Source organism: Anastrepha ludens, chromosome 5 (genome assembly GCF_028408465.1).
Source record: "Anastrepha ludens isolate Willacy chromosome 5, idAnaLude1.1, whole genome shotgun sequence".
Lineage (NCBI taxonomy): Eukaryota > Metazoa > Arthropoda > Insecta > Diptera > Tephritidae > Anastrepha > Anastrepha ludens.
This window is the reverse complement of record NC_071501.1, coordinates 5,706,655-5,807,964: the sequence shown is the minus strand read 5'-3', so window position 1 is coordinate 5,807,964 and position 101,310 is coordinate 5,706,655. Positions and strand designations below refer to the sequence as shown.

General features: G+C 37.4%; 5 protein-coding genes across 8 annotated transcripts; 2 read left to right on the top strand and 3 right to left on the bottom strand.

Annotated features, from left to right (window-relative positions):
• Nucleotides 1-10,051: 10,051 nt before the first annotated feature.
• On the top strand, nucleotides 10,052-28,504 carry LOC128864166 (peroxisomal acyl-coenzyme A oxidase 3). Of its 4 annotated transcripts, none has more exons than XM_054103690.1 (8): nucleotides 10,052-10,164; nucleotides 18,510-18,672; nucleotides 25,853-25,990; nucleotides 26,062-26,552; nucleotides 26,613-27,361; nucleotides 27,436-27,590; nucleotides 27,655-27,942; nucleotides 28,016-28,504. In XM_054103690.1, exons 1-8 carry the CDS (start codon nucleotides 10,133-10,135, stop codon nucleotides 28,124-28,126), a joined length of 2,127 nt encoding a protein of 708 aa, XP_053959665.1. In that variant the 5' UTR covers nucleotides 10,052-10,132; the 3' UTR covers nucleotides 28,127-28,504. The 4 variants fall into 4 exon arrangements, with proteins under 4 accessions (XP_053959665.1, XP_053959667.1, XP_053959666.1 ...); XM_054103691.1 differs by lacking the exon at nucleotides 10,052-10,164 and adding an exon at nucleotides 15,322-15,514; XM_054103692.1 differs by lacking the exon at nucleotides 18,510-18,672 and having other exon boundaries at nucleotides 10,067-10,164.
• A 258-nt stretch (nucleotides 28,505-28,762) lies between these two features.
• Nucleotides 28,763-32,180, bottom strand: LOC128864167 (protein adenylyltransferase Fic). Its single transcript, XM_054103693.1, has 7 exons — nucleotides 32,095-32,180; nucleotides 31,226-32,022; nucleotides 30,814-31,160; nucleotides 30,536-30,739; nucleotides 30,227-30,364; nucleotides 28,935-29,335; nucleotides 28,763-28,849 (listed from the first exon to the last, which is right to left on the bottom strand). The coding sequence occupies exons 2-6, from the start codon at nucleotides 31,889-31,891 to the stop codon at nucleotides 29,047-29,049; spliced, it is 1,644 nt and encodes a 547-aa protein (XP_053959668.1). The 5' UTR covers nucleotides 31,892-32,022; nucleotides 32,095-32,180; the 3' UTR covers nucleotides 28,763-28,849; nucleotides 28,935-29,046.
• A 571-nt stretch (nucleotides 32,181-32,751) lies between these two features.
• LOC128863907 (uncharacterized) lies at nucleotides 32,752-34,430 on the bottom strand. Its single transcript, XM_054103321.1, has 6 exons — nucleotides 34,282-34,430; nucleotides 34,005-34,212; nucleotides 33,756-33,944; nucleotides 33,474-33,698; nucleotides 33,342-33,404; nucleotides 32,752-33,279 (listed from the first exon to the last, which is right to left on the bottom strand). Exons 2-6 carry the CDS (start codon nucleotides 34,209-34,211, stop codon nucleotides 33,121-33,123), a joined length of 843 nt encoding a protein of 280 aa, XP_053959296.1. The 5' UTR covers nucleotide 34,212; nucleotides 34,282-34,430; the 3' UTR covers nucleotides 32,752-33,120.
• Nucleotides 34,431-54,194: 19,764 nt separating this feature from the next.
• On the top strand, nucleotides 54,195-73,339 carry LOC128865180 (tiggrin). Its single transcript, XM_054105269.1, has 4 exons — nucleotides 54,195-54,524; nucleotides 65,807-66,133; nucleotides 66,201-72,880; nucleotides 72,964-73,339. The coding sequence occupies exons 2-4, from the start codon at nucleotides 65,851-65,853 to the stop codon at nucleotides 73,042-73,044; spliced, it is 7,044 nt and encodes a 2,347-aa protein (XP_053961244.1). The 5' UTR covers nucleotides 54,195-54,524; nucleotides 65,807-65,850; the 3' UTR covers nucleotides 73,045-73,339.
• Nucleotides 73,340-80,518: 7,179 nt separating this feature from the next.
• Nucleotides 80,519-89,989, bottom strand: LOC128863416 (uncharacterized). Its single transcript, XM_054102550.1, has 4 exons — nucleotides 89,331-89,989; nucleotides 83,762-83,870; nucleotides 83,510-83,595; nucleotides 80,519-81,812 (listed from the first exon to the last, which is right to left on the bottom strand). Exons 1-4 carry the CDS (start codon nucleotides 89,987-89,989, stop codon nucleotides 80,924-80,926), a joined length of 1,743 nt encoding a protein of 580 aa, XP_053958525.1. The 3' UTR covers nucleotides 80,519-80,923.
• Between the last annotated feature and the right edge of the window lie 11,321 nt (nucleotides 89,990-101,310).

Sequence of the window (101,310 nt, the reverse complement as noted above, 5' to 3'; positions counted from 1 at the left end):
TAGATTTTGCAGGTAAACTAAACAAAAAAAGAAAACTATATTTTCCCTTGTACTATAATTCCGTATTAAGGCAGGCCAACAACTAAATATTAATTGAAATATAGAAGCTGAGAAAACTTGTTGTTTCAAGTAAAGTCAGTGCGATGCCACTATCAACGCACTCTGTTGCCTTTTTATTTCAATAAATTTCGGGATGTGGGCTCGTAAACAGTCTTAATAATAAATTGTGAGTAAAATTAGTATATTATATTATTATTTAATACAATATAATTTTTTTTTTTTATTTTATTTTTTTTTTTTTTTTTTTTTTTTTGAGTTTTAATAATGAAAGTTGTAATATGCATAATAAACGCCCTTCGTTCGTTAGTTGGTTAAAGTGGTGATTAATCCAGAATCCAATTAGCATTTTGTTGCCACATCCTCGCTACAAACTTGCTCAAAAGTTATTTACAGTATGCCTATATCCAGTTCGTGTAGTTTAAGAACCTTATTAGGTTGTTGACGTCTAAGCCAGACAGTTATTCGACACTCTCGAACAGTGGTTTGCCAAAGGTTGACACTCTCTTCATCCATAAGGCAGGGCATTCACAGGGGAAATGGAATACGTTTCCTTTTTCTCTGCTTGTTTACAACGTAAACGTCCTTAGATTTCAAAAATTTGTTTACAACTCAAACTCTCTCGCTTGTCGTATTCGATTCAAATGTAACTGAGTTAAGGAGGGAGCCTGCTTTAGAGGCTTCAAAAAATTGATTTTTTGTGGATTTTTTTGGGAAGGAAAGAAATATTCGATTGAAACGAAACTTTCAGGTTTTATTGTATATATATTTCAACAGTCTTCTCAAAATTTTTTTATTAAAATATGTGTCATATTATGCCTGGTACAAGCATTTTGCCGAGGTTTTCCAGTCCATTCACTTGAAGATTTGTTCCCTTTTGGATAGCTCTGCATGATTTCAAGATGTGCACGTGTCGAAAAACAAATTAAAACTGAACTTAAATGCTAAATATGGCTTTGCTCAAGCCGACGCAGCTAGGTAATAATATATACGCTCGTATACACCTGCTTGTCGCTTGCTCACAATTCCTTCTGTAACTCCGAAAATATTTTGAATTTGCTTCTGAAATTTTGAGGACACATTCTTGGATAGTTTGGGAAGACATTTATGCAAAAAAAAATCGATTTTTGAAGCCTCTAAAGCGGGGGAGACTGCTTAAGTAATTCGAGGTGATGCCAAAACCTGCTGACATTTTTTCACTGAAATCTGCTAATTTTCGAAATTCAATCTACCTTTAAGTCATTCGATTAGGATGTAGAAAATATAATTGGGAAAAACTGTTATCATTCTCAAAGCCATTTATGTGCAATTAGTTTTTAGAATACTGTAGTTTTCGAAAGTAATCATCGCACATCAACTCAGCGCTCATAATCAGTTTACGTCTTACGAACTTCACAAAAAATGGTTGTTATAAAAAAGAAAAATATTTCTTGACGAATATACAATACACACGCAATTACTCGAGCATGTGTAAGGGTTCACTTTTAATTTGTGTCAATTAACACAAACGGCTGAATAAAAACAAAAAATAGTAGAAATATTTCAAACAAAAATGTGCATACCCGCTGTATGTACAAATGTATGTATGTCAAACGCAAACCGCCTATGTGCTAAGCAAATAAATAAATGAATAAATATATAAAAATTTAGCAAACTTACTTTTAAGTAGACACTCATGTGTGTATATAAATGTAGTTTATTAGAAATTTTTGCATACATATACACGTACATATGCAATTGTGTGTTATGTGCATAAAAATGCATACATACGAACATACAAAGAAATAATGCAAATTTTTTTAGCTTTTTATACACACAAGAAAATATGTGTTTGGAAAGTGAAAAGCGACGTGTGTTTATAGTTGTAGCTTGCAAACATTTGCGTTAACTAAAACGAAAAGGAAAGTATTATGGCGTAGTATTTTAATCGTAGTGGATAAAAGTTCGCCTCTGATTTGCTAAATGAAATTCTAATTCTGTAACTAGAAAAAGTAATTAACTACCCTTGATATGATATACTACTTGTTACCTCTCATTTAGAAATTTTGGATAAAGAAGTCGAGAAATTAAAAATTATATAAATGCATATTTACTAGAGGTCATTTAAATGCCGCAAAAAATTCAAAAACGCTTTGCATTAGAAGTACTCAGAGTACCCGTATGCTAATTTGCAATACTTTGCGGTGGAAATCCATTTCGTTAGCACAAATACATTTGAGATAACTTGTAAAATAAAGCAAAAGAGTTTAAATGCAAACTCTTTGTTATAATCAGTTATATATGAATACACACAGTTTACACACATACATACATACATATATACACAAATACCAGTTATTTTGGCGCTAAAGCTAACCACTTTGCAACTTCAAACACTTTAACATTAGCATTAACTAAAGACATACACCTGTGCGCAGAATAATAGCAGCGCGACGTGTTGCAGTGGCTTGACTGTTCATTTATTTTTAAATCTTTTTTCTTAATTTTTGTATTTAATTTTTTTTTAATTTTTCTTTTATACTTTTTTTTAATTTTTTTTTTAAATTTTTGTTTTTCTTAATATCGTTCATACTACCACAAAAAGCAAATAGATAAAGGGTGTTTTTTTAGCTGCATGCGAACTACCGATAACTATGGTTTGACAGCTGAGAATGGCAAATTGTGTGACATTTCTGTTCAGTAAGGTTTGGATTCATCCTTTCAAACTGGCGGATACTTTCAGATTTGCCAAAGAATCTGGGAAATTTTCACAAGACTAGCTATCACTGTCTCTGTCTCTATTCTATCCTATCTCTTTCTCTCTATCCTATTTCTTTCTCTCTGTCCTATCTCTTTCTCTCTGCACTGCTCTCCGTTCCTCCTTGGCTATTATCAACTCTTTTACTTTTCAGAGCTTCGAATCCAATGGGCTTTTTAGCTTGATTTTTTTCGGAGCTCTCTCGGTGCTTCTTGGCTCGCCTTTTTCAAATTTCATTTTCAAAATTTGGTAAGTCATCTTGATCTGTTTAACGCCGAACAACGCTTCCAAATTGTAGAAATTGACTAAAAAAAAATAAATATGTTCCCCAAATTTATGAAGCACTGGCGGCATCATCAGCCCTTATTTCTTTGCTTTAAAATGAAGAAGACTGACGTTATGGCGCTGAGCAATCGATTTATCGCAATATTCAAGTCAGACTTATTGAAAGAAAGAAAAAGTAGCCAAAAAATGGATTAATTGAATGGACCTTGTTGGACCTCGAAGCCGCGGCGGACATACAGGGTTTGATTGAAAAGTAATGAGCCTTATTTTTTTAAGCAGTTTTATTAAACCTTTTGGCTTATACAACTAATATTCTTCAAAATAGGACCCTTGAGCGTCAATACACCGCTGGTAGCGGTCCTTCCACTGCAGCAAACATTTTTTAAACTCATCCGCCGGAATCGCGTTCAATTCGGCTGTCACAGTTTTTGGATCGCCTCGATGGAGTCGAAACGCCTCCCCTTCAGCTTTCTTTTCAGGCGCGGGAACAAGAAGAAGTCCGGAGGGGACAGGTCTGGGCTGTAGGGAGGGTGGGGAAGCACCGGAACCCCCATCTTGGCCAATGCAGAGGTGCAGAGGAAGGCGGTGTGCGCCGGCGTATTGTCGTGATGAAGAGTCCAATTGTTGACGAGGTCGAGCCGAACCTGGACGACGCGGTTTTTCAGACGAAGGAGCACTTCTTTGTAAAATGCCACGTTTACAGTGCTTCCTGGAGGTACAAACTCCTTGTGGACGATGCCTCGAGAGTCGATCACTGTTCGTCAACGACGTCCCCCCGGCCTTCCTTGAACGACTTGTGCCACCGTTTTACCTGGGCACTGGACAGAGATTGGTCCCCGTAAGCCTCCTTGAGTAGCCCAATGGTTTCGGTACTCGTTTTGTTTAGCTTTACGCAAAATTTGATCGAGTAACGTTGCTCCAACGACCGCTGCATTTTCGGCTCTGCAAAATCCTAACACACTTTTAAAACAGCTTTCACGCGCGGAGCGATGTTGACTGCCTCGCTGTTGCCAGCGAACTAGGACGGGTTTCTAGTGGAAGGGAATGGTCCAACGATCATTTTCCCCCACCAGCCGATTCGGTTGATCACTTGGCAGACGCTCCGCGCGGGAAGGCTCATTACTTTTCAATCAAACCCTGTACGCCGGATATCATAAAATCAAAAAATAAATGCCATGAAATTATCAGATTTCAATAAAAAAGACTCATTTTAACAATATTTCTGTTTTGCATTAAAATTTTAAGTTCTTAAGGGGGGAAGTCCATGAAGAAGCCTCAAAATCGGTCATTTTTTTAAACATATTTTTAAAGGTGATAAAATAATTATTTTATTTTGAAGCTTTAACACAACTTTATTTAACCTTTCGAGAATATAAAAAACATTTTTTTTTTAATTTTTTCCCCAAATTGCGGCTCAAGATCATTTCTTGTCGGCTGCCTACGGCGCGAGGTCCCAAACTGCTCTATTTATTACTCTAAATCTTTCGATCTGAAACAAAAAAAAAATAAATTGTTTTTTTTTATATCATATAATATTAACGGAAAGGATGAACCTATAAAATTAAAAAAGAAGTATAAAATTAATTATAAAATAAGCCTTTGAAAAAAAGTCAGAATTTAGGGTTATTTTATTGACATTTTCAACCCTAAAACGTAATTTACCAACGCGAAATATCTGAAATTTTAGGTTTATCCTTCCGATCGTAATGTACAGAAAGGCCTCAGCAAACTTCAAACAAATCGGTCGATAACTTTTTGAGATACAGAACAAGCAGTTTTTAAAATTTTACAGTATATTCTTAAGATACTATACTTTCGAAATATCGAAAAAAAAAATCGATTTTCGAAAATTTTACATGGACTTCCCCCTTAAGCTCTTAAAAACCTTCCGATATAACTCAAAGTTTTTTAGAAAAATATATAATATTAATAGCCGAATGGGTTGGTGCGTGATTACCATTCGGAATTCACAGAGAGATCGTTGGTTCGAATCTCGGTGAAAGCAAAATTAATAAAAACATTTTTCTAATAGCGGTCGCCCCTCGGCAGGCAATGGCAAACCTCCGAGTGTATTTCTGCCATGAAAAAGTTCCTCATAAAAATATCTGCCGTTCGGAGTCGGCTTGAAACTGTAGGTCCCTCCATTTGTGGAACAACATCAAGACGCACACCACAAATAGGAGGAGGAGCTCGGCCAAGCACCTAACAGAAGGGTACGCGCCAATTATTTATTTATTTTAATATGATAATAAAAACAATATTGTACAAATTCAAAGTAGCTTAAATTCACGTAACGGTGTTACGCATTTTCTTCGATACAAGCAGTGCTTAAAATTTTTTTTATACGGGGAAAATGCAAAAAACAAAAATGTTCAAAAATTCAAGCGATTTTTGATCCACTTCGAACTTGCACTTTATTAGGTCAAAATTCAATGGACTATAAAGCTGCATACTCTTATATTGCGAAATTTTTTGATTTATTTTTTAATTTTCTAAAATGTTTGAGACCTTAAGTAGTATGACTTTTGTTGTAGTAAAAACTGTATTTAAGAAAGAAAAAATAATAATTAAAAAGTAAACAAAAATAAATAAACCATTGCAATAAGTCACACTGCTATTATTATGAACGCAAGTGTACATACACACATATATATAGATATATCAGAAAGTATTGAAGAACCAGAATACTGTACTAATCTAAGAAAATGTTTCATGTTATTTAAATGTATAAGCATAAATAAATACTATTTACTGAGAAAAACCCAAAACTTATTTTCTTCATTTTCTGTCGGAAAAGCCTTTATAATTCTTCCTCTTCTTCTTGAATGGTGCGATAGCCGGTTAACCGGATAAGCGGTCGTGGCGGAGTTTAACAGAGTGTGCCAGTCACCCAGGGCACACAAAGTGACGCCAAGTCATTCTCCACCTGATATTTCCAACGCAGAAGAGGCCTTCCTCTTTCTCTGTTACCGCTTCGAATACTTTTAGAGCCGTAAATGGTGCGGCCGCCGTGGCCGAATGGGTTGGTGCGTGACTACCATTCGGAATTCAGAGACAGAACGTCGGTTCGAATCTCGGTGAAAGATCAAAAATTAAGAAAAAGTTGTTTCTAATAGCGGTCGCCCCTCGGCAGGCAATGGCAAACCTCCGAGTGTATTTCTGCCATGGAAAAGCTCCTCATAAAAAATATCTGCGGTCGGCTTGAAACTGTAGGTCCCTCCATTTGTGGAACAACATCAACACGCACGCCACAAATAGGAGGAGGAACTCGGCCAAACACCCAAAAAGGGTGTACGCGGTTGTATCCATTCGGATGACATAACCCAGCCAACGAAATCGGTAGATCTTTATTCGCTGCACTATGTCTCTGTCGTCGTAAAGCTCATACAGCTCATCGTTCCATCGTCTACGATGCTCACCGTCACCAACGTCCAAAGGTCCAAAAATCTTCCTCAGGATCTTTCTCTGAAACACTCCAAGTGACGCCTCATCGGATGCCCACGCTTCTGCCCCATATGTCAGGACGGGGATGATGGTAGTCTTGTAGAGTGTTAGTCTTGTTCGTCGAGAGAGGACTTTACTACTCAGTGGCCTACTTAGTCCAAAATAGCACTTGTCGGCAAGAGCCACAATCATTTACCAACACTTTTAAATTTATACATAAATTTTCTTTAAAATTATCACCTTTTTCAATGACACGCAATTAAAAAAAAATGAACCATAGAATAAATTATTGTCTATCAGTTTAATCTTCAATACTTTTTCATTGCACTTCATTTAATGAAGCTTCAACAGTTGACCCTTACACCCAAATGCACTTTGCGTATTTGATATTCCTTCCTAATGCAATAAAGGTTACACACTTTCTTATCTAGAAAAAGTGCATATTTAAAAATTAAATAAATTCGCGATGCACCATAGCCATGTACAAGGTCCTTCAAATTCGAGATTTTCCTTTAAATTCAAGTTAACCCAGGTACTTAAGAATTCGAGGCAAAGATCACGTTAAATATTGACACACAGATGGGGCCACATACATATAAGTCGCGTGCGAAGGGTCTAGAAACCAATAGCATTAGTTTACAGGTGGTTGTGTGAGCGGGACCACGAAGAAGGAAGGGTCGGTAAACGAGAAATATGGACACTCCGATGGACTTCAAATGCGCCCAACTAGTACTAGTATATTTTTAAATTTCTTTTTTAAGCATATCTGGGTTAAACTCATTTTTTAATGGGAGTTAAACTGCACATGAACGTACAATCGACCTTATCGAGAATTCCATATGAATAAAGTGAAAAAATTTTGTTGTTCTGTATTGTACTGTAATTTATAAAAATATTTGCTCAGATAGAATTCTCGTTAAGGCCGGATATGTAGCAGAGGATCAGCAATTTATGAACGATAAATTATATTTTCCTAGTGCCCCTGCATGAATACTTACAGATGTCGATTCTTTGAGTGAAATTTTCGTCGACATTTAGATAAATTGGGATTCTACCTTTGCAATTTTACGACGTATTTCGTCTTTCAAGGCTTCAGTTGTTCCTGATTTATTCATATAACCTCGATCTGATAGATTGTGTCACAGCAAGTGGGCTAAATACACTAAATTGGCCAATCTTGGCGGCCAAATTGTTGCATATTAAAGCGAAGTTATGCTTACAATAAATGCTTATCCCAAGAAAAATGGGTTAATGTCACCAATGAGGGTAAATGGCTAGGGCTCACTGTCCGCTGGCATTCTTATGGTGTGTACCGAGCAGGTCGACTCAAATTATTCAATTAACTTACATATATATCCGGGCCAAAGAATACTTGGAGAAGGTTGATGTTGTGCAAGCTAGCAGATGCCGATATCACATGGGACGGCTCAAAAACAAAAGCCCAGAACCATGTACGATGGAAGAATCTTGTCGCGGCGCTATGCTCTCGAGCGGAGTGAACAAGGGAGAAAATATATATCCAGGCTTTATTAGATGCCATTAACGTCCCAAAAAATGCCCACATTCTGAAATAGCGCATCCTCGGAATTCTCATAGCTCCACCATTTTCGTATTAGATTAAATTTTGTATGCCAATTGTAACTTGTTTTAGTAAATTGTAAATTTTCTATTGCCAATAAACAACCAACCAACATCTGTCAATTGTAAAATGTAAACTGTAAAAACCATAAATACTGTTAAAGAAGGAACTTGATCTTGAAATACCCTATAATTTGATGAGCAACTGATATGATTAGAAAATTAAATTAAAAAATAAAAACACGTTTCCGTTTGATTTTAATAAACAACAGAAGTAATGAAGGCACTTTAATGAGTATAAAAAAGCTATAAGTCCGAATGAAGATAATACATTTTTTTTCTTTATTTATATTGCGGATATAATTAAATTAAAAGTTCGTAAAGAGGGACGTGTTCATATTCAATGCGATGCATTAGTTCAATAGTTCTCTTCACATAATAACACTGTACGACAAAATCAACCATGGCTTCGGCAATGAATTCTGGTAGAGCAGTGTTTAAATGAATGAATTGAACTTCGAGTTGCTCCCATATCCACGTATTCGCCAGTTTTGGCTGCCAGCGACTACTGGCTGTTCGCAGAATTAAAAAAAATATGCTCGCCGGTAAAAAATTTCGCTAGAATGAAGAGGTTATCGCTGAAACTGAGGCCTACTTTGAGGCAAAAGATAAATCGTTCAACAAAAGTGGTATTGAAATGTTAGAGCGGCGCTGGAATGATTGCGTTGTTTTTGATGGAAATTACGTTGACGAATAAAGCTAATTTTGAACAAAAAAAAACTTTTTTTTTGTTAGGCCCGGGACTTTTCAGTCATTGTGCTATGTCGATTATATAAAAAAAAATATTAGACGAAAAGTTTCAAATCGCTTAGATTATTTGGACACTTTGCTTTCGTGCCTCTACCTGCATCTATTATCAGAAGTTTGTTATTTCTTTGTGTGCTGCACAGTGTAATTATTAAAAACTTTTTATTACATTTTGGGGATTTCTTTTGAAGAAGAAGCTGCAAGTTTTTACTATTTAGATACATTTGTTCTACCAACAATTTTCCAGTAAGAAACAGAACAGTTTACAAGCATGTGGCCTTACAATACACAAATAAAATGCAGAATTTTGAAATAAATGTAGTTAAAAATAAATAAATAAAAACAGACTAACATATAGAATGTGCAGAAGGAGAATTCCACAATTTTTCTTTTAAATTATTTAAATAGCGCGCCTTGAAAACTTGCAAATTCTCCTAGACTTAGTTACGACACAGATCGTTGTAGTAGAACAAAAATAATAAGAGCAATGTATTTTCTTTTTGCGTTTGATCCCTAGAATTTACAAATTTTTGAAGAAAGATTGCTAGTTTAGAGTAATTCAAACAAAGTTTCGCAATTTAGGGTTCAAATAAATAGAAGAAAAGCTGCTCTGTTACTACCACCTACTCTAGGTGCTTTGGTTGCTGGCTAATTTGTACTGGAAAACGCAGTCAAAATGTATTTAGTAAAGTGTGATTGAGTTTGACAGTGCTCTCTGTAGAAATATTTGTATTATAATGCCAAATTGAAAAAAAAAAATTGTAAAATCTTTTAAATTCGTTAGTTTGTTCGGTTGTTATTTGTTGTTGTCAGTAACAACTTATTTAATATATTTTTGGAACTTACACATTCGTCTTTTCGTGAACACACCCAACAGCTGTCAATGACATTTCCTGTAACAGCTGTTTGGTGTTTGTATAACAAAACAAGTCTGCCAAACCTTCAAACAAAATACGGAGAACGTTAACAAAATGTAGCGAAATACATAGTAAAATAATGAGAAAACGAATTTAGTGAGCCAAAAATAAAAAAATAGCGCAATTAATTAATCAGTAAACTACATAAATAAAAGTGAAGTGAAAATGTTAAGCATTTACTACGAGTAATAAACAGAGACAAAGTAAATAATATAATGAGAAACGAGAAATACATATCCGCGTTGGTGCGCAAAACAGTGCCCTAGTAAATTACATACATATATTTCGCGTACATTTGGATTTTTGAATGGTTAATCAAAAATGTTCGTTAATTCTCAGGTAATTATATAGATTATGGGTCGGGTGCAAAAACTGGTCAAAAATAGTCGATAGGTAGGAATCGGCATGTGTTGGTGCCAGTACTAATAAACCAAAAACGGTGCGCAATTCTATTAAACCGCTCAAAAGTTTCTAACAAAAAAAAAATCGTAAAAGTGGTATTTTGTTTCGTTGATTACTCATTCAGTAACGCGCCAAATTACCGTATCATTCAACTGGGAAACTAACTAAACTGTATTCTTGATATTTTCAATAAGACATTTTGCTAAACATTGTTAATGAACAAAACAAAACTAATAGAAAAGTAAACACAAAACGCGCGTTGAAAACAAACTTTGGAAAACTTTGGTCTGGCATTGCCACTTACCACACTTTTCTTTTGGATATTTATAACGTTTCTAGATCATTTTTAAGCTCATGTAATTTAAGACAATTCGAATATATATCAAAATATTGTTTTATTAATAGGACTATGAATAAGTTCGTGCGGTTTTACAACAGATGGCGTAACTTGATTATTATTCCATCGATCCACATTTCCAAACATTCATTGGAGAGCAACTGTCGTAAGGCACAAACGTCAGTATAAGTTTTTTATTTGAAGCGTAAACAACAATATTTTTACCACACTTGAAAATGTCGAATTTCGTGCCAAATAATGTGTTTTTGCGGGGAATTCTTCTTCATTATTTTAATATGAAGAAAAAAGCAGCCGAAAGTCATCGTATCTTGGTGGAAGTTTATGGTGAGCATGCTCTATCTGAGCGAACGTGCCAGAAGTGGTTTGCACGCTTTAAAAGTGGTGATTTTGGCTTGGAAGACGAAGAACGCGAGGGTGCGCCGCCAAAGTTCATGGATACCGAATTGGAGGAATTGCTCGATCAAGATCCGGCTCAAACGCAAGAAGAGGTTGCAAAAACTTTGGGAGTTGATCAATCAACCATTTCCAAACGTTTAAAAGCCATGGGAATGATCCGAAAGGTAGGCCATTGGGTGCCGTATGAATTGAAGCCAAGAGACGTTGAACGCCGTTTTATGGCATGCGAACAACTGCTTCAACGGCACAAAAGAAAGGGTTTTTTGCATCGAATTGTGACTGGCGATGAAAAGTGGGTCCATTACGACAATCCAAAACGTCGGGCAACGTATGGATACCCTGGCCATGCTTCAACATCGACGTCGGCGCAGAATATTCATGGCCTGAAGGTTATGCTGTGTATCTGGTGGGACCAGCTGGGTGTTGTGTATTATGAGCTACTGAAACCGAATGAAACGATTACGGGGGATGTCTACCGACGACAATTGATGCGTTTGAGCCGAGCACTGCGAGAAAAACGGCCGCAATACGCCGATAGACACGACAAAGTTATTTTGCAACATGACAATGCTCGGCCACATGTTGCACAAGTGGTCAAAACATACTTAGAAACGCTCAAATGGGATGTCCTACCCCACCCGCCGTATAGTCCAGACCTTGCGCCATCCGATTACTATCTCTTCCGATCGATGCAACATGGCCTGGCTGACCAGCACTTCCGTAATTACGATGAAGTCAAAAAATGGATCGATTCGTGGATTGCGGCAAAACCGACCGAATTTTTCACAAAGGGAATCCGTGAATTGCCAGAAAGATGGGAAAAAGTAGTAGTAAGCGATGGACAATATTTTGAATATTAAATTTGTAACCATTTTACGTCAATAAAGTTTAAAATTTCGAAAAAACCGCACGAACTTATTCATAGTCCTATTAAAAAAAAAAGCCGCGAAAATTTGGAATAAAAAAGATGCGCCAATATAAGAAAAGTTTCAAAATCAAAAGAAATTTCATTTAATGCGGTGGAAATCCTGGCGGTTTGTAGACGTTCATCCTGCCATTTGAATAAATGTAAAAAAGGAGGTGCGCTCCGATATTGGAATATTAGAATTGGTACCAAAACCGGTTGATTCGTACCCAAATCAACTATATTTAACTAATTTCGACACCCGCACCGCAAACTACATAATAACAAATCCCATTGCCGTTGGTGCAGAAAAAATCAACTAGAGAGATTAAATTTAACTATGTGGGTTTCGGTGCAAGCACTCCTATTTGTAGTACAATATATTCATGTGTCACCTGCTGAACTTACATTAAATCGTTAATGGGTATGATCGAGGAATTGATAAGTGAGGCAACTATTATCGGTTGAATAGATAAGCGAAAATAACATAAGTTTTCAAACAAAATAACTCGTACAGGCGCTAAGAGTTGGCATGTATGTATATAGGGGGTTTCACTAAGAGCGCTTGAATTATGCAATGACATGAAGTAAATGTAGTACTGGCTCAATTCTTTTTGTTCTTTTTGTTTTTTGTTGCATGTGCATTCGATGGCATTGACTACATTTCTTTATGCATTCCATATGAGAACGAGAATAAAGGGAATAGCTTTCAGTTTATCCGGGATAGGATGATTAAAGGAACAAATTTACGTATATAGCAAATTTATAAGAAAAACAAAAACGTAGCCAGTGCAAGAAATCGTCATATGGGTTGGGTCTCGTTTCCACGATAATCGGTTCTACGTTACCTAAACGACCTCGGCTATAATTTCTTTAAAGCCCCGGGATATTTGAAAAATGTCTCACTGGAGGGACTAGTTACCTTCCTAAAAAGATTCAAGTGAGTTGAGCAACTTAGTTAGGGGATGAAAATCAAAGACAATTATCACAATGAGCCTTAGAGCCACCGAGTGTCTTGCCTTAGGCAAGCAACCTGGCTAACCTAACATAACCTACCGGAACGACCCGGACTTATACCCGTCCAGGGACTGTCACTCAAGCAGCAATCCCCGTACGTGTATGATGATTGCTTGTGATACAACAACAACAACAACAACAACATGGGTTGAGTTTAATGTAATTCATAAGCAATTTTAGGCAAAGTATAATAATTTATTTATTGCAACTTGGTAGATATGTTGGTGAGTATTTTCTGAACAACCTTTATGGCTCCCAACATTCCGGAAATAAAAGTTTTGCAATTATTTCTCTTCAAAGTGAAGTGCTTTTACTTGTTTTAATACTTGCGTTCAAAATATTTCAATGAAAATTAAATGCGAATGAATGTATAAGTAATATCACGTTCAAATTTTAAACCAGAATAGCCATTCATTGGAATTGACAATAATATTGTGTTGGCAGATGCTTGCAAATGAAAATAAAAATACCAACAGAAATGAAGTATTTCTATTCAGTATTGATGATGAGGATGGGAATTATCATGCCTTCATTCTACACGCATACATTTGACGTTTTAATTTATGAGGGTTATTTTTTGGAAGCGCAGCTGAAGGCCGCTTAAGCTGAAATAAATTCCAATCAACAATACTGTGGATAGTGTAACCGAAGTTGGACTGATGGGGCTATTTGTTTTTTTTTGGAAGCGCAGCCGAAAGTGGGGCGCAAAAATTCTACAAATCCGAAAGTCTGAAAAATCCTACCTGTATACGAACTTCGTTCTGTTTTGAGGTGTCTGGCAACACTGACCTTTCGCTAAAGTACACAATTTTAACAATAAATTACTAAAAAACTATAAGCCTCCGGAGTGGTTCCAGTTTTAGAATGGGGATACACCCCTCTATCCCCCCTTTAATCCCTTTGTGTGGCATTATACTAAATATTCTCCAATTTACGAACACCCTGCTAGTCAACGTCTCTGTGAAATTCAACCTGCATACGAATTTCCTTTTTTTTTGAGATGTCTGGCAGCACTACTTTTTCGCTAAATTACACACCGTTAACAACAAACTTCAAGGATAATAGATTTACCAGGTTTGCTCTTTAACTATGGCTAAACAGAAAGTTGTGAGAGGACATTTTGGCTACCACGTCACTTGGGGACTCGGCAGCCGAGTTCTGCACACTCATTTCACATGTATTCACACACTCGTCCAATCAATCGTTGTTTAAATGGCAACGAAGTATCAGTGATTGATTTTTTTCATATATCACCAACACAATCTCAGTTTTTTCGTAAACACAACCCCAAGCGATGTCAGCCCATCATCTGATTCTGTCAAATTCGCTGAGAGCCGAATAACGGTCTGCTAAATAGCACACCTCTAAAAATTGTTTCACCATTAACAAACTTCTTATGAACTATAAACCTCCAGTGGGTGCGGTTTCAAAAAAATAATCGTCATCAGAATAGCTCCTCCTTCGTATTCCATAGTATTTTTGCTCAGAAGTCCTTTCCGTGTAGGCGGAAATCAATGTTAGAATGCTGAAAGAAAAACTAGCCAAATGATGCCTGGTATTGTTACTCTTCTGTGCTGTTTTCTAACACATTTATAACGCGCTCAGATTACTGATAATTTTTTCCCCACGGATCAAGCCAGCAGCTCTTTTTCTTTTATAAAACAATATTTCATATTTCATATCAATATTGGACAATTTTCGCGATTCTGTGTCTGCCGTTTTATCTGTCTGTATTTTAATTTGCCTATATCTGTATATAAATATTTCAGTAAACATGTAAATCTTAAGTAAAGTAATGGGCCCTAAACAGTAATTGACCCTAAAACACATAGGAAATCCAATATTCTCTGCATTTCAATAATTGTTTTTGTTAATAACTTTTTAACGGCAATAATTTTAGTATCTTATTTTAATAATAATAAATTGTTAACAACTTTTGATTGGTGAAAAAAAATTCTTTCCTCTATATTATTAATACTAGAGCCAATACCAAAAGCCATAACTTCAGGGAAAATGCCATGCCACTAGTTAATTCAGGTGGATCACTTTAGGATGAAATTCTGCATAAACGGCACTCAATTTATGAAGAACGCCGGATAGGCTGACCTTCAGGGTGGCAATCGTTTGTGATTTTTCTGCATTGACTAGCGATTTCACTTAGCCCAACGCAAAATAATCGAGTCGCATTAAGTTGCATGATCTCGGTGGCCAGATAACATCACCGCCACAGAAGATGATGAGGCCCTCGAGCCTCTAATTCAATAAATTCAAGAATAAAAAATAAATAAAAAAATTAAAAATGAAATAAAAAGTTTCAAATTTCGAGCGCTCCTATTGAGACATCCTTTGCATGTATGTATATGTGTTTTATAAGTTAACTACTATTTGACTCGCGTTCGGTGCTGGACAATAGTTGGTGTTCGAGGCTCGTGTTGTGCGGTTGCAAAAACTTTGGCGGTGAAATTGGCGGTGAATTCGAAAAAGGCCGGCAATTCTTTACATTAAAAAAATTTCTTAAAAAATAGAAAAAATATATTTAAACGACGTTGACATTTAAGGTCTTAGGTGTTGTGGCATCACTGAACTTTCAACATGGTGGTAATTACTAACAAGTAAGTGAATAGTTTTTGAAAATGTACTTTGCACATAAAGACAGAGGTAATTAGGAGATTTTAATAGGCAGTGGACTTAAAGTGCTTTTTAATGGAGCATTAAGAAATTAAATGGAAAATTAAGATAAAATAAAAGAAATAAAATAAAATAAACTAAATAAAGTGAATTTAAATAAATTTAAACGGAATTAAATACAAAATTTTAATTATTATAACTTAAGGTAAAGTCAGATAAAAAATAAAACAAATTGAAATTTAAAAAAAGTGTAGGCTTGTATATTACTTATATTTATGAACGGTGGAAGCTTATTAAAAAATTAAGATAAAATAAAATAAATTAAATTAAATAAATAAAAGAGTTGAATTATTATAAATTAAGTGGAAACTTAATATATTAATAAATAAAATGAAATAAATTAAATCAAATTAATGAAGTAGCTAAATTATTTAAATGAATCTAAAATTAAATAAAAATAATATAAAAAAATTAAATTTAATTTAAATAACTGAAGGTAAAATCAAATAAAAATAAAATTGAATTTAAAAACTGTTTTCTTAATTTAAATGTAGACCGGCCTTAATATAATATATTGCACAATGGGGGACCCTAATTGGGGGACATCAGAATTCGTTTTAGAGGTATGGTTCCTTCGGCAAAGTTTCTTATTTTGATCCCTAGAATATGATTTTCACAGAGCAATGGGCGATTTTTTTCCCTCCCCACAAATGGACCCGGCCTATTGTACATTCATATTCACACTTTCGAAAAAAATGTTATTTTTTGATTTTGGTATGAAGTGAAAATTATGAGCAAGTCCAATAACTCGAACATGGCCGTTTCTTTAAACTTCTGCAAAATAGTGTGACCAATAAAAAGTTTATAGTTCTGAAAAATATAAATCAAAATTCAAATGCGTACATGTAAATATGTATGTATGTAACACTTTAAATTGTAATAGACTGACGCATATAGCCTTGAAAGGTATTTAGATCTTAGGTTCTGGAAAAGAAATCTGAACAAATAATGATCCAGAGGAAAAAAATAGTTTTGAAGACGGTGGCAATTAAAGATATCTTAATGTCCTTCTACATTTCAATGAAATTTACATGTCGGAAAAGGGGTTTCCAATAAGGGCGAGTCGATGTTTTAATTAATATAAAAAATAAAAATCATGCTTTTTTTTAAAAAAAAAATAAAAGTCTTACATTTTTTTTAATAAAAAATAGAACTCATCACTTTATAAACAAACATCATAATTTTTTTAAAAGGCTTTTTTTAGTTGGTTAAGAACTATCGACATCGATAACTATAGTTTGGCAGCTGAGAATGGCAGACTGTGCTGACATTTCTGTTCAGTAAGAACAACGGTTCCACTTTGTGGAAATCTTTAAAAAATAAATCTGTTCGCGAAGTTTATATAGCCCTTCGTCCATTTTACGTTGGGCTTGTACGCTGGTGGCAACATCGGTCCTTATTTCTTTTGAAATGAGATACGGTGAATGGCGAACGCTATCGAGCCATGCTGGCTGAATTCTTGTTTTCAAAAATTAATTAGCCAAAAAGACGGCACAATTTGCCTTACCGCGCGCTTAAAAATGGATTTATTCAACTGTTCAAATGTAACTCGATGAAAATTATCTACCAGATTAAAATAAAAAAAAGTCATTTTAATTTCTCAAGTCCTTAAAAAAGACCCGATATGTGGAATATGACTTTCTTTATACGTATATCCGACGCGGCGTCGCATGGCCCCAAGGATCCAAAAGGTCAAATCTTCAATGATTCTGCTGCTAAATATGAGTAATGGAGTAGGTTATGTTGCCTTCGGGGACATCGATTTTCTGTGACTTATTGTCATAGGTCTGGGTCGTGAAAAAACCCCTACAACAAAGTATCTAGGGTCAAGTCGCGCGATTTAACTGGCAAATTCACATTACTGCCGCGAGGTATAACGACATTCGCAAACAACTTGTGTAGAATGTTCATGTCGTTGTTGTTGTTGTAGCAGCATAAGCATTCTCCACAAATATCTCGGAAATGCTGCGGGAGTGACAGTTCTTCGCCGGATATATAGCAAATCCAGGTTCTTCCGGTACGTATCGCCATACTGCCGGAGTCACTTGTTGCCCAGATTAAATTTTGCCCAAAAGTAATTGCTTGCAATCGGTCTGTAATGCTCGCTGTTGACTTTGATAGTCGCTTTAGAAGAAGCAGGTATACTGCTTGTCCCAAATCGACAACAAGCAATCAACTTTTGCAGGTACTACCTATTTACCTGAGCCGAAGTCGTTCCTCATATGACAATTTTGCTTGACAATAAAGTTTTTGCGCTTTCAACTCAATCTAGTGCAACTGGTCACTTTAGCATCAGTAACTAAATAATGCACAACCTATTTAACAGGCGCCCCCGAAGCAATATTTTCACCACAGTCTGTCCCTAACGAAAACCCCTTTCATTTATTTATTTTTTATCTATGCACAAAAAGAGCAAGAAAGCACAATTTGTCTACAAAATGTGTCAAAATAGTAAACAATTCTCAATAAGTGAAATGGTAAAAAAGTCAATAAAATAAAATTACTATGGTAACCATTTATTTATAATCGTCTTTTATTGTTTTTGTACTACTTTACCGGGTCGCATATTTCAACTCTCCATCAATACTTCCACACGACAGTGCATTTGTGTGTTTTGTTTTTATCGCTCATTTCTTATAAAAGTTTCATTGACGAATTCGCACTGCGAGCTCACTGTGTCTCAACAAATTGAGTGTTTCAACAAAATCAGAGAAAACCAGCTTGTAAATAAATATTAGCGGTTTGCTTTCACAACACAAAGTGACCACAAAAGTAGTCTTTAGTCAAGCTTTCTGCTGCGCGCATATTCACTTTAGATTGATTGATTACAATACTAAAAAATATCAAACTGTATTATACGTAATAAAAATAAAAAATGGCTGCATTCATGAAATTCTTATCACTTTTACAAAATCCCAGCGAAACTGAGCAAGAGGGAGAGCCACCAAAGAATATACTCGAAGACAAAACCATCTTCCCGGACTTCAAAACTGGACCATTGAATAAATATCGTCAACTGTCAACTTTTTGCTACAAGCGCATGAGTATCCTGTTGGAGGGAGAGGAGCATATACGACTGAAGGTGAGCAAGCAACTAAACTATTTAAAATTATGTGCCACCTGGTCATGCAGCACCTGTGAGAATAGTGATTATGTGAAAAAAATGACATTATACGCACTGCTTTAATAATATATGTAAATGCGGAAAATATGCTCATCGTTTGTGAATGAAGCATATTTAGCTTAGTTACGGTACAAAGGTCAAAGCGCTGATGGTACAAAGTGTAAAACAAAGATGTGCAGAAATGAAACAAAAGAGTTTGCAAACGGGTATATGTATGTATGTATGTGGATAGTTGAAGAGAGAGGGAATACAAATCGAGTTTTAATTATTTTGCATTTATTTACTTTTTAAATTATCCAATAAAAATTTCCTATATCTACATATTTACAGTACCTATTTGCACTCATAAATAACTGACTAAGTTCAATGCCTTCCTCGTACCTAAGTTTTAGTTAATCAGTTCGGTTAATTCACAGCAGTGCTAGGCACACTCATACTATGCCACTTGCCGTGTAGAGAGACGAATGTGCGATGTAACTTTTTAGATTTTACATTTGATTGCCATATGAAAAAAAAAATCTTTTTCCCTGATTGTGAGTAAGTAAAATGCATGATGCAAAGAATAATGAGATGGCGCCCATCGTGGTCCCGTTACTTTGCGCTCAGCGAATTTGACAACTAGTTACGTGATTTTAGCTCCAGTATGGCCAGATTACCATTTTCGTAACTTGATTTATCATATTTTTTTTGTTATTTTTATTATTTTGTGTCTCGGAGTTTTAGTTCTTTCTTCATGACATTTTTCTAGTTGTTCTAATTAAAATGTCATGTTTATAATTTTGTAAAATATACATTTTTTAATAATTATTTAAATAATTCACTCAGTTTTATTTAGCTTTACTTTTTTTAACATCTGGTGGCATTGCCCGCGAGTGCAGGTGTTGTTGGTGTTCTTCTGCTTTCGACAGTCAAATCTCTCTCTCGCTACTGCAGTGTTGCCTAGCTTTGGATATAAGAACGCATTAAAATGCCCATTCAAAGAAAATAACCCAACAAATTTTTATTGAATCACTTAAAGAACTTTGTATGCGTGACAAATTGTCTTTAAAATGTGCGTTTTTTTAAATAAATGTGTCATGCTTATGTACAATTTAATTTATGAGGTTTTTTTTAAGCGAGACTCTTTTGTTAAGGGAACGGCTTTTTTGCTATATTTGAAGTTATGTAACTAGATAAGGTACTCTTTTTGTAAAAATGTCAGTATGGTTTCTTTAGTATTTTCTGGTATTTTGTTGCTTATTTTTACAATGAATACAACTCTTAATGTCCTATGTCTCACTAACGATTTATGACCGGAAGAAACAATTACACCTCTATGGTTTTAATTCGCATTCAATAAATTCAAAGGCTTTTTAAAATGTGTAAAAAGGTTTTCAATCTTAAGAAGAGTTGAGAAAGGGGCATTTAATATTTTTGCATAACCTTAAATGGAGCCAAAAATTAAATTTGCACTTTCAAATTATCAAATTTTATAAGAATCAACAAATTTTCATTAGCACTAAAATCTTCTCATCTTCTCAGAGTGACCTTTTTAGCCTTTTTTTGTTTAATAATATAGTTTTTTTGTAACTTAAAGTTTCGGTAGCTTTAAATTAAACGCAAAAAGAAACAAACACGAAACTTCAAAATTTTCGCATTTTCGGTATAAAAAAGCACTAAATTTATTGCGAAGAGCAAATGGCTGGCAATACTGTACAACTCAGCAAACGTGACGACACGTACGCTCTGATGGGCGCAATCTTGTTTCTATCATTCTTGAGTAAAATGTATGTAAGTAGGTAAATGAGAGATGTTACACGGTTGAAAAAATACAGAAAGTTGCGCATATCGCGGTTTCGCTACTTGGTTCTTAGTGGATTTGACTGAATCAGCTGTTGAGCTGACGTAGTTTTAGAGTTTTTTTTGCTTTTTTTTTGTTTTTATTTACAAACAACTTTTTTCATTTCTGTTCTCTTTTCCATCATATTGCTTGTTTGTATTAACCCATTGGTGACCGCGAATGAAATTTCTCGTTTTAGCAATAAGCGTGATTCAATAAAATAAACAATTTATTGACTGTTTTTATCATAACGTTATTTCGTACTGCTATTGAATGGTATCCATTGTATTTATAAGTTGGGTTAGGTTAGGGTTTTGTGGCAGTCGGCTAGAATAGTGTAACTCGGGAAGCTTACTGCTTGTTTATCATGGAACCATTTAGTCTCTCTTGTGGAGCGTAGATAGGTTTTATCCCAGGATAATGTCGCTATGGACCAAACGGGTGCGTGACTGCAAGTCAACCAGTTTAACTTAAACTAACCTCTCGTGTAAAATTGTACATCTACTTACTTGACAAATGTCAAAGATGACATAAATCACTTTTGAAAGACCTTTTATAATGTAATTGAAAGGATCAACCCAATTCCGCCAATGACAAATTCGATTTCACCTTTCAATTATTGAAACGTCTTTGAATCACTAGCGTAATATTTATTATTCACGGCATCCCACAAAGAGTAGTCTAATGGTATCAAATAGCTACTTCTAGCAGACCAATTAATATCATCGTTTCGCTTGATTATTCAATTTTTGCTTTGTGACATTCGACTTTCACCCTTAACGGCCGAGAGCTTTTTTTCGCTCACCCATAAGACGAGATGAAAATCTAAAACGTTTAAAAGGATGAAAACTTAAACTAAACATTTTAAATGTTTTATTTAGATAAGAAATCAATATATTTACTTGATTTATAATTTTATATGATCAACAAACCAGGGATGTACAAAGTTGCAATATTTGTTAAAGAAAACTACAGCGATGATAAATAAATTAAATGAAAAGTGAATTTTTTTCATGTCACCGTAGTTTGACCTTTCGATTTCTATCGCATAAGTACTATTTTCTTTTTCCAAGCGAAAGCGATCCAACTTTTCTGACATGCCGCATATATTAATATTATTTTAGCAGTTAAACTAAAAAAAATCGGTAGTTCAATTTCAAACGCTAGAGGTCCCACGCTGCACTAACCATTCATTGTCATTAGCAATAACCGCTTAAATCGAAAATCATGAGTCCAAGAAAATCATTTTTTATGTCTGCCTATATTATACAAAAAGCACTTTGTTCTTTATGAATAACTTTTCTGGGAAGTTAAAAAGGATTTATGGGTAGGAATACAGGCAGTTTTTGGTAGAATACGGTGGGAAATGCTACTAATTTCTTTCTTAAATCGGCTTAAATATGTAGGTGGCTAATGTTTGTGGCCACAGCTATATTTCTACCCACCTACATAGCACACACACACACACACACATACGTGCCATCTATACTAATATTATAAAGAGGAAAACTTTGTTTGTTTGTTTGGTTGTAATGAATAGGCTCAAAAACTACTGGACCGATTTTAAAAATTCTTTCACCATTCGAAAGCTACATCATCCACGAGTAACATGGATTATATTTTATTTTGGAAATAGGGCTCGAGGTATAGGTCAAAACGTGGACCCGGGTAACCTTCGGATGTGTATGTACAATATGGGTATCAAATGGAAGCTGTTGGTGAATGCTTTAGTTCAGAGTATTTTTCATGCCGCTCCGTGACTAGGGTCTCGAGATAGAGACCAAAACGTGGACCCTAGAATGTGTTTGTACAATATGGATATCAAATTGAAGCTGTTGGTGAATGCTTTAGTACAGAGTATTTTTCATGCCGCTCCGTGACTGGGGTCTCGAGATATAGGTCAAAACGTAGACCCGGGAAACCTTTGGTTGTGTATGTACAATATGGGTATCAAATGAAAGCTGTTGATAAGTGCTTTAATACGGGGTAATTTTCATACCTATTGATGACTAGGGTCTGGAAATATATGCCAAAACGTGGACCCGCCGTGTCTTTGCACCGAATTAAACCAAACTTACACACATTGTTAAGGAGGTATTGAAGATGGTGTCCGTATAGTTTGGATACCTATTGGTAGATAGGGTCTCGAGATATAGGTCAAAACGTGGACCCGGGTAACCTTCGGATGTGTATGTACAATATGGGTATCAAATGAAAGCTGTTGGTGAATGCTTAAGTTCACAGTATTTCCATCCGCTCCGTGACTAGGATCTCGAGATAGAGACCAAAACGTGGACCCTAGAATGTGTTTGTACAATATGGGTATCAAATGAAAGCTGTTGATAAGTGCTTTAATACGGGGTAATTTGCATACCTATTGATGACTAGGGTCTCTAAATATATGCGAAAACGTGGACCCGCCGTGTCTTTGCACCGAATTAAACCAAACTTACGCACATTGTTAAGTAAGTATTGAAAATGGGTTTCGTAAAGTTTGGTTGTAATTCGGAACACTGGCAACGCGTACAGCGTTCTTTTGAATCAGCCATAATGTCGCTTACTTTTTTAACGCTTGGGACGGAACTGAACTGTCAAATTGACAGTGTGAGTTACAATGTGTCAATATTTCTTTCTGATTTGGATGCCATAAGGAAAAAACGTAAGTGCAACATGTAAAAATTGTTTGTGAATTTTTTTGGAGTGGATTTTGGAACAGTGAATAATTTCTTACGAAATTTGAGAATTTAATGTGAAATCCGAATGTTCAAATGAAATTATGTGTTTTTTTTTGAAAAATATAAATGGATAATGGTTATAAAAGCTCCAATGCTTAATAAAACATATAAATTGAAACGAAAAATTCATATGTGTTGATTTGAAATTTAAAAACAATCTTCTTTTTTCCTGATTTTCAATTTATATTTTATATTTACTCAAAAACAAAGCGCTTGAATAAAGAATAAAGAAATAAATAATATGAAAATCATATATTTTCTGTTCCAAACCATATCTATTCTATTTTAGTGTGCCCAGCGAAGGGGGCCGGGTTTGCTAGTATGTGATAAATGTATAAATATTTATGATTAGCTCATAAAACATTTGTAATGGGATTGTTATCAGTTAACTGAAATATCTGTTCAATATTGCTTTCATTGTAGCGTTTCAAGGCATTGAGTTATTTTTGCATTGTTGTAATAAAGGCTAAAAGAATATAGGGGGAAAATAACGACGCAGGTTGTAAATTTATTTATTATTATTTATGGAGACCTATTAGCTCGTCCTTGGCAGTAAGTGATCACTATGTTGGTGTTATTGAGGAGTCAAAACACAATTCTAATTGCTGCCAATAATAAAAGCAGGCCTACGCCCTCCAGTAGCCTTAAATTAAAAAAAAACAATCAGAATAATTACAACTTTTCAAAACTCTTTACTTCGGAAGAGTATGGGGGAAGCCCCGTCAACTCCGGTCGTGCTGCTGTATGTAGCTCCCTACAGCTGAGAGAGGAATATGGCTCACTGCCAAAGAAGTTGAAATAAAGCTAAAACAATTCAATGTTAAAATGTATGACACAATTTTCAATAATACTGGTTACACCTGTATATTTAAAAAAACATTTCAGTCGTCTTTAGCAACACTAAGATTGGCGATCCTTTTCGAGGTAATAGAAAACTTATACATGGGCACGCAAAGCCTCCCGGGCGTTAAGAGAAAGGTGACCGCGGCAGAAATTAAAGCTACCTTTGCACAAAAATTAAATGAATATTTAGCTGATGTTTTTGATGTTTTTGCTGCTGAGGTTTCGGTCGCAATTTAGGATCAGAACAAAAAAGGAAGTTTTGCTTTTAAAAGAGAATGTCGCACATCATCCATCTTTGGAGAGTTATGGGTATTGTGAAAGACATTAGATGTTGCTCATCAGGCAGGCGCGGACAAAGTTGTTACCTTTTCACACAGCCAAACAGCTTACAAGCTCTTAAGGGGTTACATGCGTTTCGTTGGTTCAAAAAATCGATTTTTTTTTTTTTTTTTTGCTTATTAATTTCTACAACATCTCAGGAATATTAAATTTTCAAGTAGATCCGAATAATAAATTCGGAGATGCAGCCTTTGGAAGGTGTGCACTCCAAGCCACTTTTATTGTTACTCAAAACTTTAAACGCGTTTTTCTCGGAACCGTGTTTTCAAAGTCGGCTGTCAAATGTTCTAGAAAACTACTCAACTGATCTTGATGAAATTTTACACAGGTGTTCGAAATACAATTTACTCGTGCTTGAACGAAGGATTTTGTTGTTTTTCAATTACAACTGTTTAAAAAAAAACAAAATGTCAAGCAAATTTGACAGAAATTTTAATTTTTTTGGAAAAATGTCTGCCAAAATTCCAATTTTTACTTTTTTTTCTTTCCTTCGTTCAAGCATGAGTTTATGGTCTTAACTCAAAAACTTATTTTTGTTTTTTCATTTTTGATGAGCCTGTCAGGAGTTATGCTGACAACGCGGACGCACCTTTTTTTCGAGGGCTCACCGGAAATGACATCACAATGGAGGAGTTTTAATTTTTTATTTTTTTTTATTTCAGAAAATATTCTTTAAATATGTATTGTATCTATAAGACAGAAAAAAGTTTGAAGTAAATAAATAATTTTTTACATAGAAAAAAAAAGATATTGAAAATAGGCCTTTTTTTACCCGACGAAACCCATGTAACCCCTTAAAAAGGTAATTGTTCCAGCAATCGCTGTATCGTTTCACGTGAAGCTCGCGTGCTTCGAATTGTCAAATGTTCAAGTGGTGTGATCTCCAAGCCATTCTGGTACACTAATTTATGAAAAGGCAGATCAAATTACAAAAGAAGCAGCAGATAATGGCATTGCCATCGAAATTGAATGTTCTGTAGCAGAAGCTTCTATAATATTCGCAGTAGCATTTTCTCTGAACTGTACGATGGATTTCTGTCATACGCAAGTACGAACCTAGCCTTTTTGCACAAACTTTTACAAAGTTGCCAGCAAAGACCTGGTTCAAAAATTTAAAGTTCGATGTTAAAGATATAAAACTTATTATACATACGCGTGCCATGACTCGGAGCTGTGTGCGTGCAGGCAGGTAAACTCTTATGCACATCAAGTTTTTCATTGTGTCAGTCCTAATCCAATAAGGAGTAAATATAAACTATTCGATTTCACAGACAGTGGAATACCTTGGCGTTAGTAGATTTTTATCCTGCCATTTAAATAAAAGTAAAAAAAAAATATAATAAATTTATTTATTTACTTACCAACACCTGAATCATATTTTTTTCTTTTTATTCCATTTTAGCATCGTATTTGGAGTTTTTTGGAGAAGCATCCCGACTTTCAGCATGACTTGGAAACTCCTTCGTTGGAACATCAGCGCCAAATGGCTAACAAACGCTGTCAATTGCTTTGGGATCAACAATTCTATGGACTAAGTGACGTTAGTAGCGGATATATTGATTTAACATAAACCATAAAAACCCTTTTTCAAGCTTAATGCATTGCTTGCAGTATGTTTCCGCACCTAATCTCTCGCTGGCCATGTCTCAGGGCATGTTCTCGTACGAGTTCAGCTTCGCCGTCAAGTATTCACTTTCGAATTACATGTTCCCGAGCACCCTTCTATCGCTGGGCACCGAGCGTTTGGCCAAGTATGCGGCGAAAATTGGAAACAACGAAATTTTGGGCGCCTTTGCGCTCACCGAGATCTCACACGGCACAAATGCGCGTGGCATGCGCACGCGTGCCACTTACGATCCGAAGACGCGTGAATTCATCATTCATACACCCGACTTCGAGGCAGCCAAGTGTTGGGTGGGCAATTTGGGGAAGACCTGCACTCATGCGATTGTATATGCGCAGCTGTATGTGCCCGATGACACGTATCAGGGACTAAATGCGTTCCTCGTGCCAATACGCAGCGAACGCACGCTTTTGCCATTCCCTGGCGTCACAGTCGGTGACTTGGGGGAAAAGATTGGCTTGAATGGCATAGACAATGGGTGAGTGCGTGGCTTTTGCTTTAACTTTTCAGCGCTTATTTTTATTTTTTTGTTTTTCAGTTTTGTGTTGTTCAACCAATATCGCATACCCGGCGAGAATTTGCTCTCCAAAACCGGTGATATTGATGAGCAGGGCAACTATGTGAGCAAAATAAAGGATAGTCGTAAGCGTTTGGGCGCTTCTTTGGGCGCACTTTCGGCTGGGCGCGTGAACATTTGCTCACTGGCATATGTTGCGCTCAGCAAAGCCATCACCATTGCCACACGATATTCTGCGTGCCGCAAGCAATTCGGTCCAGAAGACAGCAATGAAGAGTGGCCTGTGCTCGAATACCAATCGCAGCAATATCGGCTGATGCCGCACTTGGTGACCAGCTACGCATTACGCATATTTACCATGTGGATCGGCACCGCCAACATAGATATGACCTTACGCAACATCTCAGGCGAGGACACCTCTGACAAGGGCATGGAAATACATGCCATCTCGTCAGCAGCCAAGCCAGTGTGCACGTGGGCAGCACGCGACGGTATACAGGAATGCCGTGAAGCGTGTGGTGGACATGGCTACTTGAAGGTAGCGGGCTTGGGCGATCTGCGCAACGACAACGATGCCAACTGCACGTATGAGGGTGAGAACAATACGCTTATACAGCAGGCGTCCAATTGGTTAATAAGCCTGCGACGCAGTGAAGCGGATTTTGAGAAAGTATCGCCAATGGGCTCCGTGGTCTTCTTGAAAGACATGGACACGATTTTGCGCACAAAGGCCGACGTACATAGCATGCAGGAGGCGCTGCATCCTGACAGTGAGTGACTGAATTATGCGAAGTGTTGTATTAAGTCTTACATGGTTTTTTTTTTTGTTTTTGGTGTCATACAGACCTGCTTAAATGCTTGAATTGGTTGGTTGCCTATCAGCTGGATGTTACTGTGCGTCGTTTTGAGAGTTTGAAGAAACAGGGCCAAAACGCTTTTGAAACACGCAACAACATACAAGTCTTCAACGCACAACAACTGTCCATTGTCTATGCACAGGTACGTTTAGAAATATTCCACTAAAGTCGGTTGGGTTTGTTTGAACGTTTCGTTCTTGATACAGCGCACAATTTACTTTGTATTCCACCGCTTCGTAAACGAATTGCCGTTATCAGCCGAGAAAAAGGTGATCACACAACTTCTGTCCTTCTTTGGCGCGCATTTGATTACAAAGTACATCGGCATCTTCTACCAAGGCGGCTATTTCCAAGGTAATACGCACACGGAACTTTATCAGCAAGGACTTTTAGATCTGCTGCCGGTGCTGAAAAAAGAGGCGATATCGCTGGTCGATGCAATCGCGCCAACTGATTTCATCCTCAATTCGCCGCTCGGCATGAGTGATGGCAATGTAAGTCCATGCGGTTTTGTGTGAAAACTTAGCAGAAGTTAAAAATTATTAATACTCTACTATTATTATGCAGGTTTATCAGCATTTGGAGCGCTCCATCGTGCTGGCGCCAGGCGTTTTCGAACGGCCCAGCTGGTGGCGCGATGTCACCTACAAGGAGTACTTGCAGAAGGCGAAATTGTAGATTAGCAGTTAGGAAATTTTCATATTTGACAGTGCTTAGCGAAAAAATGTAGTTTTTACAATAAATTTTTTATTCCAGTACGATAATTTAGTTTTTGCCAATGTACATAATTTAAGTAACCAACAGCTCGTACTTTTGTGCTTTCAATAGGTTTTCTACACATGTAATAAATAAAATATATGTAAATTTATGTACATACAAACGTACTGCACATAAAAGCATGCAAATACGCTTTGATTTACACTCACGCCTGACACTCAAACATCACTGCGAAATTTTATACTTAAATTATTTGAGCTTCACAAAGAGACTTGATTATCGCTGCGCATGTAGCAGACAACGTGCCCTGATTAGTAGCTGTTAAATTTATAGATGCCTTGACGATTACGTTCTTAATTACAAAATATATTATACGTTGTTGTAAATTGTTGCTGAAAGTCATTTTGTTTTTGGTTGTCGTTTACGTTTCGGCAGTACCTTTTATACAAAGTAGCTTTTTGGTATTCATAATTTCAAATTGTCTGCTGCCAGGGTTTTAAATATATATACCATACAACTAAAAAAACTAGATTTTACATCTGTCTTGCAAGTATGGAAGTTCTAATTTATACATTTGTAAAATGTCATATTCCTGCACAGCAGCTTGACTCCTAGACGGTCAGATATGCCAGTTTTTACTAAACTCCATACATTTCTAACAGATCACAGTCAGGTGTTGCATATCTACACACATAAAAAGTAAAATAATTAATACGTAAAATACATACAAATATCCTAATACGAATTTCGTTTTCTCTTCATTAACTACCTAAACTAATTTTCACCCCACATTCAAGTTAAATTTTAATTAGTGCATCTACGACCTGCGTTTGACCGCTAAATTCTATGGCATATATTAATATCAGCAGCTGCATGAAATGTTAAGGAATTTCTCCGGAACCAGATTGAAATATATCCACCGGCGACGATATGGTTGCTTTCTGTGCTGCCAAAAAGTCGCCGTTCCCAGCGGCCACTCCCGGTTTTACCAGCTTGTCCACATTCGCCAACTCGTTTTCCGTACGTGCTAGCATTGGTATCTGCTGTGGTAAATCACTTGTCGCCCAGAGGTATAAATCAAGTGTTTTTTCTGTGCAATCGGCTATGAAACGCACGAAAGGGCGTATGTCACCCTCGTTGGCCAGTTGAAGGAATTGGTAGTATTTGTGCCTGATGTAATGCAGACATTTTCGAATATATTTAAATGGAGTCATAAATAATATTGGGTTGGGGAAAAAGAAATGTCGTATTTGTGATCGAAATTTGACGCTTTATTTAACGTACTTAGAATTATCCGATTCAAGTCAAATATGCCCCGTTTTGTTCGCAAACTTGTTGCCATTTAGAAGGCAACTTAATTATCCCCCCTTGGCGTTGTCGTACGTCATTCACTTTTCATCGCCAGTCACCATCCGCTTCAAAAATTGGTGAAGTTCGTTCCGTGTTAGCAGAGAATCGCAAGCATTGATTCGGTCCAAGAGATTTTTTTGGGTCATCACGTATGGCACCCAAACATCCAGCTTTTTTTGGAATCCAATCATCTGCAAATGGTTCCAAACGGTTTTGTGGTCTACACCTAGTTCCTGACTAATCGAGCGAACGCTCACATGCCGGTCTCTTTGGATAATTTCAACGATTTTAGCAGTCTCTACTACGTTTGGCCTACCAGTACGGCGTGCATCTTCGACATCTACTACACCAGAACGAAATCGATCGAACCAACGCTGTACTGTGCGCATCGTTACAGTATCAGGCCCATAAACTTCACAAATTTTTGCCGCCACCTTCGTTGCATGCTTACCTCTAAGGTAGTAAAAACGTAAAATATGTCGAATTTCTTGCTTGGTGGACTCCATCCTTGACGCGCTATAACTTAAGACTGAAACGTACGATCACAACACTGTCAAAAAGACGCTTGTGGTAAAGATTGTCGTCTTCAAATTGCCGTTTAGTGTGACCCGATGCAATAAATACAACGCAAGATATGTTTAAATGTCGCGCTCAATTGACAAAATACGACATTACATTTTCCCCAACCCAATATATAGTTTGAACAGTTACCTCTGTTGCTTTGGAATAATAATGGGCGGATACCCAGCGCGCATCAGCAATGCATTCATAAGCAGACGCGACGTGCGGCCATTTCCATCGATGAAGGGGTGTATGTGCACTAGTTTATAGTGAGCCAAAGCGGCATGTCTGAAAGGAATTGAAATAGATTCGTAAAAATATAAAATAATTTAACAAAATATAAAAAGTTACAAAATATAAAACATTTTAACAAAAGAAACTAGGTTTTGAAAAAATGTTGCTTTTAAAATATTTTTGTTTTGTTTTAAATTCATATTCACATTTTCTTAGCTTTCTTACTTTACTGGATGCATTGAAACCGATTGCTCTGCATTCACCCAAATCTCGAAGCGCTGCATGAGTATGGCCAAATCTCCCGGACCAGGTGGAACATGGCCGCCAACGTAAACTTGTGTACGACGAAATTCTCCGCCCTCAATCGGGTCAACATGACCCAGCACACGTCTGTGTATTTCTAAAATATCTTTTAAAGTTATTTCCATTCTAATGAAAAAATGTAAAACAAATTTTTGTTAAATTTTTGACACCTCAAATTTTCTTTAAAATATTTTACATACTTATTAACCAAACTTGCATTGATGTACTTCATAGCCAAATCCAAACCCAGAATTTCGTTATGCTCATCGATCGACTTGCCATCGATAGCCATACGTGTCTCCAAAATAGAGCGCGTCTGCGCCAATGTCATAGTATTGCCCTCAATGCCCACTGAGTGGTAGATATGTTGAAAATAAGCCTCCTTTTTGGCGCGTCTCAATGCTGCATTTGATTCGTGCACTGCGGAGAGTGCGTCACGCTTCAAGTCAAGCAATTTCAGCTTTCGTTCGTCAATTGATTGTACAATAGCAGCGGTACGTTGACGATTGGCTACCGCTTCTGTGTTGGTGGGGTTCAGAATAAGAGCCTACCGCAAACAATTACCATACATTAGAATAAGTGTCGTGAAAGCATTTCGTGTACTGAACTAACCTGAAAGTAATACTGATCCGCCAACACAATATCGCGTTGATTGTGCTCCAGATACTCGCCGTACCGCAGCAGCACTTCGGGATGTTTTGGCGCCAGCGCAAAAGCATGCTCATACAACCGTTCCGCCTTATCATTTTTGCCCAATGCGCGCATCTCCTTTGCTAATTTCAGCGAATCGAGCGCCTCTTTCACATTCGTTGTCGAATCATGTGCACTCGCATCTTCTTTCAAATTACTATACATTTCTTTAAACGCGTCCAAATCCAATGTTCCTGCGCCAGGCGTCGCATATAGAGCGAAGTCATCGCGAATCTGCAGGAAATGCTCATCAGGTAAATGCTGCAGTTGTTTAGTGGCCTGGCGCAAGAGCGCACTATATGGAGAGAAGTGAAGGAACTCGTAGAGAAAGAAAGCCACGCTGGTGCCCGCTATGAAGATGCACAAATTCACAAAAGTAGCGGAGAGTAAGGATGTATGCACTAATCGTTGTTGTTGTTGTTGTTGCACCTGCATTATCGCATCGCTATCACTGCCGGCCACCATGGCTCTGCTTGTGTTTTGCACAGCATCTGTTGCTACAAGGTTACAGGGGCGCAATTCATGGGGCAAACATTGACTGCGATTTGTAGAATTAGACACGTCTGCTGCTGTTTGCACACTGTCCATTGTGAAAGTGTTTGTGTTTTAGAAGAACTGCTATTTCGGTTACTAGATATGCAAATATATTTCATTTCGCACAGCTCCCGCTTTCGTTTGATTTCTTTTCTATGCTCGTTTCACACATTGACATCTCTTTGCTGAAGATTAAAAGCACTTAATGTAGTTTTCTTTGTTCCTAAATGTATTAAAACGAAATATTTGGCACTCACCTCTGCGTTAACGGCTGGTGTTTGGGGTAGTAACTTACCTTTGAATAGGTTTATGACGTGTGTTTTGACTTCATTTCATTGACTACGGCCCTGCCAGCTATTTCGGTGAAATTGCACATGAAAAAAAAACCATAAAAGTGGCAAAATTTCGGAAGTGTTTAACACACTAAAACCCATTACAGGCGCGGAGTTTAAGTTTTGTGCATAGCAGTGATTAAATTATTATATTTGTTCATTTTAAACTGAATAGCAAATATAGGTTTACGAGTTGAAATATGCAATATACTGGCAGCATGGTTAGTTTTAATTAGTTTTGTAAATATTTACGAAAGATGATGTGGAAGAGAGACAGACTAGTCGTTTGTGAATGTGAATTGCGAATATAAAGAAGAAGAATTGAAGCATTTTAATGGCTCCATTGAGGAATTTGGTAGTAATAGTCCCAGCAAACGTTTTCATTGACATTTCTTAAAAGTGAATTGTCCGGTGTGAATATACCAGCGAAGAAGGTGTTATGATTAGAGTAGTTGATTTCTTTTTCTTCAATTTGCCTTTAAGGGGTTACATACAGTTAGAAGGCTGAAAAAAGCGAAATTTCCAGAATTTTTTCTCAGAAAACTTTTAAATTTATTGATCTAAAAATTTGTACACATATTATGTTATTTTTTAACTGTATTTTAAGAATTAGTTTTAGTAAAAATATTTATTTTGAAAGGAGCTACAGCTGATCTCCGGGAGCTCCTCTCAAAAAAGACGTTTTGCGGTGACCACTATATTTCTGTGGTGCGATTCACTAACATATTTTATCGATATTCGCTTTGTTATCTTTCCTTAACCACAATTTTTACGATTTTGCTATTCAGTAACCCATTTCATTACGAAAATCGACAAGACAAAATCAGCTGATTGGTTACGATGTCGATTATCGCAATCTAAACGACAATAATTTTGGTGTTGTTAAATCAAACGATAAAGAAGAATTAGTAATTTTAATCAGAACTGTGAAATTTTGTGATCAAAAACTTATTAAAAAGGGCGAGTATGTCCTTTGAGTATTTGGCTTATGATTGGCGTTAGATTGTTGAATGTTTCCGCGGTAGCGCTTAAACCATTCCCCAATACGGCTATTGCCTCCGCCATCATTTTATTCGCCTGGGCACTTGCAGAGCTGCTTTCGGCTAAGATCTATTAAAAAATAGCAAGAACAATTAATAAAATGCCACTTTTATGTGTTGAAAATAAATTACCTTTAAAGCATCTGCTTGTTGTTTCGCGACTTCTACGGTTTCTACACTCGACTGGGCTAGCATCTATTAAAAAACAATCACCAATGGACAAATATAATAAAATTATTTTACATAAAGTTCAAAAGAAATTACCTTTAGTGCATCTGCCTGTTTTTCTGCTATTTCCAAAAATTTCTTCCGAGCATCACCGTCTTCTTCCATGCGCTTTCTTTTCAAGCTCGCCCGTGGTGTTCTCCTGTCTGAGATGTGCGAATTACCTGACCTCAGCGTGAAATTTTCTGCAAGTGGCGTCCGTAAAGGCGACGGGGCTTCCGAAATCATGCTTTCATCTTTCACTTCGATATCCATTTGGATTGCCTAACAATTTACACACCAGTAAGTTACACTTTAAAACATACACTTTACGCAATTTACCTCCTCTAGTGGAATATTTTCAGCTGTTGAATCGTGCCCATTCATATATTCTTCCCCTATAAGAGCAGACACCCGCCTCTCGAATTCCGTTAGGGGCTCCTCACTGATAGGTCTGTTTTCAGTTAAAGCTTGTTGCCTTCGCCGATTTCGTGCTTTGATGGTGGTGCGGCTTTTTAAGTCCCGCCATACCTTTTTAGGGAAATGATTAACATTTCTCTACTTTTAAGTAATAACACAATATTTTTTTACCGTGTGCCATTGATTGACTGTCTTCACTGCTCCACCCAGACTATTTAACTTTGTTGCTAGCTCGCTCCATTTTTTGTCGCATTCGAACTTACCATGGAGGCTGTGGAACCTAGATCCTGCTAGACCCGGGACTTCCATTAGGTAGTCAAGCATACGATTTAGCTGCTCGGGTGTGGCACGACTTCTTTTAGTAGCTGTCGATGTCATCCTAAAGCAATATGCAAAAAGTATTAATAAAACAATAAATTCAAATAAACAGTTATATTATTGTACTTACTTTATGCAAATATAATTGGTAGAAAACACTTAAAATTGAATCTAACAGCTTGGCTAGTATGTTTCTTTGTTCTTTTTCTTTGTGTTAGTCGCTCATTTTGACATTTAATTTGACAAAGATGCCACTCTCTATCAGTTTGAATAAATAGAAGAAAACAGCTGTTCAGTGTTAGTTAACATAAGTTGGTGAATAGCACAATCGACGGTGCAATCGACATATACTGTCGACAAAACAAACAATTGTCGAATCGATAAGAGTTAGTGAATCGCACTACTGAACTGGATCCTCTGAAATTAAAAAACCAAACAGATTTCGTTAAAGTAATGTTAAATCTAGTAATTAATTGAAGGAATAAACAAAATGAATAAAAAAAAATCGAACTTTGATTTCGGCATTAAATTGTTTATAAAAAAATATATATTTATCAGTGAGAAAAAATTTTCGATTACTAAAATATACATATATTTAAGAAGCTCGTGTTAAAATTTAAAACTCATTGATTTAGCCGTTTTCGAGTAATGTTGGTCACCGACTTTGAAAACACCATTTTGAGAAAAACGCGTTTAAAGTTTGAAAAGCACTCTGAAACGCCTTTTCAACTTTGCGTGTAACTTCGAAAACATTCTCCGGAACGATATTAAGACTTCTGTCTGTATTCTTAAATATATGTACATTAAGAAAATAAAATTAAAAAAACAAATTTTTTGAAAATTCTAACTGTATGTAACCCTTCAATTTAGAAATAATGCCAGTAAAACGAAATGACGAAAAAATCTTACTTTGTGAATACGGGACACATTTTTTTATCTATTTGTCCTTCATTCCATTTTTTCCATCCCCTTTCCCTTGACAGTTCTAATATAAAAATGTTGTTGTTGCTCGAATGCCACCACCTTGCATAGATTCGCCTTGGTCTGGATGCCTGGGTTATGCAAACAGTTTTGTTTTGACACTTAATATGCAAAGGCGAATAGAATACAGAAGTCGGCGCTTTTCGAAAACCGTTACTTTATTTTTCCCGATTTTGGCAAGGCCCACTTCATGCGCCATATTAATACAAAACAAATAAAAGGAAGAGAAATGGCATGTTTGTGAAAATTCAGTAAATGGCTGGGTAATATTGTGATTTGTGACATTCAAACTAAATACATAAAATGATGAGAACGAGTGCCGCGTGTTAAATTGAGAAAGCCCGAATTATAAAAATACCTTTAAGTGCAATTTTTTACGTTTTTATGTCGTTGATCATTGCATGTGTTTGGTTGTTGGTGTTGTTGTAGCAGTAGTAAAAGCCTTGTCAGTGTAGTGTATATCACCGGTTGGTAAGCCCAGGAAACATGCTGTTTCGACAGGTTGGGTCCAGAGGGAGAGGGGTGTTAGATGAGTGGACATACCAAACATATGTCCTGCAAGCGAAGGGACCTGCAAGTGAAGGCACACGACACTAACCACCTTTTCACATGCCCCTTACTCGGTTACTCATCTAACACATTCCCATAACAGCTGGTTCCACGTTACGGGATGACTCGGGTTTTTCTCGACCAAGGGCTGCCGCCCTAGTAAACTAGCCCTGTCTAGTGAATCGTTTCTTGTGTTTGGTAGTTTCTACTGCTTTCGCTTACTCTTCCTCTTCACAAACAAGGCGAAGAGTATTCTATCAGCGCTTATGGCCTTAGACAGCCCTCAAACCACATCAGGGGTAGTGGTAATAGCCTGATGCTAACATGGGTCCCGGGACACGTGGGTATCGCGGGTAACGAGACCTCTGACTCCTTAGCTAAGATGGGCTCTGAGGCCAACTTTTTTGGCCCAGAGCCCGCTTTGCCACTCCCCTCTGCGGCCATCACGGCCACGGTTAGCAAATGGGTAACTACTACCCACAAGCGAGCTTGGCAGGCTGAGAGAGGCTGCAGATGGACAAAACTGATGTTACCTGTCATGTCCGATCGACTGCGCAAACCCTTCTGTCATTAAGCAGAGGGGAGTGCAGACGGCTGGTTGGACTAATGACGGGCCACTTTTTGTGGGCAAAGCACATGGAAAGGTTGGGCATCTCAGACAGTGTACCCTGCCCAGCTTGTGAAGAGGAGGATGAGACGGCGGACCACTTCATGTGTATCTGCCCCGCCTTCGCTCGAATCAGATTTGAGGTCTTTGGCACTGATGTGTGAAGAAGCGACCATCTTGGCTCCTTGGCACCACAAGATCTACTCAGATTTCTTCGGAGATCGGGTAGATTTAAAGAAATTTAAAGGGAATCCAAGTGCAGTACAATGGACTCAATTAATGTCTGAGTGCTGCACTTGCTAGTTGTCCCGACAAAAAAAAAAAAAAAAAATCTATCATTCTTGCCTAGAATCGTTAAAATCTACACACTCGTCTAGGTGTTTTCTTCTCTCGCAATAATGTCGAATTTATCCCTTGTTCCAGGGCTATATTTTTCTTTTCTCAGCATATTCAGCCGAATATGTATGTAGCTTTTTCTATCCTATAAAAAAGTGAAGGTGAGCGATGTTCAGCTGATCTTCGTTAATCTGTTTAACTTTAACCCTCCTTTAACCCACCTTTTTTAAAACCTTCCTTTGGGTGCCCGGGTCTGGCTTTTTTTCGGCTCAATAGAAAATTCCATTTTAGGAAGCTACCTGGAAACACATTTCAATCTTTTAAAGGGCATTTGGCAATATTTTCGTAATGTCGGCAGTTAGCGAGGGGACATTTTCGATTGTAAGAAAACACTTATAAGTCTGAAATTGAGGAATTTTTATAAACCTCAACTTCAATACAAGAAAAACACATCTATAAACGAGATTGTATTGTAGAGGGAAGGCGACCGGCTTCAAAAGTTTTACTCCGATTTTCGTGACATGTAGCACATTTTACCTTAGAGGCAACGGAAATATATCCTTTCTGACAGTTCCAATAAAATTTGAGTGACACTTTTCACACTTAAGACTTTCAACTCTAAGGGCAAAACAACTTCTTGAATGGGTGTGTGAAAAAACATATTAGAGCAGCCCTTTGGCTAAAGTCTTCTTCTGACAATATTTTTGCAATTTCGATGAACTTTTACTAACCTGATCCTTGGTACAAGAAAAAGGTATTTACATAATGGGTGTAGTTCAAAATATTTTGTTGTAATACATCATATGTACGTTGTAATACATCATATGGCGCCAAATTAATGAAAAAAATTGTTTTTGAATAACTTTTTTATTAAATTAAAAAAGAGCGTGTAGCGTAGTACACATAACAGAAGTGAAGCTTTAAAGGCAGACACAGAAGAGGGAGAAAAACGAGAGAGAGAGAGAGAGAGAGAGAGAGAAAGAATATATATCTAAGTAAATTCACAACATTTGCAGGGAATACAAATAGACAAAATTCACAAAAAATGGAGAAGCGACGAACGGTGTTGGTAAACGAGCGTTTATCACCCGCACAAACGCAGCAACGGCCCAAATTACCGCAAGGCAATACCAATAAATCCGACGCAGGAATGGATAGCATTTCATAGCACGCACAAGCACTACCCAGGAATAGGACATAAGCGCCAAAAAGTAGGTACCAAAAAAAAAACCGCCAAAAAAATTTGAACCAAAAAAAACGCCCCAAATATTAGGCACCAAGGAAATATAACGCGAAAAAGTAGGCACCAAATATGTATATATTTCCTACAATTTTGCACCAACAAACAAGCGCCGAAAAGTAGGCAGTGTTACTTCTCAATAGAAATTAGCAACTACAAGGAAAAACTCAGGAAAAATAGCCGAAGTGTATCTCTCCTTTTCCCCTACGTTATATCTTTTTTCTCTCTCGCGGAACGAAAATGCCCAAAACGTTGCATGACCTTGAAATTTTACTTTCCATTCTCGCTCGTCCATCGACACCTAAGAAGTTTCACTTCAAAACTGATTTTGAGAGAAGCAAATTTTTATTTCAACTTTTACGCACTCCGTCGTGTGTCTGCTTCTGAACTACAACTGTCTAGTTCAAAACTATTAAGTATGATTGACGTAGAACGTCATTTACAAAAATTATAAATCGTCTTGATTTGGCGCCACCTTGTATAAGAGAAAGGTAATGAATATGTTTGACATTTCTATTAGTGAAGTTAAGCTAACGGTTATTCAATTGGGCAAAAAGCAGATTGGTTGCTATTCGATTCCTATTTGCATCAGTTGGTTTCTTGTGTATTGAAATCGGCTATTTGGAAGACAGGAAAAGTATCGGGCGGCACATAATTCCACGCCTTTTCTTGGTGAACTGATTATGCAACTAACATTTGTACCGGACTTGCCGCGCGGCTAAAGTTGAGAACTTCTAGAATTGGTCCGTTACGAAAGCGGTGTATTTACTCTGACTCTGCCATTTATTACTCCATTTGCCACTTGAATATCATCAATAAATTACCGAGAATTCCATTATGTTTTTACTTCAACTGATTTATGATAGTTTTTGTTTTGGAGATATGGAAGATTATGTAGAAGCTTATGAGCTATTAACTAGTTAGTGACTCACGAATGTTAAAACCACGCGTAAATGCGCAAAAACCGACTTAACCAATAAACAAATCGAAAAATTAGTTTTTGCAAAGTTCGCTACACTACTTCAGGTCTACCTGCTGGGACGCTGCGCATTCAAGTTTATACACATCAATGAACATATATATGTATGTACGCATATGTATGTATGTATGTATGCATATAAGCAGCATTCTGTGACGTTGCACATTGCGTTGACTTTTATTGTGGCTATTCCCTCGTGGATGGTGTGTCAGACCGCCATACGTCACGGTTGTGTAGTCTTTCGCTTTTAATAATAATAATTTTTTATTTTATTTTATTCGTCATGTACTTTAATTTATATTTACATGTCGTTTTCTGCGTTGTGGAGATCCGCTTAGATCTGCAGCTATATTTAGAACAAATAGACATTTTATTTTTGTTTTTACTTTGCAGCAACAGCAGCAGAATGTTTTTTACGCTTTGTTGTTGCTTCCATTACAATTGTTATTACTTTTGACACTTTCATTGTTAATCCATATACGTATATGTGTACATATGTATGTATATGTGTAAAGGTATCTGGTTTGTTTTAGTAAAAAATGTAAATTGTCTCAGTATATCAGTGGGGGTGGCATACACAAACATATCTGTACACATGCACATGCATTGCAGTACAGACCTGTAAAGTCGTCAAGCTGTCAAGTCATAAGAACATTGATGAGAATTGACATCTTAAAATTGACAAATTATGGAATACTTTCTGACGGTACTGGCTGGTGGGTTGACCGACATTGTTCTGTACGTACATATTTTTTATAGGTTCATACGAGGGTTGTTATTGTTATTTCAGTTGCTGTAGTTTAGACAATTAAAGATATGTATTTTTTATCGAAAGTGTATTCTTTGCTTTTCAAAATATTCTTCATCATACTCAATATGACTTTGCATGCGCTTGAATAACTTTTCTATTCCGCTGCAAAACATGTAGGTATACATAAAGGGTCTTTCAAAAGTGACGCATAGATGTCAGTAGTGAATGATTCCTTTTTTTACCTCATGTGACATTTGTGAAGTAGTCAGATGTAGAAAAACAACAACAACAAAGAAAATATGGAACAACGTGCCAAAATTGTTGAAACTTTTTATGAAAATGGTCTATCTTTATGAAAAATTTTTTTAAAAATTATTTTTTTTTTTGGAAATAATCGTTCGAATGATTCGGCAATGCAAAGGTTGGTGAAAAATTTCAAGAAACTGGTTCTGTCGAGGATAGAAAAAGGATTGGCAGATCAAAAACTGGACGTTTTGTTGAGAATATTGCTGCTGTAGATTCAAAATCGATAACACGACGTTCTTAACAATTAGGCTTTCATGAATCAACTGCTTGCATTTAAATATAATTGGAATCTAATGTGTAAATGTAATTTTTCATATATAATTTCTAAGATCCATATTTTGAATAAAAATAGTGAAACCTGAAGAATCAAAATTTTTACATTTTTTATTTTAAAACAACATCTGGGTGCGTCTTTTGAAAGACCTTTTACAATAGGAATGCAGTCCCGAGAAAATTGGATCTTGGAATGCTGGGATACTTTAAAACATTCTTTGTTGATTCAAGTTAAAAAAATATATGAAGAATTATTGTTGAACCAATTCAAAAGAAAAATATTATCTTTATGTCGATTAAAAACTTTAGAATTTTTAATATAACTTTTGTAGCGTGAGGCAACCAATATCATAACATTAAGTTTAATCATTTATTTATTTAGTCATTCAAACCTAATACAACAACAGTAAACCTTAGACGAAAGTCGTTGGAAAAGTCCGTGCAAAGTCAGAGAAATGGCACTACTGGCGCTTATTTAGGCTATGTCATAAAAGAGAGACTTACGGCAATAAAAACGAGAGTATTATCCACATATGAAGTCTTCATTTACTCGGACTGTCAAGCGGCAATAAAAGCGCTTGAATCTAAAACACACTCGTCAAAAACAGTTTTAGAATGTTTTAAACTTCTAAATGACGTATCTAAGTGCTACAAAGTGCACCTTATCTGGGTGCCAGGTCACAGGAATATAGCAGGAAACTGCAAGGCGGATGAACTTGCTCGAACTGGTACAACGCTAGATCTCAAACCGGATAAGGCGCTGATACCCATGCCTATAGCCACTTGTAAATTACTTATAGACAGAGAAACCATGAAAAAGGTAAATACAAGCTGGCAAAACCTCACAACATGCGAACTAAGCAGACAGACATGGCCGAACTGGAACAGCGGTCGATCGAAGATCTTGTTAAGATTTAACAGGGAAGCTATAAGAAAATAGGGGAGATAGGGGTATTAACTGGTCATTGTTTAATATGCAGCCACGCAAGAAGGTTAGGACTCCCGTACTTCGATCTCTGTAGAAGCTGTTTTAATACGGAAGAAGAGGAAACTGTCAGACACCTTTTATGTGAGTGTGAAAGCTTAGCTATGAGAAGGCTGCGAACTCTTGATACAGCATTTTTAACCGATGTAGCGGACATAGCCCATCTAAAACTAACGAAGCTCTGCTCGTTTATTAAAGTTAACGGATGGTTTGAAAAGGAAAAGGTAGGGTAAGGATAAGCTCCAGTGGTATCACAATGGACCTGCGAAAGGTCTAAGTGTATCTTTACGATAACCACCCAACCTACCTACCTACTATTTGGTCCCCAATTTGAAGAAATTGCTATCGGGAGAATTTTTTATTCAAACGAGGAGGTGATTGCAGAAACGAATGGCTATTTATCAGACTTGGACAAATCCTTTTATTCGGATTATTCAAACAATTTCTTCTTCTTCATTGTCACGATAACCGTTTACGCGATTATGGCCGAGTTTAACAAAGTGCAGTTGGAAACACCAAGTGGTGCCAAGTCCTTCTCCACCTGATCTTTCCAACGTAGATGAGGCCTTCCTCTTTCTCTGCTACCACCAGCTGTTACCGCATCGAATACTTTTAGGGGCGAAGCGTTTGTATCCATTCGATTGACATAACCCAGCCAACGGACGACATGACACAGCTTTATTCGCTGCGCTATGTCTATGTCGTCGTAAAGCTCATATAGATCATTGTTTCATCGTCTACGATACTCACCGTCACCAAAGCGCAAAGGTCCAAAAATCTCCCGCAGAATCTTTCTCTCAAGCACTCCAATGGACGCCTCAGCGGATATTGCCATCGCCCACGCTTCTACGCCATACGCTGGGACGGGCATGATAAGAGCCTTATAAAGAGTTAGTTTTGTTCGTCGAGAGAGGACTTTATTACTCAATTGTCTACTTAGTGCAAAGTAGCACTTATTGCCAAGAAAGATTCTTCGTTGGATTCCAAAGCTTATGTTAATGCTTTAAGATCCTTAAATAAAATAAAATTAAAAAAATAAAAACCTGTTGCCCAAGAGTTCTGATTCAGTGATCTGACACCTAGGTGACCTATCCCCAGCTCTGCACCTATGTAATTGGGTACCTGCTGGTGTTAGCAGAGGAAAGGGCAGTCATTGTCTAAGTTCCAAAGAAGAAAGTATTAGGCATAAGACTTGGTTTATGTACCTAATAGTTGTCTAATAGAATGTTCGTGATATAAAAAAAAGAAAAAAATATAAAATATAACGCGTATTTTTGAACTCACCAAAATCACTTACGCTATTATGAAGAATAAACAATTTTCTCTTGTTTTACTACGGTGGTGCTTTGTTAAGCTCGCAAACTGAAACCCAGCTGACTAGTTTTGTCTGTCTAATTAGCTAAAGAAGCAAACTTTTTATATAAGTTTTATCTAGTCGCTCGAATTTAGCAACGCTATAGCGTTTAAAATTCTTGAATTTCAAAAGTAAGCATCAGCATCATTTTTAGTGAATCATTTGAGGTAAACATACCAAAAAAAGAAAAATTATAATAAATAGAAACAATTTACGTTTTAAGATCCCATCAAAGTAATGGATTTCTAAAGTTACAAAACACTAAACATGTGCACATATAAACATATAAACATATAATACATACATACATAAATACATACATACACACATTTGCATGCTTTTATAGCGTTTCGTTATTTCGTTCGACTTAGAATTTAGCTGCTTGAACAATACGTTTTCGTGAGTAATGAACCTGTTACTTTACGTTTTTTTACAAAATGTTGTTTTTTTGCGAAATGTTTACTTCTTTAAATTAAACTGATTTAGTGCTATGGCTGTCACATTTGTTGTGTCAAATTAAGTCATTAAGTATTTGGTTAATTAATGATGTGAGGACATATTGGATGACAATACACATACATACAAATATATATCTTTTATGTAAATGGTGGCCTACCGGCTGATGTTTTCTATTCAAATCTCATGTTATTTTGACACTGAAAAAAGTGGCAGAACCTCTGCAGCATAGTTCCGCGTTGCGAAATAGATCGATTTACGTTTGAGCAACATTTCGAAGTACCAAAAATTTGTTTCGCTTGCAGATAAAGAGTGGCAATTTCAAGAGGTCAGCTGTTTGATGTTTCGGTTCAGCTGAGAATTAATGAAGAAAGTTCAAGAAATTGGTAGATTTACTAAGAATAAGGCTATGCGGTCTGATCAATCAAGAATACGGCTGCATTGGACGATAACGTGCGTTTGTACTTGGGAAAGTTGGACTGCTAGAAATCTCTGCATCTCAAAATTAGCCATAATACCTCAGATTTTTCACTTATAAAGTTCAAATATCACAGAAATTTAGGATGAACTACTGTCTGCTTTGATATTCTTTATTATCTCAAGCTCATTTTCTTATCGGCGGCTACGTTAAAAAGTACAACTGTTCTAATTGAGGTGAAAGCCTAGCGCAATCTTAAAGAACACGAGGCATCCTGAATCCTGTATGCATGTATTTGTGACCATTTGGTCTGATTTTTAAAGCTGTGGCATTTTGTTTCTTTGAAAATGATGGCGGTTGCAAAGTTACGGTCAACATTGAGGGCAATGAAAAAAAGTTGGCCGAGTTCTAGTGTCAGGATTTGACATTAAGTGCTACGCAAATCGTTCAACAACCATTACCGATCGATTTTCGAATGTCAATAATTCTGAAATGATTTGAGCAGCTAAACTCAACATTGCGCACGCCAATGCCTATGATGGAAATGGCTGGAAATGCGATGCAAAATTAGGTTGTTGTTGTTGTTGTAGCATCATAGAGATTCCCCACACAAATAACGGGAATGCTACAAGAGCGAAAGTCCTTAGACGGATATAAATCATAGCATAAAAATCATGGCATAGTTTCCACACATTCTACCAAATGTTTTTAAAATTTGTCGAATTTCTGTTTTGACTTTGTCCTGTTTCCTCATCTCGGCGAGGTAACACTAAAATTGGGTAGTCAAACTACGAGATGACAGCTGATGTTAAGAAAGTGATGACAGGAAATTAATTTTGTGTTTCACAAAATTTAGCTTTAGCTTAGTGAAACACAAAACGAATGACGTCGGCATATCTGCCAAATTCGCTTAGAGCCGAATAACGGTCTGCTAGGTAGTACACCTTTAAAAATCTTTTCATGGAAAATATCAGCTAGTAAGGGAGCAAATTAAGAAGCGTGAAGAGGTATGAGCATATACATAAGTAGGAGAGCTAAGGAGAGAACGACTAAGAAAGTGTGTTGTTGGTAGTGGAAGCACGGGTATGTGACTATATGTTTTAACAGTGATATTCGCGGTCTCCACATGCATTTCTGTTTTAACAGAGCTCTTTTAACATAAAGTACGGAGGTGTGGATGTGGAGTTAGGGCACGATATTGAACAGATCATATGTAAATTTTTATTACATTAAAATTAATACATATATTTTTTTTCCTTCGAAGCTTCGATACGACGCTGAGGTACAAGCACTTGATCCAAAAAATTGCGCTTTAAAAGTATCGACAAAAAAATTGCAGTATCTAAAAGCAAAGGTATCAATTGGGTATCATATCGCATGAAATTTCGTGTTCCTGGGCAGAGGCTAATCAAACGGCAGCCGCTATTAGACTCTTTGGGTATGGCCGTTGCGGCGCCAAAAAAATGTACTCAGTGTACAAATATATGTATTTTACATATATGTAATATGCGTAGATACACATAAATAAACAAGTAAATGATCAGCAGATTAATTGATTTCGCCAGCTGTGAGATATTCTTTTATTGCCCATATTTTTTTATATTTTCTCTGCTATAGACATAACTTTTAATACGTATGTCTTATGAGCATTAAAAAATACGGGCCAAGAGTAAGTGACAACAGATAAAATTAGCATAAAGTAAAAGTAAGTTAATTGAATTAGCTGAAATTTTCAGACAATTCTTGTAGCTGTTCACGGACCTCAATTATTTTGTCGTAAAGTGAATATTGGTTGACAATTCTAACGCCGCATGCACGCCAAATGTGCTCTTATGCATATTATATCAATTTCTATAAAAATACATATACATATACATATACACCTGTGTGCATAATAATAGCAGCGCGCCAAATTAAAGAGTTGTGACTATTTATCTATTTTTTATTTATTTGATTTTATTTTATCTAAAAATTTAATTCATACTACAAAAAAGTTAATATAAAACAAAAATTTCAAACTTTGTAAATGAAATAAATGTAATAAAAATAAATAATAAAGTAATAAAATGTAAAATGAAAAATTTCAAAAAAAATTCAAGCTTTTTATTCGGAATTTGTGGAAAAATTCTGGGTTTGCAGTTTTGTGGCCCACTCCATTATTTTTTTTTTGTATAACATTATTCATGTTTAAAGTGGCTTTTTTGGATTTTTGATAATTTTTTTTTTGCTAACGGTGTTATGCGAATTCCGCCATATAAAGAAAGCTGGAAATTGTTCTATGTGAAGAAAATGCCAAAAATAAAAACATTGTCAAAAATCAATGCGAATTTCGAGTCATCTCAAATTTGTAAAATGCTATACCAAAATTGCATGGGCAAAACTGCATAGTCAGAATTTTTCTATTATACAAATTTCTAATAAGGTTTTTGAAAATTTTATAAAATTAGTTTTTAAAAATAGTTTTTTTTGTAGTTTGAACTATGTTTTTATAAAAATTCGCTTTAAAAATATGTCTTTTCTTTTCTACAAATCCCCAATAAAAAGTTCGAAATTTTTATTAACATTTTTGTATTTTTGTTTTTTACTTTTATACAAAGCTTGAATCTTTAAGTTAAATTACTTTTGTTGTAGTTTGCACTATATTTTATAAAAATCCCAATAAAAAGTTTCTCTTCTTTTCTCCAAATTCCCAATAAAAAGTTCGCAATTTAAAAAAAAATTTTATAAAAATATTTTTACTTTTATCTAAAGTTTAAAATTTTAAGTTAAATGGTTTTAGTTGTCGTTTGAACTATGTTTTATAAAAATTTCCAATAAGAAAAAGTCTTTTATTTTTTACAAATTCCTAATAAAGAGTTTGAAAATTTAAAAAATGTTTATGATTTTTTTTTCAGTTTTACATAAAGCTTGAAACTTTAAGTTAAAGGGTTTTTGTTGTAGTTTGCACTATATTTTATAAAAATCCCAATAAAAAGTTTCTTTTCTTTCCTACTAATTTATAAAAATATTTTGTACTTTTATACAAAGCTTAAAATCTAAAGTTAAATCGTTTTAGTTGCCGTTTGAACTATGTTTTATAAAAATTTCTAATAAAAAAAGGTTTTTTATTTTTTACAAATTCGTAACAAAAAGTTCGAAATTTTTATAAAAATGTTTACTTTTATTTAAAAAACTTAAATATAAATAAGTGAATAGTCAAATTGTGGCAATATGAAGCGCTGCTATTATAGTGAACACAGGGGTCTCATCTACGTTATCTCCGGATGTAGAAATCGAACATTTGTATGCAAGAAATATTGCCCATATTTGCGCATTTTATTTCGCATTCATTGATTTCTAAAATATATGAAATAAACTTGAATTTAATGCAAACAATTACTGCAATTACTCACGCTGATTCACCCGCAATTCCACGCGAACAAACAACTACAGATTTGCTTACTCGTACTTGTATATGTTTGTGCAACACCTACGGCGAGAACTGTGAGCTAATCATATATACGTATGTGCACATATGTATGTATATATTTTTCTGTGTATATATGTATGTATGTATTATTTTAATGAAGTAAAGATCATTACCAAACGGAACTGCCTTCATCATTAAGCAAATCCCGGCTGGATGTGTGGGTGTGGAAGTGACAGCAGGCGCAGTGCATCGAGTTGTGTACGTGTATGGGTTTACATCTAATGCTCTCATCTGACAAATACTCACATATATATTTACATACGTATGTACTGACTAATGTAAGTATACATCTTTTATGTGCGGTCATTTTTCATGTCACAAACAATTTTTACTGCAGCTTAGTTGCACTTTTGCGAAATGGAAAACATTAAATTAAACTGGTTGTAGGAAAAAATATTAAAGTGTTTATTGCTTGTGACAATTCATTTGCTTTTATTTTGTAATATACGATGCATTTATGTGGTGGATGCTGTTGATATAGGTATACAATTTTGCGATTCAAATTTTAGTATTCATGAATTATATAGAGCGCCGCGAACCAAAGCTCGAAATGTGTACGCAACTATAGCTTTTCTCACACAGATTCGTAAGCACCAATCTAGGCTGTTCAAGAAGTTTTGGGGTTCGATAAGAAAAACACAATTTTATGGTTTGAAATATACTTGATTATGATGAGTATAGTTTCGCTGAACATCAATACACTTGTTCCAAGTAGATTCCAATTTATGAATTCCATTCCTAAACTGTGAGAATCTGGAAGGGCTACAAAATAAGCTACCACAGCTGTTATGACCTCATCATTTGAGGAAAAACGCTTTCTATGCTTGTTTTTTTAGGTCTGGAAACAGATTCAAGTCGATAGAAGCCAAATCTGGTGAATACAGTGGATACTCCAACAATTCGAATTTTAACTCATGGAGTTTAGCCATTGTCAAAATGCTCTTGTGATGAAAAATAATTTTTTTTGTTTTTTGCAAACTGTGACTTTTTTCACGAATTTTTTTCCTTCAGTTGGTCTAAAAGGTTACAATAATATTCAGATTTTATTGTTTTACCAGTTTGCAGGTAATCCACAAACAAAATTCCCGTCGCATCACAAAAAACTGATGCTAACACCTTTTGGACCGATATCTGGACACGCACTCGTTTCGGAGCCGAAGAACCAGGTTCACATCACTCATTAGCCTCTTGTTTTCATATAGAATCATGGTGATAGACCCAAATCTCATCCATAGTTATGAATCGACGCACAAAACCCACTTTATCCTTTCGAAAACGCTCGAAAAGTTGAATAGTCGCACAAACGAATTGTTAATAAAAAAAAAAATACAACTTCTCCTTAAATCTTAACAAAAGAGGAAACAATAAAGTTTAAAAACAGAGATTTTTTTCGGAATTGCTTATTTCTGGCTTTTGCGATGCGTTTCTAAATACAGGATTGGTGGTAAGTGGATTAAGTACGAGCCTCCTTCGGTACTGCAACGGCGCATATAAATATCACATATTCGGGAAGTCATTGCTACTTTATGGAAAAAACAAATAATTGTCCTTTAAAAATGGCCTTCACTGAGTCCATCGTGTAATCATACAATGTATGCTGGTCAGTTTCATGTGAACACACTTGAGTTTTCCTTATTTTTATTTTTGAAAATATCTTTTGAAAAATGAGTCAGAAAAAAAAACTCTTTAACTGCCGAGTCTGAATACTAAAAACGAATGTCACTGCTACCTGGCCAGCTTTGGTTCATTACACTATGGCTGAGTCAATGCTTTGACAAACAAGAACAAACCCTTCATTTTTAAAAAAATTTGCGTAAAAACCCATTGACATTCGGAGGTTATACCAAGTTTGTGTTTTTTTGTGGAAAAAGTTCTTTAGGCACATCACGAATTGTGGACAAAGCTATTACATTTGCCTAAGATTTATCATCTTCATAGCTGAAATTCTGAAGACACGACATCGTGCATTACATGCACGTGAAATTACTTGCGTTTAGTAATCTGTGACTGCTGAACTATTCAGGGTGCATGAATGTGTGTGACTTCCAAGAATATTTTCGACAACCTTCAGATCTCGGCAAGCAGTGGATGTAGGAAATAAAGAAACATTGTAAATTAATGAATCAACAAAGCACAGTAATTCGCATCATTAAAAATAAGCCAAATTCATTTGGGAATTGTGCTACCTGCTCGAAGAGATACAGCGAAGAAATAAAATAATTGTCATGAAATTCGAATCGTTAAGGGGGGGGGGGGGGGGGGGGTAGGGTCAAAAAATCGAAATTTTTTTTCTTCACTCATCTTATAGTAAATCATTTCAAGAATGTTGTGTCAAAATTTTAAGTGGATCGGAGCAGAACTCTCAAAGTTATAGCCTTTGTAGGCACTCTACCTCGAGGCACTCTACCTCGGAGCATCGATAATTTCTCAGAGTCATTTTTTCAAACGCGTTTTTCCCGAAACGACTTCTTAAAAGTCGGTGCCAATCACAACTCCGAAACTATTCAACCGATTCTTTTCAAATTTGGCACACGTTTTCTAAATCAAAAATACCTCCCCCCCACACTGTTTTTTTTTAATTTTTTTTTTTTAAGGTTGTTTTTCACTTACAAATATGGCGAAATTTTTCGCCAAAAATGCTCGTTTTACGTTTTTTTGCCACCAAAACTACAAAAATGAAAAAAATTAAAATTTTATTAATGTGGGGGGGAGCATTACGTCATACTTTAACTGAAAAATTCGACTTTTTTAGTTTCAGATGATTCTACGACGAATGCCGATTGGCACCGCAGAGCACCTCTCGAAAAACATATCTCCAAAAAAACTCTGTCATGGGCTTATTTGTCAATATTTTATTATTAATATTTTTTAAAAACTTATTGAAAAGATGTACAATAACATGCAACTGATTTTATTAAAGTATCTTAAGCCATATTCTTGTAAAAAATTCAAAAAAAAAGTGTTTTTTTTTTAGCGCTAAACCCTACCACCCGCTTAACCTCTTCAGGGACATCGGCACATATGTGTACGTTTAGGTTTTTTGAAATCTTTCCATTCATAGATGAACTCTACGCTAAATGGCCAAATATGTGGACATTATTTTTTTTTTTGTAAAAATTACTATTTTCTATTTTTTTCTTATCTTACTAATATAGATTGTTATAAATGTAAGCTGAATAACTTGTAATAAAATGAGAAATAAAATTAACATTTTTTCACTTTAAAAAATTCGTCCCTGAAGAGGTTAAAGTTACTCACCTAAACGGGATAATAAATATAGTATAAATAATAAGAAATATAAATGTAAATAATAATAATTATAAATATAAATAAAATTGGGCATAATTTCACTATTATTGCAACGCAAACACTTTTCACAAGGCACAAATACTTTACGATTTATAAAGCCATACAAAGGTATGTATATGGATGTTAAATGAGAAAAGTCCCTATATCCCCTTTAATGCAATCTTACAATTTGCTCAGACCTGTATTGGTGCAATTTTATTTTCTTATGTTGTACACTGAAATTGATTATTAAGAGGAGGAGAAAAAAATCTAACCTACTTTGCTAAATGCGGATTCTTTAATAGCTGGAATATTTCTTTATGTGAACGTGAGACGAATTCAAATTTTTAGGAGCTAAACTGATTATGCACCGAATATTTAATATGGCAACGAGTATTACTGCATATAAATTGATCTGGTATTTGTGTGCAATTCTGCGTAAAAACCACAACAACAATCATCAAAGATATTCGGTCCTCGTATGTTGTTTTTTAAACATTTATGCAATTAATACAATTTATTTTAATTTTAATTTAATTTAATTTTATTTTTTTTTTATATACAAATTGAATCCTTATAACCGGACATCGCCTTGTGTGGACACGTATATCGGAATTTTGCGATTTTTTATGAAAATATTTTGATACGAATAACTTATATTCGATATATATTTTTTGCAGCCGCCGTAGTCGAGTGCGTTGGGGCGTGACTACCATTCGGAGTACGCTGGTTCGAATCTCCGTGAAACAACACAATAAAGAAAAAGCTTTTTTCTAATAGCGGTCGACCCTCGGTAGGCAATGGCAAACCTCCGAGTGTATTTCTGCCATGAAAAAGCTCCTCATAAAAAATATTTGCCGTTCGAAGTTGGCTTGACCCCTCCATTTGTGGAACAACATCAAGACACACGCCGCAAATAGGAGGAGGAGCTCGGCCAAACACCCAAAAAGGGTGTAAGCGCCAATTACATAAGTGTATATATTTTTATTTAAAGAATTAAATTATACAGGGGGCACAATCTTTTATGTCAGCATCGAAACATTGAATAACTTTGAAGAAAAAAAATAAACCGGAAGAGATTTTTATTTGGTTTGGTTATTTACAATTTATTAAAACTATTTTTTTAAAACAATATCAATCAAGTGGCCACCTTTATTAGCAATCAGAAACTGCGATTTTTTTACTGCGTTTGTCATCACCTTGTCAAGCATTTTGGGTTTATAGCGTCAATTTCGGCTCGAATGTTTGCCTTAAGCTGGTCAATAGTCTGCGGCTTGTTGGCGTAAACCTAACTTTTCAGATAACCTCACAAAAAGAAGTCCGGGGGTTAAGTCTGGTGATCTGGGGGGCCAGTCAATGCCGCCTCTTTTTGTCCAGGGAATTTTCGTTGCAGAAATCCAATTGCCGGACCGCCTTGTTGAAACCAGTAACCGTCTAAACCTTTCTCACGCATTTGCGTTCAGACATAATGAGCCAACATCCACCGATATCGGTTTCCATCGACCGTTTCGTTTTCTCGGTAAAAATATGGCCCAATGATGGTTTTGGCGCAAATGCCGGCCGGTCATGAAATGGCGTTTCATGGATCTCGTGTGGATTCTCAGTTCCCCAAATGCGGCAATTTTGTTTATTCACACTGCCAGAGAGGTTAAAATGCACCGCGGCAGTCATTAAAATTTGCTTCCAAAAATTGGGTTCACCGTCAACTATTCGAGCGACTGTTTGAACGTATTCCAAGCGATTATATCAATTGCATTTAATACGGAAATTTAAATCATCCTGTAAAATGCGCCGCATTGTGGTTTCACTGACGCGACGACGATACGACACTGTTGGCTCCTGGGCAACGCTCTTCTTCACTGCTTCAACAACTTCATTGGAACGTCTTGGTCGTTGATGAACGACATATTGACGATCTCCAAACGACGAATAGTATTGTCAGACGGTGCCTGTTTCAGCGCGTTGCTTCGGTGTGAATCGATCCATGGTTGAAATTGTACTGAATTGGCTTATCGAAAATATATATGTATTTTGAAGTCGATCGGTTGGTAAATGACAAAGTTATTGAGCGTTTACATACCGTCATAGAAGATGGCGCACCCTGTAGGTATTTTTTTAGTATTGAAAAAGGTAAAGTGACTGTATGTAAGGTTTTCTTATATGTAAATCAAACTAGAACTTGCAAAACTCCCAAAAATTATTTAATTTTACAACATTTCGTAAATTTATTTTTAACAGATTTTTTCTAATCAAATTTTTTTTACAATTAACAACGTTTTTGGATTTGGTTTTTTGGTTGTAGATACTTTTCACTTTAAATAGGAGGTGTATTTTTCTACTTTCTACTTATAATTTTTGCAAATGGCGTCGTGCGTCAATCACAGTTTGACACTTGTGAACTAGAGAGCTGCATTAAAAACCTCTTTGTTTGATGTTTCATGTTTCAAGATAAGGATGTTTCAAGTTAAGGATATCCATTACTCAAAATAATTTTGTTTTTATTTAGTATAGAAAATATTCAAACGAAAAATTGGATGATTAATTTCGCGCCACCTTGTATATGTCTTTAAATTATTTTTTTCCATTTTCTGAAAACAATTTTAGATGGTATATGAAATCTTTAGTATGGCGTAAAAAAAATCGAGTCATCTTTTGCAAATCCACTGAGTGTTTTATTACTGGGTTAATCACGGGGATTTGATTTCACAACATATTGAAGAAGTGCGCGCCGCTGGTTTCGATTGTTGCACAGTGTAATCAGCATATGGGCGACTTGCATACTTACATACATATATGGTATAAATGTATATGCGAGTATAAATAAAAAAAGTAAATTCGACCACATTTCTTAGAACTTTTCATTTCTATAAATCTAAGAATTAAATACTAATTAAATAGTGAATCTTGTGGTCGGAAATGCCAAAAATTAGGCGGATGAACTTCTAGAGTGCCTTTTTGTATCATTGAAGTGCATTAAAAACTAAATAAATGGCAGAACTTAAACCGCAACTCATGCGTAAATTCGGTAGAAAATCAACAAGTCAAGTCCAGTAAATCTGTCGCTATTGACTTTTAATATTATATTAAAAATGACCAAAACAAAATACCGGTTTTAGGTAAACAATTAAATTTCATTTAAAAAAACGCTAAAAATGATTCACATTTTTGTGTCAGAACGGAAGTGGCAATTATTTGCAAAAATTATTAAATATTAAAATTTTAGGCCTTTTAGAGTAGTAATATTTCTGGAATTTCACAGCCATTGATGTACCTACTTCAATATTTATAAAAGTTTACAAAATGAATTATGTGCGTTTCTGTGTGTCAAATGAAAAATTATCTGCCTTTAAGATTTACGAATGAAATTTCCCCATGATTAAAATTTATTTTGTAGTTTTACCATTTTTTTCAAAAATCTACTTGAACTGTGAGCGAATTCTAGCTTTTATATGGTTTTTTAAGCGCCACTGATAAGTCCTACTAGTAAAACTGATAGTGAAGGCGACTGATTAAATATTCAATTGATTATTTACAAAAATAACATTGACGCTTAATTCCAAGAACTTCGAATATGAAACAACAAACAACGAAATGTACAAAAAATTGGAAATTATAATTCAAAAAACCAAAACGCACACACTCAAGCACATACGCACACACATGCACACTATTAGTAGTCTGCCAAAGCTGCTGTTGTCACTGGTGACTTAATAACCTCTCACCAATTTCATACGCCTCGTCTGACGACTTGTCTCGTGCACTACACACACAAAACGATCAGCGATCGCTACGTCATCGATGCGGCTGCCGGCCAAGCTGTTTCGCAGCATATTTTGTGTTTTCATTGTTTCTTTTTTAGCCTTCTAGTTGTTTAGCTGTCTGTGACAAGAATTACTTTTAGCTTCGTTGAGTTCTCAGCCAGCGAGCGATTAGTTAAACGCACACATGCACACCAACGCATACATTCAGAGACACTCGCCTTCATACGCCGCAGCGTTCGTTGTCTGATCATTTTCATTTAAGTTTCGCTACGGCGGCGATTTTGAAATCAGTCCAACAATCGCGTTCGTCGCGTTCAAATCGAAAAGTTTTCGAATCTAAAGCGCGCTACAACACCCCCTCGAAAGTGTTGTGATAGTGTTTGTGTCTTGCACATACAAAAGCATCTCAATTGAGCACTCGCTGACGTGTGCCTGTATGTGTGCGCTATAAGATCCTTGCATAGGATTGAGTGTGAGATTGCCGTAATTTGTGATATTTTTTGATTGTTTTTAAATAAAAAAATTTAAAAGCAAAATTAGTGTAAATAACACTGCCAATTGATTTAGAGTTGCTGTAATGGAATAAAAGTGGATTACGCTTGAGCAAGGAAATATTGAATGTGAGTTTTTAAACTGGGAGCACAGATTTTTTGAAAGACCTCGAATTTCTTTTTATTCAGGTTTTTTTGTAGAACATTTTTTTAAATAAATATTGGTATAAAGTTGCATTTATTTTTTTTATTTTCGAATAAAATTAATTATTGTATATGAAATATTTTTTCGGCTTATTTAAACAAAGCAAGAGAAAATTACAGCTATTATTGCACAATAAAATCAGCAGTAAGTTTTTTCACAGAAGAGATTTAAATTTCATTACTTTGGCAAAAATTTAATACAAATCTTTTCATAAACATTTTTTAACGTTTAAGTACTTTCCGGGTGTCGTAATAGGCTTCTGTTACCGTCGAGCGAGTTTCTTGTTAATTGTAGGACGTCTAACTTATGCTACCCTAACCTCAATCTTCTAATAATAACTGTTTTTATATATATTCGGTTAAAGAAACAAGTTGATTGATTAAAACTATAAAAAATATGTGTTTTGTTAAATTTCTTTTTAATATTTAGGTTTCAAAAAAAAAAAACAAAAAAATTTATTGAATCACTGCTAATAAAATTTTGATTAAAAACCTTACTACATTTCGTGAAAAATTATTTTGATAAATAAACATAACATAACATAATAAATAGTACATAATTAACATATGCAAAATGATCTCAGAAAAATTCTTAACATAAAATTCTTTTTTAAGCATTTGAAACGGAAATATTAGTAGAAAAAAAAACCAAAAAAAAAAGAAAAACATTTAAATAAATCAGGACTGATGGCATACTAAGAAATAAAAAATAATAATAAAGAAATCAAAGAAAAATTTTAAATACATGATTAATAAGAAGCTGCTGGAATAATAAAAGAAAAGCATGAAAAAAGCAAACAAAAATGTAGAAAAATAATTGTAATTGAAAGTATGATTTTCGCTAACTTAAGCAGTGTTTAATTACAATAAAAAATAAAATACTTGCCATTAGGTGCAAATGTTTTTCAGACAAAACCCTTACACAATCTGGATTTTCTATAAATAATTAAAAATATAAAAATTAATAAAAAGGATCGACTAAACGGAAAATTAAAACATACAAAGTAAATAAAAAAATGCAAAGCATAATGAAAAGAGCTGTTGGGATAGTAAAATAAATTCATAAAGTAAATAAACAGAACTAAAAAAATATGCTTGAAAACATAACTTTGTAGCTACACAGGTTTGCCCTTTAATAAATAGGTTAGGCACTTTTTGCTATCTCATCTACTAATAAATAACTGGGTAAAAAAAATGTTTAAAGTTTTAAATTTTTTTGTAGCTACACAGGCTTACCCTTTAATTATTGAGAATTATAGAGAAACTACGTATATGGATCTGCAATATAAAACGTCAAAAAACAAAAAAAAAAATATATTTTTTAATATCTCTGCTCTCAGACAGAAAATGACAAAGCGCTGGGTGCGCTTCTGAATGCCCTTTCTTAGTAAGGAAAAAAGCAAATTTGAACGCCTTTAACACACCACACAATTGGTAAAGGGTTTTTCAATGACAGGTGTTATTTTGAAAGCCCGCTATTTCGGTAGATGTCACTTTTGAAGCTCTCATTTTTTGATATTTGACAAGTGGAAACTACGCCATTAATAAAAATGAAACAACACACACTTAAACAACGCATTAAAATTATTAAAATTCACTATAAAAATGTTGAAAATTTGGCAGAGATAGTTCGTAAAACTCGAGCATTTTTGAGACATCGAGAAGCACCTTGTCGGACCGCAATACAGAAATTGGTGAAACAAATTCGAGCAGTTGGGACAAGTTAGTGATGCGAAGAATAAAACCCGTGAACGTCGCTCAGCCCAAAATAATGCTGTTGTAGCCAAAAGTGTTGAAGAACACCCAGAACACACTCCATTCCTCGTCGTTCTTTGGAACTAGGCATTCCACAGACGTCATTACACCGTATTTTGCATAAAGATTTGGGTCTTAAGGCTTATAAAGTCCAGTTAACACAAGAACTCAAGCCGGCCGATCATCAACCACATCGTGTCTTTGCTGATTGAGTCGTTGAAATGCATAAAAATGATCCGGAGTTCCATCGAAAAATCATCTTGAGTTATGAGGCCCATTTGCACCTCGGTGGCTTCGTCATCAAGCAAAATTGTCGGATCTGGGGCTCAGATAATCCAAGAGTTATTGTTGAAAAGCTTCTCTATCCTCAACGTGTGACTGTTTGATGCGGTTTATGGTCCGGCTGAGACTTTGGACTCTACTTTTTCGAAAATAAAGCTGAAGCAACAGTTATGATTAAAGGATTGCGCTATCGAGAGATGATTAACGATTTTTTTATGGCCGGAATTGGATGGTATTGATCCGGACAACCCTTTTAACAAGTCTATTACACCCACTTACGTATAGACGATTCATCTTAAGTCAAATTCTGCATTATCAAGATCCCAAAAAGGTCTAGGTCTTTTTATAACTTTCTTCTGATTCATTCATATTTTCAAATTTTATCAAGTTCAAAGTAAGCCTTGTAAAGCGATAAATCTCGCATATTTTTTCTATGCCTGTGTTCTGATGTCGTGCTCTTGAGTCAGAAAAATGTGGTTAACTCCAATAGAGGTGCATAATTGCTTGAGCAACAAGAAGACAAGGCAATTCTCTTCTATAACTAAATTCAATCATAAGCATCATATAAAATTTTCCAAAAATATATTTTTAAATTTACAAAGAGTCTGAAATCTAAGAGCAAAGATACGTGAAAATTGCATGGAATCTGCAGTGGAACAGATCTACACTTATTCTCTTAGCAACACTCAACTTACACACCTCCAGACTACTGTGGGGCTATTCAAGATTAGATGGCAGGGCCATAAAACGGGTAAGCTAGATTGTCCTTGATTCTTAAAGCTAATAAGCTCCAAATGTATTAAATAATGACTGAGATGCCTACAACCTCTTGTCGCACAGCATCAAACCGTACTCGATTTTCAAGTAGGTATATTTAGTGTTTTCCTGTTTAAATAATTGATCAGACGAGTGTGTGAAGAAAGGGTCTGAGAGCGGACTTGGTGAATCAACACCGAATGTACCAGCTCCTTTGGTGTTGTGTTTTCGCAAGTTGAGCAAAAAGCTAAAGCAGCTGGTGGATGAATATAAACACCTGCGGAGTATCGCTTCCACTTTGACCAACACTTGAGGAATGTGGAATATGAAATTTACTTAGGCTTTCAAAAACGATAAGCGGCTTCAAACGGGAATTATTGGTAACAGCGACAGCAGGTTCGATAAAAACTGTGAGCCTAAATTGTTTATGAAATGGCAAACACTTATGGACGAGAAATGTTTTAAGTAAATCATTAAAAAACTTGGCTATGAAACTTCTGAAACAATTTAGAAAAATCAGTTCAGATTTAATTTTTTCCGCCGAAGTGTCTAACTTTTTCTCCGGCACAAGGTCCATGTTTTTTCCAATTTTTTGTAGGGAAGAAAAAGGCTAATACCGTCAACAAAAAAGAAAAAGCGAAAAATCAACGGTATTTTGTGATCACTTAAAATTTTCGCTTTGTGTACTCAAATAAAATGGGCTATAAACCTGCATACACAGAAAAATTTCGGTTAAAAAGTTGGATGGTTTGAAAAAATTTCTAAAACTTTTGTGAAGTTTTATTGTAAGTTTGAAACTTTCGGTATATATTATATTTAAACTATATTTTTTATAAAAAATAGGGCTGTGCTTATAATGTTGCAATAGAGGTATATGAAGAGAGAGGTGTGAGAAGAAAGGATAGGTGTATGACTTAGAAGCGGTTAAGGCAGTTACATTTACAAGCATTCAATGAAGGTGTCAAACATTCAATACTGCAATGAGCTCTAATGACTCTTTTTATAGATTAAAATATTGTCGCTGATGAACCGAATCAGTTCCTTTCGCTATTTTTTCTCGCACATATCAAACTGGATCTCGTGAGTTCTCTGTGAGTGTACGACAAGAAACAGCGACGACTTTTGACTGAAGTGGAATGACTGGTGGTAGTGAATCATTTACTAAAATCTTGCTTACCTGTTTTAATATACCCTACCTCTTAGTGAGTTGAAAGCAAATAATTTGAACATTTTCCTCACCGAAGCGGCTCTGCGTATGAGTAACACAAATATCTGCTAAGTAGAACCGAATAACACTTTGGCTTTATGGCAGCATTTTAATGGATACCCCTAAATGCACTCAACTATGTGCGATATGTCAACAGCCGCATTAAAAATATTTATAATTACAAAAAAAAAAAAACACTAAAAGAACTCTTCCTGCATCAACAACAGAAATAATTCCTAAATTCACTTTACGCCTTCCACTTCTGCCTGCGCCAATAAAAGCTTTCAAATGTCAACATTTACGATGACTAACAACGAGTTTCCCAAAACTAGCGCGTTTCTCACTTTTACTGCTGACAAATTTTTGTTTTAGTATTATTTATTTTAATTTCATTGCCATTTGACATGACATACTCAATGACAGCAGTGGTGATAAATTAGAAAACATCAAAATGGATATGAAAACGAATACGTTAAGAGTGTGCGGCCGGCCACGCACTTGAATCATCAAAGTGAGAAGAAAATAAAAATACTATTAAAAAAACACCTCCAAGCACAAATCTATTTAAACTCAAGTGTGACAGCCAAGAAAATATTAATATGTATGTGTGTATGTACGTGTGATTGCAGTTCTATTAATATCCAAATGTGTGTAGTTCTATGTGAAATATTTAAAGTAGAGATGCATAACAAAAAATTGAAATAAGACTAAGAATTTGCTTGTTGTGGCGCAAAGTGCGTGACAGGCGGCGCGACGCACTGGCGTGTGCCACCCGCGACAGATGTACTGGCCGGGAAGAATACTATAATACTTGAGCGCTATGCAGGACAGTGCAGTGCAGTATGATGCGAAATGTATATATATGGGTGTGTGTGTATGTGCGTGGAGGGAAAAGTTTCGTTGATAACTGAAAATAGACTTTATTTTAATTTCAATTTGGAAAAAGAATTTTTTTTCAAGCCCTGCGCTGTATGCTGCTTTTAGAATACGTTGACCCAAATTCGTGTTTAATAATGGAATTTCATTTAAGTGAATGTGGAGAGAATGTTTTTGCTTTTGGTATGTTTGGCGTGGCTTTTTAAGGATTTTTGACGAAGTTCGGTGTGTTTAAGCAGACAAGTTGCACGATTTATGTTTGGAGATGCTGTTGGGCATTTGCCATAAATTAAATAATTAGTGCAACAATTTGTTGAAAATGCAATACGTGAAAGCAGGAGAAACTGTTGCTGTTAAATTTATGCCTTCACATGGCTTAGTGCATGCGAGATTAATTTAGATGGTATGCTTTAGAGGAAAACTAATGGGGAATTGCTTTGATTTTATCTCCCATTGATCAGATAGAGTCTGAGGGCAATAATTTTAAGTTTGGCCGCAAGGTGTCCAGAAGTATTTGAAATATGAATATTAAGAAGTTAGTGCTTGCGTGAAAGCTGTGGTGTTTTTACCGTTTTCGGCACGTTGGCTGCCAGTGCAATGCTGCACCGTTGCTCACCGCAAAAGTCGTTCTCCATCTGCCAGTGCATCCCTGGTGATGTATTTCTGAACTATGTAATTTCGTTTCTACCTCCACCTCGGGTAAGCTTGATTCGGTGAAAAAGGCATGTTTTTAAGAATTTTTCTTTAGCGATGAAAATCTGTCAAAGCTGTGTTCCGTTCGCAAGCAATCACACCGATTTCGCGATGTTGCCATGTCGGTATCTTCGACAAAATTAATAATAGGTCTGATGATTTTTCCTTTTATTTTAATTTTTCAAATCCATAATTTGTATATAACATTTGTTTATTTATATATATCGCCTACGGAGGCCGCCGTAGTTGTTTACTTTTCTAAAGTGTTGTTGAGCAATATCTACCTAAGTATCATAAAAAAATCATTTAAGGGGACAGATACCTGTAAACGGCCATATTTTCCCTGATTTTCATTAAAATTGTTTAAAATGAAGAAACCAATATATTTTTTTCATAATTGGCATACAGTTTATTTATACATTAAAATAATCAAAATTTTTTTTTTTATTTTAATCATTTAAAATGGCGGATGTACCCTCAATTCTTCCAGGAAGGTCGCAGCGGGGCTCCTCAATCGGCTGGCATTGTAGCGTCGGCGTCAGTTACCTGAATACAAAAAACCAAAAATTTTTTTGTTTATTAATGTCTTAATTTCTATATGAACTAAACAAAAATGAAAAAAAAAATTCACGTACTAATATGCTTCAAAAAAAAAAAAAAAATGAATTTTGGGGCGAATTTTCCTACTATTTTTGTTTCGAAAAAATAATTTTTTCGAAAAATTTTCAAAATTCGAAATTCAATTTCAAAATTCACATAGAAAGTAATATCATAAAAAAAATGTGTGCAAAATTTCAGCGAGATTGGTCAATAACTTTTCGAGTTATCGTGTACGCCATTTCGAAAAATATAGTTTTGAGTCAGTCTAAGGTCGGCAACATAATTATGGTATACCTCTCCCAGCGCTCGAACGCAAAGAATAGAGTTTTTTTTTTCGAAGTTTTACAGGTATCTGTCCCCTTAATTAATTTTCTGAAATCTCTTAAAAAAAAATTTACCTAAGTAAAAAAAAAACAATCCCCTGATTTTCTAAAATCTCCTTAAACAAAATCTACCTTAGTCAAGATAAACATAATTTTACTTTTTTGTTTTAATTCCATAATTTTTATATATTATTATTTTTATAAAGCAATTTTTTTTTTTTTTTCTTAAATCCTTGAACGAAATCTACCTAAGCCAAAATGTATATATAAGCAAATTTACTTTTCATATGTTTATTATTCCATAATTTTTATATTCAGTTCTTTTATTTCAATGCCTTCAATAACATTTGTCTTATCAACTCCAATATTTCTTTCGAAAACACGGCTATTTGTTTCTGACCGGATGTACGGTCTACTTATTTTTAATTTATTTTTGCAGAATATATTCCAAATTTCCACTTCTTTTTTGTCAAAATATACATCAAGTTTTTGCACAAAATAAAGTGAAATGACGTAATGATATAGTGAAATAACAGTATAAAAGTACTTATATGTATTTGGTAGATGTATTAAAATTATTTTCATAAAAATAATACCTCGACACCCAAAGGTCACAATATTGAACTTTTCAGAAAGCGCATCCCAGTTATCTCTGCTTAGTTCGTTTTAATGCGTATGAAGGCTGCTAAGAGTGTATACAAATAAAATAAAAACATAGCCTAGCTGAATATTAAAAAAGAATGACTTGAACTAGATTTTTTTAATTCATAAGGAGCGAAGATTATCAACGGAATAGATTATACACTTGAACGAGTATATGGAGCGTCCATACATATGTATCATATTAATTGAACGAGCACACGTTTTGAAAGGCAAACAACTTACGTGATTGTTTGAATCAAATTTAAAAATATGTAACAAATATAGTCTATAATACTTTGCTTGGAATGAAAATATTTACATTTTTTTATAGAGGAAAGAGCGCGTGTGCTTGAAATACGTCAAAAATCCTTCACAATATTGCGTATATACATATATGGGCATTTCCACAATCCACCACGCGACATGCGAACTCTTTTAAGGTTCAACAAAATAAGAAAAATGTCAGATTTTGGTTTCCCAATTTGCGCAGTATCTCTCTCTGTACGAAAAATGTCAAACTCGTTGATCGAAAAATTAAAATAAAAAAAAACCATTTGCGCTCTAAAGGGACGAACAGAAATTTAGTTCGTAAGCCTGATATGTTTTGAAAATAGATATTTAGACTAGAAGGCATATTAACACAATACATGCGAGAGGGGTATTAATACCTTTAACGGCGACTGCTTCTTATCTGCGAGAGAGGTATTTTTACTTTAATTGCTTCATTGGACTCAACGTGCCGTTATGTACTTCCTAAATTGTGCTCTTTTGCACACTGCAAGAATTACATATAAAAAATGCTATTATAAGTAGTTCGTAGCGGTAACTCATAAACAATTAGCCGCGGTGCCCCGCATGCCAAAACTGCAACAGATTTCTTTTGCACGAATTAAACCAAAGTCGTTCCCATTCTCCAAATTGTATCACTCTTATGATCCAGTTGAGTTATCTTCTTTCAACAGTTCGTAGTATAATACAAAGCCATATAAAATTAACACCAATAACAGAGTTTTTAAATACATATTTAATAATTCCCTCTTCAGTTACGTTTGTCATAAAGGGGGAGAGATTAATCCAAGTACTGCACACTACAACAATGAGATCGTTGCTAATGTTTGAGCTAAACACAACAACTGATTCTCATCTTCTGCTGACCCAATCAGCATTATTTATATTACTGTTGTCATTTGCACTAACAACAGATAAAGAGGACAATTTAGCAGCTACTGAAGACTCGAACTCAGTGAAGGCAATGTGAGTAGGAGCACCGACACTATTAGTAATTGATTGAGTACGAATTCAGTGACAATGCAGCAACAATGGGCCTATGCACTATATTTTCGACAGCGACGTCAGCAGCCCAAACCGAATGATCACCATCAAGAGCAAAGAGAGAGTACTTCGCTGCATTGGCTTCTTCTGAGCAATAGAAATTAGATGGAATATAGAATGCAGCAGAGAATGGCACAGATTTTCGACTGCAACTAGAAAAATGCAGAAATCTGTTACATACAAAACATTAATTTAAAGTTGAAGTAGAGTAACGTAGCTCTCTACCGACAGTTTTCATCTTGAAATATACATATGTATGTGTGTATTTCTTTTAAGCTTAATTATAATGCAGTATACGACATTTATCACGTAACATATTTTTCAATTAGGGGTAGTTCAAGTAACTTCAACTCGAATTTGTATTAACTGCCAAAAATGGCGTATTTATTTTTTTAGATATTCACATTCACAAGAAAAAATTATAGATGCGCACATGGTCTGTTGAATATTGCTCGAGAATTTCCTTTTCCTTGGCCGTCATTGCAAAAAGTTTGATTTGCCAACACATTTACTTTCTTCACTTGCATTTTATAAACCTTGCAGGCTTCTCATACAGTGAGCTTCTGATTAAACACTTGGTAATAATTTGTCCATAAGCGTTGATAGTTTATTTTCAATCTGCTGAATCCAGTAGTACAAACAGTTTCGATAACTCTGCATGGTGCACAGTGTAACGTCGCCATACCTATGAGTTGTAGATAAAATTGTAAGCCTGCGCAGATTTCGCAGAAACTTTGTACGTACTTTACTTTCACTTAAAAAAGAAGAAAATGGAATACGGTAAAGATTGACGTACTACCACGCCTACCCCTCTTGTGAGCGGCAATGTTAAATGTTATCCGATTTTGATGAAATTCGGAAAGCCCAATGGCTTTGCTTAGAAAAACATAAATCTAAACAATAGCTATAGTTTGACTCACTTCCACGCCTGGAAACCAGTGGTTATTTATCCAACCAACGCTTTGAAAATGTGGCAAGTTCGTAATGAAAGTGTCAATACTAAAATGATCATAAAAAGTAAATAAGCAAATATGCGTAAAAAAAACCTTTTTGGTTTGAGTTTTTGTCATGATGCACCACTCTGTGCCTATATACCAATAATACATGATGCAAAGAATAATGAGATGGCGCCCATCGTGGTCCCGTTACTTTGCGCTCAGCGAATTTGACAACTAGTTACGTGATTTTAGCTCCAGTATGGCCAGATTACCATTTTCGTAACTTGATTTATGATTTTTTTTTTGTTATTTTTATTATTTTGTGTCTCGGAGTTTTAGTTCTTTCTTCATGACATTTTTCTAGTTGTTCTAATTAAAATGTCATGTTTATAATTTTGTAAAATATGCATTTTTTAATAATTATTTAAATAATTCACTCAGTTTTATTTAGCTTTACTTTTTTTTAACATCTGGTGGCATTGCCCGCGAGTGCAGGTGTTGTTGGTGTTCTTCTGCTTTCGGCAGTCAAATCTCTCTCTCGCTACTGCAGTGTTGCCTAGCTTTGGATATAAAAACGCATTAAAATGCCCATTCAAAGAAAATAACCCAACAAATTTTTAGTGAATCACTTAAAGAACTTTGTATGCGTGACAAATTGTCTTTAAAATGTGCGTTTTTTTAAATAAATATGTCATGCTTATGTACAATTTAATTTATGAGGTTTTTCTTAAACGAGACTCTTTTGTTAAGGGAACGGCTTTTTTGCTATATTTGAAGTTATGTAACTAGATAAGGTACTCTTTTTGTAAAAATGTCAGTATGGTTTCTTTAGTATTTTCTGGTATTTTGTTGCTTATTTTTACTATGAATACACCTCTTGATGCTCTATGTCTCACTAAGGATTGATGACCGGAAGAAACGATTACACCTCTATGGTTTTAATTCGCATTCAATAAATTCAAAGGCTTTTTAAAATGTGTAAAAAGGTTTTCAATCTTAGGAAGAGTTGGGAGCGGGGCAAATAATATTTTTGCATAACCTTAAATGGAGCCAAAAATTAAATTTGCACTTTCAAATTATCAAATTTTATAAGAGTAAAAAAATTTTCATTAGCACTAAAATCTTCTCAGAGATCTGGTCACATTGCCCATGATTGCGGTTATTGTTGATGTTTATGAATATTCGTTTCTTATTTGAAATGTGCGTTAATAAGAACAAACGGTAACAAACGTTTTAGTGAATATTTACGCAAAAATAAGATATTTCGTGAAAGTGTACTCGTATAAGTGAAAAATAAGAAAACATGAAATGTGCAGTGAAAAATTGTGCTAGTAAGAACCTCAATAAAGCGTGTGATATAAGCTTTTTTATATTATATTTCCAAAGGATGAGGCGCTCTGCAAACAGTGGATGCATTTCTGCCGGCGAGGAAATGCCTTCAATCGAAAAACGAGCTTTATATGTATGAAGCATTTTACTAGTGATAGCATTGAAGCATTCGGTAGCTTTAAATTAAACGCAAAAAGAAACAAACACGAAACTTCAAAATTTTCGCATTTTCGGTATAAAAAAGCACTAAATTTATTGCGAAGAGCAAATGGTTGGCAGTACTGCACAACTCAGCAAACGTGACGACACGTACGCTCTGATGGGCGCAATCTTGTTTATATCATTCTTGCCAATAATACTATTTTACAGTTATTCCTTACTTATTGTTGCATTCCCACCAATGCGCTTTCTTAGCTTAATTTGTGCTCTTTCAAACCTTATCTCACTCTCTCTCTTTTTTTCTCTCACTTACAGCTATACTCAGCTAAAACTTCTCTCAAAAGTTAATTGTGTTGATAATGAAGGTCGTGTGCCTTGCGTTAGCGCTACTCTGCGTAGCACAATGGCGCGTAGATGCCTACAGCGTTGGTAGCTCGTCTGGGTACTCATCCTCGTCGCGCTACACATCATCTTCCTCCACTTCATCCTCCAGCGGCAATGTAGCCTGTTGTCAATTAAGTTCCTGGGCCTACGCCCACATCAATGAGGTGCGCCAGTTTGCGAATCGGTTGAGACAGGAATATAACTACATGTCACAGGGCAGTAGCACCGGCTATAGTGTGCATGGAGCTCAATGGGATGGTAGGTATCTTTTTAGTCCTTACATTCTCCTCAATGATTTATTTGAATATTTTCTCATTTTTTCTAGCAAACATTATTCATCTCACTGGTAAGACCGGTTCTGAGTTGGATGCACTGGTGCGTCGTGTTAGTGAGCAGTTGGTTACCGACATGCGTAAAGGTCTCTTGCCTTACAACACCATTGTCGCACCGAACTTTTTCGAATCGAAGGCTGCCGAAACGCTTGAGACGTACACTGCCGCCAGCGATGATTACGGCCAGCAACAGCAACAAGTTGAAGTTGGCCACTTTCAACCAGTCGATCTTTCGAACTTCGATGAGGTACGCAACTATGCCTATCCTGCCGAAGTGAAGGTTATCGATGGCAAGACCTATGTCGTGCATAAGAACTGCACCGAGGCTAAGAAGGTGAGCGGTGATGGGTCATATGGCAGTCCGCTGGTTACAGTGCGCAGTCGCAATCGTACTACCATTACCACTAGTGGCGCTGTGCCTGCATATACTTACGGCTCTGCTGGTTACAGTAGTGGTTCCTTGACATCTGACGGCGCTACCAGCTATCCAAGTTCGGTTTATGTGCAACCGGGTAGCAGCAGCAGTACTACTACTGTAAGACGCAAGAACACAGTTTACGATTGGGTCAATCAGAACATGGAACCCAGTGTAATGGGTTATAATCCGGTGGTAAATGTTGCGGGCTCTTCGGATTGGCAAATGGGCTCTTACAGGCCAGCCACACATATTCCCACTGACGTTGATGTGGAGACTTTTGGTGCTGGCGGGAGTCAAGCTTTCCGCCCAAGTTACGCGCCTGGATCTACGGTGACCGTGCGCCGCTATAACAAGACAATTATCACCAATCCAGATGGTACAAATACCGTTAGTGGCTCAGAATTGAACCGGAAGTGGGTTGATGGTAAACTCGTTTATGACTCGCAACGGCCGTTTGGTGAATGGACAGTGCCACGCGGTGAGGCTTGGAAGCAAGAAGAGCGTGAACGTTTCTTCTGGTTCCTGACGCAAGGCAATATAACACCACAGCGCTTGGAGGAATGGCAACGGCAGCAAGAGGAACGTCTTTTGGCTATGGCTGAACGCTATCACACAACAATTGAGGATATACAGGAATGGCACCGCAATGAATTGGATCGTTATCGCGTGTTGTTGGGTCAGTATCAGGCGCAAAACCCCAATCTTACCGGCTGGAAACGCACTGAGGCCGGTCGCCTCGACTGGCTAGTCCATCAGAATAGCATTACACGTGAGGAGCTCGAACGCTGGCAGCGCGAAAATAATGAGAAGTTGGTGCAACTTGCACGTCAATACAGTATCTCATTGCAGGAACTGAAGAACTGGCAAATCGAGGAGCTGAATCGCCTCTATGCTTACTTTAATGATCAGAATAATTCGATGATTTCACGCCCCATAGGTTCCGGTTCACTGCGTACCAATGAACAAGAACGTTTGGAGGAGCTAATTCGCCAGCACAATGCCACAATTACGCAACTCCAGAACTCCATACGCTTGGATCAACAAAAACTATCTGATTTGGGTCAAAAGTATCGTGGAAATGTGCAAGATATGGAAAAGTGGTTGAAGGGTGAATTGGCGCGCCTGAATGGTATTATTAGCGAACAACGGAACGAGATGACACGTGTCACGGAATGGCAAAGCTCTGAGCGCGAGCGTCTAGAAAATGTTGTTAAGCAACATCGTGGCTCAGTGGAAGAGTTGGAAGCGCAAATGGCACGCGATCGCAACTATATGAAAGCGTTGGCCGCAAAGTACCACGTCAGCCTTGAAGAACTGGAGAAATGGCAGAGCTCTGAGCTGGACCGTTTACACAACGCAAGTCAGACTAAACTTGAATTAGATATTCAGGAATGGCAACGTCGTGAACGCGAACATTTGAAGTCTATTGTGAACAAGAATGATTTAACCATTGAAGAGTTTCAAGCAAAGATCCTGAGCGACCGTTCACGCCTCGAAGATTTGGCAAAGACCTACAAAATTCAAGTCTCCGAAGTGGAGGACTGGATTAGAAATGAAATTAAGAACTTCCAATCACAAGGACTTTTGAAAGAGGTCGAAAAAGAATTAGAAGCTTGGCAGCAGAAGGAGCGTGAGCGTTTGAATACTATTGTGCAGCAGAATGAGTTAACCGTCGAGGAGTTGGAGAAGAAAATCAAGGAGGATCAAACGCATTTATACAGCATGGCGAACATGTACCAGGTAAGAGTTGAGGAAATCGAAGAGTGGCTGAAGAAGGAGCTACTACGCTTACAAGGTGAAGGTCTGATCAAGGTGGAAGACTTGAAGGACTGGCAGAAACAGGAACGTGAAGATGTACTTAAGATTGTGCAGGAGAACAAGTTAACCATTGAAGAGTTTGAGAAAAAACTGTTGGCGGATAGGCGACGTCTACAAGAGCTTGCGCAGACGTACAACGTGCAAACATCGGAGATTGAGGGATGGATAAAGAAAGAAGGTGAGCGTTTGCAGAGCTTGGGATTACTTCAGATACAGGAACAACTGAGCAACTGGCAGAAGAGCGAACGGGATCGTCTGCTAGATTTGGTTAACAAGAATAATCTCTCTATCGACGAACTGCAAGAGAGTATCAAAAAGGACCGCCAGCATTTGTACACATTGGCTCACCAGAACCAGGTGCGCGTCGAAGAGGTTGAGGAGTGGATCAAGAAAGAGATCAACAAGTTACAGGAAGAAGGCTTAATCGAAATAAACAAACTCAAAGACTGGCAGTCACAATGGCGTGGCAACCTGACAAATATGGTTAAGGAGCGAGACTTCACCGTAGAAGAATTCCACAAATGGTTATTGGAGGATCGCAAACGGCTGCAAGACCTCGCCATGCAACACAACGTGCATATCGAAGAGATCGAGCAGTGGGTGCGCAATGAGGAGCAACGCTTTATTAGCATGGGTCTGCTGAAACCAAATGAGAAGCTAAGGAACTGGCAAGAAGTGGAACGTCGTTACTTGGAACGTATCACTCAAGAACAATACCACTCCACGGAACAATTGGAACAACGTTTGCGCCAAGACCGCGAATTGCTTGAGAAATTGGCACGCGACTATAGCGTGCAAGTCGAGGAAATCGAGCAATGGATGAAGAAGGAATTGGCACGTTTACGCGATGATGGCCAACTGCAAATCGACAACCTTACCGCTTGGCAAATAGCTGAGCGCGAGCGCCTCGAGGAGCTGATCAAACAGAATAAGGCATGGAGTGTAGAAGAATTCGAAAGTGCACTGCGGCAAGACCGCGAGCACATGCAGAAGATGGCCTTCCAGTACCACACTTCGGTGGAGGAGATCGAAAAGTGGATACAATCGGAAGTCGACCGCCTACGACAACAAGGTAAACTCGATATTGAGAAGCTCACTGAGTGGCAGAAAGCGGAACATGCGCGTATTTTGAAATTGCTGCAACAACAATCCACCATCACAGTGGAAGAGTTCGAGGAGAAAGTGCAGAAGGATAAACGTTTCTTAATCAACTTGGCCAATCAGTATCATGTGAGCGTAACAGAAGTAGAGGCCTATGTGAAGAAGGTCATTGACGATTTGCACAATAAGGGAAAATTCGAGGTAGAGAACCTGCAAAACTGGCAGTTGGTCGAGCGTGACTACATCAAACAATTGATCGGGCAATATCAAAATGGTCTATCCACTACCGAATATGAACAGAAATTGTTGGCGGATCGTGCGCATTTGTACCAGTTGGCTGATCAGTATCGCATTAGCATCGATCAGATCGAGAAGTGGATGCTTGATGAATTGAAACGTTTGCGCAAGGACTCAGCCGATCACGTGCAAAAGCTGGCTGAATGGCAAGTGGCCGAGGCGCAACGCTTGAAAGAGCTCATCCGCGAAAACAATCATTTGAGCTATGTTGAATTCCAAATTGAACTTAATAAGGAGAGACAACGCCTACAAGAGCTCGCCAAGCAGTACTCAGTGAGTGTTGAGGAGGTCGAAATGTGGCTGCGTCAACAACTGGTCAATCTGAAGACCACCGGACAAGTACAGGTCGAGAGTCTCACACAGTGGCAAAGTGAAGAGCAAAAACGCTTGATTGACATGCTGCTGCAACAACAGAACAGCCTCAGCTATGAGGAGTTTGAGGCACAGTTACGTCGGGATCGTGCACATTTGCAACAGTTGGCGCAAGAGTACAGCGTGAGCGTTGAACAAATTGAAAACTGGATGCGCGACGAGCTACAGCGTTTGAAGAACTCCGGTCTGCTGCAAGTCGAACAGTTGACTTACTGGCAAAAGAACGAACGCGATCGTCTACAGGATTGGTTAAATCAACAGAACAATGCCACAACGTACGAGGAGTTCAATACATTCTTGCGCCGCGATAAGGCACGTTTGGAGCGCATTGCACAGGAGTATCATGTGACTGTTGAAGAGGTTGAATCCTGGGTGCAACAGGAAGGTGCCCGTTTGCAAGTGCTCGGCCTGATTACACGTCCACAGAGCTATGTCATCTATGAGGACCACAGCGGCAATGATGAATGGAAGGTCTACACGCTTGCACACTTGAAAGCCGTCGCACAAACAGTGCCGATGAACTGGCAAGATTTTGAAGAGTACTTAGTTAAGGAGCGCATGCGTTGGGAGCAATTTGCCCGCCAGTACCACGTCAGCGTGGAAGAGATCGAAGAATATATACGCGAGGAGGCGCAGAAACTTAATCAGCAGGGAGTTATTACCGGTTCAATGACAGTTGAACAGTGGGAGATCGAAGAAAATCAGCACATACAAAATCTGATAAACGATCGGTTACGCAAGCAACAGCGTTGGTCGATTGAAGAGCTCGAAAGGCAGCTGAAGCAAGATCAGGAGCATTTGCGCCAACTGGCTATGCAGTATCACATAACGGTCGAGGAAGTCGAAGCATGGTATAAACAAGAATTGCAACGTCTGCTGGAACAAAATAAACTCATCTCCGAACATTTAGTTGACTGGCAACGCCGTGAAAAGGACCGTCTGTACCGCCTGATCACACGTCAGCCGGGTGTAACCGTGGAAGTGTGGGAAGAGCAAATTTTGCGCGACAGAAACACACTTAACAATCTAGCCGATGAATATCATGTGTCCATTGAAGAGCTTGAATCTTGGATACGCAACGAGCTCAGGCGACTTACTGATCTGGGGCTGGTACGCGACCTGCACCAATCTACCGACTACAATAACTGGCAGAAGCAGGAAAGTGAGCGCTTGCGCAGCATTGCTGCCGAGATCAACATTACCCAAATCGAGTTCCTTGAGTTCATTGCCGCCGACACTGATTACCAACGTCGCTTGGCAAAACTCTACGGCACCACGCTGGAACAATTGGCGCCCTTCCAAAGCATCGAAATCAGCCATTTGCAGCGTGAAGGACTTTTGGACAACACTAAGCTGCTTACGCTGGAGCAATGGCAGAAACGCGAACGCGATCGTCTTTACAATTTGATCAAAAATCAGAACTTCAGTTTGAAGAATCTACGCAACTGGCAGCGACAAGACATGTTCCTCAACGAGGTGGCCGCCAACTATGGCATCACTGCACAGGCGTTGAAAGACTGGCAAATTAAAGAATTCGAGCGTTTCATACAATTGGCCGAGCACTATGGTGTGACGCTGAACCAGCTACAAGACTTCCGTGATAAAGAATGGCGCTACATAAACTTTGTGATGCACAAGAAGACCAGCAACGAGGGCGAACGCATTAACTGGGGTGCCGAGGAAGCGAAACGCATGGCAGCACTCGAACGCAAGACCGGTTTGAGGGGTGAAGAATTACTCCAGTGGCGCCGCATATTCTATCTGTTGTGCCAAGGACTGTTGCCGATGGACGCTTCCACCGGTTTTGGTGGTCATGAGATGGGTGCCGGTTCGACAAATCGCACCGCCTGGCCACATAATGTTATCTCGAAGGATCGCGGTGATCAGCCACCGCATATTTACGACGAGAATGTTGATGCCGAAGAACCCGGACTGGCCGGCCAAGACAACAGTTTGTATCCACTGCCCAATGCAGCCATGAAAGTGGAACCAACCACGCAATATCCAGCTCCAAGCGCGGCCTACCTTCCACCGTCCAGCGGTGGCCGAACAAGTGGCTATCGTTACAGCAAGAAGGAATACAAGTTCACTGTGCCAGCGGGTACAGTCAACGCCGCGGCTAGCGCAGACGCGAGCAGCAGTATGACCAGTGCGAGTGCCAACGTCAACGTAGGTCGCGCACGTTATGGGCGTGAGCGTGAACTTGATACCCAACAGCAGCAGCAGCAAGAGGTGGATGACTACGGACAGCAACAGCAAGTTGAAGTGGCTTGGAATGGCAAGTTGGAAGACGGCGGCCAGCAGCAAGTGCAAGATGGTTATGGTCGGGGCGGTTCTGCCGGTTACTCATCGTCATCTTCATCATCGCACGCTCACCATTCTGGTGGTGGCAGTAGCTATGGCCGCACAAGCTATGGTGGCTATGGACATCGTCAACAGCAGCAGCAGCAGCAGCAGCAGCAACAGCAACAGCAACAACAGGAAGACTTCGGGCAGCAACAGCAGGTGGACGATTTTGGACAACAGCAACAAGTTGAATTGGATGACTACAAACAACAAGAATGGGATCAACAGCAACAAGTGCAGGTCGAAGATCTTAGTGGTTCCTACGGTGGTGCGCAGGCTGGCTACAATCAGAAGCAAGTATCGAGCACGGAAGCGAATGCGGTGAGTTGAGTGGCTTTGACTTTGTCTTGCAAAATATTTATTTCAGTGCAATTTTATTTATGGATTTCCTACTCCTTCCGCAGCACGTCGAAGTGGCTGCAGTAACTGAAAATACCGGTCTGTGGAACTCCTTTAAGAAGAAGGCTTCTGGACTCTTTGGATAACTCATCTCAGGTGGGGCTAAGGGCCCTTTGAAAATCTAAAATTGATAATTCAGACAAACGAAAAATCGATACACTCTTGTTCATAAATACCTTCAGTTGTTTTTAATGTAAATTTATTGCGTTTTCATGATTTATTTCGTAATTTTTTATAAATAACGTGTCATATTTTAATTGTTTTTTATATTTTTATTTGCTAGTTTCTAAGTTTCTAAATGTGTGCTCCATACGCGAATAATACGACTGCTTCGTTTTATAATTAATTTAATTTAATAAAACGATTACTTAAATAATATAAAAAATAAATTCGTTTTCTCGATTTAAGGGAAGGGCAAATAAGTTAAATTCAGGAATATTGTAAAATAGTGTTTTACTTTCAAAATTATTGTCTACTTCAAAATAGTTTACAGGCCTGGTATGCGAGCTGCCTGGTAAGCTGCTATTTCAGGAACAAAGGTATTTTTAATTTCGCCTTTTTGATGTTTTTTACGTTAAATTTTACTTAGCTAAATTTCATCATTCATAGTAGTTTCAGTTTGTGTTAACCGCTAGTGTTTAACGGTACTTAAGAAAATACATAACCAATTCAACTAGTTCATATACATACATACATACACATATATTTAAGTACAAACATAGTACACTTTGATGATTTTCGAATTTTCGTTATTTTGTCTTTATAAAGGATGGCTAAGTTCCAAGGGCCGGTGTTAATTTTGAATAAAATAACATTTTTTTGGGAAATTGTTACCATTTCTCTTTACTATGATAATATTGGTATGGTTCAATTACGTATGCAACAAAATATTGGCCAAATGGCCGCCACGGCCTCGACGGCACACCTTCATCCGATGGCCCAAATTTTCGATGACGCTGAGGCATAATTGAGGTTCTATGCCGTTAATGTGCCGAATTATCTCATCCTTTAGCTCTTGAATTGTTGCTGGCTTATCGACGTACACCTTTTCTTTCAAATAACCCCAAAAAAAAAGTCCAGCGGTGTCGTTGACGTTTAGGTGTGGTTCACATTCAACATCGGCCCTTGAAATTTAGCCACCCTTAAGAATGGGATATGCGTAGATTTTTACGGTGTTTGGAAATAAAATAATTCTATATGCTAGTCAAGAAGATTAAGGGCTCGAAGTTATTTTTCAAGACTTTCATAAATTTTAAGACGTGGAAATTTCCGTCAAATAGAGAGTTATCTAAAAATATTCATGAAGAAAATTGCAAAAATATGAACCCTTTTTTCAATGCAGTACTCAAGTAGCGCACCCATAGCCTTATATAAAAAAAGAAATAATTAAAAAAATAGAAATAGAAGCAAAAATAAAGAAACAGATATGTATGCACAAGAAATTGAATCGTATGAAGAATTTTTTGCGCTATGCTTTTGATCACTTCTCAGGAATTTGGTTTTGCTACTAAAGGGTTTTCCAATAAGAGGTGTTATTTTGATATTCAAAGAATGGTTTCGTTGCTTGTGTCGCACGTAGCGCCGTCTTGTTGATAATAAACGTTGTCCAGATCAATACCATCCAATTCCGGCCATAAAAAATCGTTAACCATCTCTCGATAGCGCAATCCATTAACTGTAACTGTTGTTCCAGCTTCTTTTTCGAAAAAGTAAGATCCAATGACTCCACCGCACCATAAACCGCATCAAACAGTCACACCAGAGAGGCTTTTCAACAATAACTCTTGGATTTTCTAAGCCCCAGATCCGACCATTTTGCTTGTTGACGAAGACACCGAGGTGAAAATGGGCCTCATCACTCAAGATGATTTTTCGATGGAATTCCGGATCATTTTTATGCATTTCAACGACCCAATCAGCAAAGACACGACGGTTATTGTATTAACTGGACTTTATAAGCCTTAATACCCAAATCTTTATGCAAAATACGGTGTAATGACGTTTGTGGAATGCCTAATTCCAAAGAACGACGAGGAATGCACAAATCTAGGTTTTCTTCCACAATTTCGGCTACAGCAGCAATATTTTGGGCTGTTCTTGAGCGACGTGCACGGGTTTTATTCTTCGCATCACTAACTTATCCCAACTGCTCGAATTTGTTTCACCAATTTCTGTATTGCGGTCCGACAAGGTGCTTCTCGATGTCTCAAAAATGCTCGAGTTTTACGAACTATCTCTGCCAAATTTTCAACATTTTTATAGTGAATTTGAATAATTTCAATGCCTTGTTCAAGCCTGTATCGTTCCATTTTCATTAATGGCGTAGTTTCCACTTTTCAAATATCAAAAAATGACAGCTTCAAAAGTGACATCTACCGAAATAGCGGGCTATTCAAAATAACACCTGTTATTTGAAAAACCCTGTACCACAACTGCGCGAGTTTGGAGCAAAGAATTTTTGTTTAACAACTGAAAACGAATGGAAACGAGCATTAAATGACAAAAAAAGAATTGTTCGAATATAATTTTTCCCTGGCTTATACATCTTGTGGGCTTAGTCAACTGGGAATAAACTGCACACTCAGCATTTTGAATTTATTCGCAAAACCCGAAACCCTCATAGAAATCTTAGAAATCCGAAAACTCTCTTAGAGGTGAAAAGCCAATTTTTCATATATACAGTTACCCGTAACTTTACCTATATGTATATTTACTCAAATTTGCTCGGTGAGAAAGTTGTATTATAAATAATGGGTTACTAAAAATGCTAGTATTTTCGATTTTTACAGTCCCGGGATTTCGGGATTGGAATAACGGGATTTTTTCAAGTTAAATTGCTGCAGAATAATGAATATCTTGATTCCGAAATTAATCCCGGGATTTCGAAAATGGGATAACGGCATCCCCAAAATTCCGCTATTAATTTCCTATTCGCTATTCACCGTAACGGCAGCTGCTGTCTCATTTCGAAAGAAATAAGTACCGATGATGATCTTGAACAAAGCTTGAAATATGGACTAATTGTATTTCAGTCCAAAATCCGATACCTTTAAATTGATCAGCCTTCACTACAGGACAAACTATTTATAACTTAATTAGACTTTCTGCGCGTCATTAAAACAGGCTGAAGCCAGAATCTGCGAGTGGAAGCCCACAAAAAATATCTGACGTATTTTGTTGAGAAAAGTAGCCGCAATCCCACAGATTTCGACGAGAAATCTTGCTAGTGAGCTCAGAAATGAGTATCGCAGTTTCTATGAGAAGCAGACTACAAGGTTTTATAGATGCTCGGGGTAGTTACACAAAGTATTGACTCGCATTTCATTTTTTAAAACATATAACTAAAGAAAAAAAAAATACATTTTTTCTTGAGCAGTATGACTGAATTTCGCAAGATTAGTAGATGTCAAAACACTTCCTTGTCAAACTATATGTCGCCTCTTAATCTTTTAATCGCAACAGAATCCGCGTTCAACCTAAGGTATTCTTGGCGTTCAACGCTTGCGGTAATCACACGCAGACTTCGTTCAAAAATATAATGCCAATGAGTTTAATTGCTTTTAGTTATTTTATTTTATTACAAAAAAAAAACAACATTAATAATTATCAATTGTTTCATTCAACGGTGCAAACTATTCTTGTAAATTTTCCTCGATTTCTTACAAAATCTAATGGGATTTATTCGCTTAACTTACTTTGTGTAATTCTCAACATGATTTTTGTCTTTGGAAGTCTTCTAAATTTTACTCTAATTTACAACTACAATAATTAATTAAGTGCTTCCGTTGCATATACACATTTATACTTCGATTCGGCTTAATAACGTACATACATACATACATATGAAAGTCATTGTCCCTATTTTCTTGGCAAATCAAAGGATAGAGATCAAACTGGCTTTTAAACGAATCAATTTTCGGTTGGTTAGAATGAAATACAGAAAAGTTTAAACACAGACTCAGTTAATTGTTCATCATTTTCATCTTCAGGTCTTCTAAAGCATCTACTTGCAAGCCTATTGATGCTTTCCGAATCGACGTCAAAAAAAAAAAACGTTGACAAAAGGCGGATCGAAGACAAACGAAGAAGAGTATTTATAATCCCTAATGAGTTTAAATTAGTATTAAAATTTCACAACAAATATACTCTAATTTAGGCTTCCGTACAACTGTAGTATTTCGCCAGTTGCGGTGCCATCAAAGAATCAGTTAATTGGCTATTGAAAACTGTTACACCCTTAAAGATTAGATTAGATTAGATTTGTGGGGGGCTGGACAAGTCCAAGCACTCAGTCAGTAGACCATTGTACTACACCCGGATAGATTTCAGTAGAAAGAATAGTGATAGGAAAGATAAAAAGTGGATGGTAAGAGGGATAAATTAGTTTGAGATCACACTTCCACAAATCTCTTGGATTCATTGATAAATTTTAAGAGATCCGGAAGAGGAAGTCTGATTCTGGAAAATGCAGGACAGCTACAGAGAAAATGCTCTGCAGTGTCGTCATCTTCAAGACAGGATGGGTATATCGGGCTGTTCACGACACCCATGGTAGCCTGATACTTTGCACGATTTCAACTCAGACCAACGACCTCTGTGGGCAGACCTCAGACGCGGAATTGACACCTAGAAAGGTTTCAGGGCCTAGTGGCATACTTGCAGAGCCTTCATTTGCCAATTTATCAGCTAACTCGTTCCCTGTAATACCACAATGTCTAGGCACCCCACTAACTTTGGCACCTGACTAACTTCGAAGGGCTGCGTGGGTTAGCAAGGGTTTTCAGTGCAGCTTGACTCTCACTACAAATTCTAATACTGTTGCCCCGCCACTTTTTCTCAATTAGTCAGTACGGCACATTCAAGATGGCATAGACTTCCGTAAGGAATCCCGTGGCCATCAGTCCTGTGGCACAGGAGTACTTAGTGTCTGCGTCTAAGTACCATTCAGATCAGCTACCATTACTGGTTTTTGATCCGGTGGTGCAGAAAGTGTGCTGATATCTAGGATCAATACGTCATACTTCCTACCGAAACTAACGACAGGCACTCACTTCTCGGTAGCCTGTTTCAGAGTTTTACTCTGGAATTAATCATTGTGGCTTTCCACCATACTACAGAGGCGTATGTAATAATGGGTCTAATCAGGGTGATGTACAGCCAGTGTTCTATCGCTGGTCTCAGACCCCATGTCTTGCCAAAGGCTCTCTTACATTGTCAGAAGAGTTTTAGTGATCGGGAGACCTTCTCCTCGACGTGCTTCTTTCAGGTAAATTTACTATCTAGGATTACTTCTAAATATTTAACCTCAGAAGCGGAATAAACATTTATTCTAATAGTCAGGTCTACATAGTCAGGTCTACATGAAGACTCACTGACGGTAACCTCAAAACTAGTCTGGGAATCCTGACATCTCTTTTGATCGCATCCTAATATTTAACTTTAAAATTGGTATGGGCACCAGGTCTCAGAGACATTTCAGGAAACAGAATGACTGATGACCCGGTCAGAGAGGGCAAGACCGTTGAGGTAGTCTTGCTAGGCAAATGAAGCGATATGTTTCCATGGCTATCTATGGTCTGTTTTTGGATAGATGGGCTTCGAGTTAGCTGAGCGAGTGCATGGTGCGAATACTGACATGCAGAGTCCCGTAGATTTGAAGCATTCTAGGGGCTGCTAAGACCTGCGAAGTCACAACTCCCGTAGTGATAAGGCACGTTCTGGATATTCCACCAGACTAAGCACCCATAATCACTCAGACAATACTCCCCATTACATTTAAAGCCTAGATGCAGAATTGAAAAAGTATGAAAAGACAGATGGCATGGGAACTCACTCGTTACACATCTGTAAGTCTGCCGGACTCTTTCATAAATCTGATCAACTCAAAATTACGCTGTCAAAGTCCGACGAAGACCGGAAAGCTGCAAAGATGATGTCCTGTACTTTTTTATCCTCAAAAACAATCCGCAGTGGAGCGTCGATGATACCTACGGTGTGCATATAGCATCGTCATAAATGTGGGCTGAAATTAGTTCTGTCTGGGTTCGTAGCTCACTCCTTCTATGTGTGTTAGGTCTTAGGAGATTAATTAATGAAATCCTTGATTTACGTGACTGTTCCCACTTTGCTTGACTCTACATTTGGCTCCAATCTACTTGCACTCTCGGCAATTCATCAGCCAGTTAACTCCCACTGTGTCTCTGCTCCCACACAAGTTCTAGATCATTTCACCTTGAAACGAAGTTCAGCTTTAATTTACATTCATTAATTATGTTTAAAGAGATGCGAAAGATTGCTAGGACCCTTAGAGCAGCGTGGCCTATTCATCTAAGACCCTTTTTTCTAGTCTGATGCCGTCGATTCAACACATTTCCTGAGAATACTTAGTAGGTCGTCTTGATTAAGAAGGGTTAAGGAAGACTTCCATATAAAAGGAATATAGTAATGGGGTTCTTGCCAGTCAATATCTCATGGAAACCCAATTCTATCGGCAGCTATCTTGAGGATGGTGAAGTGGAATTGTTTCAGCGTTTACTCCTCAGAGGTCCAGCATTCGTGAAGTTAAGATTCAGACATGTAGGTTCTCATCCAGAACCATTTGGGCTTTATACCTGGAAAATTTATTCTCGACCAGATATTTCTAATACATCAAGTCTTAGAAAATACCCGAAAAGAAATATGATACTATTATCTAGCCCAACTTTAATAATATCTCACTTCTGCGCTATTTCACCGATCATCAATCAAGTTAGTAGCGCTTCAGCTGCCGCTCTATTACAGGTATACTTTACTTCATATTTTCCCCCGCTCAGTACTCTTTTATTGGCTAAATCTTACAGCCAAGCACACAATTATGATGTAATTTTAAAGTCATCTGGGGACACAAAAATCGGACAGAATATTGAAATATTTCTGCGCTGTAATGACTGATCGTAATCGAACTGAATCTCAAGCAACGGCACAGGGGAAGGATACGCAATTTAACTATGCTTGAGGAGCTATCAGGACTGGCTATTAATCACCTGCAGAATTTTCTCGACGCAACTTGTTTCCATTCGTAATTCGTAATCGCTTTACTTCAATATATCCTCTGCCCTTTAAGCTTTCTTTTCATAACAGAGGAATTCCTAGTTGCCATCTCCCGCGATTGCAATCGTCAGCTTCTACCCTAACGTAACCTAAGATCAGGTAAGTGTTTCTGAATGCCTTCACTTCGAAAGTTAATGAAGAACCCATTCCGCAAGATAATGGACTGGTTGCACCAGGTGGCCGCTTTGTGACAAACGATTAGAATGCGCTGGGTTCAAAAGGAAATATCCGTGGGCATAATTGCCATGAAATGACTTCCTCTAGAAGTATCTGCCGTGCTAAAGTAGCCTAAAAGAATAGAGCTCTACATTTGCTGCAATACATTCAGATGACACTTGAAGAGAAAAATCTTAAAAATCACTGGATTTACAAAAATTCTAACACACTTGCACCTCTGTAAGTCGAAAATCTCGAGCTATTGAATTCGTCTGAAGATGAGAGCCAATGAACAAAACAATTGTTGTCAGATCAAGGGCTCTAATAGAACCATGCACTCATTTACAAGGGAGGAGAATTAAAAAAGTCTGTAATCTCATTGTGTGGGTTTTGCTGCAAGTACTCAATTTTTCTTGATATGTGAAGTTCTTAAAGATCTTCAAAATTATAATATTTGCACTGTAAAATGCGTTAAGGGAATCAACTTTGCTTGTGACTTTTCTTCCCTTACTCTTTTGCCATGTCGTTGTGTAATAACTTCTAGTCTAACTTTAACGTTAACAGTAACTGTAATTAAACATTATTTCTGGTATTTAGTGATACTTTAGTCTAGGCACTTGATTATACAGTATATCCCAATCTATAATTGATATTTTTTCACCCCCGTCCTTCTCTCATTCTTTAAATTTCCCATCTCATCGCTGCCAATCGGAATGTAAATCAACTGATATCTTTCCGCCCATCCTCCGCACAGCTTTGTCCTCCCACAACAAAGTGTAAACCCTCGCTCATATCCCCTACTTCGGCAGCCATCACGCCATCATCGAAGAGCCCATCGCCGGTCTCATCTAGCACACGATTCTTCAGCTGTTCAATCTGATGCAACAGCTCCAGCGTTTCATGATCCAAATTATCATCTTCAACACGTAACTGCCGTTGCTGCTCTTCATCCTGATCCCATTCGAGTGATTCAGGTGTCGAGATGTGCGACCACGAATTGTGTGACGGTGAGGTGCGTGTAAAGGAACTATTACGCCGTTCGTTGATAGGCGGCTGTTGGCCACGACGTACGCGCATGCGCGATTCGGAGCGTTCGGTTGCTTTTGCCGTCGCCAACGAAGCTGCTGCGACATTCAATGGCGCATGCGGCAGAGACTGTGATTGTGTGTATGAAGTCAGTGAATTCATTTGTTCCTCATCGTGGCTCAGATATTGCCAGGAATCGTTTAGGTGCACATGAAGCGGATGATTGTCGTAGGTGGCGCCGCGTTTGCCATTACACTTTGAGTTGTTATTGTTGAGCGCATGCAGCTGATGAACCGGTGTAGTGTTGCAATTGGTGTATTGTGCCAGGTTGTTGTTGCTGCCGTTGTGGGTGGTGAGTAGCAGGGACTGTGTGCTGTGGTTTGTGTTGTGCGGTTGCTGGTACAGCTGCCGCATGTGACCGTATTCGTGTTCCCATTCGAGGTCGAGCGAGGAACTGGCACGCGAGCTGGCCGCTGCGTATTGCGCCTCGGACAAGCAGTAGTTGAGCGCTGATTCCTTGGCCAAAATGGTGTTGCTAAGTAAGTTGTGTACATCGAGATTCTGGAGCTGAATGTCAGAGAGACTGGCAGGGAATGTAAAAATTTTGTTAAAATTTAATTATTTAATTTTTTTTTTTGCTAGTTTATTAGTTTCATAAAACATCATAAGTGACTTTAAGAGATTTGGATATGAGGTCGATAATTTTTGTTTTATCGGAGGGAAATTTTCTATTTTATTGACATTTGTTTAAGACGATTACTTAAGCTACGGCTCTAAATGGTTAATTGATTAAATACATCAAGAAAAGCAAGCAATTTGGTGTCTGTCTGGAAAAAGTGCTAAGTCCACTTAAGTTATTTTATCAAAACTTCTTTAAGGTATTAATATAAAGGGTGATCAGATTGGAGGTACTTTTTTCAATAGCGTTTGTTCGACAGATCCCTCGTGACTACTGTCAAACGAAATACGCAATTTTTTCAGTATTCACTGACATTTCATCATGGAAAGACTTACGTCCCAACAACGTTTACAAATCGTACAAGTGGATTACAGAAATCGATGCTCTGTGAAAAGTGCTCTGGCCAAGTTGTGGTGTACATAACCGTCGTCCTACTGAACGCCTTTATTCGGGAAAATTGAGAATAATTTTTTCATTATTGGATGACACTCGGACTACACGACTACACTACGTACGGCCCGAAGTGAGGAGAATATTGCAGCTATAAATGAGAGTTTACCCGAAGACCCGAAAGAATCGATTCGGCGCCGATCTCAACTTCTTGGCCTATCTTATGGCACGAACTGGGCGATTTTACGCAAAGATGATGGTTTGAAAGCATGTAAAATACAGCTAGTCCAAGATTTGCTGACTTCCAAAGCATCATAATTCCAGTCGTTGGGCTCTAGAAAAACTTACCGAAGATCCGTATTTTGGGACCTGAGTCTTGTCCAGGGATGAGGACCATTTTTGTTTAATGGCTACGTAAACAAGCAAAATTGCCATATCTGGGCTGAAAAGCAACCCGAAGCCATTCAAGAACAGTCATTACCTCCAGTGAAAACAACCGTTTGATGCGGCCTACGGGCTGGAGCAACCATCAGCCCATATTTCTTCAAAGACAAGGCTGGCGCCAATGTAACAGTAAATGGCGAACCCGCGCCATGATAAACGAGTTTTTGATAGCGGAAATTGCAGTTCGTGATGCCCACAGCTCTCTTGGTTTGAACAAGCCGACGCTAGTTGCCATATAGCCCGTGAAACAATGGATCTATTGCATCTTCCTATCGGTGAGCAAATTATCTCTCGCCTCGACTAGTGGATCGGCCACCAAGCCGTGTGAAATCACACATTTGGTTTTTTATTTGTGGAGGTATGCAAAGTCGAAATGCTTTTTGGATAAATTAGCTTCGTTTGAGGCAACATTACTAAAGTTAGTCACGAGATACCGACCGAAGCCCTCCAGCGAGTCCTTCAAAATTAGTGTTTACGGATGGTCGAGTTACGGCGCAGTTGCGGCCAAGATTTAAAAGGGATTTTAAAAAATAAATATCAGAAATGTTTCTACTCAAAAATAATAAAGATTGCCCAAACAATTTGAATTTTCGTTGTTTTAATCCGATACCTCCAAAGTGATCACCCTTGATAATAAATAATAAAAATAATAGATGAAAAATGAATAAAAGTTGTGATAAATATTTAAAAAATATTTACGTGTTATATTACAACTTTTGAGACATTTTTTTTAATTCTACGCAAGGGAAAATGAAATACATTCTTACCCCTCGGCTCCATTTCTGTTAGCTAATTTTGTATACTGCATATCCTGTTGTTCCCAGAATTTATCGATAAACTGTGGTCGTTTTTGCTAGAGTTGAAAGATATGCTCGTGTATAGAAATATTCGTAAAATTTTTTTTTTAATTTTAAAAATGCTATAAACTACTATTACATGCAATAAATTTTGGTAAACTTTTATTAAAAATATTTTTTATTTCGCTCATTGCACTTTTAAATCAAAATTCAGACACTTACCTTCGTTTTAAATTTTATAATTCGGTATATGAAATTCTCTCTCGGGCATTTGTCGCTCGCATTCGACACGAGTTCCGCTTCTTGTTCATCTGTTGCACGCTGTTGACGCCTATAAGCAGACAACACTTTCAGTTCGGCTATGCACCCATAACTCAAGCTCAAGAGGTGCAAACAAATAAAAAATCGCCGCCGGCATGTACGTACATGCACACAAGCACATACTCAGACACACACATATACACTCGTATGTGAAAAAATATGTTGTAATATTTGCAAAAAAGGGTTGTAATGATAGCATTAAACATACGCTGCCAAACAAAGCAGTTAATGAACACACCGCCCACCTCCTCGACCACCTCCATCCTTCGCTTGTTGCATTACAGCGGCAAAACATGTTGCTTAGCGTACTTGTAGTATACTTTTAGGCCACTGAACCTACAAGTATTTACTCATAGCATAGAATACTAAGTATGTACTTGTATATGCGACCCCCGCTATGCTCCTCACAACTGTTGGCAGTTGAGTAAATCTGCGCCCGTTCAGACGTTTTTGCATCATTTTCGAATCCAGCTGAAGATGTATTTTGTGGGCCAGCGATGGTGTGTGCTCGTGTAGAGATAAAGCTATTTATGTATTTATGTTAAGCCAAAGTTGCAGCGGTTGCAAATATGCTCACTATCAAGCGCAGTCTGCCAAAAAATTCATTGTGTCTGCTTATTGGTGTGATTTAGTGGTATCGTGCGGCTTGTGGCTTGCGGCTGGCTAAAAGCATTCACAGCCAGTGACCCAATTAAATGTGGTATCTTGCGATGCTAGTGAGTTTTGATTTATATGGAGATTCATGGAATTTTGGCACAAGCAGTCAAGGGGGACGAATGGCTCAGCCTGTGTTTGGGTGTATGCATTGGGAGAGGAGCACAACTGCTTTTTGTTTTAATCTCAACTTATGAGCACAGGCTTTGTGAATTTCTTAGTGCTATTAGTTAGAACTCATATCTGCTTGTGATGTATACTTGATTATAAGTTAGCTGAAAACTTCTCCGTTCGATTCAATAGCTGGCAGGTGTTCTTCGTTAATGGCGGGGTTTGCCTACGTAGTTATTTGGAACGATTAAGTGGAAGTGTCTGCCCATAGTTTATACTGGACATTTTGATTACAGATGCAAAAAGTTCCCTATCCTATTTGATTAAACCAGTGGATTCATCAAATCTGCATATTTATCGCATCATTACAGGGTTTGATTGAAAAGTAATGAGCCTTCCCGCGCGGAGCGTCTGCCAAGCGATCAACCGAATCGCCTGGTTGGGGGAAATGATCGTGGGACCTTCCCCATCCTCTAGAAACCGGTCCCAGTTGGCTGGCAACAGCGGGGCAGTCAACATCGCTCCGCGCGTGAAAGCTGTTTTAAAAGTGTGTTAGGATTTTGCAATGGCGAAAATGCAGCGATCGAACGAACTAAGCAAAACGAGTACCGAAACCATTGAGCTACTCAAGGAAGCTTACGGGGACCAATCTCTGTCCAGTGCCCAGGTAAAACGGTGGCACAAGTCGTTCAAGGAAGGCCGGGAGGATGTCGAAGACGAACAGCGATCTGGAAGGCCTTCGACGACGCAAACAGACGAAGATGTGAACCGGGTTCGTGAATTTTTGAACATTAACCGTCGTGCTAGTCTACATGAGATCAGTGAAGAGTTAAATTTAACTTATTGCAATGTGCGGGAAATCGGGATCGGAAAACTTGAAATTTGCAAAGTGTGTGCCAAATTCGTTCCAAAGGTTTTGACTGATGAACAAAAGCAATTGCGTGTGGAAAAGAGTCGTGAAGTATTGGAAAGTGACGAACTGGATACTACTTTAGACAATTGTATCACAGGAGATGAAACCTGGTGCTTTGAGTACGATCCTGAGGGCAAGCAAGAGAGTGCAGAGTGGCACACGAGCCAGTCGCCACGACCCAAGAAACAGTGACAGCCGAATTGAACGCGATTCCGACGGATGAGTTTAAAAAATGTTTCCTGCAGAGGATCAATGGCTGCAAAAACTCGGTTACCATATATCGATACCGATCATCATTGATAGTTGCCGTACTGCATTCGCCATCACCGAAAAAGAACATTGACATTAGATGTTCATGCACGATTCAACAATTGTGTTTATGTATCCTTCCTACCTCACCAATCGGTACGTACGTAAGCTAATATATTCGAAGAGTTAGAAACTCGAATAAAAACTGTCGAAGTTATTCAAAGTATAGATAAAACATTCTGTATTGTGGTGGAAGAAGGCTTAGCTCCAGTAAAGTTCCGCACCGAAGCTTAAAAAAAAAAAATAACTGGCGCGTACACTTCTCTCAGGTGTTTGGCCAAGCTCCTCCTCCTATTTGTCGTGTGCGCCTTGATGTTGTTACAGTTACAGTTTTAAGCCGACTCCGAACGGCTAATGGTTTTTTATGAGGAGCCTTTCCATGGCAGATATACACTCGGAGGTTTGCCTGGCGAGGGGCGATCTGAAGCTGAAGTTTACTCCTCTGAAAAAAAAGTTCGTTATATACTGGTTTTAGGAGCAAAAAGACCAAAGCTTAGACGTTAACAATATTCGATGAAATTCGCGCGTCAATCTTGCAAAATCTAACGAAAATTTAACTCTTTAATGAAAGATTTGAAAACTCAACCGCTCGAGCAAAAGTTCAATTTATAATAAAGCTATTTGAAGAGACGCCTTTGTATTCGTTTCAAATTACCACAACCTAATTACTTGCGATCCGAGGAGTGGGCGAAACCATCTATAAAACAGAGTAAATTTTTATTTCATGAGGAAGGCAGACAAATTGATATGAGCGAGGATGTGAGAATGCGTTGTAGCGCTGAAAGGCAGCATAATGAATTATACAGACACCGGCGTTTGCACGTAAGTATGTGGGTGTACTTTCTAAGGAGTAGAAACAGAAATGTGATACTGCAAGGTTAGACGAAGGATGTTCAAGGAGAGCTTGGCAGGTTTATATAAGAAGCTGATGCTGCAGGCGAAGGCGTTAAATAAATTTCGCTCGAGTAAATAGAGATATAATATATCTAAGTGAGTATGTAGGTGAAATCGAAATCGAAAAGTGATGAGCAGACGCAGTAGCATACAAAGTTGCTCGTGCCAGAAGGTAATAGCAAAGAAATCAAGCAATTATGGGGTGTAGTGAACAGTCGTATTACTTACTAGTGGCCCTGAGAACAAAGGTCGACTGGATGCTGCAGATTTACATTCATACATACATACAAGTACATGCATCTATAGTTAGATTTGCTTTTTAATGTTTCTGAGTGCTTTCACTTGGTGTGTGTGCGTGTGTATGTGTAATACATATGTCGGGGTATGTGCTAGGTATCTGGTTATGTGCGAGAGTGTGCACGCATTATAGCGATACTTTTACTAAATTGCAGAAAATTAAATTTCCTCCTAATTTGGCGCCTACAGAGCGGATTTTCAAACATACGCGTCCACAGGGTGGCCCATGTAGAGATTTTTTTAAATGCTGTTTTGACAGTGACATCTCTTTTCGCAGGAAATTTTGAGAGAAAATCAGTGTCATATCACCGTGGAACCAAATTAAACGCTTTACGCTTGAGATATTTTAGAAACTAAAGGGTTTGCCAATAACAGGTGGTAGGTGTTTACCAGGAGGGATGATTAACGATTTTTTATGGTCGAAATTGGATGGTATTGATCTGGACAACGTTTATTTGCAACAAGACGGCGCTACGTGCCACACAAGTAACGAAACCATTGATCTTTTACGGTAAAAGTTTCCGGACCGTGTTATCTCTCGAATAGGTGATCACAATTGGCCATCGAGGTCTTGTGATTTAACACCTTGTGACTTTTTTTCTTTGGGGCCACGTGAAAGAGAAGGTCTACGCCAATATCCCAGGGTCGATTCAAGACGTCAAAATGGAATTCGTAAGGCTATCGAGGACATAGGGCAGCCACTTTGCTATTCGGTTATGGAAAATTTCATGAAAAGGATATGGTCCTGTAAGCGTGGTCGTGGTGGTCTTTGCCTGATGTTATTTTCCACTATTAACGGCACACCTTCCTCGTTATAATTAAATAAACATCCGATCATTTATATTAAAAAATAGCATTTGCCTTTGAATATCAAAATAACACCTCCTATTGGAAAACCCTTTATATTAATATGGTAATAAAAACTTAGTTCCAAAGTCAATGTTATGTAGCCTCTCTCTCTTTACTTACGTAGCGCATTTCCATCTCAGTGGCTAAGTTACCAAACAAAACTGCTGCAGCTGGCAATCGGAAGACACGCACGCGAAATTCAGAGAAGCCAATGCATGCTCAGAGAGCGACAAGTTGATGTGGGTTTTCGAGCGGGGCTACAGAGGCATCTCAAACAATATTTGTGGCTCGAAAATAAAGTCATGGACTTGGACAATCTTCAGTTTTAGCATGCCATAATCGGTCGTCTCCGTGATGTCAATCCGAGCTGCCATTTGACGCCATTAGTTCGACTTTTTCAGTTTCAACATGATGGACAACCTGTGTCACAGTCATGCCACATTTTTTTATGTAATTAACTCTTCGTTAATTGTGTGTTGTTGCATCGCCAGGAAGGAAGTTTTCTCGCTCCCATGAATACCTTTATGACTCGGGATCCAGTAGTGCTGAATACGAATGCACTTTTAGACCAAAGGGGGGTTAATTTCAAAAGAATATAGAGTCCTAAGTGCAGCTTAAGCGGAACTTAGTATTTATTTTTGATGAAGCGTATTTTTATCTCGGCGGATATGTTAACAGGGAAAACATCTGGTGATTGGAACACTCGCACGTGATTATCGCCAAGCTACTGCATCCTCAGAGAGTCACAGTTTGTGCGGATTTTGGAGCGGTGGTGTTAGCTCCATTTTTCTTTGAAAACTCTGCTGGAAATGCATTTCGGTCAAGAGTGAGCCCTACAGATGCCTAATAAACGGCTTCTTGTGGCCAGAAGTTGAAGACATGTACTCAGACGATCTTTGGTTTCAGCAGGATGGCACGTCATTCCATGCATCCCTTGTCACAATCGGCCTTTCTCGCGCAAAGTTCGGCAATCACGTTACCAGCTGTCTCGGCGATGCCAATTGAGTACCTAGAAGCTACCGATAAATTGCTTTCGCGGGATGCCATAAAGAACAGATTTTATGCGCAAAATCCATTAACGACTCAGTCCCTTAAGGCGAATATTGAACAAGTCATTCGCGAGATAGAGTCAGAAACCGTCAGTCCGTGAAAACTGGGTTAACAGGATGCGAAGCCAGCACAAACTACCACATGAATGAAATGAAATGAATGGAAATGCCTGCTTCATTCAATACTTTTTGAATCAATACTATTCTGAAAAAAAAAAACGATTTTTGTTAATTTTGAAAAGGAATCCACTATATAAGCCACCCTGTATGTGTACGTATGCGTATGTTTATGGTCGCAAATTTACATACATACATTGCACGCGCTTTATAACAGCATTGCGTTGCCCTCGCATCGCAATTAGATTTTAATTAAGCACAGACGCGCGTCACTTACCACAAACAGGATGTTGTGGTGGCTCCACCATGAGCATCCTTTGCTACGCAACGGCCGAAGCATGAGCCCATTGTTGCCGGCGTGAACGGTTGTGGCAAATGGGATTTTGCAACAACAAGTTGCGGTGGATTGGCTGTTGGTAGCTGCGGTTGAGTTCGTAAAATGGTTTTTCCTGATGCTGCAGCTGCTGCTGTGGCTACCACCTTTAGATTATAGCTGCCAACACAAGCTGATTCCGCTGTCACAACACCAACAATAATAGCAACATAGAAGATTACCCTTAAAGTGAAACGTATGCTTCTCAGGTGGGGTCGCAGCCTGATCCAAATGCTGTGGCCACAGTTTCCGGTTGCTGTCGCAAAAGCCAACTGTGTTTGTGGCAACTTATGTGTACGTTCCTCCGATTTGCTCACTGCTTGTCGTCGATGTGCTAAGCTTATTACACACACAGCTGGTACACTATTGCGGTTCGAGCACGCTTTTGTGTTTGGAAAATACACTAACCACACTGTTGTTGCTGTAGCTAATGTTGTTGCCTGCTTGATGGTGTCTTTTGTTGCCTGTATTGCACTTAAATTCTTATTATTATATTTTATGTAAGCGCTGTGTGGCTCGAGTTTTCCACAACCAAAGCAACGCTGCCGGCGACGCGCATCCATTTGCATGGAAATGTGCGAAATTTCTCCAGCTGCAGGTTAATTTTAGTAGGAAATTGACGTATTTTGTAGAGTAACTGTAGTTTAGACATTGGTGTTTTGTTTTTCGTTTTCTTTGTGCTTAACTCGAAGTTATTATTTCCGCTTTTGTTATTGTAGTTTCGCCATTTCTCTTGTTGTTATTGTTGTCGCTTGTGTTACATGAACTTGTCTGCTCGCTACTGCTGTGCTTTGTTGCTACTAAGGAAAGTTTCAGTGATGGCATTGGTTTAGGTCAAGGATTTCTTAGTGGTTCAGTGTAATTGAGCGCCGTAAAGTATGCCTTAAGAAATTCATAAGTCTGAGGAAAACAACCTTTAATCAACCATTTGCAAAAGTTTTTGTCATTTTCGCATAACTTTTGGCAATTTCGTTTCCGTACACTAACACAACAACACACGCTAGCACGTAGACGACAGCGTAACACAACAAGGCGTACGCCAAGTACCATCAATTAAGGCTAATCAATTTCTCTGCCTGTCATTTTTCACTGCATAATTTTATAGTCTAGCTCCGCATGCACGTTTTTCGCGACTCCTAATAATTTTTTACAAACACTTCACATATTAGTTACATATTTATTTACACAGTGGAATATATTAAAATAACTTTTCACCCGACGGCGTAGGAGTAATTTTTAATCACTCGCCTTTTCCACCATTGTTGCTTTGTTCGTCTGTCATGACTGTGTCACACTCACTTCCAACACAAAGCAACTCAACTAACCGCAAATCAACTTGAACATGGTCAAAAGACAAAGGCAAAGCAAGTCAAGCAAAAACAAATAGCACCACACAACAACACGGAAAAGTAATGGAAAATAGAGAGCTTCAAAGTCCCCGCCACAGTTAACGTCGAAGTCACTGTTGCTGTTGGCGTTATCTTTGGCTCTTGTCGCTTTGAATGCGTCACGTCACTGCATGACACCGACACCAACGCCACGACTTGTGCAACTGTCAGCGTGCGTTGTTGAGCGCTCAGTCGCTAGCCCTCATAAACGTGTAAAAGTTCAGAACACAGCGCTAACAAAGGCGCTTAGTGTATGTATGTGTGCGTGTGTGTGCATGTGTAGTGGCAGTGATTTCAATGAGTTTCGACTTTCTCTGGCTTTGTTTTTGACTTTAGCTGCTTTTTTGTTGGTTGCCGCCTATAGGTGTTTGCTGTGTTCTCGTATTCGTTAACTCTTGGAGTACATCAGCCATCGCGCTGTCAAAGTGACAATGTGCTCACACTGCTCCCGAAGGATGTCACAAGCTTTTACTACGAAAGCTTGGTAAATGAACAAAGAGAATGGGTGGGTGAGCTTTTGCGCTCTCATCATTTTGTGAGCTCAAATATTTACACACATACGTATATAGTAGGGCGGGTCGATTTAAAAATCGCTCATTGCTCTGTGTAAATCGTATTCTAGAGATCAAAATAAGAAACTTTGCCGAAGGAACCATACCTCTAAAACGAATTCTGATGTCCCCCAATTTGGGTCGAACGAAAAATTCCACTTTGACCTATTTAGAGTGCTCCAATCGAGTCCAAATGTATGACCGACCCCCACTAACTTTGGACGGCCGATCCACCCATGCCAGTGGCACACCCCCTGGAACTTCCCTGGGGGGTTCCCCATACAATCATTTCAAAATATCACCATTTTTGGCCTTTACATGAGAAAAGAAACTAAAAAGTTCGACCCAAATTGGGGGACATCAGAATTCGTTTTAGAGGTATGGTTCCTTCGGCAAAGTTTCTTATTTTGATCCTTAGAATATGAATTTCACAGAGCAATGGGCGATTTTTTTGCCTCCCCACAAATCGACTACTAGGCCGGGCATATGAATGTACCTAATTTATATACAGTAGCAAACTTGTTCAAAGTTCGCGTCTACCTCTTGATTGGAATTGGTTTCGATGCGCATGGATGCGAACCATCAATTGATAGAACAAGTTTCTTTAAAAGCAGTTAAAAGTTTTGAAGGCAGGCAGTAGTAAACTTCTTCATAGGTGGTTTTTTAGGTGCATGAGAACTATCGATATCGATAACTATAGTTTGACAGCTGAGAATGTCAAACTGAGTTGACATTTCTGTTCAGTAGGGTTAGGCAAGCCACAGCTCAATTAGTTGGTGTGCGACTACCAATCGTGCATGAAACAGCAAAATGCTGTTGCCTGTCGGCAGGTAATGGCAAACATCCGAGTGTTTTTCTGCCATGAAAAAGCTTCTGATAAAAACCTTTTGCCGTTCGGAGTCGGCTTAAAACTGTAGGCCCCTCTATTTGTGGAACAACATCAAGACGTATACGACAAATAGGAGGAGCAGCTCAGCCAAAACCCTAACAGAAATGCACGCACCAAATATTTATTTTTTTTTTGTTTGACAAGTCATCATGAATCGTTTAAAAACTGCTCGCGAAGTTCATACAGCGAAGTGTTGAAGAAAACGCCGAAATGTCGATGCGTTGTCGTTCTCAACTTGATGGTCTTTGTGCTTGGACTACGTGGAAGATTTTCCGTAAGGATATTGGCTTACGTGCCTATAAAAGTCAGCTCGTGCAAGTACTGAAGCCAAGTGACCATCGTTTGCCTTCCATTTTTGATTTATTAGTCAGATTTATTGGAAGAAGTAGTCAAACATTGGAATGACGGGATAACTCAACGGATATCATATTATGAAATAAATGCCATGCAATAATCTACCAGATTATTATAAAATACAATTCATTCCAACAATATTTCTGTTTTGTATAATAATTTTGTGTTAATGAAATGTAGAAGATTTCTCACAAAAGCAGTCAGTCACTCGGAAGCGATATAAAATTGAACGGCCCTTCATTTGCAGGACACAATGAAAAAACACATCTAAAATTATAGTAAAAGCTCGGCCAAACGATTAGCCAAGTAACTAGGTAACGTTAGTGATGTATGTATGTATGTATATAGTTATACCTATTTTATGTGCATTAGGGTGGCCCTTAAAAAATCAAACGAACGATTTTTCAAGTTTCATCCTCTCAATCGGTAATATCACGATTAAAGTTATTACTTGTAAACTTTGATCCCGGTTAGAGGTTGGTAAGGCATGTGGCACAGTGGTCAAAGTTCAGATTACTCTATGAAGACCTAAAAAATTCCAGTTAATTTTTTTAATCAAATACACAAAATCGATACTACTACAGACGAAGATATCAAACGTAAATTGTAGTCCCGATTAGCGACGGTTAAGTCATATCGCACAGAGGTCAAAGTACAGATTCCTCTATGGAGCCTCAAGAAATTTGTTTATAAAAGTATAAAAAACGCTTAACTTCCCAGTTTACAGACAATTTTTTGTATGATATTATTTTCTACAGTAGTACCAATGCGGACGCCGTAGCCGAATGGGTTGGGGCGTGACTACGATTCGGAATTCATAGAGAACGTAGGTTCTAATCTCGGGGAAATACCAAAATGAAGAAAAAGTTTTTTTCTAATAGCGGTCGCCCCTCGGCAGGTAATGGCAAACCTCCGAGTGTATTTCTGCCATGAAAAGGCTTCTCATAAAAAATATCTGCCGTTCGGAATCGGCTTGAAACTGTAGGTCTCTTCATTTGTGGACCAACATCAAGATGCACACCACAAATATGAGGAGGAGCTCGGCCAAACATTCAAAAAGGGTGTACGCGCCAATTATATATACAGGGTGAACGATATGAAGTGTTACCAACTTCACACTGCTTGTATCTGTAAAACAGCTCATGAAATCAACGTCAAAATTGTTCTAATGACAGTTCAATATATTGTTCATAAGCTATCAAAAGCATTTGCGTCTCAGTTTTGTTGAATTTTTTTTATTCTGTGATGGAATTCAAACGTAATAGTGTGATTGCGTTATATTTGGCGGGAAAATCACAACCAGCCGTTGTTCGTGAGCTCAGTCACCTCAAAGTGAAAAAAATATGTGTGTGTCGCACTATAAAACGTTACAATGATACTGGTAGCAATGCAAAACGCCATGGAGGTGGACCAAAAAAACCGCAACAACGCCAGAAATGGTTCGGAAAGTGAAGGCTCGACTTGAACGAAATCCACGTCGAAGTGGAAGAAAAATGGCCAAAGAACTGAAAATATCGCAAAACAGCATTCGACGCATATTGAAAAATGAGCTCAAGGTCAAGGCTTACAAGTGCCAAAAAGCACACGATCTTTTACCCCAGCAAAAATAAGTTCGGTGCGAAAGAGCAAAGGAGTTGCTGCGCTTGCACGAACGTGGCGAATTTCCTAACATTGTGTTTTCTAATGAAAAAAATTATTATCAGGAAAATGTTTTAGAAGCTGCTGTGGAGCCGTGGACATGCAAACATTTCGGTCGTAGACACCGTACGATCCAACGGGACTCGGCTCTCATAAAGCTCGTGTAAACCAAGAATGGTTAAAAAATCATGTATCACATTCCATTTCGTCCACACAATGGCTTTAGAATTCGCCAGACGCAAATCCGATGGACTATTCCATCTGGTCCATTTTGAAGACCAAGGTCAGGACTAAAAAAGTGCCAGTATGGATGCGTTGAAAAAAATGAATACCTTAAGATCACATTCGTGCAGTATGCAACTCATTTTTTGACCGTTTGAAGGCTATAGTCAAGGCAAAAGGTGGTCATATCGAGGTAAAGTGAAAACACATATGTTTAAATTGTAATCATTTTTGAACAATTTTGTCTTTGAAATCAATAAAAACTAATTTCACACAAAAAAGTTATAGTGTTTTGAATAGGTAACACTTCATATCGTTCACCCTGTATAATACCAATTTCAGTGGTCCCGAAATTTAACTAAAAAAAATTGGTTTTATTATTGTATATTATTAAATTTTAAATTTCATTAATTTTATTTAAATTTAGTTTTGACTTTTGAGCCTTCATAGAAGGATCTGCACTATGTCCGCTGTGCGTCATGCTTTAACCGTCGCCAATCAAGACCAACATTTATAGCGATATTCTCGACTTTTGTAGTATTGTTGTAGTGGTATCCGCTTCACATTATCTTCCTCCATTTAAGGACAACCCTAGTGCGCAAATATGCATGTTTGTGGACACCTACATATTTAGCGTGTCCTAGCATCCTGGATGCTTTTGCTAAATAACTGTATTCACAAAACTTTGCTTCATATTTTGAACTTTAAGCTTACCTCGCCCGAGGTTTGAAACTCCATTTACGTGCTACTCAAAGCTTTGAAATGCTTGCAAAGTGCATTAAACATTTTCTTTAATGGCGGCAGTTGCTTTTTCTGATAGTGGCACTTTTGGCCGTTTGGAAGTTGGAGTAAAAGGTTCGACGTAACAAAGGACATATACACCAGGGTTGAGTTTTTCGAAACAAACCACTGAAGAAAGTTCTTAAGTATGACGAAGACAGTTTTGATAAAAATATTTTAATGAGCTTAATATAATTAAAAGTGCTTTGTAGGGTTCAGTCGCTTCTTTAAAAATAAAAGATTTGCTCCAAAGCGCAATTTTATCATAATCCGCTCATTTATATTTATATCCCTGCCAATGAGCTGGGAAAAATGTAATATATTTAAGTGACTGCTGAGGTAGAAAAAATGTTTTTTGCTCACACCTGCCACTGTTTTGATGCTGACGATTTTTATAGGAAGCGAGTAGTACTGACTTGTCGAAGGTTTAAGGAAACCAATAAATTTGTTGGTGAGAGGAGATTGTTACTCAATAATAATGGCATACTTATGACGGCAACTCCCACCTTATTTCACACAGGTTTATCATAAATAAGCGTTGTAAAGTAGCCTTTTAAATATTGGGTATGGGAATAAGTTTCCGCCCTCGTAAAAGAGGTGTCCCTGCTGATACTATTTTTGTGCTCGCTTTAGTAATATACTGGCGATTTGAAGGTGTATATGTTAGGTATCGATCATAGTAGTTGACATTCGTTTGAAGCGTAAATATCCTTTTTTTATCTGACGTCAAAAATGTCTACGCTAATCCGAAAAAAAAGCATTTGCGGCAAGTCATGCTTCATTATTACCTTCTAAATAAAATTGCAACTGAAACGTGTCGTATATTGATTGTATATTTACGGTAATCGCGCCCCATCAAATACAACTTGTAAAGAGTAGTTTCGACGCTTCCAAAGTGGCCATTTCGACGCGAGTGGTAAAAATCGCGAAGGGACACCGAAATATATAATTCGAATATACTCAACTACAACAATCATTGACGCATGTCGAACCCTTGTTAATATGTCTAAGGAGTTAGATATTGACAGCTAATGCGTTTAAATCGAGACATGACAAACTGATTTTGCTGCATGACAACGCCAGGCCGGTCTACAAATATTTATAGAGGGACTGAATTGGGAAATCTTGCCTCACGCGCCGAATGTCTGGGGAATCGTACCTTCGGATTAACATCTGTTCCGATAAATGCAGTCAGCCCTTATTGGAGAGTGGTTCACTTCTTACAAGATCATGGCAAACTGGTTGAATCAATGGATAAGTCCAAAGAACTCGAATTTTTCGTCAGAGGAAGACTCCTGAAAGGTGGAGTAATGTTGTAGCTTCCAATGGCACATATTTCACATAATATCATATATAATTTAATTGTTTAAATAATTCGTAACTTTGGCCATGAAAGGACTGAAATTTATTCGCATACCCAATAAAAAACTATTATAATCAAAAAATAATTTTTGCAACATTTAGAATGCTGATTCGATTAATGAAGAGAGTACACAATAAAATAAACCTTGAATATCGTCGAGGGCCAGCAATTTTTGTGGACGTTGTATCTTATCGGCGCATGCTGAACGATTTTTTTCTCCCAATAATGAGGTCAAATCATTCCTGTAATACACACACATGGTTTCAGCAAGATGGCGTCACATCGCACTCAGCCAAAGTGACCATGGCGATACTGAGTGATTTTTTCCCTAAAAAACTTATAGTCGCTTCATTAGCGGAGGTCCCCCGATCTTACCCGTTTGGATTTTTTTCTGTGGGCACCTCAAAAGTAAAGCCTATGAAAGCACTCAAATACCGATTTTTTGTTCCTTCGTCAGAATTTTAATTATTAAATAAAGATTAATTGAAAAATATATTTGTACTTTTCATATAACTTCTAATGGGTTAAAGGTGTAAGGTAATTGTGGGAAAAATTTAAAATGGGAAAGCTGCAACTTCTGCACTAAAACCAGAGAATCTAAAACTCATGAGCAACATTTAGCATGCTAAAAGCCAACAGATAATGTTAATGTCATTTGCGCCTTCTCATTCTGTTAACATTCTACTTCAAATGGGAAGTTTTTAGATGTTCTTTGGTTGTTCACTCATAAAAAACCAAAGCTTTTTGAGTCTATATAATACATTTTTGCGGGAAGTTTTGACTATAAATCATTTCAGATTGAAACCAGGAAACCAGGAAAAGGTTTCGGTATTTCTTACATTTATTAATTATTATTTAATAATTCTATAAATTGAATGTAAATTTTTAAATGTAATTTCAATTAGTAAAATGTAAATGTAAATACAAGGGCAATAACGGAAGTGAGCCAGTAAGAAAACTTTAACTTTAATACATCAAATTAATCTATCCTTAGTGAGTAACTACCATTCGGATGTGTCCAGTTTCGAGCCTCTGGACATGAATCATCAAAATGATAGAAACACTTTTTCTAATAGCGTCGCTGCTCGAATACAATAGCAAAACCTTCGATTATTTTTCTGCCACAAAAAAGCTCCTCATAAAATCCATCTACCGTTAGGTGTCGGCTGTAGGTACCGCTTTTTCTGGAACCACGTCAAGACGCACACCCCGAATGGGAGGAGAACCTCAGCCAAATATCTTCTCTGAAATATCCAATAAAGGTTGTATACGATATAATAAATTAGAACTAAAACAACTTCTATAAAAATTTAACGAAAGCACTGTCCTTCGACTGCCTACGATATAAGAAAACCCTTTCGTTAAAATTTTATAGCTGCTATTTTGTGATATTTTATACCAGATTTAGCTGGCTTTATCTTTTGAATACAACGAAAGTATAAATTCTAATTTACAACGAAAGAAAGTGAAAATCTCTCAAAGGACGAATGACTGCCACTCAAATTAGAGCGAAAATATTTCCATAACGTTTTCTTATATTTGTATTCTACATTCAATTTGGATTTCATAAGGTATTTAGTTGCAAAGGCCAAACAGTTCCACACGTAAATATTATATAATAGTTAAGCAAGTATGGTCAGGCGTGAATACAACTTTTTTATATCACGTGATCTTTATTAAAGTAGCGTTATAAAGCAGGTTAAGGAAAACTAGGTCCAGGCCATAAATTTAGTTTGGGAAATTACTTTTATTCAATACAAAGTAAAAAATGTGTGAAAATAATAAATAAATTAATAATCAATTTACTTTTACTCGATATGACCACCTTTTGCCTTGACTATGGCCTTGAGAGGGTCCAGAAACGAATCGCGAGCTGCCCGAATGTGACTTGCAGGTATTTTGGCTCACTCGCGGACAATGCATTTTTTCAGCGCCTCGAGACTGGTGAAACTTTTAGTTCGGACCTTGCTCTCTAAAATGGTTCAAGAGAATACCCCAATCGCGTCTTGAGATCCATTGTGTGGACGTTATGAAGCTCGGAACGTTGTTTCTTAGCCATTCTTGGTTCACTCGAGGTTTGTGAAAACGTCCATCTTGAAACGTCCATGGTCTGCCACCGAAATGTTTGTCTACTCACGGCTTCAAAGCAACCTCCAGAATACTTTCCCGATAATATTTCGCATTTACCTTGACCACAGGCTCGATGAAAACGACTGGACAGTGCCCATCTGCGGTTAAAGCTCCCCAAACCATTACCTGTGGCGGGTGCTGCCTCCTGGCGGCCAATCTATGACTCAAATTCTCGTATGAACGGTAGGTCAAATAAACCCTGTAGTTTTAGAATTTCACAAATCGCTCAATTTGAAACATTTTCTCGACAGAAAACGCACTGTTCGGAAATTGATCGTTTTCGGCCAAGCGAAGCAACTCTTCCGACTCTCATGTCTGATTTGTTGCTGCTTTGGTGTGAGATCATTCGCCCTTTGGATCTTGTAAGGCTTGACTTTGAGATAATTTTTCGGTATGCGGCGCATGCTACGGTCAGATATTTTCAGTTCTTTCGCCGTTTGATTGGCACTTCGTCGGGGATTTCGCTCAAGTTGATTCTTCACTTTTTCAACCATTTCACGTGGCTTTGCAGTATTTTGATGACCACCTCCATGACGATTTGCGATGCTACCAGTATCTTTGTACCGAGTAATGGTGCGATAAACAAAAACTTTATTTACTTTAAGGTAATCGAGCTCACGAACAATCGCTGGTTGTGATTTTCCACCCAAATATAATGCTGATTTTCTTTTTTCGAGTTTACTCTCGGCAAAATGCTTACGCGCGCTTGTAAACAATACTCTGGACTGTCATTTAGCCAACTAACAGACAGCTGGTGTCCATGCATTAGCTACGCGAGCGGTCTGAAGTTGGTTACACTTCGGTTGCTGCACCCTGTACATAATTAATTTATGAAAAAATATAAGAAGAGTGTCTAGGATCGATAGTATTAGTTTGGTGAAAAAGAAATCCATTTTTTACTCGGTCGATGGCTATAGTGGCCGATGTCTCGTAAAGTATCGATAAAACATTTTAGAGTTTCTGCCCGTTTCTTCGTTTGCTGTTTTTGTTTCCATTCATTTGTGAGATACAAGGTGCTGATAAAGGAAGAAAGTCAACGGAGAGTAAGTTCTGTACATTTCCATTTTTGTTTTGTTAAAGGTGAAAATGGAAGTCAGGCCGCTGAAATTATGAATGGGGATTATGGTGCCGTTACTGTAACAACTAATTACGTGCAATTTTGGCTTCAGCGATTCCGTTCAGGCATTTTTAATGCTAAAGAATGTCGAAAATGTCGATAAAATCACAGAAATAATCGAAGTTGAGCGGCATGTTAGTAGTCGTAGCATCGCCCAGGAGCTAAAGATGGACCATAAAACAGTTCTAAGTCATTTGCGCGAAAGTTGTACGCACAAATAATGGATTTCTTTTCTCTAAGCAATATGTGCACAGATATAGTTTTTATAGTAGTGCAGTTCTTCTTAAAAATGTCATCTAAAGGTGTATAGATGAATAAAAAAATTTAAAAAATAATTTGATAAATATTTTATTCCTCAATTTCCTCTTCATATTTTGGTTATAACTTAATTATTGCAAGTCGTGCTGAACTTACCAAAGTTTTGTTGATATCAAAACTTTACTAGTTTTCTACTTTGGCAAGCAGCAGCTTTGTAAAGCTTTGGAAAACTTCTTCAGAAAGCTTTTCCTAAAAATAAAGCTCAAAGTTAGGGCGTAGCAAAGCTTTTTATATGCACACATCCATATGCAATTATATGCATATGCATGTGTGTGTATGCATTTTTCTAAACCTTAAATAAATCAATATTTGATAAAAGCTTGAAATATGGGCGTGTTATAAATTGTCTTTGTTGTTTTAATTTTACTGAGGAAAGAATGCGAAGTACATAAATTTAATGGTAAGCGTCAAGCGGCAAACCGCCGGAACTCTCCAAGCACACGAAGTGTATTTATAATTTATTCTACATAATAAAAAAAAAAGATTGATGCTCACACAAATCTTGTGTCTGCGTTCACAGAGCAAGTGGAATTTGAATCCCGCCAAGGACTGGCATTCCGGCTCTATTCCTCAAAGGCGAATATTTATGCTGCTCCAACAACCAAAAGCATTCGAATTCTTTAAAACAACTACAATTACCCAACTTTTCTACTCGAGTGCCATTAAAGCGTAAGGTCAAAAGTCTTCTCATTTAAATAAAATAACACTCATTATAAAGTTATTATCATGGCTCGTCTTTTGTATTCGTTTCAGTTCTGTAGAATTTTGTGTGCACTCGTACAAGTACCAAACTTACTATCACCTCCAAAATCTTCGACTTATGTCAATTAGTTTTGTTATTTTGCTGTCAATTCTAAAGACACAAACACTTCCAAATAGCAATTAAAATATTATGCTAAACAAAAAAGTATACAGCTTAAAGTGAAGCAAAAGTAAAGTAATAAAAACCCACTCCAGCCAGCAGCCAGCCATTCATTATCAAAAGCATACCTTTAATTAGCCACACAGTTACAATGCCCCCTTTCTTTAAAACACCATGCCGTTACTAAAAAATCTCACCAGAAGTACTACTTATACTATACTTACTTACTTACTTACTTACTTACTTACTTGATGTATACTCTGCTTACCACT

What these genes read in the sequence shown, in the direction of transcription:
- LOC128864166 (XM_054103689.1), top strand. Translation starts at nt 18,466, where the DNA reads ATGGCTGCATTCATGAAATTCTTATCACTTTTACAAAATCCCAGCGAA. An exon ending in AGGAGCATATACGACTGAAG is followed by an intron (nt 18,673 to 25,852) that starts GTGAGCAAGCAA and finishes ATTCCATTTTAG; the next exon opens with CATCGTATTTGGAGTTTTTT. An exon ending in TGTCCATTGTCTATGCACAG is followed by an intron (nt 27,591 to 27,654) that starts GTACGTTTAGAA and finishes TTCTTGATACAG; the next exon opens with CGCACAATTTACTTTGTATT.
- LOC128864167 (XM_054103693.1), bottom strand. Translation starts at nt 31,891, where the DNA reads ATGGACAGTGTGCAAACAGCAGCAGACGTGTCTAATTCTACAAATCGC. An exon ending in GTTTCAATGCATCCAGTAAA is followed by an intron (nt 30,365 to 30,535) that starts GTAAGAAAGCTA and finishes AATTCCTTTCAG; the next exon opens with ACATGCCGCTTTGGCTCACT. An exon ending in ATTATTCCAAAGCAACAGAG is followed by an intron (nt 29,336 to 30,226) that starts GTAACTGTTCAA and finishes GCATTACATCAG; the next exon opens with GCACAAATACTACCAATTCC.
- LOC128863907 (XM_054103321.1), bottom strand. Translation starts at nt 34,211, where the DNA reads ATGACATCGACAGCTACTAAAAGAAGTCGTGCCACACCCGAGCAGCTA. An exon ending in CAGTCAATCAATGGCACACG is followed by an intron (nt 33,945 to 34,004) that starts GTAAAAAAATAT and finishes TTCCCTAAAAAG; the next exon opens with GTATGGCGGGACTTAAAAAG. An exon ending in AAAATATTCCACTAGAGGAG is followed by an intron (nt 33,699 to 33,755) that starts GTAAATTGCGTA and finishes GTAAATTGTTAG; the next exon opens with GCAATCCAAATGGATATCGA.
- LOC128865180 (XM_054105269.1), top strand. Translation starts at nt 65,851, where the DNA reads ATGAAGGTCGTGTGCCTTGCGTTAGCGCTACTCTGCGTAGCACAATGG. An exon ending in GCATGGAGCTCAATGGGATG is followed by an intron (nt 66,134 to 66,200) that starts GTAGGTATCTTT and finishes CATTTTTTCTAG; the next exon opens with CAAACATTATTCATCTCACT. An exon ending in CGAGCACGGAAGCGAATGCG is followed by an intron (nt 72,881 to 72,963) that starts GTGAGTTGAGTG and finishes CTCCTTCCGCAG; the next exon opens with CACGTCGAAGTGGCTGCAGT.
- LOC128863416 (XM_054102550.1), bottom strand. Translation starts at nt 89,989, where the DNA reads ATGGATGCGCGTCGCCGGCAGCGTTGCTTTGGTTGTGGAAAACTCGAG. An exon ending in TTATAAAATTTAAAACGAAG is followed by an intron (nt 83,596 to 83,761) that starts GTAAGTGTCTGA and finishes TTTCAACTCTAG; the next exon opens with CAAAAACGACCACAGTTTAT. An exon ending in AACAGAAATGGAGCCGAGGG is followed by an intron (nt 81,813 to 83,509) that starts GTAAGAATGTAT and finishes ATTCCCTGCCAG; the next exon opens with TCTCTCTGACATTCAGCTCC.